The sequence below is a fragment of the Cuculus canorus genome, chromosome Z, assembly GCF_017976375.1.
Source record: "Cuculus canorus isolate bCucCan1 chromosome Z, bCucCan1.pri, whole genome shotgun sequence".
In the NCBI taxonomy this organism is placed as follows: domain Eukaryota; kingdom Metazoa; phylum Chordata; class Aves; order Cuculiformes; family Cuculidae; genus Cuculus; species Cuculus canorus.
In genome coordinates, this window is record NC_071441.1 from 17,206,734 (window position 1) to 17,350,912 (window position 144,179).

The window sequence follows — 144,179 nt, forward strand, 5'->3', positions numbered from 1 at the left end:
TGGGAAACCTGATCTTCAACTTTCATAGCAATACTGCAAGCAAGTAAATTGGAGGAGAAAGAAAAGGAACCAGGACTGATTTTCTCACCCTTCCCCAACCTAGACCAGCTGTTTCATTACATATGTACACATGCACATGCTTGAAACATTCTCCTGTAATGAATCATAGGAGGAAGAGTTACCAGACAGAATACCTAAGGAATGTCAAAAGCTGCATGGGCAACAAAAAATCTACTAATCCCATTAGGAAGCTTTGCTTTGGTATAATGAGCCCATTTGCAACAGCAGAGAGAATGACAAAAAAAAAAAAAAAAAAAAAAAGAGAACTTTAAATTTTTAAACTTTAAAAAAGGGAACCCAGCAAGGATCATAAACTTATACTTGGAAAACCCTTAAAGAAATACGATGACTGGATTTTTAGAGATTACATCTTGAACTCTGCCAGCTGCCCCCAGGTATAGTGATACAGCATATACACGGGCAGAGAACCGTGTTTTGACTGTCAAATGAAGACACAGAGGCATCGCCCCTGAAGCTGTTTCAAGTGTCAGGTACTTGGAGCATCAGTCATTCGTTTGTTTTAAGATTTGGAGGAGACACAAAACACAAGACACCCTATCCTACCCTATTCCTAAGAAACAAAATGCCGTTCAGTTCCCGTTTGATGGTGAATGTTACTGTTATCTGCCATGGTATGCAGGTCCATGTAAGATTACAGCAGCAAGGTTCCAGGTTTGATTATGAGTCGAGCCAAAACAGTATGGAGTATAGGGAAAGGGAGGAATATTGGCCGTCATACAAAGCTAATGGCCAAAAAGCAACAGTGCAAGTAATAGGAGATTGTATACAGAGGCCAGTGCAAACCATGGCTGTGACCACTACTATAATAATGTCACTTCTGTCTCTCCAAACTGCAGAGGAAGCTCCAAGAAATAAGAGAACCAAACTTCCCCAATTGCTATAATATTTGCATGCCCAGAGACCCTTTAATGCACCTTCAAATAAAGAACAGAGCAAAACCCTACCTGGAAAGCACCCAATGCTCAGTCAGAGCATGACCTGGGGAGACTTGTGTAAGATTTCAATGTGGATGCACTTCCCTTCTCAGATTTGAACATTTTTGTATTACTAAGCATACTTAAGCAGCACAGAACCATACAACTCTATTCCCATGTAGCATGCTTCAAGAAGACACAAGAGCTTTACAAGCCTCCTAAAAAGGTATTTTAAAATAAGTACACACATTTTTCTACATTCAAATGACCATAATCTTCAACAATGTCAGAATTATACGTGATTAATTTGTGCAACAGACTCCACTTCAGAACAATCAATTTGTGTATACAGAATATAGAACACCTGCAGATTAACTGCATCATAGCCAGTACCACCCTCCTATCACTAGCTGTGCTAACATACAAAACAACTGATTCATCACATCAAACAGCAAGCTTGTGATACACCTTTCCCTTCAGCCACAGCAATAAAGCCCCTCAAACTAACATCAGTTAAGGAACAAAGAGACACTGTACTGCAAAAGTATGATAGCTCATTTCCTTTAATCTGGAACATGACTTCCTTATGAAACTTAATTGGTATTAAAAAGAACAAGCAACTCAGCTCAGCATACAGTGCTCAATCCAAAATCCTCCAAAATGAGAGGAATTCTTCCCATCAGAGCCACAGGGCAAAGTATCTCTCTCACTCTACCATGCAAAACTCTGAAGTTATATTACCAGTATTCCTTAGACAACCCACTTAAATGCACCAACACTAAGCACAGACCAGCTTAAGGAAGCTGGTACGTCTTTATAACTCAAATCCTTTTACAAGGAAATTTAAATTACCTTAAATTCAATTCTATTGTCTGGCAAATAAAGACTCAGATGGCATTCAAGGATCCTGAGCTCTAATCTCAGACTAAAATTACCCACTTAATCTATAGCCAAAAAGATTATACTGACCATATACAGGTTGAAACCTGCCGGAACTGAAGGATTACAGGAAGGGTCATGGCTTGAAATACTAGCATGTAAACAGTTCAGAGACACAGATGGGAAGGCGAAACTTTTATTGGCTAAGGACCCCCTGGAAATTTTTGCAACTTTTCTGGGCACTTTACCATTTAAATGATGCAGCGCAAAGCATTCACTGGATCTCTACAGACTGACCTTCCTCACACCGAGAACTGACTTTTGCAAGGTTTCCTCGCCAGACAGCAGTACAAGAACTAAACACTCACTGATCAGAGACAATAGAGTAACCAGGATATGAAGGTGCTCATTTCCCCTCTGCTCTCCATGCCAATTAAGTGCATGCATAGACACCACAGTCTAGGCATGTCAGGATCTCTATGGAAACTCAGTTCCTTTCCCCCCACACACAGGGGGAATTCTGAGTATACTGGAAACTTTCTTTTAAGATGCACATAGAGTTCAGAAATAGGGCAGGCAGAGTTCACATCAGAGGGTGCAAATGCATGCGTTCAGATCTTTCAGTGGGCTCTGTAGTCCTGCAAGTGCCACTTGCTCAGCATCATTCAGAATGAGCGCATAACCACAACAAAATAGAGGCAAACATAAAAAAAACCACCCTGCAATTATGCATATGTTGGAGACTAGTGAGCTATACACCATGTGCAGAGGGAAGGAATAGATCACTGCGTGTCACCCAAGCCCACCCATCACCATAGTAATGAACAGCACTGTAAAAAAAAGAGAAAATTGTAACAGCCATTCTCAAAACAGCTACTGAATAAAGCACTCACTAAAACACCTCACTAAAACAGAAGACTTGGTCCTCCAGTGAGCAATGCCACTTCCTACAAAGCACTTGCAGATTTCACATGCTAGTCTTTAACTGTTCCAGTAACATTGCCTTTATCACCACAATGTCATCTATTGTGAAGAATTCAAAGTATGGCAATTCACATTTAAGATAAGCTAACATATTTCCCCAGTCAGACCAAGATACATATCTATACATATCTTTTTCCTTCACTGTGTCTGCTGAGATGAGTTCACACACGCAGCAGACGAAAAAGCACTCTTACAAGCAATTATCATAATTTACCAATAGGTAGTGTTTCTGTAAAGATGTCTTTCTGCAGTTGCTGATAATTAGCTTAGTCCAGAATCTTACAAGAATATTACAATGTATAAATGACATCTCCGATTTCTCCATTTGGTGTTGGAAATTACACTAGCCTCAAATACTTCAGCAGAGGCAATTTACAGTCAGTGAGCAAATGTTAATATTTAATAACATAAGCCAATTACCTTCAGGCATTTTATTTTCCTTAGATATAATAACATTTGTATGTAAAAGGCAAGAAGTGGTCAGTGAATTAAATATATAGATTTTATCTAGGAACAGAGGTTGAACTAGGAACTTTGATTTATAATTGCACTTCAACAGGCTACTTGTCACAGCAGTCCAGAAGTAAACAGTACTCTAAGACTAAACAACAGACTCCCTGCCCTACTTAACATCCCTGCAGCTTTCAGGTCTGAACCTAAATCAAATGAAAAATCAAGTATTTTCCAATTACTGACACATCCTCGATCTCAGCTCATTTTAATAAGACTCTGTAATTACGTGGTTGCGTTTTTGTCTAGAATCAGTGAAACAAGCTGAAGGAAAGCAAATCTGCTAAACATCTCATCATTTTAACTAACGCCGCTTGCAACTGCTACACCTGCAGCGATGCTGACAGCTTCGCAGAGCGAAATCCCCACTCTGCCTAAAGTCCTCTAGCACAACCCCAGGACCAGCAGCGAGATGGAAAGCAGAACACGCTGCTCCTGCTAGGAATGCACTACTGCTCACCACATGCAGACAAAGAAACCCAACTCACAATTCCCCCCCAGTTTGGTCCATCACGAAGTCTGGACAATTCCACCTCTCAAAAAGGAGCTTGCCTGGTTTCTTCCCAACCCGATAAAGAAGCGGTGCGAGAAGTTAAAATGCGTTCGGTTTCCTTTATAGGGCGATAATCACGTGCCAAAGTTTCCGTCCCAGCGCAGCCCGGCGCTCGCTCGCTCCCCTCGCCTGCCTCACGCCCGCCAAGGGATGCTCCAGCCCCGAGGAGGAAGGCGAAGCCCCAGCGAAGAGCCGGCGCTCTCCGAGGACGGCGCGCACCGCCTGGCAGAAGGGGCGACAGTCCCCGCGGCTGCGGGCAGAGCATCCAGGCGGCGGCACCGCGGCAGGCGGCTCCGCATCCCGGCTCCTCGCGTGTCCCGGCTCCCTGCGCGTCCCGGCTCCCCGCGCGTCCCGGCTTCCCAACCCTCGTCCAACAGGTCGGCGAGCACCCACTTACCGCAGCGACCGCCGTTCGAGCGCAGTCGGTGTGCGGCGCGGCGCATGGAGGGGAGCGCGGTGCCGGCTGTGCTCGGCGGGGCGGAGGCGGTGCGGGAGGCGGGAGGGAGGGAGGGAGCGAAGGACGGGGCGGCGGCTGCCGTGGCGGCTGGCAGCGCGGCTCTGCGGTGGCAGCGGCGCGGAGAAGGGGTATATGGGTTGGGGGCGGGGGGAAGCGTGTATGCAAAGCGGCTGAGTGACGGGCGGGGGAGGGACGGGGGGATGCGCCCGGCGCTCTCACGCCACTCGGTGTCCGGGCCGGCGATGGGGGAGGTGCGGAGGTACTCCCGGGGGCTGCGAGATGCTCCGCGATATCCCGGTGTGGGGGCGTTCGCGGGCCACGGTGGATGCTCCGGAATCACCGCACGGCGCCGGAGTCTGGCGGAGGGGCAGCGCCGCGCTCATCCCCGCACCGCGGAGCTGCGGTGCCCCGCGCTCCCTGCGCGCCCCCGTCGCGGCTGCCGCAGCAAAACAAGGGTAATCCTGGTCTTAATGATTCCCCAATTAACAGAGCGTGAGAAAAGCACGCTTGTGCAAAAAGGCTGATTTCGAAAATAAACATCTAGACGGAGCAGCAGTGTTTACATAATGGTATTGTGCAGCTCCGCACAAGAAAAATACGGGACACCGTGGTAAACTTTGTACTTGTTGCTAATTTACTCTTTGCTAATATAATTTAAAACATTATTCGCCTAAAGAGGCCTCAAGGAAGATAAGATTTTTTTTTACTCGCACCAGCAGGAAACTCCTACTTTCATATAATAGTTCGGAGAATGTGTTCATTCCTCACAATGGAATGTTTCCCAAATTTCTCCTGTTTAAAAAAAAAAAAAACAGCCCTGCAAGCAATTCACTAACGTGCAGAGGGTTATTTGTATTCCTGTTGGTGGACTCCAGAGACTGCACTTTGTGCACTGCAGGACACATCTGAAATTCCAGAGAGCCTCTGGGCATACACGAGCCTGGAGAGCGTGGCTGAACAAGGAGGGTATGAAAGGGTCATTTGTTTCATAGACTATTTCTTTTTAAAATTTTGTTTGATTACAACATGAAATATTGGAGATTGCAAGGTCTAGAAATGGTGCTCATCTACATATAATAAAGTACATTTCAAAGCTGTTCAGGTATGAGACGCTGTTGGAAATTGTAAACAACCTTACGCAGGGGGTACTCGTGGGCACCAGTGCTCACTTGAGTCATGTATCTCTAGAGGATTTTGAATTAAAATGTCAGTGGTCAGCCTTTATTGCGCATCGCGTTGTCTGTGTTATGACTCTGGGATTTTCCTTTCATTATGACATTTCCCTTGAAATGCCCTGATCCTGTTTTCTCCTATTTCCCTCTCATAAAACATGCAGTTTCCACCCAAACCCTGTCCCCTTGGAGCTAATTTCATTTTGGTGAATCTTCCATAGTCTAATGTCAGTGAATCACATTATGTCATCCTGTGCAGCTAAAGCCACAGGGACGCATTACTTCATACAGCGTCACGACAAACTTCAAACAAGCAGAATTATCACTGTGAATGAAAAAGAGAATTGGTAGAATAATGTTACCTAATCTATTGCTCAGCAACATCTGAACTGTAAAGCTGATTTTGAGCATGGCTATAAGGAACGGTCAGTGAAAAATTAGTTCTGTAGAGCGGTCAACATGCAGGGCTTAAACAGCTGCCAACCGCATCCAGATTTGGACAATACACTGCATGAACAGAGTGAGGCAGTAATCTTGTGACCAGACAAGTACTATCTTCCTTGTCCTCCATAAAACAAGGAACCTCTTGAAGTTAATCACAGCAACATGATTGGATGAAGCAATACATCATCTGTTTGGGGTAGCAGCTACAAAGCCAGACAGCCTCTTCTGTGTGCGTGTAACTGCATATGCACTGTGTAAAGCGGTGCTGCTGGTGCGAGCAGAGAGAGAAGCAGAAGAAAAAGTACCTCTGCAGTCTTCTGCCTGTAATTCCACACCAGGAATGCTTACAAACCACAACAGAAGTTCTCTTGAACATGCTCAAAGGAGTTAAAACTAGGTTGCTGCGGCTGAATACAGCTTATAACACATTTAGAATAAGAATGCTTGTGTGGCTAGCATGAAAAAAATACTCAAAGAATTAACCTGGTCCAAAGCAGATCTTTGGCCTGGTTTATGTTGGTCTAGGAGCTAAGTCGGGTCACATTTAAACACAGTTCCGGTTAAGCCAGTTTTGTAGATGGGCCAATCTGTATTTTGACAGTGCTGAAAACAAAGCTGGCCTAGCCTATCCCAGGACATAGTATAACATGCCCACTGAACTAGTTTAGACATGTTTCTCCTAGTATTCTTATGCCACGATAGATAGGATCTTTGAAGTGTTGCTAAATATCACGATTTTATCACAAATCACAAGGTAATTGGCCCTTTTCTCAAAGCTCTGGGTTCTAGAGTCATGTGAAACTGATAATCTCTTAGGGTTGTTTTGGTTGCTTGGTTTAGGGGTTTGTTTCTTTTTTAGTAAGTCTGCAAGAGTGATTGTGTGGAATGGAAGTGTGGCCTTCAAAAAACAGAAAGAGCACAAAACACCGAAATGTTTTCAGTTTTCATCTCTGGTATTGCAAGCACATTTGACTCCGAAAAAAACGGGGGTAGCAAAAACTTCTTTGTTCAACCAAAATCCAGCTTGTTATGCAGAGAAGCACTGCTATTTTAACTAAATGAGTTTCACCTTGAACTTTATTTAAATTGGTTTGGCTTCTGTGTTGAGACAAGTTCTTGGATCCTTGAATGTACAGAAAACTTTGTAATATGGCTTTACTGACACTTAAATGGTTTGCAGGCATACCCATGTAGCTGAAACATCTTCTAGGCTACCCTAGCAACACCAGCAAGACTTCTAATGCTGGCAGAGTTGTACCAGCAAAATAAACCATTTGCCAGTGCAGATTATTTCATTCAGGAGATGGAAATGCATTGTTTTGTTTTGTTAGTATCAGCTGCATCTACACTAGCAGGGTTTGCCAGTACAGCTATCTTGGCAACCCTTTTAAATGCAAACAAGCAGTATGTGCCCGCAGCACAGGCTGAGATCTCATTTTTAATGCTATTAAACAGCTGTGTCTTGGGCTTTTGCCTTGTTAGACTCTTTTTAACCACATTATTTTGCTCAACTGCTAAATAAACAGCGTGGGGTAAAATGTATTAGTGTAATTTATCTTCATTCCTTCCTAATTTACACTTTGAATGAATTAATTAGAATGATCTAATTAACACTGTACAGCAGCAGTACCAATGCCAGAGCTCTCCCAGGGGGATGGGGCCAGGAACACCCCTCAGTGGCCCACACCTGCTTTTCTTATCATTTGCCTTTGATCGGCTTCTGCAGCCTGGCCTGCAAACAGACGTTTAGTTGCTGCAGCCCAGTGTGGTACAATGCTTGTTTAGTGCCAGAGACATATTTAAAGTGTTTTGTGGGAGGTTAACATTTAACAACTCTCAGCAACAATTATACCAGCTTGTCGACTAGTTCTGTGGGCAGAAACCGCTCTTTGCCGTGTTCGCCTTTTGTCACCTGTATGGGTGTTTATTTTTCAGAAGGATTACATTCAGTCAGGATGGTCCTTAGATGTCATTCCTATCTGGGGTGACAGCTCAGACCGAAAATACCCGCCGCTGTTGAAAAACTAGCAGTGTTAAAGGGTGAACGTTGGTATCTGTGACATGTAATTGCTCCTCTCCAAAACGTTTATATTGCATCAGTGCGACAAATGGTAGTGAAGTGTGAGCCCCTTGTCATGTGAAAAGAGTGTGAACACTAGCCCATTTGAAGTCATTGAGTCACTCCATCATTTTCCATGCAATAGATAGGAAAAGTCAGGCCTTGGTTTCTACTTAAGGCTGTGTATGTTTTGTACAAAAGATTTTCAGAAGGGTCAACATATCTGTAAAATAACATTATAGGTAACAGTAACATCTGGAGTGAGAAAGATTTGCACCTGAAGTTTCTTAATTCTCAGGGGTAACCCTTGAAAAGTCTTGACTATTGCATCTAGTCTAGAATTCACAGTTCAACATGGTTTCAGCAGTATGTGCTTATACAGAAAAGTAGTATTTAGGAAAAAATACACCTCAGCCTATAAGGAGAAGCCATACACTTCTCTTTTGTACTTAATTCCTCTGTCCATCTTATAATTTCCCAGTTTGCTTTGCTCTCTAATTACTACCCCAAAAGTCTCTGCAACCTGACTTCATTTTTTGCCTATTACATATTGCCTGTTCTCCCTCTTAGCAAGAAAAGTCATTCCTGGTTGACAAAGACAACAGTGAGGATGACCTGCTTTTGACTAGGTTTGATTAGCAAAGGGTCCCAATAATTGCTGGTATGCAAGCCACTTCACACAGACATATGGACCAGCACAGGACTGGGAATATTACTGCAGAGAGTCATTGGTGCCACTTCTCTCTCATTTAAAGTGACATTCAGCAAAAGTCTTAGTATCTCATTCATGTTCGTTGTCAGGAGATTTCAATTCCCTGAATATGTCTTTGCTAGCTATTCCCACCTCTGAACAGTGACTCCAGTCAGGGGCAGTTTCTTGCTTCTCTCTAGGAGCTGTCTCCAGCCAGTACAGACTCCAGGCATTGCAGGAACTTCCCTTTGCTTCTCTCTTGCTAAGTAGCAGTGGCCCCCAGTGGTGACACCTAAATTGGCTTCTTGTTTAAAGATTTGCCATTCCAAACTGAGAAGTCTCCATACTGCAATAAAAACTTGGCCTAAGGACTTTTGAGGTCATCACATCTCCCAGTTCTGCAGGGAACATGGGCGAGTTCCTTCTGACCCTTTACAGACATAAGCTTGGCACCGACCAATGCCAATGAGTCTCTGAAAACTGGGCTGCAAGTTAAATTATTCATTAAAATGTTTAGTCTTCAAGTAGGGACTAGATAATTTAAACAAAGAACAGTGTGTCATCTAGGAGGACCCCTAAATGAAGGAGATTTTTTGCTTGTCTTCATCTTTTATGTTAGTATTGAAAGCTGGAAGACAAAAGTGTAAATAGCTTTGGCTTTCTAAGGAATACACATCTAAGTAACTGTTCTTACATTCGTGAGTTGCACTACATAACGAAATGCAAGGTATTTAAGGACTTTTAATATTTCAGGACTATTTAAGGACTTCAGTGTATTTAAGGACAAGGATTTTTGAGATGAGATAGGAATACACATACTTTTTTGGTGGTGCAACTTTGAGTCACTCAAGTCTGAAAATACAGGCCTGTATGTCTTCAAAAAAAATCAGATTTTAGCTTGGAGACTTGTTACACTGCTCCCCTCAATTAGATGCTCTTTTACCCTCAAGCTGTACAGGAAACTAGCTCTTCACCTAGTCAGGCTTGCTGAGGAGTTAAGCTCTACACTGACAGAAGCCAGAAAAAAGAAGGCAATGCATAGGAGCTGAAATGGGCTCTGATGCTTAGCAGAGAGCTTTGGATTTCTTCAGGTGGCTAAAACCAAACATGAGAGAAAATTCTTTTCCTCCTTCTGTCTTTCAGTGCCCAAACTAACAACCAGTGCCCAAACGTAACTAGTTTCCAAACTAACGACCATGAGGTCATGAGAAGTGGTCCACAGAACCAAAGTAAACTGTAAAGTTTATACTGTTTCCATTTCAAAAAGTTTGATGATAAGAACGTATGAGAAATTTGGAAGCTTAGCATGATTTGTTGGGGACCACTGCTTTAAAAAGACAGTACAGAATTTTCCAATTTTTATGGGCTTAGGACAGATCCAGACAAGTATTTCAAAGCAAGCTTGTTTATGTAAGTATGGCTTTATTAATTTTCCTGCTCAACAATTCACCACAAACATCTGGAACTGCACTATTAGTAGTTTTGAGGTCACATTAATTCTGGATGTTCTTAAATGGCATTTTTACAGACACTTAAGAACACTTAAGAAAGAAACACTTTTGAAGGCTCTTGGCAGAACATGAGAAGGTTAAAACAGACTCTCAGTTACCTAGTTTTATTCCGAGAAGCTTGATGATTGTGAGGACTAAGTAATCTGATTCCAGACATTTTAACAGAATGAAATGTGTCTTATGGAGTTGCTATTTCTGTGGTTTAGATCTAACTTTTTGAACATGTTGCCTACAGCGGGGGTTGTTTCCCAGGCATTGTTATATGCACATGTAGCCTCAGTATCTTCATCAGCCTATGCATGTTTAATGAGAAGGATTTAAAAGGACACATTTGCTTGTTTCAAAAGACTTGTTTATGTACTCTCTGGAAGCCTTTCTTTGAGATTTTATTGTTCTTGCCTACAAAGGAAACCAGTGAATTGGATCCTGCCACAGAGCCTGTGTGTTATACAAAGGTTTAAATCCTTCACAGTGCTGGTTTGAATTTTTTATCTTTTTCATGAGATTTTACAAAATTCTTCACTCTTGTTGCAATGCCGATGCATTTAGATCTGCAGAAGAAACAGTTTATCAATGAAGAAATGTTTCATCATAACAGTCAAAACCTTTGCAAGTGTCACGTTCAACAGTGAGGGGAAACTAGATGTTTTTAGGTGAACTTTATTCCGAAAAGGCCTATTACTTCACTGCTCTAAATGTTAATTTGGACCATTTAGTTAAGCCCAAATTAAGTCAAACGGTGTAAGCTTGGAAGAATGTGTAGTGTGGGCAAATCTTCAAAACTTTCTTAATACAGTTAGTGTGGCATTTATTCTGGTTATTGAGTTGAGTCTTCAAAGGACTGTTTTATTTTAGGCTAATGGAGTTTAATTAGAGATCTGATTGCTGTTGAAAGTAGTAAAAATGAAACTGTTGATGCATTATTTGAGCTAAACATTTTCTGGCGGTTTTCCCAACCTCCAGGACATGTCTGAACACATTTTTCCTTTCCTACCTGAAGACAGAGCCACTTGGCGTGTCAACTTATGTATATTTTGGCTTGAAGAAAAGACAGTAGTTTGAAAATACAAAAGACAGACAGCTTCTGTCTTTTGTAACAAGTTGCACTTTACAGTGTAAAAGAGGTACTACAGTAAATTAGAAAGAATATGAAGTACCTAGTTGAAGGATAGCTAACTGATCGCTTCTGCTTTCTTAAAGAAACCTATTTAAGGTTTTAGTTAACAGGAAATTTCCTTTTCAGAATCTGCTTTCATCTGCATGTAAACTTAGAATTTTGCTCAAATAGAATAACAAAGCCACCACATCCAAATAATTAATTGGAAGAATGGTGGGGTTTTTCTTAATGGAGAAATGCAAATTCAGCTGCGGAAGCAATCTTGTCGTGTGCTGGCTAAAAGATTAGAGTTTCACTAGTATACTCTGTAGACATCTTTGAAATTCATTGCTTATTGTGATAAACTGCATATATCATGAATATTCTGGATTGAAAAATACTTGTAGCTTTTGTCATACCACAATAAACAGATGGGAGCAGGGGCTGACAGTCTTAAGACCGTGGTCTTCATATAACAGATTTCAAGCACACATAAATGGATTTTGTAGATCAAAAGTACTGGTTCACCAAAATATCTAAGCATATACCTCTACCTGTTCACTAGTTTGTGTGAAATGCCAGTACACCTACAGTAGGCACAACCACACACACAAGCTCAGCCTATTATGCAGAAGCCCAGACAGAACTTGTATTTGTAAATGTGTAGTCTCATTTTTTCAGCTAGAGACATACAAATGAAAATTATGGATGATCAATTATATGAAAATTCATCAGATTTTGAAATCTAGCTTCAAAAATTTCTCAAGAAAATTTTACATATTCATTGTTTATATGAAGATTGGAAAAACATAAAAAACTCAATAACTGTTAATACAAGTGCCAGATTTTCATGCAAATGCAAATGAAAGCTGCATGCATATGCAAACAGAATCCTAAGATCTGCCTAGAGGATTACCTGAGCTTCTATGACTAAGGTACTGTGGAAAGACTTTCTGTTTATTTTCTGCTCAAGTACATTTCATGAAGCTCTCCTTCTGCTAAGGGTCTTAGACATTCCAGTATGTTAAATTGGGAGAAATCTTTGAGATACAAAATTTCTGACAAAAAACATAAGTGGTTTCATCAGATGCCAATGATTTTCCTAGATTACAGTCAAATCAAAAGATAAAAATTTTTTTAAAAGAAAAAAATCATAGATTTCTCCTTTATGACAGCAGATTCCCTACAGTTTTTATAAATCAATAAATAAAGTTATTTTATATTGCTTCTCTGAGCAGGTCTAGTGAAGATGTGTTTCTACGAGATAGCTGTGTTGTCTGGGAGCAAAACAGTTTTAAATTTTCTAGAGTTCCTATTTCTTCCCACCAAATAACATTAACACATGAACTTCTAAAACGTGCATTAAGTAATGTGATGTGGTTTAGCTTTTTCATGCTAATGTATCTCCATAAACACACTATAGAAATGAAAATACATTTAAAATACAAGGCTTCCAGCCCATCCAAATATAAAGTATAAAATTTTGTCCGTAGTCTTCAAAGTAAATTTAAAGCAAGGACCAATCTTTAGACTCCTTAACTTGTCAAATTTTATCCTTTTAGTATATACTAGATGTTCTATGTATTTCAGCTTACCCCAATATACTCCTGTATGAGAAATAAGCTCAAGAAACTCCCATCCATTGTTTTAAGGGACCAAAGGAAAAAGATACTTTAATAATTTCTGGCTAAAGGTTTGTAAGAAGAGGAAATCTCTTCAAATCTTCGTTCTTCTTCTAGTCTTGCAGATACAGCACCACTACTACTGTGGAATTACCATCACATTCAACTGTTTACTAGTTATAATGCTTTAAGCGCCTCTTTTTAAACCATAACATTCATAAAGTGTGGGCTGAGTCCTGCAGCCGCCTCTCCCAGCTCTCTCTCGCAGTGGGGTGGCAGAGGGCTGTCCCAAGTAAGCACCTCCATAGGCAGAATGGGACATGAACACCCTCCCTGTCTCTGACTGGTAGACGACCTCATGGCACTGGGCAAGGCAACAAACTGCCTAAAGCCTGTGAGAAATTATGTTAAAGTTACTGTTTGGGCAATCATTTATCATGAACAGACACCAGACATCTGAAAAGGGATCAGGTCAATCCTGGCTTTGTTGAAAGCAGGCAGATGATTGGAAACATGGGTTTGTCTCCCTAATTATTGCAGAGCCAGGCGATTATGTTTAGAGAAACAAACATGCAGTTCTATTACCTAGGCTCACAAATGTAAAACTAACTCCACCCTTCCCTCTTTAAATACATCCTTCCTCCCTCTTTTATTTATTCTTATTCTGATAAACATATTATTAAGGAACTCATGACAATGGTATTTTTTCTTTTCTTGTTTTCTATATATATATTTATTTTTCTTTGCACATTCCTGTCTTGCTCCATCTTGGCATAGGGCATTCAAGCTGTGTCCTAACTGCTAAACAACATAATTTCTCTTAGCTGCCCTCCTAGCTTAGCAGTATTTGTCTATAAAGGTGAAAGTAGCTGCAGAGAAGGGAGCCTGTCAATCGCACAGCCAAAACACACTCAGTCACACCCTGGTAATGGACTGATTTTTGAAGGATTGCACAGATTCTACCCCGATAGGTTTTTGGTACCACACCCCCTATCTGATCCACTTATTTCAGTAAATACCCCAACCATGAAAAGGTATGCCTGACCGGTTAATGTATGCAGGCATAGTTGTCCACTCTACCATGACCTGAACCAATAAATTAACTCAAAGTTTCTGAAGCACATTTTCTCAACATTATTCATTTAAGACTAAAACCCGGCTTCTGTGAAGTCAATGGGAGTTTTGCCAGTGAATGTCAACACCTCTGCTATTTTATTATTTGGCTTCCTAAGCAGGAACTGCCAATCATGCTTTATTACACAGTAATTTTATTAGGCATCCAATTGTGCTTTCTGTGAAGAAGAGACAACTTACCCTTTGCCTTTGCTGGCAACAGAGTCAAGGAAACCACCAAATTCTCTACATGTTTCTTTCGTTGGAAGACACAACTCTGTAAAACCATTCTGACTTCTGAACTGATAAACTAAAACATTTTGCCGTCACATATATGTAGTATTAAACTCCTGTCTGCAGGGAGTTTTTTCCCCCTTTTTTCTCTTTCAGGACCTGTGTATTTTCCCATTTTCTTCTGAATAACAAAGCCTGTAGCTAGACATTGGTAGATTTTATGTTATATCATTCTGCACAACTAATATGAAGTATTAAGAAAAACATTAGATAACAAAAAAAAAGGAATCTCATTTTTCATCAGAAAGTCAGCTTGGGCTGTATAAAAATGTGTAGTTATTACTTCAGACTCTCCCTAAAGCTAAGTATTTTGACTGAGGTGTCTTTTTGTCTGGTTATTTTTAAAAAATTAGAAATCTACATATGACAAAGCATATGGCTAATGAGATTAGGCAATCCTCTTAAAATATTGGCACCCTGGCACAACATCTCTTGGCAGAATTGAAAGCAGTAGACAGATACCGTTTTAAAGTGTTTTCCTCTCCTTTGTTTCCCTTTCTCCACTTGCAGATACGCCCAAGGCAAAAAGCCACCTCCATGTTTCTTCTCACAGTGTTAACCTTCTATACCCCTAGGGGAGGGGAAACAGGAAAATGGCAGGACACGTGCGCTACTTCAGGAACACAAAATGTCTCCTGCCTTCAGGGGTTTGCTTTAAGGCCATTTTGCACTATCAGCATCGATAGAGGCAGGTCGAAGCACCGCGTGCCATTTGACTGCATATTCCCCCTGTCCACACAATTGAATTGAATGAAGATGGCTTTCTAAGCACTCTTCAGCTGACCAAACATACTGTTGAAAATTTTAATAAGAAAGGACATTGTAGATGAGTAGAGTCTATTTCTGATATCATTTATTCATAGCGGTCCTATGAAGAACATTTACACAAAGCATCCCAGGTAATACAAGTAACTAATGACCACAAGAAGCAGTTGTTAAATGACATGATATGACTACTTCTTCTGACAAATTAAACTGCAAATACAACACACAAGCTTTAGAGCTCACTGAACAAAAAGAGATTACTTACAGACTGCCAAAAAAGAAAGCAACATCTGTTACTGGGGCCTATACAAAGAAAATATTACTGTTTAACTGCAATCAAATCCATTCTGCAGCTCTTAAAACCCACAGTTCACTTTCAGTGCCTTACATTTTTTTTTCTTGAAACTTGATATTTTGTAAGGTTTTCTTTATCACTTAAATAAAGCTTTTCTCCAAAATATTTCACAATAAATCTTTAAATTCTTTTCAACAGGTCTTACTCAGTATACTGAGCAATATTGCTTACAAACACCTTTTAGTTTTATTGTGGTAGCTCTTTGGATTGTGTATCAGTGTTTACTCAGCTCTCTCCTTCAGATTCTCCATTGTCATAGCTTGATCACAACTCTCAGGCTCCACACAGCACTTCTAAATGAAATTATGACAGTAAGTTAAATATTCACAACAAAAAATAGGCAGTTGGGGATGTGTATCAATGACATTGATTATGCATTAAAGGTTTGCTCACTCATTTATTTTATGAACACACAGAAAGATAGAAATATTTCAAATCTAGTGTTTCTTATATACACAGCACTTTTAAATATAAACTCCATAAATTCCATAGAATTTATTCTCCACTTCCCCATGAATTGATTAAATTAATTCTGAGAGCTGAGATTCCTCAACTGACTAAAGTATATTAGATTATCTTCTTTGTTGTGTGAAAACTATAGAATATTGGCTGTAAAAAGTCTTTGGATGTCTCTAGTTCGATCTCTTGCTCAAAGGAGTGTTTCTTTTGCAGTAAATCAGATTGCTTATGGCCCTTTTGAAAACTTCCAGGCAAATTTTGAACAATCTCCAGGAATGGAAGATATTCACTTCCCTCAAACTATTGATGATGAACTTGCTTATATCGCCCAGGATGCTGTTAGCCTTCATCAGTGCAAGGTCACACTGCTGACTCAGATTCAGCCTGTTGTCCACCAAAAGACCCCATCCTTTTCAGCAAAGCTGTCACCAGTCTGTGCCCAACTTGTAACAACCCATGGGAGTTTTCTGCCTCAAAGACAAGTCTTCACACTTGTTGTTAAACTTGTTCCTGCTTGTTGCGAGGCCCTATGGGTTTACATATGCCCAGTTTATTCAAGCATTTCCTGATTGGATCCTCCTCTACTATGGGTGGTATCTTTCTCCTCCAAACTTCACTAGTAGTCAGAAAAACTAGAGTGGAGTGGAGTATTTCGTTTCTGGTGGAAGAGACCTACAACAATTATCTAGCCCAACTATGTGACTACTTCAAGGCTGACCAGAAGATAAAGCATGTTTTTGAGGATCTTGTCCAAATGCCTCTTAGGCACTGACAAGCTTGCGCTATGGAAGCCTGTTCCAGGGTTTGACCACCCTCCCTGTAAAGAGATGTTTCTTAATATAAAGTCTGAACTTGCCCTGACAGAGGTTTGAAGTGTTCCTACCAATCCTGTCACAGTACACCAAGGAGAAGAGATCAGCACCTTCCTCTCCACTTTGCCTCCTCAGGAAGCTATAGAGAGCAAAAAGGTCATCCCTCAGCCTCCTTTTCTCCAAATTAGACAAACCCAAAGTCCTTTGCTGCTCCTCATAGGACATGCCTTCCAGCCCATGCACCAGCTTCATTGCCCTCCTCTGGACACGTTCAAGGACCTTCACATCCTCCTTAAACTGCTGGGCCCAGAACCACATACAACACTCAAGGCGAGGCTGCACCAATGCAGAATACAGCTGCTTCTTTTGACCAGCTGGTTATATGGTGTTTGAGGCACTCCAGGATGGGGTTTGCGCTCTTGGCTGCAAAGCTTACTGCTGACTTGTACTGAGCCTGCTGGCCACCAGCATCCCCAGATCTCTTTCTGCAAAGCTTGTGCCTGTCATTACCCTGTCACAGGTGCACAATGCAGCATTTGTTCTTGTTAAATCTAATGTAATTGAAAATTGCACAATGCTGCAGTCTATCCAGATCCCTCTGCAAAGCTTCTTGTCCTTCAAGAGGTTCAACAGCACCTCACAGATTACTATCATCAGCAAACCTACCAATGGTGCATTCAAAACCTGCACCCACATCAGTGATAAAAAGATTGAACAGAACTGAAAGAACCTGGAAGGCTTAGCAGGAGATTCTGCTAGTAAAGACTAAAATGAATAAAGCAATGGGTACCTCAGCGTATTCCTTGCCCTTCATTAGCAGATATCTGCCTGATTCAGCAGCAGGCCCATATTTTTTCTGGTCTTCCTTTTGCTGCCAGCGTACCTGCAGAAGCCCCTGTTGCACTTCGCATGCCTTATCTCTTTCAATAACGGCCAAATTTTGTCTTGCTAATTACACCCCTCCATGCCCAAGTGACACTTCTATACCCCTCCTTGGCAGTATGTCCTGTCTTCCACTCCCCGTATACTTTCTTCTTGTGTTTGAGCTCAGTCAGATGGTCTCTGACTACTGGTTTCCTGCTGTGCCTGCTATATGTCTTGCCTAGTGGGATAACGTGACTGGCCAATAAAAATGTCAGACTCAAGCAGGTTGTGTCCCCCCCTTGTGTCTACAAGGGGCGAGGGGGGGGACAAATTTCTTATACTTTTCCACAAAAAAAAAAAAAAACAAAACCCCAAATCCCAACAAAACAACACCACTCTAATTTGGGCTTTGAGACCACACTAATATTTAGGTTAAGAATATTTTTTTTTTTCCTAGTGGAATCACTTTGTGTTCTCCTTCGTATCTAAATTACTTATTAAGTCTGAGACATACTAGTGCATTAGCCTCTCTGTCAGAGCTATAGATTATAAGGCCATACATGACAGTTTATTTATTACTACAATCAAGGCTTTGATAGAAACACTATGTGAATTTTGGACTTGATTATTAGGCTTTTTTCTCTAAGCCAGTTTCCTTTTGCCTTCCTCAATCTTGTTAGTGAATGAAGCATGTATATCCACTTTACTCATTACAGACTCAAAGTCAGAAAAGAAGGAGATAAAAATCCAACAAGAGTTCTGAAAGGCAGAAGCCCAGTGTTGAAGCTGAACATAAAGATGCCCAGATGGAGGAATGGATAGAGAATAGAGATGAAAAAGTAATCTAAGCATGATATTCTGAATCTCCTGACACTGAAGAGCATAGGGACTTAGAAGACCTATAAAAGAAATAGCTGAGATAGTGAAGAGAATAAGTTGTTCAAGAATGAGTAAGAATTTCAGCAAAGCCAGAGCTGAAGCAGAGAAGAAGTCTGGCAGTGCTGTAGAGTTTCTGAGAGGTCAGTGTCGCACAAGCAAACTGTAGAGGGTAGCCGGCTTAAAAATCAATTCAGGCTCCAGGATCACTTCAAGATATCTGGTCTTCACCACTGTGGAATATAATTGAGCGATTTACTGCATTAGATGGAGTCCTCTTATAACGTTTAAAAATGAGATTTTGTAGCTGCCAATCCAGCTTCTTTGCAGGCTTTACCTCCCTTTCAATAACAGTTAAGGGAAGGAGAGATACAGTAGAAGAATTACAGTGATATTCTGGTGTTGACACCTACCAAGTCTGGCTTCAGTGCACTTCCTTTAAAACCTCCTATAGCATATATTTGGAAATACACATGTAGAGTATTTGTTTGAGTAATAAAAATTACTAAAGAAGCCATAAGAGAGATTTTACATTAACATCTCTTCTACAGGCAATAATCATGGAAAAGGACGTGGAAGAGAATGATTACAGCAAATGCAGAATATTGTAGGATCACCACATGTAGACAGAGCTCAATGGGCTCAACAGAAATGGGAATGGTAAATGAAAGTAACTTGTGGGTGCACTTCTTAAAGCAGTGATGATCAGGCTGAAAACAGTAAAAATCCTAGACAAAGAAAAGGTGTAGAGGGGAAAATTAAATGCTTTTCAGGGCTGTTTGGAAAGTAACAATGAAAAAAGCAAGGTGGGCAGGGTTCAGTGGAATCCCTTTCCCAACCAATAGATGCTCGGTTTGCCTCACTTGAACATGCCATGCAAGACTGTAAAAACGGAGATTGTGCAGCTGGCTTTTATGCAAAGCTGTTGTCTTAATGGCAAAATGTGAAAGGCTGAAGAATAAACATAAAAGAGTAATTATTTCACAGATCTGTAAATGTAACAGAACACAGTCCTAGAGAAGAAATAAACAACTCATAGATCAAAGGATTCATTGATCACTTTCACTGGAGGAATAAGTTGAAATTTATTAGTTGCCTTTTTTTTTCTTCATTTTTTTTTTAAGCCAGCTCACAATAAGTATACAGCTTAATGTCAACTTAAATTACATGTATAGTTTTCTGACAGATTCATTTGCTTTTTCAGGTTTATGTCTAACACACTGACAGTCTCTAATCAATAGGAGACAATTCCCTTTGAGAGTTATTAAAATATACCTTGCATTTAAATGCAATAAAAAGCATGACTGAACATGCCTCTGTTCCTCATAACACATAAATACCACATCTGGTCCATAAAAAACATGCATTATACAGAGATTGTATGAATGCCAGATACGTATTATTACATGGAACTGTTTTATTCATCTAGCCTAATTTCCAGATGGTTTATTACTTGTAGACAAGAGTATTGTCAAAAATGTTGCTGGAAGTCCGTTTATTTCAAGAGGGCAAAGGACAGGGATAGTTACTTAAGCTACAGGAAATGTTTGTGATATAGTTAATAGCAAACCATGTGACTGCATCATCAGTGCTATCATGTTTAAAGAGATGCACTTAAAAATTTGATTTCAGACTAACATTTCAGTAGACTGCATTTCAAATATGCACTTACTTATTTTTTTCCAGCAGTAAATGGCACATAATTGCAGGTAATATTTACAAAAAACAGAGCAAGCAATTAATGGAAGTGAAATGGAAACCGTTGGTACAAAAGGTGCTGGTAACTATAACCATACCCAAAAACATATCAAGCAGTTAGCTGCAAATTCTGAAGACACTGAAAACTAATATCCTTTAATTCCTCCAATTTGGAATTGGGCTGTGGGATTTCTCTTGGGTTTTTTTGGGATTTTTTGTTTTGTTTTGTTTTTTCTCTATAAGGAACCGAAATCTATTTTCAAACATTACTTGAAGGGAAAGAGGCATTTCACAATGAGCTATATGATATCTGAAAAACTTTTGGGGGGTTCCTCTCAAAAGCGAAGTTTCTAGTGCAATAGTAAAAGTATGAGGTAAAGGAAAAGATGAAAAGGCATGTAGATGAGTGTATAAAGGAAAGAAAAAGCAGCAGACACTGTGTTTTAAAAATGGTGTTTCACCAAGATGTCGGAAGAGACAGGGCTAGGTTTAGTTTGAAGACAGCAAACTAAAAATGAAGTGACTGTAAGAATGCCACTAGAAAGTAGGCACTAACATAAGGGTTGGACAGTAGCCACTAGTTTTCCTTGTAATGAAAGTACATTTCATTAAACACAGGATTTGCTTTAGTGAAGCACAAGCTACACAGAGATGTGCAAACTACAAAACAAAAACACACTGATTTCTAGAATATTTGATGTATCAGAGTGACATTTCTGATATTATCCCTCAAAAAACCCTCAGAATTATTATAGTAAATTTACTTTACAATCTCATTCAAAATAGCATCATAATATGATCTTATAACTTCTCTTTTTAAGAGGTAAAATTAACCTCAGTCTCTTTTCTGTGCTGCAACATTTCCTATACCGGCAGTGAAAACCTAAATGTTCCTCTCCTCAGTTCATTTTCAGTCCTGTTTCAAATTAGGTACTACTCCTCACACTACGCCTTCTTTTTTTCAGTAAATTCTGAGCAGAAGCACAGCCACTTACAAAAGAAAAACCCAAACATCTCAACAATTTCGTAAAGGGAAAGAGTCCGAATGACGTTTCTGAGCATTTAAACCAGCTTTACACTATATCCACGAAAAACCTAGAAAATATTCCCAAGAAGAGAGAGACAATGCACTTGGAAGAAAAATATCCTGCACATTCTTTGAAATGTTTGTGTGTTGGAAAAGCAAGTACGTTGGTTTTTTTTGGATCCCATAAAGAAACACTGGTTAAATTAATCTTGAGATTCTGCATAACTCTTGCTGATGAAAGTGAAAACAACTCAGCTTTTCTGTACTGCTCAATCTTCTGACACCACTAGGGATAAAATCTGCCACTCAGAGTGTGTCTACGTTGTATCTAACAGAATGAAATAAAACTTGAAGGACTAAAGCAATATCAACACATAAGAGTAAGAGAATACAAAACAAGCAGCTTGTTACAAACAACACAAGAATTACACCCTTATGCTCAAGATGGACTTTTTTTCCAAAGCTAAGAATAGAGGGACTATAAATACTCATAGTAGTTTTTATGTTAAGATGTCCCCAAATACCTTGCAATGGAGATACAGCTCTCAAAATATAACATGCTAACCAAAAACACGCTAACCAAGTCACAGGCACAGAACAAACCCAAGCTAAACCAGAACAGCTGCAAATTACACGGAAGGTAGAATTTGCCTCATCCTCAGCCATAGAGTAATGCATTCACCTGCGTACCAATATCAATTTTTATTGAAAACATCTGTGAGCTCTCACTACAATACTCTATTGTCCAAAAGAAAGATGAGTGTGCTAAAACCAAAACAGTATCATCAAAGTCTGCCACTCTGGGGAATTTTCAGTATACTGTTACCTACATTGTTGTCTAAAACTACGGTATTCCTTTTCCAGTTCTCATGAAATCCAAGAGAATAAAGGATATCCATCTATGTTTGATTTTCTGGACTAGAAAACGTCTGCCTTGTATATACTCTGGGTCGTGTTTGCATACGTGCTGTAATCCTAACACATGTTCTTATTTCATTTTATAAGGACCAGTGGAAGAGTTTGTATCCACTGGCTTCTTTACTGCTCCATAAAGGATGTCTCTTCTGTAATTGAAGTTTGTGGTAAAAATGAAATGGGCCTAAGAAGGCTGATTCATACCTCCTTTCTCCATATCCTTCATCCACTCCATTCTGCATTAAGGAGTCTGTATTGGACATGGCAAAAAAGGGTTTAGATTATTTTCTTCTTAACAGACTACCGTGCATGCAGCTTGCTGCTTTTCAGGGCCACAGGCCTGTTTTAAAATAATGGAAAATCAGTAACAATTTTCCAGCAGTGAACAATGCACCAGATCTAGCTTGGCAACACAGTTGAACACTTTACTGGTGAGTAACACTATCTGAGATTTTGGACACACAGATAACAAATAGAGTAACGCAAGCCTGGCAAAAGTTTTTGGAGCATCTCTGCCATTCACCTTTCTCTAGACCCTTTCTTACTAAGTGATCTGACTGCTCTTGAGCCAGAATTCAACTTATGGGTCTTTAGCTCATTGGAAAATCTGGAGCACCTAATGAAGCACACAGTCTTTTTCTTCCCTTCTGCTCTCCCTACAAGACTTTGTCCCTTTCTTTCCAGGACCATGTAAATGCAATGGTAGCTCTGCTCCATGTCCCGGTCAGCTTTTCCTGTACCTTGCCTACCCCAGTACACTAAAGCACAGTCACGATGAAGCTTCAGGTTCTCTCTCCCCAGCTGCAGCAGGAGAGGTACAGCATCACCAAGTGACGTAGAACAGCTGAACCTAGTTAAGTGTATCCAAGGAGGTCAGAAGACAAAGTCATTAGGGCACTGTACCTAATAACCTCGATGTCACACATATTTACCTCATTAATCAATGTATAATAAAGATCTAGTGCAGCTGGCACTAAGCCTTAGTACCATTGATCAAATAGCATTGACAGGAAAGGACTACTTCTTCTGCACAGAGTGAACTAATGCCAACAACAGATGAGGTCAGCTGCAGGTTACCTGATCAAGTCTTAAAAGCCTCTATGGAAGTTCTAGTGCTATATCAAGGAAGCTACCAGCCCGTACTGATGCACAAGTTTATTCTATCCCTGCACATTTCTTGTCATTGAAGTTCAAGAGCTTTCTGTTAGTCCAGTCCTTAAATTTCTCAGAGCCTCTCTGAACTGAAGTTCTACTGTTAGGCTTGTCATCCTCTCCTACTAAACTGTGGACTGTACTGTCCACAAATTGGGCACCTCATTACAACAGACCATATCTGCAGCACACACCTGCATACACTTTGATAGAAAATTGGGACTCTGCTTGAAATCACTGAGTGTGTCTGTTTAGTGAGGACTTTAGTATAGAGTAAAATCATTAAGAGAAAGGTATCAAAACTTTTCCAAGGCCCTGGCAAATGGATTCATGGTAAGTTCAACATTTTCAGTGGCAGCAAGGAGGGAAGCAAGACCAAAATAAGATCCACTCTGAGAAATAATCATTTTATTTATTACATCCCTAAACATAGTTGTTTCAGCTTTTTTTAATAATGGAAAATTCTCCAAGTGTTCTTAAAGAGCGTGGGCTTATCCCTGTGCACTGAATTTTGCCTTATCTCAGAGCCTGCAATGATTGCACAATTAACTATTATCCTTCAATCTGTAATCAGTAAATTTGAATGTTACCTACTCACAGTACAAGTAATCACGAAGTAGGCATCTGATTTGCATGGATTTTTTCAGTGACAAAATGCAATAATATTTATTTTGCCATATATGCACAGCATGGAGGAACTCGACAAAGAAACTATGTGCGTGGAATCCCGGGATGGTTTCTAATCAGCTAACAAAAGATGCAGACAAGACCTAATCGCTGTTTCCATCACGCCTGTAGTTCCAGTTTCAGGGTTTTGCCAGCATGAACGAGAGCCAAACGCTGATTCACTGGGACCATAGCACCACCTGCTGTCGAAAACAAGGCCTCAAGAGGGAGGAAAAGGTTTTGCCATCTTCCCCCATATTATTGTGAGGTTTAACTAAATATTTATATATATGAAAAAAAAAACCCACAATATAAATAGAAGAAAAAAAAGACTTTCCTCTTTGTATAGACCTCATCCTTTCTGATTATCAAAGAAGTCTCCAGCATAAAACTTGCAAGGTTCCTGTGCCTCAAATGTTGTGTGGAGGCTCCTATGACATTTCTGGGCAATTTCAGTTACTCTATCATGTTCATATTCAGTGCTGACAAGGTGATTCCCTTTTAGAGCTTCTACACACAGGCAGTTTTGTCTAGCATGAAGTAAGGGATGTAGAAGGATCTATGTCTTCATTGTGTAATTTATTACAATGATGCAACAGATAGGTGACTAAGATGCTCTGACAGTAATTTAACCTCAAGCAAATGCACAGTAGTTATGTTTGTGTGGGTCTGCCTTTGTTCCATAACACACTAGCAGATGCTTTCCTGTACCATGTCTTTTCCTTATTCACCAGCCTGTTCATGTGGATGTGCTCAGCTCTCTTGAGATCTTAGAAGACTGATGTCACCTCTGAAAAAAATGCTGCTGTGCAGCTTGGTTTGATCTATCTCCATGTAACTAGCAGACTCAGTTACCTGGCTTACATACTATGTTGGCTTGTTGTGTTGTCAGCTGGAGCTATGCTGAGATCCTGGGTTTTATTTCCCCCAGGAAGATGCAAGGAGGCAGGATGCGCCAAATGCTTATCATCAGAAAACTTTTGAGGAAATTACTGTCTTGTACTGCTGTCATAGCTGTCTTGCACAGGTTAACTCCTGTGCCTGTCTGAGTTCCCTCTCCATCTAAGTTGCACCCTCTCTATATCTGTACAAAGAAGCACCAACATCATTATAAATTTTGCATTAAAAGACCTTTTAATAGGACATAGTTCCATGACTGGGAGAACTGAGAGACTCAGCCAGACAGATAAGCATCTGGAGGCTATAGTGTATAACTGTTGGGAAGCCTGCCCAGAATAAAGCCAGGGAGAACAACTGGAGATATTTTTATGGACAAATTTATTTAGCAGAAGGCCAGAATTACATAAATGTTTGGGCTATGGTGATAAAAGCTCAGGAGATCATCAGGGAGGGAGTCTAAGAAGCATAAGAAATTCTACTTCTGCTTGAATAGTGTTATTCCTCCATGATCAAAACAGGGGCTCATTTGCTGACTGCCACTTTTGTAATCCAGGACAGCTCTACCACGTCTGATGGACAGTGGTCTGACAAAGCAGTAGTTAATGATCAGGCACAAATCATTACTCATAACAGACTATACAAGAGCCCTTATACACTTCAGCCTTCCCTGCCCACTCCTCTCCTCACACATTACACGCACACATCCCTTCCCCTGCAACATCTCATTGCAATTCCTGCAGACCAAAGAACATGGGTAATTAAACTAAAGACCCCAGAGCAATATGTTTGGAAGCAGCAGTTTTCTGCCAGAAAAGGAGACCTCATCAGTCTGAAGTCCCCAAAACAGCTCCAGATCTCAGAATTCCCAGATAGCTGTGAAGGAAAAAAAAAGAAAAATCAACAAATAACCATGGTGAGTTTTATACCCAGCCAGTAGACTAGAATGTTTCTGCATCTGGCATATAGTGGTGCTTTCTCCCAACATGTTTTTCACACCTTCTAAGGGCTTAAATACTGAAGCCACAAACTTGACTTAGTATCAGAATCATCCAGATTCTCATGTATTCAAACAACATAACAAAGATTGAAACACTGATCCCACAGTTACATACAGTGAGGCTGTAAGCCTAAACAATTCCCTTTACAAAACGATATGTGTATATTATATACGCTGTGTCCACAGTTTGCTTTGTAGCTGGTTCAGTAATCATGCATCTGGCATGTGCATCCATTCATTCACAAACTGTCCTTGTTATTGTTGGAAGAAGTTTTGACCTGTGAGTTTTCTTCAAGTTACATCAGTTACACATCCTGTTTTGGTTAGTTCTCACCCCTAATTACTTATGTATGTCAACATCTGTACCAGCATTCTCACTGTGTAGCTCACACACAGCTCCTGTGTAATCTCCTTTCATTCTGAAATTCTCCTCAGCCAACAAACATACTTGAAGTCAGCAGGTCCTGAGCCCATAATTCAAGGACTTCATTGTCACATACAGGATTTGTAGGCTGTCAGAGGTTTCCAACCTCTGTAGATACCTGGGCACCTTAAAAATCAGTCTGTACAAAGTGTCCAGGATAAAAGAGAAGAAACATCTAGCAAAACCTGGACATACAATCACCATACAGAAGACAGTGTATAAGCTAGGTTAGGATTTTACAGTGCAGCAAGTGATTCTCTGCTAGAAGTCTGTTCCATTTCCAGACTGCAGAATCTTCACAACCTTTCCCTATAGGTAATTAATAAGAGCAGCTACTTGTAGTATGACATTATCATCCTACCTTACTCAGTCACAAAACCTCCTTGTAGGCAAACCCTTCAGCTTGGTTACCCTATGCTATTTACCTAGAAAGTAAGCTACTGCATGTAAAGATTCATGCTTGTCTGCAAAGGATATGTACGGCTTATATTTAAAGGATATGTTCTACTATTCACGTAGTGGAACGGCTCAACTGCTTATAACCATGTTGAAAACATTTACTTGTAATTTCAGTAAGTTGCAGTTAACCTAAAAATTTAGCTAAGCTTGGAAATGCAGCAAGTAAAATATCACCTGGTTTCCAAACAATGGGAAAGTCACATTTCTTGCTTACTATGATAAAGTTATTTCAAAGATTAATGGATGAGATTTAACATAGTCTGTGAATGTCTTAGTGTTCCAGCCCAGTCTGGGACATGAGGAGTGGGCCCTGGGTCCCCTGTGTAAATTTAGGGACTTCCCCCAGCTGAGTAGGGTAAAAAATAACAATGATTGATCTAAAAGATATTTATTCTCACAGGAAAAAAATCTTTGGGATGCATCAGCCCAGACTGAGCTCCCCAGGAGAACATGCAGCTGTCCAGGTCTCAGGCTGCAGGGAGTGCCACCAGCTTGCAGTGGAAACAGAGGGCAGCAGAGGCAACAGCTGTGTGAGGTGCAAGCAGGTGGACTATCTCCTTAGTCTGGTGGCAGAGCTGTGAGAGGAAGTAGACAAGGTAAGGAGCATCAGGGAGTCTGAGCAAGAGAGAGACTGGTGGAACCACACCCTGAGTTTCCTGAAACAGGAACAGAGACAACCACTGGAAAATGCCCCTGATCAAAGGGATCTGGTATCTACCCCCACCAGGATATAGGCAGGGACTTAAAGGGAAGTAGTGAGTCGAAGCAAGACCACCAACGGAACAGAAAACGAACCCCCTCCTTGCCCATGCCTCCCCAGGTGCCTCTGCACAACAGATACCAGGCTCAAGATGTGGAAGACCGACCAGAAGGTAATGTGGGTGATAATTCATCTACATCAGAGGAGGGGCCAAGACCAGAATGACACCTTCCCCTTATTACTACAACTGCCACAAGGAGGAAAAGGTGAGTTGTAGTTGTAGGACACTCCCTGCTGAGGGGAACAGAGGGTTCGATATGTTGAGTAGACCCAACTCACAGGGAAGTCTCCTGCCTCCCAGGAGTCTGGGTAAAGGATATTGCTAGGAAAATCCCCAGTCTGGTAAGGACTACAACCCATTACTGCTGTTCCATGTGGGAGGTGACAAAGCTGCAGTACCTAGCCCAAGGGTGATTAAAAGTGACTTTAGGGCCTTGGAATGGCAAGTAAGGGAATCTGGGGCCCAGGTGATTTCTTCCTCCCTTCTTCCAGTTATGGGCAGTGATGTTGTAAGGTTCAGTCTATTAATACATGGCTCCATAGCTGATGTAACGGTAATAACTTCAGGGTTTTTGACAACAGGATGGCCTACACCGCACCAGGTTCACAGGCATCAAATGGGAGCCACCTTTCTTAAAGGGGAAGGAGGGTCTTTGTCAAGAGCTTGCAGGGCTTTAAACCAGATGTGAAGGGGTAGGGAGATAATGTCAGGCTTGCCTATGACAAGCAGCAGGAGGACACACAGTGGTTGGAGGGATGGGGTGCTGGCATGGGCCCTCCACAGGCTGTCCCAGGGCATGCTGGGGATGCCAAAGCACAGCTGAAGTCCTGCGGAGATGAGTGGGAGGCTCCTGAGGTAGCAGGTGCCTGGAAGGAAACTTCTGCAGAACACCTTAAAGGAAATAAAGGGTCTTCCAACTAAGAAGGCAGTGCAGCCAACAGCCCGGCTGAAGTGCCTCTATACAAACGCACAAACCTTGGGCAACAAGCAGGAGGAGCTGAAAGCTACTCTGCTACAAGAAAGCTATGATCTAGTTGCCATCACCAGAACTTGGTGGGATGAATCCCAAGACTGGAGTGTGTCTATTGATGACTACAGGCTGTTCAGAAGGGACAGACTGGGAAGGAGGGGTGAAGGTGTTGCCCTCCTTATTAGGAAACAGATAGAGTAAGAAGAGCTGTCTTTGAAGAGTACACAAACAGGTTGAAAGCTTGTGGTTTAGAATAAAAGACCAAGGCAGCGAAAGGAACTGTGTGGTTCAACTGATCAAGGAGAGCCTACCAATGAAACTTTCTTCCTTCAGCTACAGGAAGCTTCACACTCACAAGCTCTCATCATACTGGGGGACTTCAACCACCCTGACATAATTTGGAAAAGTAGCGCAGCAAGCTGTAGGCAATCCAGGAGACTCCTACAGTGCATTGAAGATGATCTCTAACCTACCTAATAGAAACCCCCACATGAGGATAGGGTGAGAGAGTTTGCCTCTGAAGGGGACCTACCAGAAAGCTGGGAAGGGACTTTTTACAAAGGCATGTACTGATAGGACTAGGGGGAATGACTATAAATTGGAGAGGGGCAGATTTAGACTAGACATAAGGAGGAAATTCTTCACAATGTGAGTGGTGAGGCGCTGGAACATGTTGCCCAAGGAAGCTGTGGATGCCTCCCCATTCCTTGAGGTGTTCAAGGACAGGTTGGATGGGGCCTTGAGTATCCTGATCTAGTGGGAGGTGTCCCTGCTCATGGCAGGGTGGTTGGAATTAGATCATCTTTAAGGTCCGTTCCAACTCAAACCATTCTATGATTCTTCCGGGGGGGCTCTTCAGGCAGCAAGCACAGCTGGGTTCCTGCAAGAGTATGATAAGGTGTCTGAAGGACAGCACCTCTGCTACAGTCTCAGCCATGATTTAAGGCAGCCAAAATCAATCAGACTCTTACATATTCCCCTGTGACTTAAATAGTTGTTTTCAGCCTTGATCACTTCTCAAACGCTTCCTTTTCTTTGATTCTTCTTTTCCCAGGGTGGTGATAAGAAAAGGTAGGAAAAGACTACAGATAGATAAAGATAGAAAAGATATTGGGTTCTTATCTAATAAGCAAGGGTTTGTAAGATGCAAAACTAATTAATAACATCAATTGTGCACACTAATACAGTTGCAGGGTTTTCTTGAGGACAGATTTCAAAATGGCAAACATTTTGTGCAGGGTCAAGACAAATGTCTTGGGCTTTAATGGCATTACTCTCACAAATATACCCTTATTGTTCCGATACAATGAATGCATTAACATCTACAGTTTGCCATTTGTCCTGTCTTTTGCAAGCCCATACTCTATGCTCTAAGAGATAAAGTACAGCTCCCTTGTGGTTGAAGCCTAACACAGTGACTGGATATATGCTCTATACTGAAGCATTGTGTATTGTTAAAACAAAAGCTGTGGCTTTTTGGTTGATGGGATCATAGGTAAAGCTGACCACTAGGACTGGAACTTCCTTTCAGATTCAGTTGCATTTTCCCAAATTACCTTTTGAATTTCAGTGGGTAAAATGTCCCCTTCACCTTCTCTTATAGATGTTGCTACTGTAGATTGTGCCTATAGTTAAGCTTGGATGCAGCTGAGAACTAGAAAGACATTATTTTGGGCTATACCAAGTACTTTCACAATTAATTGGTGGTCTCTTTCTTTAAATTTTTCCCAGTGGGACAAAATATCAGATACAAGCCATTGGTTAGTCTCTAATGCTAATAGAGAGGACTGCAATGCTGTTTCATTTTATTTCAATTGCTTGTTGTTGCACTCAATTTGTTTGCCAGTACTTCAGCAAATATACTATATAGAACTCCCAATCCTGTCCCTATGATACTAGCCACATCTCTCTTAGTTTGTTGTGGAAGAGAGAGAATTTGTTTATGCAGCCACACCAACCATCCTACATAAGATGTATTTAAGAATGGTGAGCAGTTGGTTTGATTGTAGAGATATTAATTTGCATCAACAGTTCTACTCATTTGAGAGGCCATGATGGGATAAACAGCACCTGTTGTTGACCCATGTTTCTGACTACATATGGTCCAATTTCAAAAATTTGTGGGCTGCTTGGGGATATCCATCTCACATTCTCCCACAAAATTTTCACTTTTAACTTTAAATGGGTCATTGAGATCAAATTTGTCAGCATTCTTTTTAAATCCAGATTATAATCCTAAGGTTCAACAGTGCTAAAGGCATACCACATAAACTGGTTTAACTAAGGTGAAATTACACCAAGAATTTTTCAGTGATACGTCTGGTAGCCCTTTCCTTTGGGAGGACTATATTACTAGGTACCATAATTGTAAAGTCTTCATTATATGTGGACCCATTAATTACTCTACATCCTACTTGGATTTCTTGGATGCACATTTTGTCCACACCATTCTGTTTTGAAACCATACGGAAAACAGGAAAACTAACAAAATTAAAGCAATAATGAAGAACAACAATCTATTTTTAGAGTAATAACATAATTTTGATAATAAAACTTTAGAAAATGAGAAACATTAAAAAAACCCTCAAATTTTATAATGGAAAGGGAAAAAAGGGGGAGGAGAAATATTATCAGTTATGTGTTCTACTACAAAACCTAATGTTATTATCAGTATGTGTCTTATTAAGGCCTTCCTTTCATCAGTAAGGACCACTCCTCTTGGAACGTCTGAAAAACAAGCGAGAGGACAAATGCTTGGTTCAGTTAGAACCAGCACTTAATGATTTAAGAAGAAGGTACAATCCACCAGCTATTAATTTTGTGATCCTTCCCGTGGGCATCAGTGGATATCCAGGTATAGGTATTTGATGGGGTTTTTAAAATCAGGGGAACTCCCCCCACTGCTGGCAATTTTGCCAGTATCAGTTTTCCTGGTTAGTGTGGTATTGTTACATTTCTCCCCCTCTCTCCTTTCCCAAGGGGTAGAGATCAAGTGTGTAGGCAGAAAGCATTAAGCTAAAGGCATCCATTTACTTCCCAACGATTTACCTGGGTTGCTGCATCAGACAATTGAATGGTCCAATTGGGTGACTGCGGTTTTAAAATTCACTCTAACAGACCATTGATTCTCTCTACTATCCAATTTGAAGATAATATGGGGTGTGGAATACCCATGTTATATCTTCTCCCTTAGACCACTCCTGCACCATTCTGGCAGTGAAGTGGCTGCCATCATCTGCTTGTATTGATTGGGGTTTTGCTAAGTAACTAAACCAAAATTTCAATGCCTTTATGGTGTTGTCTCCAATTGCCCTGGTAACTCCTTCAACCTGGGTTAGGCCTGATACAATTTCTACTCTAAATAAAATATACTGTTTCCCTTCTGATTTTCTAAAAAGTGCGATGTAGTCGACCTACCATGTGTCCCAGAGTCACTTTCCCAATCGCAATTGTAGAGGTGGGTCTTGCAAAGGATGCTTTTCTAATTGACTACGACATTGGCCACATGCAGAAACTGTGGTATTACACAGCTCCCTAGTTAAAGGCCGACCTCTACTTCCAGCTTCTTGGAAAAGTAGTTGAAGCCCAGAATGTCCACGCTTAACACGTAAGCATTCTAATAGGTCTTCCTATTTTTTCTCTTCAGCTCTGTTGCTAAGACAGCAATTCTGGGTAGAGAACTTACTTGATTGCCCCAAACAGGAGCAAGATTCTCTCCTTTCTTATGTGCAGCTACCCATCCAACTGACACAGGTTTCCCTTTAACTATATTTAAATTATCTACCCATTTCTCCTTTTGCCATACGGGTACACAATTTACTTCCCATTGATTTTGTTCCTAGAAGAGGAGCTGTTCTGTGGGTCCTTTGAATACAGCATACGAATCTGTATAAATAAACACTGGTTCTTTGTTTTCTTCTTCTCTCTTTGTCACACTCCAAACTGCTATTAATTACCCTACTTGAATACTTCCCACTCCTTCGGTAGCAATTTGTTTTCCTGAGTCAACATGCAGTAATACTGCCTTATAGTTCCATTCCTTGCCTTTCTTCTTTGAATAAGCACCTGTGAACCATGCATTCGTAGATCAGGCTCAAACAGAAGAGCTGATTTTATAGAGGAAGAAAAACTCTCTTATCTAGATTGTTCCTCAAAGTATTACTGAATTTTTAGTTGCTTTGCTCCCTTTTCTACTTTCAATAAATGGCAATAGTGATCTATCTGAGCATACCACTTCCTTACAGTTTCCAGTTGCACAACTCCTGCTGGAGTTTGTCCTTGCCAAAATGGGTTTGAGGACTTTAAAGGGCCCTCTCAGCACAATCGTTTCCAAATTTCCCACAAGGAAGATTCACCATAGATATACCGTTTTCCCAGCTGGGGTACCTCTTTTCACTGTCCTGACAGCTTCAGGAATGAAAAGCAATAGGCTGTGTTGCAACAGGCTGTGGACCTGAGGGTCCACATTGCCACATATGAGTAGACAGACCACGGACTGCAAATCCCCATTCGATTTGCTGGGGATTGGTCAGATGTATAGGCCCTAAGGCTTGGTACTCTCCAGCTTCAAAAATTAACAACTTCAGAGCTTCCTCATGGACATCTGTCCAGTCCTGAGAGACTCTGTTTCTTGTCTAATCATATAACGGGCAGGCTCTTATGGAGAAGACAGGGATGTGCTTTCTCCAAAATATCAACAACCCTAAAGTATGTTGGAGTTCCTTTTTGTTTTCCAGGATGCCAATTTGCTCTAGGGATGTAAGAGTTTCAGGGGAAATACACATTGTTCCTCCTTTCCACAAATACCCAGAAGGAGGAGTACCCTCACAGGAGGGAGGGTTGTACTTTTTCTGGTGGCATCTGAAGTCCCAAGCCCTCTAAATGAGTAATTATTTCTGATTGTGTTTGTCCTACAGCAGGGGCATCTGAGCCACCAGTTATAACACCATCAATATACTGGTACACTATGAATCCCTCTGGGACAGGAAAACTTTCCAGTTCAGTGCAAGATGAGTTATGGTTGAGGAATGACAATATTCCTGGATGAGGCAGGTAATGGTCCACTGTACTGCCTCCCATATGAGATCAAACCTATCTCTATCTGTGTCTTGCAGAGAAACCATAAAAAACATATCTTTTACATCAATGGTAGCTAAAACTGGATGAGCCTGCTCCTGAATACCTTTAATTAGCTCAGCTATGTTTGGCACAGCAGCAGTTAAAGGACCAGTGTTAGCGTTTAATCGTTGATAATCTACAGTTAATCTCCACTTCCTGTTTGGTTTTCAGACTGGCTATACTGGGGGATTGTAGGGGTAATGAGTTGGAATTATTTCCTGTTCTTTCCATTCGGCTGTCACTGAAGTAATCCCATCTTTAGCTCCTAGCAGAAGAGGGTAAGGCTTAATGTTTACCATCTTGGAGCGGGGAACAGAGAGCTGGAGAGGTCTGCAAAAGATTGATAGCAGTTACAGAAGACTCAAACTTCCATTCCTGTCCCTTTGAATCCCCCCATGCTCTCCCCTTTAACAAATCAAGTCCTAAGATACCAGAAGACAAGGGGCCCAACATTATAGTTATGTTGGGGTGCTCTTCTCCAGGCAACCAGCATTTAGCACAAGCACTTGGTTGCAGCCAGGTGTATCTGAAAGCATCCATAACTAATACACATTTCTTGTCTGCCACTGTATCATTGCACTTAGCAACATTTGTCTCTACAGCTGACATTTGGCTCCTCTATCCACCAGGAATGTAACTGCGATCCTTAAAGGTCCTACAGGAAAAGTGACTAGCACATTTCCACTATGGTTCCCAGTGAGCTTCCTTAAATGGCCCCACAAGCCACTGCCCTCCCGCTCATTCAAAGCAGACAGTGGCATCCTTTCGTGATTGCAAGTGGTGACATCAACTGAAACAGTAGAGCTGGGGGGCTGCTGAGGAAGGGAGCCATGGTGACAATGAATGATTGTGCTGCTCTGACACTGCCCTCTCCTAGTCGGAGACGGTGGAGGGAAAAGCTGGTATTATTTTGTCCCAGCCTTTCAGTAGCCTCTCCAAATTGTCAATGGGTAAGCTGTCCATTACTTCCCTAGGAAACCCTTTTGAGAGACCCTCAGACCACAATACATATCTTCTGTTATCAGGGGATTTCAGAGGTGGTCTGCAATGTGGGCAGCATTATCATCTCAAAGAGCAACTCCTATGGCCTCACCATTTTTTTCCACACGCCTAACAGTTGCTTTTACTCACATTTCCCAGCTAAGACCCAGACGCTTATAATAATTAATCAATTCCTGCCCTATCTCTCATAGAATCATAGAATCACTAGGTTGGAAAGACCCACTGGTTCATAGAGTCCAACCATTCCTAACATGCCCCTCAGCACCTCATCCACCCATCCCTTAAACACCTCCAGGGAAGGTGACTCAACCACCTCCCTGGGAAGTCTGTTCCAGTGCCAAATGTTAAATCAGGCTGCGCCCCTCTCGCATGTGGACAAGGTAATTTTAGTCTTATAACTGAACTGCCTATTGTTTCCAGAGATCCAGTAACCCTCTGACAATGCAGCTTTATCTTTCAAAGTCTGTTACGAATTGCATCGAGGAGGGGTCTTGCAGGACCAGTAAAGAGTGGTGAATAAGCTGAAGGCAAGCAGCCTTTTCCACACTCTCTGTTATGCATCTCAACATCAGGGTTTGGATGATTAATACTTCTCCTCTCTCCATATCTCACATTCCCCCACCCAAAAAGCAGCTCTTCAGGTCAAAAAGCCCGAAGGATCACAATTATCAGTTGCTGTCAGTATCACATCTGGGCCTCAGTACCCTCTACTCTCATCCTCACTCAAGAGAAGACATGCTCCACTAGTCAAAGAGAACCTAAATACATATTCAGTTTCACTTCCATGAGCCTCTCTCGTACATATCTCTTGGATTTTGCCAACTTGGTAGCAAATAAGGAACAGTGTACGTCTAATGACTTGCTGAGCACCCCATGCCCCTTCATGCTTTATCTCCATTTTTATCATTGGTCAGAGTCTTACTTCCTCCAGATAATACTTCTCCTTTAACTTCTCTAGCCTCTTCTGGGGAGAGAGACCCTTTGAACAAACAGGTGCTTCATATCTGGAAACTCTCTGCTAATTGCTCCTGCCACAACTTTTCTCCTTTGAAAGCATCTCTCAGAGCAACTCGTGTTATCAGCTTTTTCTGCATTTAGCTGGTCAGAAAAGTTCCTGGTCTCATTCTGCTATTGCTCCTGTAGTGCTCTTACTAAATCTTGAAAAGACTTTACAGCCTCATTCTCCAGGTGCCAACTTTTCACTTTATCCTAGTGCGCAGTCAACAAGCCTGCCCCCAAAATTGCATACACTGAAGCTTTTCCTTTTCACATTTTAAATTTACACTCTTCAGCTACAGCAGCAATGCCACCTGCTACAGCTTGTTAGCTGTGTCAACTATTGCAGGCCCACACTAATCCAAGAGCTGAAGGATGTGCAATATAGGTTTCTAATTGTTTCAAAATAACATCACAGTCACCACCACAGTCTCCCTGGGATGCCATGGTGTGGGAAGATTCCCTGGGAATTACCGCCCTCAACTCTTCTTCCCCTGGGGACACCTTCTGCATGCTCAAGCTCTCCTTAATGAGGAGGCGCCCTTAAGACCCTCTGAATAAATCATTTCAGCATAATAGGGATCCCACTTCTGACATTAATTTTAAAATTGTGGCCCAATCTGGGATGTGAGGAGTGGGCCCTGCGTCAGCCTTGTAAATTCAGCTGACTAGGGTAGAAAATAACACCAGTGTATCTAAAAGATACTTATTCTCACAGGCAAAAATCTTGTGGATAGGAAAAGTGTCAGCTTATCAAACCCCTTAGTTGGAACAACGACGAGGAGGAAAAAGATGGAAAGGAGGGAAATAAAGAGGAAATAAAAGACAAAGAATCACCACCCCAAGGCTCCAGCACTGAAAGGATTCTTCCAGGATGGTGGGTGCGCAAATGGCCTCTCTTCTAGAGTATTATTTATAGACTTTTGGTGAACCTGCGCAGTGCTTCTTCTAGGAAAGTTCTGGAAATGAATTTGGGGCGCTGCTTCTTGCAAGGGGGCTCTTCAGGCAGCCAGTACAGCTGGCTGCACGCAAGAGTGAGACATAGTGTTGAAGGACACTGCTTCTGCTACAGTCTCAAGAATGGTTTAAGGCAGCCAAAAAGAATCAGTTTCTTACAAAAAGAAGCCAATGTAGAATTCCCAGTCTGGTGTCCATTCACACTCTAGTTTACTAGGCAATAACATCCATATTTGTTACCAGACTACGGTAGCCAGAGAATATTGTTTGGTGATAAGTCACTATTTCCTCTCTGCTACTTTGTTATCATAGAATCACCAGGTTGGAAAGGAACCACTGGATCATCGAGTCCAACCATTCCTAACACCCCCTTAAACCATGTCCCTAAGCACTTCATCCACCCGTTCCTTAAACACCTCCAGGGAAGGCAACTTGACCACCTCCCTGGGCAGCCTCCAGGTTCCAGTCCCTGATGACTCTTTCCATGAAGAATTTTTTTCTGATATCCAGCCTGAACCTCCCCTGGCAGAGCTTGAGGCCATTCCCCCTTGTCCTGTCCTCTGTCACTTGGGAGAAGAGCCCAGCTCCCTCCTCTCCACAACCTGCTTTCAGGTAGTTGTAGAGAGTAATAAGGTCTCCCCTCAGCCTCCTCTTCTCCAGGCTAAACAACCCCAGATCTTTCAGCCGCTCCTCGTAAGACTTGTTCTCCAGCCCCCTCACCAGCCTCGTTGCTCTTCTCTGGACACACTCCAGAGCCTCAACATCCTTCTTGTGGTGAGGGACCCAGAACTGAACACAGTATTCGAGGTGCGGTCTCACCAGTGCCGAGTACAGAGGGAGAATAACTTCCCTGGACCTGCTGGTGACCCCATTTCTGATACAAGCCAAGATGCCATTGGCCTTCTTGGCCACCTGGGCCCACTGCTGGCTCGTGTTCAGTCGGCTGTCAAACATTACCCCCAGGTTCTTCTCCTCTGTGCAGCTCTCCAGCCACTCTTCCCCCAGTCTGTAGCACTGCAGAGGGTTGTTATGCCCCAAGTGCAGGACCCGGCATTTGGCCTTGTTGAACTTCATGCCATTGGTCTCAGCCCAGCGGTCCAGCCTGTTCAGATCCCTTTGCAGAGCCTCCCTACCCTCCATGAGATCAACGCTTCCACCCAGCTTAGTGTCATCTGCAAATTTGTTGAGGGTGCACTCAATGCCTTTATCCAGGTCATTGATACAGACATTGAACAGGGCTGGACCCAGTACTGAGCCCTGAGGAACCCCATTTGTGACTGGCCTCCAGCTGGAGTTAACTTCGTTTATCACCACTCTCTGGGCCCGGCCATCCAACCAGTTTTCAACCCAGGAGAGTGTGCGCCCGTCCAGGGCAGAGGCCTAGTAAGAGGCCTTTCTCTAGTAAGAAAAGGAGTCAAGTGCAGAGACAGGATTACTCCTGAGAGTCAACTGGTAAATTTTGTTGCACACTGCTGAGAGATCTCCAGTCACTTTGAAGTGACTGTTTTAGCCACAGCAGAATCAGAAGAACTGGGAGCCACATTTACTTCTTCCTTCTATAAAAGATACTGCTGCCCAGCCCTATTCCACCATTTGGTTTGCAAGATGAACCTGTGAAATTCCTTAGTGTCCAAAACTGCTTTTGTGTTTTCTCCTGTTTAATGCAGGGATCTGTGTGTGAGGGAATCTTTATAATTATGTTGTAGAAGTTAAGCTTAACTATTCCTATCATGTTTTATTGGTCACTGTAGCAATTTCTCTCCCCTTTTTCAGGCCTCCCAGAAGAAAGCATTAAACAATAACTAATCAACACTTAACTTTTACCTTGGAGAATGGAAAAGTCATCTCTGATAGACCCAAGGGATGCAGCTTCCTTATCTGCATAATGTTTCATGTTTGCATTTCTGCGTTTTTAAGCATTTCCACAAAAAGGCAAAATAGTACTTCTTGCACACATTTACTAGGTTCATATAAGATACAAAGTTGTGTAAGTCTTTACAGGCATAGATAAAAGCACATTCCTGTCCTACACAGTTCACAAACTAAGCAAAAAGTCTACAATAAAAGAGGAAAAAAATCCATCCTTCTTAGTAGCATAACATCAAGGTTACAGAACAGAGTCAGGATAAAGCATGATGGCTCTCCACATCCAAGACTGTGAGTTGATAGTGGAGCACAGTAACCTTTGAGAAATACTCTCAGCTGCTTTCCCAGGTTCTAATTCTAACTAGAGGTATAAAGTCATATGCAATTCACAGATACTTTAAAATAGCATTTGCTAGTCATAGTACAGTGTGGAAGCATAACCGTATTTGTTACCATTAAAGTCTTAGCTATCACTTGACAGCCTACCAACAAATTTTGAAAATACAAAAAGGCCAAAATAGAAGGATTCTCCCCCAAATTATGACACTCCTTCAACTCACTGTAATGAGTGTTTAAAATAAGGCGTACCTCTTACCTGAAAGTCTACTTCCATTATAAAAGTCTCTGTACATAGATGACTTTAAAATGTCTTGGGTGAGGTGTTTTTCCACCACTGTTCCCAACAGTTGTGACCCCATTTCATTACTTATACAGACAGCTGCAAAAGACTCCTTTCTTCCTAGACTCCTGCTTCATCCGCATTTATTCCTTTTGCTACATCTCATCTTGCCTCTCTACTCCACTGTTAACACCCTTACCCAATTCTCTAAAAAAGGCAAGTTAGAGACAACTACTAATACTGTGAAAGACAAAAAAGTTACCCAAGAATTAAATTCTACAGTACATATTCTTCAGGAGACATAAATGACCACACCGCATCTTGTCACTTACATGTTCTATTAATATCTTGCTCTATAAAAGCCTTTATGTCCCAGACTTCTCCCCACAGACACATAGGGGATAACACACCACATAAAATACCTTCTACTGAGAGCATAAGGACCATTTGTTCTGCCAGTGTATGCAGATATGTTTCCATCACTGACACCAGGGTCTGTCATTCATGTGGCAGACGGCGGCATACCATGTTTCTTCGGGGACGGGGAAATGGAAGGAAGTTCTTCAGGTAGTCACATTGTGAAGTTTCTAAGAGACAAGGTAACTAAAAACATGCCGTCTGGTCTGGCAACCTGTGATTTCCTTAGCTTTAATAGTGATTTAAGTGTGGCAACTTTCCCTATAATCTTTTGAATAAAGATTTTGTTTGGGGGATTAATTAATCTAAAGGAAGCTGCACCATATTGACAACTGGTTTATGCCATACACATAATATTTTCTTTCTGCCTTATTAGCTGTCTTTAAGGTACCGAAAGCATCAGCTGTGTGTGCTTGGGATCCATTCAGTCTTCCAGGTATTGTGTTCGTTCCCTACCAAGGAAGCACGGAGGTGAAGCACAGACGCTCATCAGCCTGTTTGTGTCTAACCTCAGACTCCATTTCACATCTCTGACATACTAACACATTCTCATTATTGTTTTTAAATTTCCTCTCTTCTCCTTGAATCAACTAGGTTGATTTTTTTTCCTGAGAGCATGACTCATATTGGTGCCTCCTCTCCTTGTGCACATGTTGGAAACAATTATAGTCCCGGCTCTGCAGTTTCGTCAGTCTGTTATGCTCAGTAGAAGCCCCACTGAAACCAGAGGCCTTTGAAGACACTGACATAATGGAGGACCGAAGCCTGCAAACATTCTTCAACTCTGTGGCTGCCTGCTGACCTAACTCTACTTCTTCCCTGTGAGCTTAGAAACAGGCCTCAGATGCAATACAAAACAGGGTTACATTGCAGCACTTCAAACATATCAGTGTCTAAAAGCACCGGTGAAAATTCAGATTGCTTGTGGTTATTACAGATACTAGTCAGGTTTCCTCAGAAAACAAGAATAGCATGTTCATATCTGTCTACTTCACCTTTCCACCCAATAACTCATAAATCCCAGTGGCCAGTTTCAAGGAAAACTGGCAGAGAGGTAGATGTCTGAAAGATACTAAGTTCCTACAATTTTGTCCAATTTACAGATGAGTACAAGAAAGAAACCATATTCATGAATATACACAAGGAAGAATACCTGCTGTCATCATTGACCACCAGAAAATCTACCCAGACAAAAAAACACCAAGGCAAAATTTATTTAATTAGTTTTGTGTGCACATAATAGCTTATTTAAAGAGTGACAATCATAAATAAAGAGGCAAATATTTATTAAGTAATAAATAGAGTTATAAGTAATTGGTAGAGAACAGCTTTGTTCTATCAAAGCTACGAGGACCGAAAATCAAACTGAAAGCAAAAGTATTCAGCATGTCTATAGCCACCAGCCCTTTGGGATGTCCAGGCTGGTTAACACTTTCCTGTAAACAGCAGATTTATTTTAGTACTCTACAGCCTGCCACCAACTTCAGAGACTCCTCTTTGCCCACTGCTTCCCCAAAAGAGTTTACTAATCTCTCACCTGTGCCAAAGAAACCTATGAAATAATACAGATTTTCTAAATATGCCTAAAAAGATGAACAGAGGTGGTCAACACGAACAGTTGAGTCAGCACAGCTAGGGAGGCAATCACATCAAGCAAAGAGAAGAGTGTACATAACAGTGAACCTGAAGCTTCCACCACCGCTTGAACACCTAAGTGCAACAATTTCCCCGGGGAGAGACAGAAAAGACTGTGCAGCCATTTCTAGACATCTCACTGGGGCACAGGAAGGGAGATGTGCAAGCATTTGTGTTGTGTGCCTGTTCAGTATCACTTAATAAGGAGTTCCTTTACAGGAGTACTTATAGCATGATAAGATTAAATAGCATTCTGCTATGAATAGCCTGCATCAAATAGTTTACATCAAGCCTTCACACTCCAATTGCATGGATTGGCACAGCAAATGAAAAACCCAAGATGTTTTGTGATCCATTCCCTTCAGGTGCAGTTCACAGGCTAAACAGGCCTGGCATAGTCCCAACTTTCCCCTCACCCTATCATTTATTCCCTGTTTCCGGTGTGCCATCACTTTTTTTTGGAGGGGGATGAGATTAGATCAGCTCCTCAGGCCAGCTGAGTGTGTGATCACCTAAATCTGACTGCGGGGACACCTGGCTGCTGAGACCCACTTCCTCTTAAACTGCTGTGCAGCCCAGCCCTGCAGTGATTCACCAAGTAAGTTAGACACAAGCACTTCTCAGGGAACTTTCCTGAAAATATAGAGAGATGCTTCTCCAAGCTTGTAAAGTGACACAGGCCAGAAGAGGATGAAGCCTATCAAAGAAGAGGAGTTTTTATTTTTAGTATTTCTAAAGCAAGGCATCTGGTTTGTTTGGTTTTTGTTTTTGCAAACAGATGTAACTTTCATTATGGAGGCCTTCTTTTTTATTTTTTTAAACTTAAAAGTCTATTTTGTAACCCAGAGCACATAGCTTCAGAGTTAACCTTCCACACAAGGAAGAACATAGAGGGTGTGATGGGAGTCCAGCTCCGCAGTTACACTGCAGTAAAAGCATACAGGCACTACCTCCCTGATCACTGTGGGTCATATTGGTACATCAGGAAAAGCTGCAGCGACAGCTCTTCACTGTTTGCATCAATTGTTCAGTTGGAGGTGGCTTAAAACCTGAATTCCACCCCACTGTGACTTCCAGCTTTCGAACGCTTGGCTTGACTTCTTAAGACTTCACAACAACTTTCCAGAATTCGTATTGGGATGTTGAAACCTTGTTTGGCAAACCTTGAAGTTCACCACAACTCAGAGTCCCACTTGTTCACAACATAGTTCATAACACAGTCTGCAGAAAGCCCGTTAATAAGTAATTTCTGCTGAGACTGAAATTGTTTTCCAGCAGTACAAGAGACACATTACTTTTTCCCTTTACAAAATGTAACCTCAACCAGGACCTTTCCATACAGAAATTAACCCACTCAGAGTTTTTGACCCAGCCATGGTCCCTCTTTATTTAGAGGGTTGGAGCACCTCCCATACGAGGACAGGCTGAGAGAGTTGGGGTTGTTCAGCCTGGAGAAGAAAAGGCTCTGAGGAGACCTTAGAGCAAACGAAACCAAGCTGAGTGGTGCAGTTGCCACAGTGGAAGGATGGGGTGTCATCTGGAGGGACCTGGACAAGCTGGAGAAGTGGGGCTGTGAGAACCTCACGAAGCTCAGCAAGGCCAAGTGCAAGATCCTACACCTGGGTCAGGGGGGCAATTCATGGTTTAAACACAGGATGGAGGATGACGTGATTGAGAGCAGCCCTGCAGAGAAGGACTTGGGGGTCCTGATTGACGAGAAGCTCGACATGAGCAAGAAATGCACGATCACAGCCCAGGCGGCCAACCGTATCCTGGGCTGCATAAAAGCAAGCGTGGCCAGCAGGTCGAGGAAGGTGGTTCTGCCCCTCTATTCCTCTCCTGTGAGACCTCACCTGGAGTATTGTGTCCAGTTCTGGAATCCTCAACCTAAGAAGGATGTGGAGCTATTGGAAGGGGTCCAGAGGAGGGCTACAAGGATGATCAGAGGGCTGGAGCACCTTCCGTATGAGGACAGGCTGAGAGAGTTGAGGTTGTTCAGCCTGGAGGAGACCTTATAGCGACCTTCCAGTCCCTGAATGGGCTACAGGAAAGCTGGGAGGGACTGTTCACAAAGGCTTGTAGTGATTGGACGAGGGGTAATGGGTATAAACTGGAGAGGGACAGATTAGACTGGACATAAGAAGGAATTTCTTCACGATGAGAGTGGTGAGGCACTCACGCAGGTTGCCCAGGAGAGTTGTGGCTGCCCCATCCCTGGAGGTGTTTAAGGAGACGTTTGATGGGGCCTTGGGCAGCCTGGTCTGGTGGGACCTGTCCCTACCGATGGCAGTGGCGTTCGAACTGGACAATTTCTAGAGCCGCTTCCAACCAAACCCATTCCACGCCGCTATTCCCTCGGGCAGTTTCCCCCCTCTCTCGCCGCACGAGGCGCGCCCCCTAGCGGCGCTCCCAGCCGCGCTCCCAGCCGCTCCCCGCGTTGGGGCGGGCACTGGCGCGCGCTGCCGCCGCCCGGTCCCCCTGGGCGGAGACGGAACCGCGGCGCGCTCCGAGCAGGTTCCGAGGAGCCATGGGCAGAGCCATGAAGCTGGCGGGGTTGCTGCTGGGGCTGTTCCTCGTGCCCGCCGTGCTGGTGAGCACCAGCTTGTACCAGGACGACCCGCGAAGCGAGGCCGCGGCGGACTGCTGGGACGCTGCCCCCGAGAGCAACCTGTGGCCGCTGCCGCAGCGGCTCCGCGCCTCCTGCCGCCAGTTCCAGTTGGCGCCCGGCCGCTTCCAGATGGTGCACGGCGCCGGCTCCTCCGCGGGAGCGGACTGCGCGCTGCTGCAGGACGCCTTCCGCAGGTGCGGGGGCTGCTGGGGCCTGGGAGGCTGCTGGGGGCTGCGGGGATAGTGGGACGGTCGTGGGGGCTGCGGTGGTGCGGGCGGCGGGAGCGGGCTGCGGGGCTGGGGGCGGTGGGGGGGGCTGCGGTGTTGGGGGGCTGCGGGGCTGGGGGAGGGGGAGCTGTTGTGGTGTTGGGGGACTGCGGGGCTGGGGGCGGTGCGGGGGGACTTAGGTGTTGGGGGACTGCGGGCGGGGGTGGGGGGGGACTGCGGGGCTGGGGGCGGGGGCTGTGGTGTTGGGGGACTGCGGGGCTGGGGGCGGTGGGGGAGACTGTGGGGGACTGCGGGGCTGGAGGCGGGGGGGAGGCTGCGAGGCTGGGGGACTGCGGGGCTGGGTGCGGTGGCCAGGAGTCTTGGGGAACAGGGGGCTGCGGGGCGGTGGGGAGGGGAGCTGCGGTGTTGGCTGCGCGGGGCTAGAGGATTGCTGGGGGGCTGCGGGACTGAGGGATACAGTGGGGGCTGCGGGCTGGGGGATGGGGTGCTGGAATATGCGAGGCTGGGGGACGGTGACTGGGGGCTGCGGGGCTGCTGGAGCATCTGCGGGGCTTCTGCCTCACCCGTGCTCCCCGCAGGTACTACGAGTACATGTTCGGTCAGCCCTGGCAGCAGCGAAGCTCCCGGCCGCTGGGCGTTCGTGCGGGGCCAGAGCTGCTGGAGCTGCAGGTGGTGATCAAGTCCCCGGAGCCGGGCTGCCAGAGCTTCCCGCACCTTGGTTCCAGCGAAGCCTGTGAGCACCATGTCCCACATGGCTCCTCCACCCGCCTTTCCCAATCCCATGCCCGGTGTACCAGTCAGCAGTCTTTTTCTTTTCTAAGGAACTGGTAGTTGTAGGTTTGCTGAGGTGCTGAGAGCATTTCGCAGCAGCCAGGAGAGGATTCCAGGCCTTAATGCCCTGGGAAATGTCAGCCCCATGTGAATCATGGAGTTATTGGGAAGCATGTGATCTCTGCAGCTCAGCAAGCATCAGCACCTGTACCTGCTGCTGGCCTTCCCAGTAATTGCTGCTAAGAACTGGAGGAAGTGTGCTGTGCTGTACTTGTTGCATGCGTTACCCAGGTCTGTGGTACATCCTTGCATTCGGTGCAGGGTGTTGAGTGAAGGCTGGCTTTGCACATTCGTCTGCATTCCTTAAAAATAACTACACTTGAGTCAAAGCTGCCTGCACTGGCTCATGTATGTGCTATTTCTGTTTTTCCTGGAAATCTGGAAGGTGCTCATTGAGCCCCTTGTTAGTTATCTTTGCAGCCTCATGAGGTTCAACAAGGCCAAGGGCAAGGTCCTACACCTCAGTCGGGGAAACCCCCAGTTTCAGTACAGGATGGGGGATGACGTGATTGAGAGCAGACCCACAGAGAAAGACATGGGATGCTGATGGACGAGAAGCTTGACATGAGCTGGCAATGTGTGCTTGTATCCCAGAAGGCCAGCTGTGTCCTGGACTGCATAAAAGCAAGCGTGGCCAGCAGGTCGAGGAAGGTGGTTCTGCCCCTCTATTCCTCTCCTGTGAGACCTCACCTGGAGTATTGTGTCCAGTTCTGGAATCCTCAACCTAAGAAGGATGTGGAGCTATTGAAAGGGGTCCAGATGAGGACTACAAGGATGATCAGAAGGCTGGAGCACCTTCCGTATGAGGACAGGCTGAAAGAGTTGAGGTTGTTCAGCCTGGAGAAGAGAAGGCTCTGAGGAGACCTTATAGCGACCTTCCAGTCCCTGAATGGGCTACAGGAAAGCTGGGAGGGACTGTTCACAAAGGACTTGTAGTGATTGGATGAGGGGTAATGGGTATAAACTGGAGAGGGGTGGATTTAGACTGGACATAAGGAGGAATTTCTTCACCATGAGAGTGGTGAGACACTGGCACAGGTTGCCCAGGGAAATCATGGCTGCCCCATCCCTGGAGGTGTTCAAGGACATATTGGATGTGGACTTGGCCAGCCTGAGATGGTGGGAGGTGTCCCTGCTCATTGGAGGGGGATTGGAACTGGATGATCTTTAAGGTCCCTTCCAACTCAAACTATTCTATGATCCTATGATCTTGCAGTATTGTAAATTCACTTCCTTTCTATTAGCAGATGAAAGAAAGGATTTAGCAGCATGATGGCTTACAGTGAGGATAGTTAGGTACTGGAACAGGTTGACCAGAGAAGTTGTGCATGCCCTATCCCTGGAGGTGTTCAAGGCCAGGTTGGATGAGGCTTTAAGCAACCTGATGTAGTGGAAGGTGTTCCTGACCATAGCAGGGAGGTTAAAACTGGATGGTCTTTAAGGTCTCTTTAAGATTCCTTCTAACCCAAAACATTCTATCATTTGTTCTGCTTCTTTAGGTCTATGACTGAAGTCCAGAGTGGTGAAATACTCTAAAATGAAGTCCTAATCACCAAAGAAGTTTCTTAACAGAAATAAGGATGATTTGATAGTATTACTTTTCTCTTCTGGGCAGATTAGAATTCAACATATTCAATTCACCTGGTTCTGTCTTGACTGCTGACGCAATTTTTATATGCGAGTTTATCTGAGATATAGCAGGAAAATTGCTGTTGCTTTAGAATTTATCTGTCACAGTCGGGTTGTTATACTGCTTTGTTACTAGCTGGACTTTGTGCTGGTTTGTGAACCTAAGATTATAACCAAAGCTAGTTCCTTACTCTGTCAGGAAATCTGTCAGATCATGTGATTTTTAGATTGCACTCTTCAGAGTAGTTCTTTTTTCCCTCTGTTGGAGGACAGGAGTTTCCTGTTCGAAATAACTTGTTGTCCTCATGTAGTAATGTGAGCTCTCCAGACTTCAGTAAGATTTTGATTTTCTGCTTTTAATGGGATAGTTTTTTGAGGGAAAAAGTGCTGAAATATCCAGTTATTAGCCACTTGCTGGGACTGAACATTTTGGCTTCTCTTCTTAACAGAGATAGTATAGTTCAGTCAGTGGCTATCCTACAGCAGAAGTATTGGATGTGTGATCAAAGTATTGCTTATCTGCCCTTCTCCCTTCTGGCTTTTGGCCTGCTTGTGTAAAAGGTTCCAAATAGCCGTGAAAAACTTGTTGTCCTGCATTCATTTAAGGTGTGATATATGTTCAGAAAAAATCCCTGACTGAAGTATGGCTTACCACAGAAAGACGCATGGAGATTGTAGTCATCATCTTAGTTTTAAACTGTTTCTTACCCAGAGCTTCCAGTATATGTAATCTGTGTTTAGATTAAAAATGGAAGCTTGAGGTGCTTGCTTCGTGTCACTGACTAGGTTTTGCTTGGTAGCTTGAACAAATGTTTTAACTGTGTAACATACCACCAATCATACCTTCATGCTGAGGCAGATCCAATACATCATTATACAGCAATTAGCCCCTCTGTTTTTTTCCTCTGCTTCTTCAAATGTGCTGCTCTGGTCAGTTTATTATTGCATTTATGTTTAAATAATAATATAAATCTATATATTTGTAGATATAGTGTATTTTTATTCATATGTATGCATGTGATTTTTGTTTTAAATAATATATTTAAAAGATATTTCTTTCCTCACTAGAATTTACTGAATCACCTTAAAGGGAAAACCAAAATTATTTTAGCTTTTTTTCAGTCCTTTGTGTTGTATTTCAATAATGAAACTTGAAAGGTTTCTTCAGATAGATTCCTTCAGATACCATTCTTCATTTTGCTTGACTTACGTCATCTCACTGCCCCCCCTCCTTTCACATGCTTATTAGGTGGTAGAGCATGATTTTTTTTATTTTCACCATTGTAATTGGACCTTTATAGTAAGCACCTAATAGTTATTTTGTACAAACTATATCACTAAAAAAATAGTGTAAGCATAATCTACACAAAAGGAGAAGTTAGTTTGCTGTTAGCTCTGGCTTAGTTACCCAGCCCTTATCACCCACGTCTTAAAAAAAAAAAAAAAAAAAATACTGTCTGGTGTTTTTTAAGTTGGTTGGGTTAAACTTAGCTGGAATTTTGGCCCATATACAATACTTACCATTGCCATTATTAAGCACTATATTTGTTTTATCGTCTTACTTATTAACTGTTAACTTTCTGCATTATTACAGGAGGACATAAATAAAAAATAGGTGCAGGATATCACTGTTAAAAGCAGTATTAGTTAGAATTTAAAAAAAAGGGAGACGTGGCACTTGAAAAATCTCTTTAAGGCCTGTTAGCATTGTCCTAACAATCCATGCTTCCTTGAGGAATAACTTCTTTTTTTTTTTTTCTTTTCTTTAGATCACTTAACCGTAGCTGGGCCTGTGGCTGTACTGAAAGCTGATGAGGTATGGGGCGCTTTAAGAGGTAAGCCTGTGCTTTTCCTGTGGAACTATTTGTTCTGGGCTGATACAGACTAAGAACTAGCTGACTACTGAGCCTTGTCCTAATTCAGTCCTTCATGGGAAATGAGCTTGAGCATGGAGGTAGGGAGGATACCAGATATGGATTGGTCAGACCCTCAATCCAGCTGCTTACTAGTATCTCAGATCCAATGGCACACTAAGTGTGCTCTTGTGCCTGAAATCGACCAAACCAACTAAATCCTCAGTGCTAAAAAGCTCTCTGATCTATGTATTAACCCATTATCCTCTGACTGCCCATAATAACTGAACACGCTGGACACATCACCTAGAAGACCATAATACTTAAGCTTCAGTCTGCTGTTCTTACTGGAATGTCCATGTAAATTAGCAGAATTTTCATGCTGAATGAGGAACTTCACCAGTTCCAGAAAGGATGGGAATATATGCATGACAACACCAGAAATTTCTGTCTTACTATTAGTAACTTCCATACTATTCCAGGATTAATTTGGTAAAGCTGAGCTCTAGTGCTAATATTCGGTGTTGGTATATAATGGAGAGCTTGAAGGGTTCTCTCTTCAGAACTTAACTGCGGTACTTGAGCAATTAAGGAAACTATGCTAAAGAGAAAGAAGCTCCTACAAAGCATTGTTTCTGGCTGTGTGAATGCCTGTAGATAGTTATGGTCCTGCTTTTAACTAAAACTTGAAGGACAAGTATTAGCTTGTACTCCAGATCCTTTTCTGCTTTTTTCCAGGTTTAGAAACCTTTAGCCAGTTGGTTCATGAAGATGATTACGGAAGCGTAAGTATAGCTGTTAACTAAAGCCAGTGTTCTGGTAACAGACAACCACCTCATTTATTAGATACTCTTCTAAAAACAGCAGAGATACTAGTTTCATTAAGTATTTTTTTCAGAAAGTGATCCTTGGAAAGCTGTTATCAGACTGAAAAGTATCTCCAGTTTGAAATTATGAATGTAAAATGGGGATTCTAATTTTTAAATCTTGTTCTTGTAGTTTCTTGTGAACGAATCTGAAATAGATGACTTCCCAAGATTTGCCCATAGAGGAATCCTACTAGACACTTCAAGGCATTATTTACCATTGAAATCTATTCTTACAAATCTGGTAAGTGGACAGTTTTGTGTCACTAAGAATGAAGGGGGTTTGTTGTTGTGTTTTATCCCCTGAAGTAGGTAACGACTGGAGCTGGTATAGGAGAATCCACCTACTCTTGCTGACATCTAAATGGACAGAGTGAACTTTTCTAAGTGAAGGTCAGAACATACACTGGAGAGGAATTGAGTGGGTAGACCTAGTGAACACTGAATCTGTAAAGGAGATTAGAGTTTGTGGTTCCTTGGGATTTCTGTATTTTCTGTTGCTTAAGCCACCTCCCATGTTTCTTGAAAGCACATTTTGAGACATCTGACTGTCAGCAGCCAGTATAGGGGAGACCTTGCAAGCCCTGGCTTCAATGTCAGTGGTTGGAGGAAAATTCCGGTCTTTTTTTTAATTATCAGGCTTTGGTAGTCCTTTCTTAGGCTGATAAGAGCAAGCCAGTAATTTAGTATTGCAGAGCAAGGGAGAGAATGGGAAACGTTCATTGGAAGCTTCTGATTTTTTTCACTATGTCCCTTCAAAAAGAAAAAAACCTCACACAAACAACAACCAATCAAACAAGTAAAAATTTCTCCTAAAAGCTTAAGTAAGCACTCTAACTACCACCTTGATGGCAAGGTGATGAGAAAGGCTGACCAAAGCTGTGGGCTTCCCTGTTTTGTCATCTCGATTCCAGCTGTAGCAAAAATCCCTTGCAGCAGGGCTTATTGGTAAGTTGAAATGGAGGAAATGAGTGGAAAACCTTGCAATTTCCTGTCTTATCTTGGCCTTGCTTTTGCAACATGAGATAGTGCTAGAAATTTACCTTCCATGTTATATAACTTTGCAGAGCAGGCTTAAGATAGGTGGCAAGAGAGTACAGGTAAAACCAGTCTTCGTTTCTGTAGTGATTTTTGAACAGTGCTCAGAACTTGCACATAGATGAATGTTTACCACTTATATTTTACCTTTGAGATCAATCCACATTCGGCAAGTAGAGTTTATGTAGTCTTTTATTTACAGCTGAGGGTGATTCAAAGACTCAAGTAGTTACTTTTGTCAATATTTGTTGTCCTTCCTGAGGAGCCAGCAGTGTCCAAAAAGGAACTTGACTTTTCCGACTTGCATTTTTGACCATTTTTCTGCTTCTGTAACTGTTGCTATTCTGTGTTCTTTCCTTAAATTATGTCTGTGGCTCTAGTACTTCCCTAGAGCTACGTTTTGACCTTTTGCCGGTTTAAGAACAGGTGCGCTTTTGCTCTCACCCTTGTGCCTTCTTGATTCCAGGCTGACATAATAAAAAGTAGCAATAATCTCTTCACTGGGATGTGGTAACTAGGTGTTTATGGCAGCAGTTCAAGTGAATGTCTTGTTTGCTCAGCTGCTTTACCTACCCTTTCCAGGAAGGGCATTGTCCCTGAGAGAGGATTGTCTGAGCTGACCATCAAGAAATACAATTTTCTATATGGAAAGATGGTATTTGGTAGGCATGCATGAAGACATGTGGGAATTAAAACTTCTGCTGTTTAATAAAACAGATAATTTGAGGGAATGGTACAAATATTCCTTTAGTTTTGATGGGAGTTCCTGAAGAGATTTTGTCATTTCTTTAAATGAGTTTGATGAAAAAAAAAAAAGAAAGGGGAGGGAGGGGTAGAAATAATTGTGTAGTGGCAAGGGATCAGAAGCAACTATTGAAATTACTTAATCCTGAACAATTTAGAGAATACTTACTCCCTCTGCTCGCAACAGACAATACTTCTAGTGACTGTAACAAACTTGCATTACTCAAGGTATGTGTGTAATGGTTCATCTAGAGTCGTAATTCTAAAATGTGTGTAATTTTTATCCTAATTATCTTCAAGTTCAAAAAAGGTAAGTATTGGCATGGTCATGACTGAAAGCATGAAGGGAACATTATCTTCCCTGGGGAAAATGTGGTGTACTTTGCATACATTCGAAACAGATTCTGCAGAAGTCACTAGCAAGTAGGAATGAGCTAAAGAGTAGGGTGCCCTCTCCGATTATTTTTCAAGATCAAAGAATATAGGTAGAAACCTGTAACTTTTTCTGTAAACTGAAACAGCTGATGGTACATAGAGAATTACCCGCATATGTTCTGAAGTGGAAGAAATTCATAAGTGTTTGTAGCAGTTCTCCATCTAGTAGCCAGTGTAGCATGACCAGATCAAGAGCTTGTTGAAAGGAGTGGTGCAAATAGATGGCAGACGAATGGACCAGTAGTTTAAACCAGCTGGTGTTTTTTGGTGTATTCTAGGATTCGGTGAAATGATACGTTTTTTCTTTGGGTGGGTTTTTTTTTTTTCCCCCCAGTTCTTTAGGAGATACTGGGACTAGACCACCTTCTTTGCATAGGTTTTCTTTGAGAGTGAAGTGTTCAACAAGACTGTTTTCCATTAATTTTTACAGGATGCCATGGCTTTTAACAAGTTCAATGTTTTCCACTGGCATATAGTAGATGATCAGTCATTCCCGTACCAGAGTACTTTTTTCCCTGAGTTAAGTGATAAGGTAAGTAAACATGAAGCCCTATTGAAGCAAGGTGGGAGGGCAGAAGTCTGACACACATTTTGTTAAAATAAAATGCAGAGCCTCCTGATTATTGAATACATCTGCCTTGGCTGACTGTGGAACAGTACCAAAGGAACAGTAACCAGCACATCCACGTTTAGGATTCTACCTGAGTGTTTATGTGGACCATATTCAAGTCCAAAAGGGAGAGGTTGTTTTCTAAAACAAGTATTGTGCAATGTATCTCTATTTTCTGGTTCACAACAGATTTTACTAATTAATGAAAGCCATCATGAGATTCTTGCTCAGTCATGCTACAGTAGTAGCCAAATCAAGTATGAATAATTAGGTAGACTGAGCTTAAGCACAAGATTTGTGATTCTTTTCTAAAATGCTTGCTAGAATGTGACCCTTGTGAAAATTTTGTAGGCAGTGCTTGAGAAAATGCTGTGGAGGATTTTTATAATTAGAAAATTCTAGATATTGAACATTGCAGCCAGATTATTTTTCTTAGTAATGGCTGTGGAGTTCTGTCATGTTCCCCACTGACACTTGGAGAGGGAGATGGCCTTTGTCTCAATAGCCATCTTTTTGAAGTCTCGTTTTTTATCATTATCTTTTTTGAGTAACTCAGGTGTGGAAACCATTTCAAGATAAATAGAAGCTTAAGTTGCTGTTAATCATGATGCTTTTCTTATGTGGTTTGGCTTTTTGGCAAGCATCTGTTTTAACGGACTGTAGCAATCTGGGTAATTTGTCGCATTTGTTTGCTCTATCGGGGTGGAATAAGGGTCAAATTCAGTGTCACAAAAAAACATGCCCTGTTATTAAACTGGGCTTTCTATCAAAACTGACAAGAAGAATTGTTGGAAGAAGACACCATTCTTTCTGACTTGGCAGAATTTTTCCATTAGTCTTACATGTCATGTAACAAGAGCCCTGTGTTTGAGAACTAGTGATGCAGAGGTGGAGGAGAAAGCTAACTGACTTCTGTAGAGAAGAATTGAAAAATGTGTCTTTCAGAAATCTAAGGAATAGAAACTAGTTTTCTCTTTTCTTATTAGAGACATCAGAAAAACTGTGAGCTAATGAGGAAAGAATGGTCTCCAAATGATATGTCTTAGTGTGGAAAAAAGAGGTTAATTTTGGTGGTGGTGGTGGATTTTTTTCTTTCTCCTCCTAGTCAGTCCAAAAATTCTGTTATTGCAGTTGCATGTGTAATAAACTAGCAAGGGCTAACTTGTAAACTGCTCTCCAGTATAGATTATGACACTTCCATCCCAATTTTGTTAGCAGCTGGTATAATGTTTTGTAAGCTCTCTTTAAATGTGAATACTTTACAGGGAGCATACTCCTATAACCACATCTATACTCCTGCTGACATCCGTCTGGTGATTGAGTATGCCCGGTTAAGAGGCATTAGAGTTATTCCAGAGTTTGACACCCCAGGACACACAGAGTCTTGGGGAAAAGGTACGTCCGAGAAAATCTTAATGGTTAAAAGATTGTGATAAGTAGCATGTAGCAAGTAAATGGCTTGTTAAAAAGCACTTAAAAGTGCTTCGAAAGGCCCTTGTTAAGAGTTAAGCAAGGGGCAGACTCAGTGATGGTCATAGTTTTTTATACGTTAGAGGAACTAAACTGAGTATAGAAAGCTGACCCCTCCTATGCTGGGTGTCTGTGCGCGAAAGCGCAGATGGATTCTTTCTGCCTTAGACTTCATGCTGTTGTTATCCCCCGAACAGTGTCTAGAAATGGCAAGTTGCACTCTCTAGAGTAGAGGTTTCTGCTTTGGGAGATACTTCCAAAGTGGTCGATGTTTCTGACTGTTATTAAAGTGTAAATCTGCCAGTGCATGAAACACAGCAAAGTTGGATTCTCCTTCACACTTTGTCTTCTTGTCTTCTCAGTTGCAGAATAATGGTTCTCTTGGTAGGGAATGCTTGAATCATGAGAGTGGTGGGTTTTATGTGTACTGAAGGACCAGGGAAACTTATGCCTTAATTCAAGTTGCACTGACTCTGATTTTACTGCAATTAATGTGAAAAGGTTTTGGCCAAACTGGAAATAGTAAAGATTTTTCTAGTGCTTCATAGCTTTCGTTGTAGCCATGGGGCAGGTCTTGCGCTCATCCTGTGTAGATGTGGCCACAGTGTTGGAAGATGCCTCAGGCTCTTTCTCACTAATCTAAAATGAGGAGGAAAGGAACAAGGCAAAATCTACATTTGCCTAACAGTTTTTCTGAATCCTTCATCTCATCTGGTCTTCGCTGTTACAGAGTGCTAATAAAAGTCAGTGGCTTGCCAGGTGATACGTGAGGTGGTCTACATTCATGTTAAAAGCAAGGTTCAGCTCCCTTGCCTAAAATCAATGGTTCCTGACGCCTTCCTGTATAATAGCTTTTTTTTTTTAATGTGGTGCACAGGAGCCAGTCCTGGCTTTGCCTACAAAGTGGAGTAGCTATGCTTTGTTTGCATTCAAATTTAAGACATTGGAAAGTCTTAAGGTATGGGAGGAGAGTAGTTGAAGCAATCTAGGACTAGCGCCTTTTTTTCCAGAGAAATGTGCTTGAAGCAGGAAACACAGCCAGAAGGATGCTGGTTCTGCTGCTGCAACCACAATTCACCAACTGCACATAATAACTTTTTCAAATTTTGTTATGCTGGCTCATGTTGCTTCAGATATCTTGCCTCAAGAACCAGTGCTTAATTTTGATGTCTGTCTAGGCTTCCTTTCTTGTGTAGAGGTAAATTCCTAGCAGACTGAAGTAGGACATCTGCCTTGAGCCATATACCTTCCTCCTACTTAGGTGTTACCAAAGCAGAGTAATAGAAAGAGAAAAGAGGCCTCTGGAGGGAGCACACTCATTATATCTACCTTCCTTCTGATTGGCTTCCTTCCTAAATCCATTAAAGCTTCTTTATTCAAGTAATCATCCAGAGTCTGTTTTCCAGGTATGTTGGCATGTTCTATCAATTAGCATTTGTTAAATCACAAATGTAAAAGTCAGTCCTGACTTTCAGGTAGAGAGTTCTCCTACCTTGGGCAAGTTGTTTTATTTCATCCTGCCTCTATTTACTTATATGTAGAATAGATAAGCATTTAAGTCATGAATATTAGGCTTCTTAATATGGGTAACTGTCTTCCTGCTAGCTAAGTTAGCATACCAACATGGAACTGAATATCTTCTATTACTTGTTTCTATCAGGTCAAAAAGATCTTCTCACCCCTTGTTACAGTGGAGAACAGCCAACTGGGTCCTTTGGACCTGTAAATCCCATTTTGAATACAACTTACGAATTCATGACTAAATTCTTCAAAGAGATCAGCAGTGTATTTCCAGATGCATACATTCATTTGGGAGGAGATGAAGTGAACTTCAATTGTTGGTATGGTGACAGCTGAAAGAATAAATATCTAGTGCCTTTTAAACTTGCGTACATCCATCAGTTATGGAACTTGCTTGCCTGAAACAGTTTTCACCCAAAGATCTTCACTCCGATTTCTCTAACTATTTGCAGGCCAAGCACTATGATCCTCCACAAGCAAGTGGTGTGCAGAATTTTGCTTTGACTAGTAGTTTCAAGTGCTCTAAGGGATTTCTTTATGAAAATAACCTGGCAGGAAGGAGCGCTAGTATGGTAGAAAAGTACTATGTCAGATTATTAACATTTAAGTGCGTTGTGTTAAAGGAAAAGTGGTTCTTTCCATTGAGTTCTGCCTTCCAGAGAATCTGCTAACATTAAGTACTACAGTACTGACTCACATGACCTTGCGTAAAAAATATATGGCATGTATTAATAGAGTTTTTCAGTTGATGTTGGATTCTGAATATTTTGGAATCTGTCTGCTGGAGTAATAATACAGACTTTGGAGCAGACCTAATTGGATGAGCATTCAATTTGATCTAGTTAGTTTTTGTGCATTCTCCTGCAACATCAAATCTGAGCAATCAGGACTTTCATTTTTAAAAAGAAATAAAATTTCTAGTAAGTGCTTTATAAACAAAAGCATTGGTCTCTCTTGGGGTAGTTTTCAAAATGCTTTTTGTCTCTCCTGCAGATGCTCTGGTAGTATGGCTGCTCAGTTTCCAGACCTGCTGGTGACCTTCCCACAATGTTGCAGAAAAGCCAGGAACCCCAGAGTTCTTAAGAGCTTGAGGCAGCCTGCCAGAGACAGCTTCAGAACAGATTCTCCAGTAGTTCTGCCAGAGAAGTAGGACTATTGGCTTTATTTCAAATCAGGATTAAACTGTTTCAGAATACCTAAATCATGTTAGCCTGCTGCTTCTGCTCTCTTGTGCGTTCCAGAGGCTATCATGTGCCTGAGGCATCAGCTCTATGCTGTGCATAGGTTGAAATAGTTGGGAAATCTGGTTTAAAACAAAACAAAACAAAACTATTATTTTATTTTTTTCAACTTTTTGTTATTATTATTATTACTTCAGGAGATCTAACCCTGAAGTGAGAGAATTCATGAAGAAGCAAGGATTTGGCACTGACTACTCGAAACTGGAATCCTACTATATTCAGAAGTATGTTGGTTTTTTCTTTAGTTCTTTCCTAGCTTTTGACAGCTGCTGTCTGAGGGCAGTGTTGAGGTGCAGATACTGAAGCTGATTTAGGTTACTTTATATTGTTTTCAAGAACTGCCTTGTACTGGAGAATACCCACTTTGTTTTAATACACTAAATGTAATGTTTACAGTTTTGAAATGTGGTACACAACAAGGAAAAGTAGGCTGGTTCTGCATGCACTCTGAATGTATTTGGTGTCTTAAACTAGGTATATGCTGTCATGTCAGTCACAGGCTGGGGAGGAAAAGTGTTAGGATTTTTGCAGCCATTTATTTCTCTCCTTAAATAGCATAGACTTATACACCCGTGTGAGTTGCTGATAATTCTGAACATCAGTTTGTGTTACTGCATTTGCATATCCTTACCATGGGAATGCATCCTCTGGGAGGCAGAGTGCTGAAGACCAAAACCAAATAAACCTGGTTCTTCTTGGTCACCTGTGCAGTGCTGGGAAGGGCCTAATGTGCCTTAGGGTAGAAAAGGTTGCTCCTTTGTGTGCCTGTGCTTATGTCATTGTAGTTTACAAACATGATCTTATTTCTAAATTGTAGGATTTTGGACATTGTTTCCTCCTATAACAAAGGATACGTGGTCTGGCAAGAAGTGTTTGATAACAAAGTACAGGTAAGATGGGAAAATGAATAGGATACTCTTGCATAACAGCAATGTGGGAGGCTTACAGAGTAGACTATTAAGCAGTTATGGTTCTGTCTCTTCAGCGTTAAAGGAAACCTGCTAACTTTGGCAAGTTTCTGCAGGTGTGGGGCCTGTCTTGAAATTATGATTTACATTGAACACCAACACATAACTGTTCATCTCTTTTAGTAACACCAGGTGCTCAGCTTTTCAGAGCTGGTCAGGTGACTGGTGCATGTAGGACACCTCTTGAGGTTAGCTGTCTGTAGTATAACCTAGGCTTCGCTTTAGTGTAAACTCCATATAAAACCAGAAAAAAGCTAATCAGCTTTAGGTTCGGGGGAGGGGATCGACAAAGTAGCTTCCAAAATATTACTCTTCAAAACAAAATACTGAGCTTTGAAATCCATCTTTTCTCCTGATAACACCAATTAGGATTGTCTTTAATGTGTGTTTTTTTTTTCTTTTTGTGGGGTGGGGTGTTGTTTGTTTTGTTTTTTCTCCTTTCAGCTGAAACCAGACACTGTAGTTCAGGTGTGGATGGGAAACAACTATGCTCATGAACTAAGCAGTGTCACTGCAGCTGGGTTCACTGCTATCCTGGCAGCACCCTGGTACTTAGACTACATTAGTTATGGGCAAGACTGGAAGAAATACTACAGAGTTGAACCGCTTAACTTCCCTGGTTTGTAACTTCTTTATACACATGCTCTGCACATGAAAGTCTGGCTCAAAATAAGGTGTAAATGGAAAGAATAAGGCTATTTAGAGTGGTCATGCAGTCACTATGATCAGATATGCTGCTGCAGCTCTAGAAAATTCTCAAATAAAAAAAAAAAAAGCAACTTTCCGCTTCCAGGGAAAAGTGTTACCTTCTTCAAGTGTCTGGCACCAGTGCTTGTGTGAGACAGGATGCTGGTAATAAGTGGACAGATGCATCGTGTATTGGGGCAGAGTTGTGCAAAATGGCTGTTGTTAGATATCAAATTCATGTTAGCAAGCTTCTAGAGCATTAACACTGCTCTAGAAAAAGACATGTTCTCTCCCTCGGGCTAAAGCTGATATAAACATCTTATGCTTTCCGTGAGATTTTTGGTTTGTTCAAGGTAGTTCTCAGAACTGACTAGTGAGAACATTTGACTTTGCAGCTTCTTGAAGGAATGTTTTGTGTGTGATATAATAAAAAGTTTCAATCAGGACTGAAATCTCTGAGAAAAGTCAGAAGGCTGAGGAATGTCTTCAGAGGATAAAGGGTAAATAATTTCTGACTGAGAAGGGAAATGGATTCTCTGGGCAAATGGCCTGCTGGTTCTCATGGTCAGTAACAAGACTACTAAAGGTTAAGTTAGTGCTCAGGACAGATATTTTGTGTGTTAAAACAAACAACTGAACATCAATCCTCAGTACTGGAAAATTAAATTGTTGATTGATGCCCATCTTCTGGGAAAATAGAAATTCTAACTTTCTGCTTTCAATTCAGGATCTGAAAAACAGAAAAAGCTTCTAATAGGTGGAGAAGCCTGCCTGTGGGGGGAATTTGTGGATGCAACTAACCTCACACCAAGATTGTGGTATGAACTGCTTTATCGTTAGATTTTAGGAACATTAATTAATCCAACAGGACTGTACGTTAGTGGTAATAGTGCTCTGTGCTGAACCTGAACAGCTGTAATATTTGATACTTCTGGGTATATAAGACCTGATATTAAAAATGTTAATCCTTTCTTGGTTCAAGACCACACTTACTCTAAAACTCAGTATATCTTTATAGGCCTCGAGCAAGTGCTGTAGGAGAAAGACTCTGGAGCAGCAAGAATGTGACTGACTTGAATGATGCCTATCGAAGACTGACTAATCATCGATGCCGCATGCTCCGGTAAGGTTACTAGCTATAATAAGACTTGGTTCTTCTGCCTTATAACTAATGGAGTTAAAGTACAGGCCTGAACTGCTGGCCTGGAAGCAAAGGGAGCAGAGCTAGGAGTCTAATGTGACTGTATACATGTCATCCCTTGTGGTTTTGTATCCACAGAAGAGGAAAACCAGATACATTAAGACAAGACTTGTAGACAGTTTTGCAACTAACATTTTCAGACTTCCTTAACTTTCTTCAGTGAAATACTTGAACCCATCTGTGTGTCCCTTTCCACTAAAGGAAAAAACAGCACCGTGACTGACTTATTTCAGACAAAAAGGATATTAAAGGGTGTGTGGGAGGAGTACACAGACAGGAGAAAACGTATGCCTGTAAAAAAGTTGTTGTATTGCCTTAGTGTAGGGACTGAAAGGGGAGGAAAAGGAGTCCCTGATAAATTTTAATTTATGACTACTGTAAACAAAATCGGTTCATACATATTCCCTGCAATTCTTTCTTAAAAAGTGCCTAGGCAAGTTACTGGTTAATTATTGCTAGTGCTGTCTTTGTTTATTTGCAGTTGTAGAAATGAGTGATTTTTGGGGCTTAAGTCCAAGTTTTACTCTACTTGTAAAAATACACAGTCAGAGTGCCTTTTAGGTTTTCCCAAATGCTGCAAACTTGGACTGAGCTATGCAATATGCATATGCAATATGTCACTTATTTCTCTGCGAAAGTTTTTGACAAGTCATCAAAAATCCCAACAGTGTGATCAAGTATTTCAAGGTAGGTACAAACCAGCTTTTTAGAGAACAAGATACCGTGGCAGTACCTAAAACTCAAGCACTCTGCTCATGTTCCTGTAATTTTCTGAGCATGACTGTCAGAAGTACTGACTTCTAGCTCTTTAATCAAGTTGAGAGTGATTGTGTGGGTTTATTTCAAATGGGCTTAAATTAGTGCTCTAGAAAACCAGCTTTATATCACTTATGTTATCTCCCTCAGTCATAAGGTTAACAAATTCATGTTAGAAATGAAATTGAAGAATTTTAGAAACTTAAATCCTATCTCATAACAGGATGGCGCGTCTCTTCATGGGTCTTGAAGACTTAACACTCACATAAAGTGCACAGTGAAGCGTGCAGTGACCGTTTCCTCTAGGATTAGGGTTTTACAGTGAACTAAGCCATGCTATTCCTGGATATGGTTAAATGCTGCTGCATCTCCATGTTTTTCCTTAACACTGGCACTTGTATTGCTGTACAGGGTGCCAGATCCAGTTGACTGCAGCTGCTCTGGTAGTGCTAGCACAAGAGATGCAGAATGCTGGGGCAGAGTAAAGACCGCTCCCTGTACTTCTTGCACACTTTCTCCTTAAACTACTTTCTGGTGCTAAAAACTGTTTTGCCAGTTCATAAACTTATGGCGAACAATTCCTGTCATAAACAGACTACCTTAATAAAAGGACATATCCTCCTGAAAACGCTTCCTTTTATATAGGCTTTGAACCAGAAAAATCCTAGAGAAACCATTCATACACCTTTCATGTGTACAGGGCTATTTTTAGCATCGTGCAAACGCAAAAGCTGATTTAACAGGCTCTTGCAAAGCCTTAAGAGTGTGGGCAAAGGTCTGTGCCCCCACCAGAATTGTCATTCGTGATATATGTACACTATGGCAGCTGTAGCAGGCCAAGAAACCTTTCCAAGAGGAACAAACAGCTGTAGCGTGCTCTGCAGCTGGATGCTAGGGAGTGAGTGAATGGGTAAGCAGCACTTTGTAACTGCTAGATCATGGTCACTGGGAGAGTAGTAGCTCTGCCTGGCCAAGGCCACTGCTGTTGAAACAGTACCATGAAAGCAGTAGTTGCTATTCAGACCTAAACTCGGCTTCCTGTAGGATACAGCAGTGCAAATTGCAAAGAAACAGTGATGGGAGAAGGGAAACAAATATGTGTCTGTATCTTCCAGAGACCTAGACAACAACCCTGTCTTTTACTAAGAGCAGGTCTTGCTTAGGGGCAAGCAGTAGCTCAGCTGAGCTATTTCATTATCAAGTTTCTTCCACTGCAGCTCTTAAGCACAATTTCAAGATGAGTATATATTATCCTACAAATCACTGCAGTGGTACTATCTAGCTCTTAACTATGCAAGAAGCAGAATTTTGACCACACCTACTTTGACCCTGAAACATTTACTTATACTGTCTTACTGCACAATCATAAGCTACATGGGGTTTTTGTTTGTTTGTTTGTTTTTAAAGCCACATGAGAACAGAATAATTTAGGATAGCATAGCTGGAAAAAATACTGTGTTGACGACAACAGGCTCCCCGCCAAAATGAATGAAAATTACTTAATTAGAGCTGTATATGAATGAAACATTGGAGTTGAGGGGATTGTGCAAATGTCAACTGATACCTATTTTCCTCCTTATGTCTTCTATACAAGCAGTAGCAATAGGTTTTGCAGAACATCAAGATAACTAGACCCTGAATTTAAGCTTTTTAACCTGTCTTCTAGTATCCCGGTACATTTGATTGAAGCAGAGAACTGTACCACTGAAGTACAATCTACTGCAGAATAGAGCCTTTGTCACTCCTTAAATAAGCCATGTGTTATTCTTGGAAGTAGTTCTGTTTACACAAAGATTAAAACACAGTGCCAGTATCTCTCTTCCTGCCTATTATCAAAAGTGGTTGATTGTGTAATCATATATGTTCCACTGTATTTCAACAGCCGTGGCATAGCAGCCGAACCGGTGTTCGTTGGATACTGCCCCCATGAAGCAGGAGGGTAGTAACTGCTGCAGAGACTTCTAGTCAACAACCTCAAGTGCCTCTGGGGTATGAATATATGTACATGCAATCTGATATTTGAACCAAAACTTAAAATTTTCACTTCTAAAATAAAAGTTATTTGACATTCTTGGTGAAGTAAAACTGTTTTTTAGCTTTCATTAGAAATGGAGACTCTTCACTGTGAAAACCAGAAACCTGATACCATACAATTACCAATTCCAGTTTCCTTACATTCTAAATTTGAGGGGAAATAGAACTAAGACACTATTTAAATAAAGAACAAAACAACCTTTTTTATTTCAGGGTATCTAATAATTTGCTACTTTTCTATGTAACCGGGGAGCTGCAAATCATATCCTACTCAATTTACAGAAGCATTCATTCCACTTATTTGCTAAAGCAAACCCAAGTAGAAGTTATACCCAGTCCTGAATTCTAGTTCAAATTGGTTTCCAACAATACTGGAAGTAATACTTAACTGTTGTACAGTTTAAACGCTTATTAAACATATTCTTTTATTCAGCTGAAAACAAATCAAGATACATACTGCCAAAACAGTAAAGTTATTTCATTTACAGACATAAACTTCACACACTTTACTTACTAAAGTAAGAAACAGACCCAATGGTGCACGAAGGTGCACTTAGCAGTCATTTCTATGAAGAGGATTTGCATCATTTCTCATTGCAGGTATCTGTAAGACCAGAATTAGTAAAGTGCCAGATTGTGGTTGCATCTTATTTGGCTGCTTTGTAACTACAAGAGTGTGCTAGAAGAACACAGTTTATTGACCCTTCCCTTGCATGGTTAAAAGCAGAGTCTCCTCGTACAGCTGTTATTTCATTATTTTCCACAGCCAGTTGGTCCCAGAAGACTACACTGGTGTACATAGATAGGCTCCTGAAAATGTCTGACAAGGAAGACAGAAAATATCTTTATTGTTCTGTGGCATAAAGTGATCAGACCAACCCCATCCTCCTCTGAAGAAGCGCACTTTGTTCTTGACTATTCAGGGCTTGATAACTGGCGAGTTCCAAGGTGAAGGTTGCTGAGCCTGATGTTACAGAACGCAAAACTGTTGAGTAACCCTGGGCAAAATAGAGAACGCATCACTCAGTTTAGGATAAAAGGAAGGTAAGCTGCTTAAGTCACAGAGAGAGAAAGTCAGAAGTATGCTGCAACACACTAGCAAATTAATTTCTTAATATTACTGTATTAAAAATGCAGTAAAAGACGTCCATTCCAAACTTACTCGTCCATAAAAAACAGGAAAAGTGAACTGAAGCCTAATCATTTTTAAGCATATATAAAGAGATCAGATTAATGTTTTACTAATTATAAGATAATCACATACCATCATTTCTGCTAGTGGAACAACAGCAATCACTACTCTATTATCTTGACGACTCTGGATTTCCTGAATGCTACCTCTCCGCTGGGCAAGGTCAGCAAGTGCTGCACTGAGATGATCTTCACTTACTGTGATTTCTAGGTTCATCAGAGGCTCCAGTATTTGTATACCAGCTTTTTTCAAAGCCTACATCGAAGAGAAGGAGAATTATGTTGACTTATTCTTTTTTTCCCCAGAAAACTGGCAATAAGTACTTCCATAACTCAAGCTAACACTGCCTCTCAAATTCTCTACTTCCAGAAGCTATTCAGTCCCTAGCAAGGGCATTACACCGTCAGAGAAGAACAATTAGCAGGTGTTGATCCCTATGCATTTCCCAGTAGCACATCATACTACTATGTTCTGCGGCAGCTTATAGTTTCAATGTACCTTTTGCATGCAACGGGAGACACAGGCTGATACCATCGTGTGGGAGGTGTCAGGATGCACTGTCAGTGATTGCACTGTTACATCTATGTCTTGAACTGGGAATCCAAGCAAAGGTCCTAGGAAGAAAAAGAAAAAAGCAGTTTGCTTTGTTTTTCTGAATACTAAGACACGTGAAAGAAATTTATTAATTTGGAACTTCTCACTTTCCCGGCTCCTTCCCCTTCCTCCCCCCAAGAGGAGGATTACCAGACTTGTTCCTTATTTTGTGCTTTTGCCATTACCTAACTTTGCTAAGAGACAAAGGGACGCAGACCCATACTCCCTTACTCTTTTTACCAAAAGCACAGACAGTTTTTAGAACCAGAAGTTCCTGAAAGTATACTATCCAAAACTGTTCCCAAAAATGAAGGGTTTTTTTAATACATGATAATATCTAAAACTCATCCATTGAAACAAGGGCTCACTTTAAAAAGTAGTAAAATCTTCTGTCTCACCAGAATATCTTCTGTATTTTCCTTTTCAATACAAAGCGATCACAGCAAAGGCTCATACTAACCCACTAGAAAACAGTAGAGGTAATTCAATTCTATGAGAGGCAAACTACATCAAGTGTCCTAGGCAGGTTATGGGTCTCCAACCCAGGACTCAACCAGACCAAAAAGTTTATTAGACTAGATGGGAAGCTTGAGCCACATCTGAAAAATAACACATAGCCTTTCTCCCATAGAAAGCATGGTCAGATCTACCCTTTTTCCCTAAAGCATTCAATTGCATGAACTTTACCCTGGAGACACTACAGTTCTGAAGTGTCTTCAGGGAGTGTGAAGAAAGCACACAGAGCCAAGACTCATTCCACACGCAGAGATGAGAGATGGCTTTCCAAATTAACAAAGCAATATGAAAAAAAAACCTCATGCTAATGCTTCTAAAGCAATTCTCATTTATCAATCCCACTGCCTATTAATTTTACTATGAAGAAGAGTTCTTTGGCCACAAATTATTAAATACCTCCTATTTTTGATCAAATGTAAAGGATGCTTTTAGTCCTTAGAAAGCCTATACTTTGCAATTAGGTAAGGCTTTTTATTCTATACTTTCATGCATTTGACACATTTGAAAAAAAAACCAAACACTAACAGAAGTGTGGTGTATACACATTGGGCCTCCAAGGCCACTTCTGTCATCACTGTGGTGATGACAGAAACAGCAAACAAAACACAACCCCAAAATCACTGCTGAGTGCCTGAGAGGAAATCAACCTTAAAACCAAAATCATGCTGACATCCATTCCTGGAATAGGGAAGGGAGTGCTTGGCAATGTTTGTAGCTAAGAAAACTTCAGAATTTCCCTTTGCATCCAATGTTAATTTGTATTATCTTTTAGTTTTCAAGCTACCAAGGTGTTTTTCTTCCTAGACATATCTACAAAAACGTTAGACCAGTATAGCTCTTATAGCACTTCCTTTACCTTGAATGCATGAATTCATGATGCCGTTTTCTATAGCCCCTTGGAGTTCTTTGGGTAGCATTTCAGTGACACCTGCAGCATAATCAATGATGGGTTTTGTTGTTGTTCTCCCCCCTGACCTGGGCCTCACCTCTAACTCTGTTGTGACAAAGTGTCGTTTATCTCCTACTGTTTTGTCCAGTATATCTGCAGGAGGAAAAAGAAAGGTGAAACGATTTGGAAAAAAACTAATACACGAAATTCATCTAAAAGTTACTCATAAGATCATTTAGAGTAAATCAAGTTATAAAACCAGAAACAAGATGTTCCTATGATTCACTCATTTTACCTGTAGCTTGGGCAGCATTTAGGATGGTTTCTCTGTATGCTATCTGAAGAGGCCCCAAATAAGTCTCAATTCCATATTCACGTTTGATTCGGTCATGAATGATCTCTATATGTAGTTCTCCCATGCCACAAAGAATAGTCTAGTAAGGAGAAAGTTAAGAGAGAAAAGGAAAAACATGCAAAACTCAGGTTTGCATGCAAACTGTTACGCAAGGACTTTCGTACTCTTATTGGTTTCTCAGAAATATTTCAAATTCTAAGGAGCTTGGAGAGAAAACAGAGCTACTTTAGGTCATCTTACATAAGCACCATGTAAGTAGGAAGGCAATTACCACTACTGTGACCACTGTAAAAACAGGCATCTTGCAGTACGCTATGGAGTATTTATGTGGTTTTTAAACAAACATGTCAAAAACATGCAAAGCACCAGATTCCTCTACAAAGCACAAGTTTCCATTTTAGTTTGATGCACAGAACTTTGTACATATACAATATGAACATTTATAAAGTCCTTTTTATTCAAGAAAATCTCAAGAACACAAATGCAGTAACTGAAGGGTGGTCTCAACAGTTCTAAAATAAAGCCTGGTTATAAGGTGAGAAACAGAAAATTCATCTTACTTGTCCTGTGTCAGGATCTAGCTTCACTTTTAAACTTGGATCTTCACGCTGAAGGCAGCTCAATGCATTATCCAAGTCTGTACATAAATATCAAACATTGTATCTAAAGAGACTTCAGTAATTTGAGAATCAGAATGAAAGTCTAAACATCCCTTTTCCTCCTACAGTTAAATCTTGTTTTTAGAAGGAGTCAAAAGAACCCTAGAGAAGCATAGGTTCTGGCAAATAAAGTTAACTCAAATGACAATCAACTTGCAGCTTCTCATTTTCTCCACCAAATTAACTGCACATTACAGAGTGCTTTAATTACTAAAAGTACTATTTTCAGAGTTATATTTTGTACTTGTAAGGAGACAGAACGGAACCTGCAAGTACTTCATTTCAGCGAAAAGTACTTTTCCTTTTTCACAGGTAAGAAAAATTGTCAACTAACTCTTACATGATTTGCCTAAATATTTCAAAATGAGTTCAATATGAAAAAGTTCGAATGCAATATTTTTTTCTGATTCACTGTTATCATAAGTACTGAGGATAGCAGCTACAGGAGAGCAGCTACAGGAGAGCAGCTACAGAATTATAAACTCACAGCTGAGAATGCAGTTATCTACAGTCTTTGGGGAAAAAAAAAAAAAACCCCAACCAATTAAAAAAACCCAAACCCACAATACAAAACATCCCATCACCCCCCAAATCAGGAATATCTTACAGTGCAGTGGCTCAGCCTGCAGATCTGTTGCTCCAAATCCATATCCTGCCTGCTCCCCTCTATCACACTCTACTGGTATTTGTCCCTCCTGCCCTTTACCCCCAACCAAGCTCCACTTCTTGAACATACAGAGTTCAAGTACGTATTTCCAAAGAGTCAAATGGAACCAAGTTCTCTGGTACAGATTCTTTGCAAAGGCCGTAAGATTACAAGTCACACTTCATAAATGAACCCAAACTAGACACACAGAAGTCTCGCTAAATGAAAATTTCACAACATGGAGCAAAACTGCAAGTCCTGACTGAAAAAACCTACATTTCAAGGTAATTTGTACTGAGGACGCTAATACAGCACACCAGCAAGACTGCAGCAAAACTAAGCATAAAAGTAGGAAATGGAAGTGCCTCCATCTCTTCTTTCAAAATCAAGAACTACTGCTTTTCTAGACACAAAAACTAGAAAAGTACTACTACTGGTACTGCTTGACGTGGTAATAGCAAAGGCTACTAAATCATCACAATCTAAAACGTATCATCTGTGCAAAACACCAAAAAGGGCCTTATTATATCACTGATTGATAAATTTGTGCAACTCATTTATATCAACCAGTCATGGACTGGGGATGAGCATTGTTCCTTACATAGAAGAATACGGTTATGGTTGAATATCTCGTTTGTAGAATATCTTATCTTATTCACAGGTAGCTATAGCTAGGTTGTACCTTGTTGTTTGGCCATCGAAGGAGGCTCAATTGTACAGAAGAAGACAGGGTCAGGGATCTCAACACCTGCCAGCAGAAGGCTCTCTATGTCACTGGCAGACCTCTTCTCTCCTCCAGCACCCCTGCCAGCTCGCCGTGCTGCCGCTGCTGCTGAAGACTTTGATGACACTATGGTATCTCCAGTGGCACTCTAGAGATCAACATCCAGTGACCCCCAAGACACAGAAGAGGGAGAGGAAGGTATATGAAAACAAGAACAAACCTTGACCGTTTCTCTTCCTTAAAAGCACTCACGCTTAACTCCACTCATTTACTTATTTATAAACAATTACTTTACTTTTGTCTTCAAATAACTAAAATTATCTGGAAGAGGAGAAATTGTTTCTGTCCAGTTCACTGCATTTTAAACCTCACTGACCAGTCAAGATATAAAGCCACAAGGAACAGTGTTGGTATATGAAAATTTGTTTATGCATGTCAAATTTGGTTACATTTTAGAAAATCTGTGCAAAAGAGATCTACGCAGCCTGTTCAGATAATAAATCAGTAGACTAAAAGAAGCAAGCATGAAACTAGCTTATTTGAGCTTAAGTTAAATGCTTGCTTGTGGCTTATTTATTTGGAACATTGTTCTCCTTCCCCACAGGAGGTCTCTCCAGGGGACTACATTGTATTTTAAAGGTTACAATATAAATGCAAGCTCAGAACCCTACTAAAACACACCTTCAGTTTTCAGTTCTCTTGGTGTAATCAGCACTGCACTTTCTAAGTCAATTACTGACATTTTGTACATTGTAATATTCTGTTTTAGGAGGAAGTACCTGCACATGTACTTCAAATAAAAGAAGTTTACATGTGTCACAATAACCAAGACCACATCTGAGATACAATACCATGGAGGTAGAAAGCATATTAGTGAAACAAGCTCCCTTACAGAATCAGTATTTTCCATTACCTGTTTTAATCCAACAGTAAGGGCAATGTTGCCAGCCATTAGTGATGGTATTTCAATTTGCTGATCAGCAAATGGCAGGAGCAGACGGCTCACTCTCTCCCTGAAAACGAAATTCTTTAATTACTCAGGAGTTTAATAGACATTCTAATGCTACACTATGTCACACCTCTATCTTACTCACGTGCAACTTTTGTTAATATTATATACAGCTGATTGAGGTTTCAGTGAACCTGAGTAAGCACGAACAAAAACAAGTGGTCCACGACATTTATCATGGAGGACTTTAAACGCTAGGGCACACAGATCATCCTTGTACCACTGCCTGCAAAACAAAAAGCAGAACAAAAAGCATACCTGCAGGATTAGTTCACCCTACATTTCTTCTCACTTAAGAAGCAATGCATTTCTTATGCCTCTATTAAAATCACAATATTTTTAAAAATCATAATACATACAAAAAGTGTTAACGTAAGCAGTTCCAACTCCAGCAGGATATGTAAGACGCTATGTAACTCAGCCAACACAAGAGATAATCCCTAGGCTCAAATTCTGTAAAAGGGCAATAAACTTAGATTAAAAATAAACTTTATAAGTCTAAAGTGCAAGTATGATAACTGGAGATAAACGCATACTATTCCATTTGCACTGGCTGAAGCCGAGTTTGGTACTCTAGTGTATTTTTATGTCCACATACCTTTAAATCATAGAATCACCAGGTTGGAAAGGACCCACTGAATCATCGAGTCCAACCATTCTTAACACTTCCTTAAACCATGTCCCTAAGCACTTATTCCACCCGTTCCTTAAACACCTCCAGAGAAGGTGACTCGACCACCTCCCTGGGCAGCCTCTGCCAGTGCCCGATGACTCTTTCTGTGAAAAAATTTTTCCTGATATCCAGCCTGAACCTCCCCTGGCGGAGCTTGAGGCCATTCCCCCTTGTCCTGTCCCCTGTCACTTGGGAGAAGAGGCCAACTCCCTCCTCTGCACAACCTCCTTTCTGGTAGTTGTAGAGAACAATAAGGTCTCCTCTCAGCCTCCTCTTCTCCAGGCTAAACAACCCCAGCTCTAAAAACAGTAAGCATTTTTAAAGATATGAATGCTTTGTTGATAATCTTCATTTTGTCCTTTTATGCTTTCCTTCTGATTTTTTTTTTTACCCTCCTTTTCTCCTTGTACTTACAGAAACTCATATGAGCGCTCATTAGGTGCAGGCAAGTACAACATAACAGCATCCAGCAGCGGTTGCACTCCTTTGTTCTTCAGTGCACTGCCACAGAGTACAGGTACTGCTTTCTGAGCTAGTGTGATTCTGCGGATAGCAGACTGTAACTGCAAAAAAGAATTATTTTCTATTAACACATGAACAACAATTTAGTCTTCAATTGCTTTCCAGCTATCTGATATTTATAATAAATTCCCAAAAGTCATGTATGACTGCAAACATATTATCACTCATCTAAACTGATTTTAGTGAGCTCCAAACCATAAAGTCAAATGTTTAGATGCTAAACCAGAAGATACTGCTTTTAAGATTTCTAAACACTTCATGCAGTTCTGTAGTTGTTCTAACAGTCCTTTTACTTCAGAATGTTGTACTTCACCCCTCCCAATATACAGTGTCTAAAACCCCAGCCAATTCACAGCAGCTGAGGTCCCCCTTATGTTAGTAAGAATCAGCAGCTCGGATACAAATTGCACTGATTCCACCTAGAAATTCCATTCAACCTTCTGTCATAACTTTTGCGGCAGCCTAACTTTCATAAAACCCACTCCTGAGAAAAAGGTACCCTACTTTTGAAGTTGTGCCTAGCATGTTTGAGAATGTCAGTGCGTTATTGTATAAAATTCACAGTAAACTTGAATATACTTTGTCCTAAATTCACAGTACTGTAAATTCACTAGAAAAGCTGATGTGATTTTTTTTGTTGATAAAAAATGCATATCTGCAAAATCATAACCTGCATGTGCCAAACAGAAAAATCCAGCCCTTCAGAATAACAGATAGTAAAAACTTGCTTATAAATAATGAAATGTAAAAATTACCTTGTTCACTGGTATTAAGTCAAAATTTTCACTATATTCTCCTAGAACCAGTTCAGCAAATTCATCATCCAGATCTGCAACCTTCAACAAAACAGCTCTTTATTATTTAGCATATAGCAGTTTCAAGTCACAAACCTTAGTTATTTAGGAAATATAGCTAAACAGAGCCTTTCAAGACATCAGAAATCATAAACTCAAGCCACAGAAAATTACAGAAATGAAGGTTTCAAGGGAGGACAGAGAAAAAAAAAAATCAGCTCATAGAGCTCCTGTCAGGTGAAACATCAGTGGGGCAGTGAATGCTTGTACTTCTCCCTGAAACTGAAAAATACATGCAGCCATACAGTGACAGCCATGAAAAGTGTAACTGAACGTATTTCAGATCTGCAAACAAGGTGAAGTCTGAAGTAAACAGCAAGTGACCTTTGTGAGTCAACAGAGACACAGCTGGAAAAAACAGACAAGACTTCAGGACATTATGAACTTATTCACAGCAAAGGCTTGCAGTCCAAGATCTCATCTGTGTTTTCAAAAGTACCTCTCGGCCTGACAAATAAATTAACGACTCTTCAAACCTCATCTCGCAGATACCCTCACCTCGCCACAGTGTGCACCCGAAGTGCAGGAAGGCGCTTTGCCCCCTCTAGTGGCTACGACACCAACCGACCAATACTGAAATATATCATTGATGAGCAACTAGAAGTTTAATCAAGCTAACCATTAAAACCTGAGAGATGAAGGAAAGAATTCGTTTAATTGACTGAAAGCAAAGTGTGCAAGATAGTTAGTGCTGAAACTACTAAATTTTACAGCGTTACTGATAAGAAGTGCTGATAGTATACTGATATATACTGATAGTATAGAAAACATTAAAAAATATTTTACCTACACAAGGTTATCTCAATTATCACATTAACGGTCCACCCCTTCCTGCTTCAGGAAGGGCGCAGAAACCAAAGGAATAAAATCCAACACTGTTCTTATAAAGCCCTCTGACAATACATTTCTTAAGATAAGAGGCTGAGTAATAATTTTGCCAATCAAAACCTGGACATTTTATAAACAAGATTATGTATGTGTTTTACTGAAGTCAGAGCAATATAAAATGTATCTCTCCAACTCTGATGTTTCAAGGGAAACTGAAAGCCTAGCATCATCTGTTTATGTACTTGCACAATGTTATTCAAAGCTCTTTGGAGGGCAGCCCTTCCCTCCAAAAGGATAGGTATCTGAGATAAACTTAAGTTGTTAACCTCCCATATTTTTGCTTACAGAAGTATGCAATCAAACATAATCACTACTACACTTTTAAGTTGTGTAAAAGCAAATAGAACGTTGAAAAAAAAAAAAAAGAAACCGTTTTACTTGGAGAGAAGACAAGTCTCAAGTACAATCAATGCTTTCAATATAATTATATAAATTACACAAAGTAATGTGGGACTTTAAAAAGCCAGTGGAGGGAAGAAAGAAAACATTTGGGGCAAGCTATTTCAAATGTTCGGCACTGCTCAACAGGCAGTTTACTTAATTTTTCCATTCTTCTTCCCTCCTAAACTGTCAAATGTGCAAAACCTGGTATGAATGGTATAAAGTAGATCAAGTTTCTATTACCTTTCTTAGCTTCATAGTATGACAATTTATGTTAAAGAAATATTTATATTGTTATTTCTCATCTCTCCCAGGGATTTTTTTTATGGATCTGGAAACAGATTTATGGTGGGCTTCAGCTGCTTCTAATACAATATTCAGTGCCATTTTGACCAGCTTGCAACACTCCACTCAACTTCTAGCTGCTACTCCAGAAGGATATAGACATCCTGTAGGCTCTGGGTCATTCCTGCCTGCCCTCATGTAAATATCCCAAGTATTTTTCGGCATCTCAGCAGTACAAGATGCCAGGTTAGCCAAGTGAATCTTAAACGTGGTGTATGCTTTCTTCAGTTCCCTATTTAATAAGGAAGGGAATGCTTTTCATTTTACATAAATACTGTACAGCCAGGGAGTCCAGGCCTCTATATTCAGCATATTTTGCCGTCACATATTAACATTTCCAATTTGTATTAGGCATCTAAGACAAATGGAAAGGAAGTGAAGAAAATATGAAATTAGTTCAATAAGGACAAATGCAGAACCTTGCACCCGGGACCGAACAAATCTATGCATGGACACACAGTGGGGAACAGCTAGCTAAGAAACAGCCCTGCACAAGTTAACCAGAGGGTCCTCCTGCCAAGTCACTGTGAGTCAGAAGTGTCCTCTTCCAGGGACAAAGGATACATACTGGGCTGCATCAGCAGCTGGGCTGCATCAGCATACTGGGCTGCATCAGCAAGAGCACAGCTAGGGATCCATACAAGTTGTTAGTACCGTCTACCTTGCACTTTTGAAGCGGCATCTAAAACACTGTCTGCTTTTAGGTTCCCCAGCGCAAAAGAGACCCACAAACTGAAGGAAGTCGAGTAGAAAACCACTAAGGTGGTTGCAGTGCAGGTGGAGGCCAGAGAAACAGGTTTGTCTAAGTTGGAGTGTCTAAGGGAGGATGCAGATGCTGTCTTTTACTGCTCGAGATGATGGGGATAGTGTGTCTACTTCAGGGAAAACAGCCAGATTCTTCTCATAGGTGCACAAGGAAAGGACAAGCTGCACTGCCACAGGTCACAACATTCCCGTTAGACAAAAATAAGTAATGTTTCACTACAAGGATGATCAAGCACTGGGAACGGCTGCCTACGCAGATGGCAATCTCCACCCTTAAAGACTTGAAAAATTCAACTGAACAAGGCCTGAGCATCCTGATCTAAGGCTGAAGTTAGTCCTGCTTTGAGCTGGTCACTGCAAGAGATACCTCCAGAAGTCCCTTTCAGCCTATTTTTTCTACTGTTCTAAATAACAGTTTTAAACATATGTATTTACTTTAGAACTTTACTTGTTCTATTAAGTTATTTCTGGCATCCTGGACTTCTTGGAACAAGTTGGGATCATCAGCCTCCAGCAGTGGCTTTTGCTCAAAATTTCTTCCATCATCTGAATCAGAAGAAGGTTCCCAAATCATTTGTTCCTTAGTCACAACATCAACCAGTCCTCTGAAGGTCTTGGCTTCCCCAATAGGCAACTGCAAGTAGAATGGAGATTTTTAGAGAACTGCAGGAAATTAAGGAAGTAGTTCCATTCAAAAGAAAGCAAATAAACATTTAATTTCTAAGCTTACCTGTAAAAGCAAAGGTTTTGTCTTCAACTTTTGTTTGATACTCTCAACAGCGTATGTAAAACTATATTAAAACAATAGACACTAAGTTACACAAAACTTAATGATACAGTAATACAGATTAAGCAACCCTTGTTTACTGCTAAAATTACTACTACAATTACACAAAAATGCACATCTTCATAATCAAAGATGTATATACTAAGTACTAACATAATTGGCTTGCTCTGTGCTTAACAGAAAAACTTAACTTGGTTAGGTACCTTCTCTTACAAGGTTTTTAGCACTGATTAAAATAACTACCTAAATACCTTGCCCTGTATTTGTCCATCTTGTTCAAAAAGCAAATTCGTGGTATCTGATGTTTGTCCGCTTGTTTCCACACTGTCAGGGTTTGGGCCTAAAGCAAAAGACAGAAAAGCAACATCAGTGCTGACAGCTGAACTACTTGCTCCCCAACACCACTGAGGGACTAAGGTCAGAGTACAGAAGAGAACTGCGCTGAATGTGTTGCGATCATTCTGTATCTCACAGCACAGATCTGAACACCACAGTCTTGTCTCTTCTCTTGGCTGTCACCACTCTGCTTCCTTCACTAAGGGCATGCAAGCGTATGGGAAAGGGATCATGGAAAGAAACAGAGCATTACAGGGGATATATATTAAAAAAACCCAGCAATTACAAGAATGTGGGTTTGCTGGTAATTAGTGTACCCCTGAGCCATTTATGACATGCATTTTTATTTGAAATTTAAAACAGGTATATATGCAAATCAGTTCCGATTCAGAAATAATCTCTTACTAGTATATGGAAATAACACCAGAATTTCCTACATATTTTCAGAAAAAACACAAGCAGATCTAATGGCTTTGTTGTTGGGAATAGGTTACTCAGTTCAGGTTCATATATGATGGCACATAAACGCTTTCCAAAAACAAGCTAAACAATGTGACACACCGATTAGGAGTCCTCTCATCTTTCATCTAGGAAAAAGCTATGACCCGTGGAACACAGTGATTTTACAACATGTTACTTTTCCACGGGATTGAAATAGTCAAACATCTCATGATATAAAGTCAAATTCCAGCCTGCCTTCACCTTTTCTGCACTAAAGGGAATGTTAAATAGGCCACCAGGGAGGGAAAAATTCTAGCTGAAAATTACTCATCTTCTACGTGAAATTTGAAAATGTAAAATTAACCGATATGAATTTCTTTCCACTGGTGGAGCTAGCCAGAAGCATTAATCTCAATCAAGGTTTGTAAGGACAGCAACAAAACAACACCCACCCACCCTGACTTTAATGGGAATCCGACTTATTTGCCCCTTATTACCATGGTAATTCCTATACGCTGCAGGACTTGAAATTAAATGCTCAGCTTCCTGAAGCTACATTTTGATCTAAACATCAAAAGAAATAATACAGAGCAACATCTGTGCTCTATTATCATTATTTCAGTCTCATTTAAGTCAACAGACAAAAAAAAAAATCACAAGTAATTTTCACCTCAACACCAGCTGAAGCATCAAACACCGCTACTGCTCCATCCAGGACTCTCAAACAACGCTCAACCTCCACTGTAAAGTCCACATGACCTAAAAAACAATCTTCCTTTTACACCTTTTTAAATCATCAACAGGTCATTACAATTTCTTATTTTTTTTCTTTTGAAATCATGTTAAAACAACCTGTCTTCACTTGCAGAGAAACACAGCTATCAGTTCTTGAAACACACAAGGTTGTTACATTTCAATCGCAGAACTATGTGGAAATAGCTCACTTTAAGAAAGCCTTTTTTACTGACACCATTAAACCAATTACATATTGCACCATATTTGAAACTTCATTCTGCAAAATCCCACCTCATTGACTCTCCCCTAATAATGTGAGTACCACTAAAGTGTATTACCAGGTGTGTCAATCAGATTGATTCTGTAGTCTTTCCAGTCAAATGTAACAGCAGCAGACTGAATAGTAATACCACGTTCTCGCTCCTGTACCATAAAATCTGTCACCGTGTCCCCATCATCAACATCTGTGAACAGAAAGCAGAATTACAGTCGGATATATAAATAAATCAAAAGCTGAAATTGTCTTGGAATACAGATGCCAAGAGCCATTTGGAAATACTGTCCCTTTTATATATGTATAAGCTATGAAAACTAGAATTTTTCAGAAAATTTAAAGTCAGCTAATTTACCCAGGCTCCCTTTCCAGGAAACAAATGCTCTGTAAGTTGAAGACGAGCAATTCCAACAAACTTTTTTTTGTTCTAAATCCTAGTAATATCATAAGAAACTTAAAAACTAAAGCAAAGTCCAAAATCGTGAACAAACTACAGTTTTAAAAACCTGCCTGTACTCACTGTATGGACTGCGACTGATTAAAATTTATTAATTAAAAGGAAATTACATTAAAACTAAACTTAAGTAAAAACAAAAATCACATCAAAAAACTCAGACGCTGAGTTTTCCCTGTGGGTTGTTTTATTTCTTAAATAAGTGAAGCACTTCCACATTTTTAAACAAGCAGGCCACTAAATTCAACTGCACCACATGCCTAGCATCTTATACCCTCCTCAAACACAGTAGAGAGCAGGGAACTAAATTTAAAAGGACAAAAAGCAGCACAAACGGAGGCTGCCATTACCCTTTCAATCTTGAAAAATTCTGTGAGAGTTGTGGAAGCAAGGAATTCTTCCTGTACTGTGGCTTTCATAAGAAACGGTTACTTTCTCGTTCATCTGATGTCTTTAAAGGTCAAAAGAGAACTGAAGAAACAGCTTTACCAGATTGGCCAATGAGCAACAAGAAGGATAACTTCTAATTAAATGTTAAACAAATCATAAAAGGCTTAAAGTAAAACAAAAAGATAAACCTACGCTGTCCTACAACTGCCTTAGAACATAATGGAATGTGCATTAAAATTTCATTATACTGTAGCACAGCTTTAGAACAGCTGGCTGCTATGCTAAGTTTTCTACAGCAACCTCTAACTGCACTGCATGTTGTTTTATATTCTTAAATCTCCCAAAGCTACCAAAACACAATAAGTATTTCTAACCTCCAAGTGTTCTTATGTATCCAGAATAATACAGCATTCTCTCTGTTGTCGTAGTTTTCCCTGCATCAATGTGGGCCATAATGCCAATGTTTCGGATTCTGCATGAAGTGAAAACATTGCTTTTACTATAGCAATTTTTTTATTCAGTAATATTCTTATTTACATAAACAATTAGTATTCACTGAGAATAGCACACCAGATGAATAACATTTTCCTCTGTTGCATAGCTGACACAGTGTATATTCTGATACTGAAGTGCGTTAGTATGGAAATGGTGGATTTTCTTCAGACCAGTAGTACTTAAGAGTTTTGGAAAAGGTTTCCATGCTTCACTTCGGAGAAAGGCCACTTCTTGGCCTCATCCTCACCCATCTGCCCTCCACTTCCAGACAGAAGGAGCCCCTCCACCCTCTCATCCATCCCATTCCCTAACCCCTGCTGCATGAAACAATCCATTGTATTTATACCCCGAATCTAGCATCCAAGTTCCCGTGAAACTGTCCTTGACTCTACTCAGCCAAGTCTTCCTTTCTGAAGTACCTTGCCAGTAGCTCCAAAACCACTTCCCTAGCTCTGTGCATCCCTGGCTTGTGATCAGCCCCCATATTCACTATTAATACTACAAGCTGAATTCACCCTTGGGACAGAAGCAGTCTTCCAAAGGAACTTCATCCCCAAGCCATTCCTTTGGCAGCTCAGCCCCTAATTACCTAATTGCCTCATTACTAAGGCCCTGATCTAACATAACTGAGTGCTCCTGTGAATGCAAAGTACACAGCCCTGCCCACAGTGGTGGTCTAGTTGCCAAGACATCCCTTCCCCATGATTCAGCACTCAGCAACTACCACGGATCTGGAGCTTCCCTAAGAACCTGGTTTTGGTTCTGATGATGCAAACAAGGCAATCCAAGACCTCTCTGACACCAACTGTTCTATACTGAAATGTCAGAGTGGTAAAGCAAAGAAGGGCTAACTTTACTTCAGAACATGCACGTGGAACTGTGTGTGTGACAGGCACAGCAAAACAGCCCAAGACTTTTCATCACATCAATTTCTCTGACAATTAAATCTAAAAAAATAAGCATCACATACCTGGATATATGAGGATTTATGACAGAACGCAGAGATTTAACATCTCCTGGAGATTAAAAAAAAAAAAAAATGAAACAACAATTTGTTAGATCAACCCCAATGTAGAAGCAATAGATTTTAACAAAACTAAATATACTTCAGAAAATTCCTAAAAAGCTTATCAAAAAAACCCACAGCCACATCTCACGACAATCTGCAACCTCTACCACCTCAAATTTCTAAAGATATATACTTGGTTTTCAATAACTATCTCTATCTCTTAAAAAAAGTGAAACTCTTCAAAATACTTGCAACTTTGAAAACATAGGGAAAAGCTAACACAGAAAAGTATCAGCACAGTAAAATCTTACTCTGCAGAAAGCAGTAATAAAACACACCACACTTCCAGGCAACTATAACACTGACATTCATCTGAACTGGCTAGTAGATAACAAATTTCAAAATTAATTTCTCCTTTAAATACTGAAGCTAGACAGCATAATGCTCAGAGACAAAATGTAAGCTGACCTAAGTTAAGAAAACATGGGATTGAGAAGTTTTAAATTCGTATTTTCTTGAAAAATACTTCCTCTCTCACAGCCTATTTAGTTGGAAAACAAACTGCCAAGCCAAATTTTTAGGAAACTAATTCATAATTCAGCTACTCAAGCCATTTAAGTTGTGTTTCATGAAGTCAGTTTCCTAGTGCTTTAGCCTACGTTTGATAGGCCGAACAGAATTCAGCAATATTTAAACACTCCTTCACCATCTACACATCATCCCTCTGTCCTGAGCTTTTTAACTGCTCTTTTTGCACTTTGTACACCAGATTCTATAAGTAACGACCAAAAGAACAAAACAAACACAATCTATAAGTATTCTTACTGACTTTTAAAGTAATCCCTACTATTAAGAAAATAATTTTACCCTTTTACCTGGTGGAGAACTGTAGTTTCTTAGACTGCAGTTTTGCTGGGTCATACTTAAAACTGTCAGCTTTGTCTTCCTGAAATACACATACTTAAAAGGAAAAAAAAACACATAGAATATTTATCATTATAAAGAATCACTTTTATAAATAATTAATGGGTACATTTTTGCCAGTTGTAGAAAACTGAAGTGAAAAAATACCTACAGGAACTGATATTGTTGCTAAATAAGCTTAAGATACCAGCTATTTGGAATTAGAAGCATGAAGACGGTATCTTCAAGGCTTAAAACAAATCCAACTTCAATATTATTTGGGAAATTCAGTAAAAATTACAAATTCAGCTTCTACATTCTGACTTACACGAAGTCCAATTCCAACACCAAATTATGTGTTCTGTTTGGATACCAACTTTGAAAGGAGTGACCAAAACAAAAGTGTTTACTCAGAGCAGCCCGAGTACTTCTTCTGCTCACAGAGGAAGTATCAATATTTGGGAAAAAGTTTACCTCATTGCACAAACTCGATGACTTCAATGCGTTCACTGCAAATTTCCTCGTAATCCTCAACATTTTGGCTCTTGTCTGTAATGCTCTTCCCTGCCCAGACAGATGAATATTGTATGAAATGTTTATGACAGGTAACTATACTACTGGTACACAAGTCAGTGGTGAGCTTAACTGTTTCTCAAGTTACATCAGGTTTTCGGGTTACTGCTTTGCAGGTTAAATCGGTGTCACATCTGTAAAAATAACGCCATAAAGCCTTTAGAGTGCGGCATAACCGCGTGCCCACAAACCCTACACGTATTCTCAGAGCAAAGTAAGGCAGAGGGATCAACCCCAGTGTTTACACTTGGGCTCAGACAATCCGGCATGCGGATGAGGGACCGGTGAGGTGTCAGCAGCTCTGATGACCTTGAAGGAGGAAGGCAGGCAGGGAGTATTGGGGACAGAAATAAAGTAAAACATGAAATACAACGAGCTTTTAAGGATCGCCAAGCCCACCGCGACGACAAAACCCGCAGGCGCTGCCAGCCAGGTGCTGCTGTTGGAGCAGGGAGGACCCCGCGCCAGGGACAGCGGGATCGGGGGCGAGTCAGCGCGGGGGCTGCCCCGATACGGCCAAGCGCCTGCCGAGCACAGCCCGGCCGAACCGAGTGGAGCCGAACCGAGCCGAGTGGAGCCAAAGAGGACCGAGTGCGGCCGAACACAGCCGAACCGAACCGAATGCAGCCGAATCGAACAGAACCAAGTGGAACCGAACCGAGCCGAGAGGAGCCAAGCCGAGCAGCGTGAAGCCAAACAGAACCGAGTGGAGCCGAATCGAACCGAGCCCAAAGGAGCCGAGCGGAGAGCGGCCGAAACGAGTCGAAAAGAAACGAGTGGACCCGAACTGAAACGAGTGGAGCCAAACAGGACCGAGTGCAGCCGAATCGAACAGAACCGAGCGTAGGCGAGGCGCGTCAGCAGCGCCCCGGCAGCGCGCACCCGCCGGGCGCCGCCATCGCAGCGGAAGGCGCGGCCGCCTCTCCCGTCCGGGCGGCGCTGCGCCGAGAGTGCGGCGGGGCTGGGGGACTCGTTCTGGAGCTGCGGGAGCGCGAGCGCTTTGCCAGGGCTGGGAGCGATCCCCGTGGGTCCAGACAGAGCTGGGACAGGGGCGTTTCCCACCCGCGGGCGGCTGTGTCGGTGCTCCCAGCGATCTTGAGCACTTTCTGCTACCCTGCAAGGACTGGGTTTGATGTCACTGTGAGCTTCACAAGTCAAACCTCTTGCTGATTTGGAGCTTTGAAGCCAGCCCTGCCTGAATTTCCCTTTGAGGCAGGGAGAGCCTGCAAACAGAAGGGATCACAGAAGAAAACGCATCTGCTTAGCACAGGTCACACTGCACACAAGGCGCTGTCATCTACAAAGAATGGACAGTGTCTGGAAATCACCACTGCTTGGCAGAAAACACGCTGTGAGAGGGACATTCTGTCTGACGTTCAAAAAGTACGATTACTCAGATGAAATCTAACCCTGCTTTAGCTTAAATCAAAATGTTCCGGTTGCTGCAACAGGAACCAATTCTCGCATCACTGACCTCTTCCCCGCCGCTTTTCGCCTCCCCCTCGCCCGTCTGGAGGAACCAAAGTGAGCGGGGCCGCGTTTCCAGCCGGGGCCGCTTTCTGGAGCGCCCGCCCTTTCCGCTGCGGGGCGCGAAGCCGCCAACATGGTAGAAGCTGGGGTGCTCGGAGGGGAGGGGCGTTGGTGAGCGGGACCCTCGTGCGGGGTGCCCGGCCGGAGCGGGGGGAGGGGGGGGCTTGGAAGGAGGGAGGGACGCAGAGGGTGGGGGGAGGCCCGCGGAGAAGAGCGGAGGCCTGAAACAGGGAATGTTAGGCCCACGGCGAGGCGGAGGTGAGGAACAGGGGAGGGTAGAGTGGGACGCGGAGGAGAGGAGCGTGGAGGGCCGTGGGGCACGCGGAGTAGGGGGAAGCCAAGCAGCGGAGGGGGGCAAGGGAGAGTGGGAGCCAAGCAGCAGGTGGGGGAGGAGGAGGGGGAGGGGGAGGGAGGGGGTGCTCGGGTACGCGGAGCGGAGGCCCGCGGAGGGAGGGGGTAAGCCCGCGGAGTTGGGGGGCAGAGGCAGACCCTGGGGGAGGGTGGGTGGATAAGATGAGGGGGTAAAGGGGGGATCGTGGAGCAGGGGACGCGGAGACGGGGCGCGAGGAACCAAGCGGGGGCGGGTTAGGGGGACCAAGGGGGAGAAGAGGGGGTCGCCGAGAAGGGGAGGAGGAAGACAAGGTGGGAGGAAAGGGGGACGGGAAGGGGGCGGAGGAGGGGGCAGGAGACCAAGAGGAGGTGCAGAGGGGGAGGCGGAGGCCGGTGAAGCGCGGAGGTGGTGGCGGTGTCCGCATGAAAGAGGGGGATGGGGGCTGCACGGTGGGCGCTGCCGCCGCCGTACCCCGCGCCTCGTCGAGGCGTCAGCGCCCTCCCCGCCGTGTCTGCTGATCGCCCCCCGCGCGCCCGCAGCCGCAGAACGAGCACATCGAACTGCACCGCAAGCGGTATGGGTACCGGCTGGACTACCACGAGAAGAAGAGGAAGAAGGAGGGCCGGGAGGCACACGAGCGGTCCCGCAAGGCCAAGAAGATGATTGGGCTGAAGGCCAAGCTGTACCACAAGCAGCGGCACGCTGAGAAAATACAGATGAAGAAGACGTGAGTACCGGGCTTCTCTGGCACCGCCTGGACATCCTGGCGTTGGAAGGATGAGACGGGATGTTCATGTCCTCATCTTGCATGCCATACATTTCATATCAGATGATACCTTTTGTATCAGAAACAGTGTGGTCTAGGGAATCGATGGACCCCTGGAATTAACTGCATCTTGAATGCTGTGTTCGGTTTTGTGCCCCTCACTACAAGAAAGACATTGAGGCACTGGAGCACGTCCAGAGCAGGGCAGTGAAGCTGGTGAAGGGGCTGGAGAGTGTGTCCTGTGAGGAGCAGCTGAGGGAACTGGGGTCATTTACTCTAGACTAAAGGAGGCTGAGGGGGGGAGTTAATAGCTGCCTGAAAGGAGGTTGTAGTGAGGCCAGTTTTAGTCTGTACTCCCAAGTAACAAGCGATAGAATGAGAGGAAATGGCCTCAAGTTGCACCAGAAAGGTTTAGATTGGATATTAGAAAATAACTACTCCACTGAAAGGATTGTCAAGCATTGTACCAGGCTGCCCAGGGAAGTGGTTGAGTCACCATCCCTAGAGGTATTTCAAAGATGTGTAGACGTGGTGCATAGGGACGTGGTTTAGTGGCAGACTTGGCACTCTTAGGTTAAACAGTTGGACTTTATCTTAAAGTTCTTTCCCAACCTAAACGAGTCTGTGTTTCTATTATACTTTTAAATTGCGCTCAGGCTATAGGAGAAAATGGGGTTTGTCACAGAGAAGTTTCTGACTTCCTCTCTTCTCAATGATAATCAAGAATATTATTCTTTAAGTCTGGGTTAGCAATAGCAGTGACTAGTATATTATGACAGAAATATGAATGCATTCACTTAAGCTTTTACATCAGCTGTTCTGTTAGTGTAGCAAGAGGCAGCAGGCATTCTTTTTAATACTGTTGATAGAAAAAGTACAGTAACGTACACAGTGTTTGAGCTGAACATGAGTGTTGATTTCCAGGAAAGTTACAATAATAAGAAGCATTTTTCTGAAAATTTTCTGTTAAGACATTGAAATCAACACTATTAAAAGTATTCTTTATTGCTAACAAACAATGTTTTTGTTGTTTTCCAAGTGTAGACAGTTATTTCCCTCTGCTACTCAAATTAACTACTCAAAAATGTTGCTACTCAAAATTAACCAAACGTGTCCCCTTTTACACACACACCCCCACAGATTTGTAAGCATTGCCATAAAATCTCGAAAGAGTGGTAGTATGCTAATTTTGTCAGAGAGAAAGGCTTCTGTTTCTCAAAGTGCTTGGCTGCTTGTTTTAAGCTATTCAGAAATTCACTGGAAAGGTGTATGTCTTGTGTTCCCAGCCTTGATGGGTATTAACAAGCTTTTATGCACAGTGCAGCCTGTCAGTTGTTACATTCAGTTAAATCACTACTTTATCTTGAAAATTATTTGGGATTATTCCTTAAATATAAATATGTGCTTGTTTACAAATAGCTCTTTAAAATGAAAATTTTGAGCAGGCACAAGCTAAATTAAAAGAACATCTCTATGATCTCAAAATAAGCCCTTTTCTCTCCTACTCTTAATACTGTTTTTCTTTCTTTGCAGCATTAAAATGCATGAAAACAGAAATACTAAGAAAAAGAATGATGAAAAAACACCTAAAGGAGCTGTACCAGCATACCTGCTGGACAGAGAGGGTCAGTCCCGGGCCAAGGTTCTCTCTAACATGATCAAGCAGAAAAGAAAAGAAAAAGCTGTAAGTAACTGCATTAAATTTGAGGTTTTTAAATAGTAATTTACTATTACTTGTGACAATGACCATGTTGCGTTGCTGATGCTCCAGCGACTTAAAACCTGCAAGCAAAGTCTGAATATTGATATTGCAGGAAACTGGAAACCTTGACTCACTGAGAAATAAACATTGCAGTATCTTCATTTTCATAACTTTAAACACTAATAAGTAGCTATGAGTCCCATTGAAAGTACAGTGTACCACTATCTTTAGGAAATTTTATTTTATTTGGTTGTTTCATTTCATTTAGCAGTGTGGCGAGTAAGACTGTTGACTTTTTTTTTCCCCCCCTTCTTCCAGGGAAAATGGGAGGTTCCTGTGCCAAAGGTCCGTGCACAAGGAGAAACAGAAGTTTTAAAAGTAATTCGTACAGGAAAGAGGAAGAAGAAGGCCTGGAAGAGAATGGTTACAAAAGTTTGTTTTGTTGGAGATGGCTTTACTAGGAAGCCTCCTAAATACGAACGATTCATTCGACCAATGGTAATGTCCTTAAGCCTTAAAGAATGTTTAAGTAATAATTCTTTTTATTTACTGCTTCAAGTTTCTGTGGCAAGGAAACTTTCTTCCATGATAATGCACTTAACTACTACTGAGGTAGGACATTTTCTGGTAGTTTCTTTGCAGAAATCTAAACCTGGAATAGCCTGAAAGCAGGGAGGTGCCTCTAAAGCCACAGTCTGTGCTGAAATACCTCTGCTCTTATTCCTGTGACTCAGGTGATGCCAGTAAGGTAAAGCTACCAGCTGTCAAATTAGCACAGGGAGGTCTTCAGCAAAGGCACCTGGAATAGGTTTCAGAGTCAGAGGCTTCTTTGTCAAGCTGCTGTGGTGCTGTCAGCTGCAGAAGGCAGTGGTGTTCCAGGACTCCAGAACTCCTTCCTGGCTTGTTAAGTAAGCTTGAAGCACAGTCGTGATCATATGGAAGGGAAATGCTGTCCCTCCAATTTGACCTTTCCTTACACAGCTGCAGGAACAGTGCCTGGGCTCTAGCAGCCTGGCAGCGCACAGGAGGAAAAACTAGATTCGCTAAGACAATGTAGTGTTTCTATAAATACCTGCTTCTTTTTTCTCACAGGAATCAACAGGATCGCTATGCAGGCTGCCTGTTGGATGGCACTTCACTGTTGTTTTGATGGGCATCTTACACAGAAGCCTTAGATAGATTTTAATTGACAGAAAATTTAATGGTATTTAATAGTAAAGTAGCCTTTACGAAGCACAAGTCTTGCGGTAGAATGTGCTGTAACAGATGGGTATTAAATATTTTATAATGTGTGGAAGGTTTTTCTGTTTTACAAGAAAAAAGGAAAAAAAATCTAGTCTTAAAAACCAATGCATTACCATAAATGCTTCATTTCTTCATGGAGCAGAAGACATCGGAGGCAGCAAATATTCTTGTACTATTCAAAATTGACATCCCAAATATATACATGGAAAGTTTTATCTTGTTATTAATCAGGTTTTTAAACAAACCTGACATTGTACAGTAGGCAGGTAGCGTTCAGTACTTTAGGTTGTTTCATTCTTTCCAGTTAAAAAACATATAAAGCGGAGGACATTATGCTTGAAAGTGTTAGATGAGTTGCAAGGACTTAAAGCAATTATTAACTCATTCTAACACTCCTTTTGCAACAGGGCTTACGCTTCAAGAAGGCACATGTGACACATCCTGAACTTAAAGCTACTTTTTGCCTACCTATCCTTGGTGTAAAAAAGAATCCTTCTTCTCCTTTGTATACCACGCTGGGTGTAATTACCAAGGGTACCGTCATTGAGGTGAACGTGAGCGAGCTTGGCCTTGTGACACAAGGGGGCAAAGTTATCTGGGGTAAGTAGTTAAACTTGCTATACCTTAGAACTAGTTTTACCAATTTTAAGTCTTCATTACCTGATGTACTTTTAAGACCATATTCTGTAGTCATAATTAATCCATTATTAAATGTTAGGTTTGGACTGTAAGAGAAGTAACTACTTGGCAACTCTAAAAATGCAAGCTTTTAAGTTTCAATCTTAGGCTTTCTGTTCACACTTTCAGAATCAAATTAAAGTTGAGTAAAGACTCAACTTGTTTACCTGTTTCACACTGAGCAATGCTGCAAATCTATAAAGGCCTATCTGCATGAACTATGACAATCATGTTTTCAGTGAAAATTCTGTGTAGAAGTATCTTCATAGGATCAGACTGACTTATTTTAAGAGAGGGTTTGACTTGTACAATAGCAGAACCTATGACTGTTTTTTTTTTTGTTTTGTTTTAATCTACCCAGGACTCTAAATAATCCATTTATAAAAACAAACTGAATTAAATGTTTCAGAAACCTAAGTTTGCAGCACAGCAGAAGGTTGATTTAGATTTCAAAGTGCATTTCAGTTGTGGAACAGGAATTCCATACGCTTCAAAGACTTGTGGACTGAACTTGCAAACGTAGAAGTCTAGTTTATTATATGAACTTTCTCAAGCTTTTGAAGACATTTAATTCCTTTTTCTCTTTAGGGAAATACGCACAAGTAACAAACAATCCAGAAAATGATGGCTGTATTAATGCAGTTCTACTTGTTTAAGTTGTGTTTGATACTAAGCGTTGGACATGGGCTCCTGCAAAATCAGTGCAGTTTCAACAGGTTTTCAAGATCTCTGGAACCTTCGACCATTCAAGAACATTGACCCCAGAAGCTGGTGAAGAACTTAAACATCCCAGAAATGACTGCTCAGATTTTTATATTTATAGTGTTTGCTCAGCTGAACACTACCCAAATAAAGTGATTCAGTTTTCAAGTTTTGCTGATGTGGTATGGATTTGATCTAAACTTTCTTGGTCTTTTTACAGTAGCAGGTTTTGGGCTTAGATAAATTGCATAAATACTTAATTCAGCTCACAATCCTAGTGATGGGAAGTAACAGCCGCTGTCTCCCATGATGGCCTGCTGTAATAGCTAAAGGTACAGAGGAACATACTAACTTGTATTCTGCTTCTGGGAACACAGAAGAGCTGGAAGAACACAGCTAGAATCTTACTGCTGACTGACGTCAGAAATTAAACACTGTTTAGTACTTGCCCCTACAGAAGCATGAGCTTGAGAACACATTAGCAGGACCGGCTTGTGGAGATATTACTATGAGGGCAGCTATGGCACCCTTGTTACCTTGTGTCTGTCTAGTTTTGGTGGCTTTAAGAAATACTGAAGAAAAACTGAAGGGTCACATGCATCAAACTATCAATGTATATTTAGCTTGCATCCTTGAAATACAAGAAACAAAAGCCGCTTTTGAACTGGAAGCTTTCAGCAATGGCGTATGTAACTGCATCAATAATCTTCAACTCAAGACTGTAGTGGTAAACAAACTTAGCATAATCTATCACTGCAGATAAACATACTCACCATTTTACACTCCTAAACGGTACTTCACTTCAAACCAAGGAGCTTTTAACACAAATTCCAAGTCAAATCCTTGTAAGTGTTCTCCAGTTAATGAGGGAACTCTTGCCCTTCAGCACTCTAAGAAGGAAACTTTCAAAAAAAATTAAGGTATTTCAGAAGCCAAAATGTGAGTACGTTTGTGTTGATGTTTTTTGCATTAAAAAAACAAAGCTAGAGGTGGTCACACATGCAATAGGCAAACTGAGTAGCAGATTATAGAAACTTGAGTAGTTAAAGTTGGAAGGCACCTCTTGAGACCATGTAGTACAAGACCCCTGCTTAAAGCAGTCAACTACAGCAGCTGTCCAAGGGCCGTGTCCAGTCAGGTTTTGCGAATCTCCGAGGATGGAGACCACCACCTTGCCGGGCAACCTGATCTAGTGTTAGACCACTTCTACAGTTTAAAAATGTGTTGTGTTCAATTAGAATTTCATGTATTCCAGTTTGTGCACAGTGCCTCTTGTCCAGTCACTGGGCACCACTGTGAAGTCTTGCTCCATCTTCTTTGTACCCCTCCTCCCCCCAGGTATTTGTAAGATCTCACCAAGCTTTCTCCTTGCCAGGCTGAACAATTGCAGCTCTTAGCCTTCTGTATGACAGATGCTCCAATGCCTTAATCATCTGCACGATCAGATCACATTTCAGATCTGGAACTCTGGCCAGGAGGTCGAGCTAGCTACTTTTATACCGGCTTTCCATCTTCTCTAACACTATCTGATAGAGGCAGCACTTTAACTATACCAAAGTCCTCCTCTTAGAGGCTATTTTGTTAGTTGAACATACTGTACTAGTCTGGACTTCAGAACTTGCTATAATTTTTACTTTGTGCAGTGACAGATGATTTGAAACTAAGAAGGTCACAAGCCATTAAGTCATTTACTTGGAGAGGGCATTTTGTCAAAACAATAAGTTTTCATTTCAGTTCTTGTTGTGTTACCTTTACTGCATGTTATTTGTTAAAAGGAACATAACACTTCCATTTTTCTACCTCAAGAACATTACTACATTTTGTGCGATAAATGTGTGACCTGTTGGCTGAATAACTCAATCGTTGCACTTAAAACATTGTAAGACACTATAGGGAGTGTGTTACAGCATTTGTAGTTGGCTCGTCTACAGCAAACTACAACAGAATGCACACTGTAACGTTAAGAACAGCCTAATCTACAGTTTGTTTTTTTAATAAAAGTCTGATGCTTACACTAATTAGGTACCAGGAAATTGTTTTAATCTATAAAGAATTTCCTGTTCATAATCTTTGAGCTTTTAAAGCTCCTTGGTAGCAGATAGATTGTAAAATGATGCTCATTCTTGTGAGCGGAACCACTTTAAAACATGCCTCCTCCTGTACAGCAGAAAGGATTCAAATATTAAAAACGAAGAAAAAAAATGACAAAATATAAGTTTAATTACTACTTCAAAACATTTCAAAAGCAGCCAAGACAGTACTAGAAAAAAGGAAAAACTAACACTGTAACAAGACTTAAGTACAATACTCTAGAATAGCAACACATCTTTCATAAGATTTATAAACAGAGTATCACTAGTTTAGAAAACATCAACATCACATTTGTGAAAATAAATTTAGAAGTGTATCCCCTTGGAAATAAGATTTTAGAATAGTCACTTAAAGCAGAGAAGCCTAAACTTAGGCCTGTCTGTTGCTATGTTTAACTTCATAGTGTTGACGACATAGTAAATGGTCAATTTGATTAACAACATCTACAAATGAAATGGTATAAAAAAGCAAACTGAGGCCAGACATCATTTCAAATAAGGTAAAAGCACTTTTGAAATAAGATGCATATACATTTTCAGGTAAAGGGCTCTGAAACATGAGAACAGCAAACATGAATTCTGCATAAAATTAAACAGATCAAAAGAGAATGTGGGAGAAGCAATGTAAATCCTGTTACAAAATTAACAAGCAGTACAAGAGACATTTGAACAAATGCTGGATTCAAATACAAAAACATTTGCCGTCTAAGTGCAAGGCTGAAGTCACAAATTTATGTTCTTTAAACTCTATTTCTAGACTAAATAAAGCTGAAAAATAATACTGCTTGCTTTCACTGTACACATGTAGCTCCCCAACATGTTGTAATAGCATTAGGTAGAAACTTGTATAAAGTTTAATCATTGGTTGCTGGTGCAATAAGATCTTAAAAATTCTCTAAGAGTTTGACAGTAGTAAGACAGGCAGTTAACAGACAAAGAAAACCCCAAAACTGTCCAAGCCTAAAAACTGCTGGTTTTCCCCAGTCAATACAGTTGGTTGACATGCTCCCCTGCATTAATGTAACGGAAGGTGTAGACTATTAAACTACTGTTCCAGTGCGCAAATTAGTACAGCAATACAAACTATTATGCAAAGTTGGTATTTTGGTTTTGCTACTCCATATTTACTGCAAGATGACTGATTCCAAAGAGGCTGTCACAGAAATACACTGTGCCCTTCAGTTCAAAGTACTGCTCTGACCACAGATAGAACACTATCCAGTTTTCAAGGCTGTACTGGTTATCAGGATCGCTAACTGCACCCCAAATGCCCAGACTCGGTATGTAACAGCCATCAGGTAGTATCTCAGGTACCCCAGATAGGCAGAGGCATCTACTGAGGATCATACCTAAAGATATGAATTTGAATTCATAGAACTGTCTCACTGAAAGGAGATCAGATATATGACTGATCTCAGCAGAAACCAAGACTGACCTAGTATAATAATTCTGCTGTAATATTTATGTATTCAATATGCAAGTGTCTCAAAAGAAATATACTGATAAAAATCAGTTCCAGCTTAGCCATGAAAAGTAAAAGCCAGATGAGTGACATTACCTTCTCACACTGTCTTCTGACTTCACAGGGCATACAAGCAATAACCATACATAGTAGCTGAAATAACTGTGACTCACTTCTCATAAGTGAAAGAATCCCTACCTTTTTTGCAAGTGGATACATTTATATTAACTGAAGTATTCAGCAGATTAATCTTCACTAAACCCTGCTGTTAAAATGGAAAATGAGTCACAACAATACTGTATATAACTACCGTTCAAGGCAACAGCCCTTACAAATCCCAAATTCTTAGCAATGCAATAGATGTGTTTTCTAGCCACATTTTTTAATTCAATAAATTTTAGCACTAAAAGAGAAGCCATACAGAAGAACACAAGCTTTGCCTCATGTGCTTTATAGAGAAAGCTTCATTAGTTTTACAAATGCTTAAGGTTCACTTGAATATGTCTACAAACAATTGTGACAGATGTTGAATATTTATCAGTCATGAGGGTTCATAAGGAGTGCCTGTATGTACATTGACAGGGAGTTACAATTACGTGCAATAGTCCAAGAAACCCAGATTTAACTCAATAATCCCATGCACCCTGTATCTAAAGTTTAGGTAATACATGTTTTTTCTAAAAACTGCCTTCTCCCTATAAACTGCTCTTAACAGGTTAGAAAGGAGCAAAGTACTTTATCAGCTGAAAGTAATATTAATGTATCTTATGCAGTTAAAATATCTTATAAATTACAGTTAAACTGTGTAAGCATAAAATCCCCAAACCAGATTCCTACATTAGCTTTATAGAGGCATAAAAGACAGCATTGCAACTACTCAAGTGAACCTTGTACTCAGAAGCCCTGAACAGCAATTTCTAGATGCCTCTATTTTTGAGACACTGTGGGAGAGCAGTTCACTCCTCTTAGAAAAGGCATAAAGCAGGAAAAACTGTAGGGTGATTTCCTGTTCTTAGAACCCATTTTTATTTCTTATTCCTGAGTTTTTAACCTATCATGAGATGAGCTTCATTGACTGAAAGAAACACATAGCAAACTAAAGAGAAATTTTTTTGTGTGTCACAAATGACATTAAATACATGGGTTGCCATGAGAATCTCTGAAGGGAAGCATGCATGAAAAGCTTGTTTTTATTTCTCTTTGCATACAGCAAAGGTCACTTGCTGCTTTTAAGAAAAAACAGTGAACTGGGAAGCTATCCTTCCAGGCATTACACCCAAGGTAGAAAAAGAAAGTGGGAATCTGAAGTGTTTGCAAGCAATCACCTGCGAACTTCTTAAGATGTAGAAGCTCAGCAAACAAGCATTTGCTGAAGCACCCACTAATATTTACACTAATGAATGTCACAACCACCTGAAATGCCAGCACTCACAAGAGACACACCTGGCAAACACATTTTAATAGTTACCTCACAGCACCAGCCGAGTATTTGGAAAACACAAGCACCATGTTCATTCAGACCAAAAGATCAAAAGTTGTCGTATTCTTGTCCTGCAATATTAACAAGTAATCAAGTATCCACTAAACACATGCAAGTAGTTAGGAAGGTAGTTCAAGCGATTCTGTGCATGTACTGGAGTCTGTACTCCACACACTCTGGAAAAAACTTGGGCTTACCAAGATGCTCACCCTGGAAGCTACAAATACTGTGTAGGCATCTCTTGATCTCCACATAAAGAACTTCATTAGCAGAATGCGCTACTGCAGATACTGTGCTGACTCTGTTTCCACTCACTCAGCTGTTTCAAGCGATTCTCATGACAAACAGATACTGCTTATGCTGTTTTGATCTACTGAGTTATACCTTCTTGTGTATTTTGAGACTTAGAATTATGGAATCTTAATTTCTTTTAATGTCATCTATGAAAATCTATGGGGAGTGAACAAGAAGGGAGGAAGGGTTTTTCTCGTTCTACTTCCATAGTAGAGAACACAAAGTTATTAAAAAAAAAAATGCTAGAGTGTCATCTGGCCTCATGGATGTCCATGGGACTTTAAGGGACCTTCACAGGGCCAGGATTTTACACTGCATTTTTCATCCATAACTGCCATCTCAAACATGCAAACTGTTCCCTTTGTTAGCACAACTGTATTTAGTCTGCATGTATCCTTTACAAAAGGACGAGACTGGCTGTTTACTTTCATAATCTGATAAAGCTCAATGTCTAGTGGTTAAAAAAAAAAAAAGAAAACTTGAGGAAAGGTGATTAATTCCAAAAGGAAGTCCTACTCAGAATTTTAAACATGTCCTGTGTCCCATATGGTTTAAGTTACACTCTAGCGTTTTTTACATAAAATAACTTTATTTTAAATAGATGAGTTAACAATCTGTATTGCATTTTTAAGCTGGTTTTCCTTTTTTCTTCGGTGGACCTTTGTAGCCTTTAGCCTTTCTTCGCAAGTTTCTCCGATCTACAACAGGTACCTCAATTTCTGCTTCCTCAGAGCTGCTGTCAGCAGCCCGCTCCGCTGATGTTTGCGTATACTGATCCATCGGCTCAGCAGACTCTTCCAAGTGCTCTTCCAACTGGTTCTTCTGTCCTTCCTGTCCAGAAGGCTGCTGAAAAGAAACACCCTCGAGATCAACTTCTATGGCAGAGCTCTGACTCAAGGCAACAGAGGCCTCCTGTGAGTTGTGCCCTGCTTCCTCATTTTGATCTTCCAATGAGGATGCTGTTTTGGGGGACACATTTTCAGGAACAGATTCTTCCGCTGCTTCAGTTACCACAGGATGGGGCAGGCCGTTGTCAGAGGGCTCCTCCTTTGCTGTGAAAGCAGCTGCATTTTCCGTGGTGGTCTTTTCAGATTCTTCCTGTTCTTCAGTGCCCTCCTCTTCTACTAATGTACTTTCTTCAGCCAGCAATTCTGAATCATTTGCATATAAAGCCTGCAGGGGATGGGGAAAAAGTGCCAAAACAACCAAAGGGACAATTAATTGAAGACACAAAAGGCTGAACAACTATTGCCTCTAGCTAGCAATCTTGGAGGATACTTTGGCATTCAGCAGTTTTTAATACTATATATAGAGCCAACACACCAGTCCTTTCCTTCTTTTTGCATGAGAGATTTTTGTGAACTGCATCTGATATCCAGAGTCACTCTTCTATTTTCTAATTCAAATTATTTAGATAATTATTATGGTACAGCAAAAACATTCTTAAATTAATCTCGGAAAAAAAGATTATTTTTATTTTAGATGTGATTATAATTTTGCTAGCATATAAAAATCTGCTTTTATACTATAAACAAAACACAGAAAACTCTATTCCATAAGGGCATTTTATCAGTAATGAATTGCTTGTAGACTTCATCAGGGCAGAATTACTAAACAAAATAAGGATGTGGCTTTTCATTCACTTTCAACTAATACTTCAGTGAAGAAAAGTCTTTTCATTACTCCCAAGGCAAACTGAAGCAACATTTCTCTCTTTTTGGCATCATGCACATGCATGTCCCACTTCTGCATATTAAAACAGAAATGTTCATATATTCTGCTTAAGATTTACATCATCTGGCCTAATAATTGCTTCTCCCAATAATTTTACATGATTCTAGGAGCTACTTTCTACTGTTAGTTAACAAAGGCAAAACCAGCAAGATATGTATACTCTGAAGTAAAGATGACTTCATGTTTCAATTCTCTAACCTTCTCTGATACAGTGTCTTCTGAAGGTTTTGCAGCAGACTCAAGGATTAATGGAACAAAGAGTGTTAAGGGTTCTTCTCCTTGACTCGCAGACTGCAATTTTAATTCACCACTTAGAACTTCATTCGCTGTTTCCTCTTCAGCCATAAGTACAGTCTTACTGGTTTCTTCAGTTACTTGACCATTAAGAGGTTCTGATGTAGTTTCCTAAAAAAATCACATTTCTAAGTCAAGATTATGCCCAGCCATTGTTCTCCAACACTAAGAGGTGTATCTGAAATCTAAATTTGCAGCTTAATGTGAGAAGCAAATGGACTGGGTACCTAGAAATGTGTTCTAAGAAGGCAAACCTTAGTGCAGAGTAGCACTAAATTTCCGATCATAGCTTACGCTTTTGCCAAACAGTGCCAAGCTGAACAGTGTTTATGCATCTCACATGCATACATGCTGCAATCACTCCTTGAACCCAACACAGTGCAGGATCTACTTTGTCACCAATTAGTAAGAACATAAAAACATGGAGACGTTGCTAGGCACAAACGCTACTCCGATTTAAATTCAAGCTGTTAAGCTGCAGATAAAATTTGGATTTAAAACTCAAACCAGGTAAACATTAAGTAGAGAAGTAAGAAGAACCAAGAGTAGTCACTAAAGCATACCAGCTATTCGCTTCTTCTCAGAAAGTCTTTTTTTATTTTTTAAATTAGAAATGCTGGATCACCTTTTGACATTACTCCAGTTCTCAGGAATATCTGAGTAGGAGAAATCAATTAAGAAAGATAGGTTGGTACAGAAGCTAAAAATTCAGCTTACTGAAGATCCTATGAACTCTTGTTCAAAGTAAGGACAACTGAATATTCCCTGAAACTAATTCTATACTAAGCTTAGCTTCTCAGATATACTTCTCAACAAAGCATCAGTAGAAAAATCAAAGAGTTGATAGTCACATGGGCCAAGGGAGCAAGCACCATATTTAACACAAACTATAGCTGTATTCCAAACTACTTTGCTATAGCTACCATATCCAGCTCACCTCCTTCTCATTCTGTTTCTCAGGGGACGATACATGTAGCTCCACTTCTGACACAGACTGACTGTCATTTTCAACAATCCTTTCTACATCCTTCACAATATTCTCCTCATGTACTTCTAAGTCTTTAGAGCTTTCAGCCGTCGGGTCAGGAAGTTCCATCCTGCAGCAGGTATTGAGATACACCTGTTAATCTCTTAGATTTATACACAGTTTTGGTGATTTCAACAGGGAAATTCTTTCACAACCAATTATAAAGTGCTGTATCGTGTGCTTGCCATAGGAAATAAGAATCCAGAATATTAAATACATCTAAAAATCACTATATCTCCTTGTTAGGGGAAAAAAAGCATGTCAATTAGGAAAAAATGCTTTGCAAAATATAAAGTGAAGACACTTATTCCCATAAACTCAAATTGAGAAGTCAGAAATCTTTTTTAAAGTTTTAAAGTTTGTTACTTTAAATGTAGAAAGCAGTAATCCACTATATATTTGAAAGCTGCAAGGGGGTGAGAAAGGAAGCAGTTTCTCTCAGCCCCACTGTAGAAACAGTTTAAAATTATGGAGTTACAAAAGCAGACATGTTTGTACAATTATTGAATATACCTACACTACAAAGACAATGACTGGAAAAGAATTCAAGGCAATAAACACGTCTGATGAAGATTCAACCAGCTAGAGGTTAGTAACTACCTAAAAATGAAGCTCTGATGCACATGATGGGTAGGTAACACTATCTCAAATATTCAGTTCTCATATTTGAAATTATAAAACTTAAGACGAACTGGAAATATTACATACAAGAAAAGGAAAAAGTATACGCAATAGATTTGCAGGAGACTGCTTCACTAAGGCAGTACTGGAAGGTTTTATCCCAGGTGCCAGGCCCTGACAAAAGGCCCTGCATTTGCTAGCATGCATGGAAGGAGAGAACCAAGGTGATACCCTGGCTTGTTGCTATCAGGATTCCCCTTAGCTCTAGTGAAACACCATGTTATGCATCATGTTCCAAGGAGCAGTGGAACCTCACTTTGCAAGGCCCAAAATACTGACATTCAATAACAGGCTATTCCTCTCACATATCAACTTGCCAATTACTAGTAGTAACAGGGCTGTGGCAGCAAACCATGCCCTCTGGCCTGTCTGAATCAGCCTAGGGCAAGACACCACAGCTTTATGTCTGCAGTTCTGCAGAGCAATTTAAACACAAAAATAAGGCTGTAGCTAACTGAAGACCTCAGCTTCATATGGAAGAAAATCCACCAAATAATTATGTTTAAAGAAATGTAATGGAACAATAATCAGGTTATCTTCAGTTCTTCAAAGGAGATTTCTGGGGTTGCAGTGGGTTTTTCTGGAATACAATGAGAGAGGGAGAGAAAGAGATGTGATGGGGCGGAAGGGCAGTGTGTGTCTATGAGTGCACAGATCCTTACACATAGGAAGGGGAACAATTTAAGTATTCATTTTTAAAAGGCACAGTTCTGCTTTCTGGATGGAAGCCAGAACAAACTAGTACTTCAGGCCCTATCTTGTACAAAATGTTAGGGCACACAAGTGGTACAACTCTTCCTGTGTAACAGTTATCAAATGGGGATGCAAAAAGATCCTTTAAACTGGAGACAATTTTTTCCCAGGATCTAAGTTTGGATATGATGATTTTAACACCAGAATTTCTCTAAACAAAGAGCTTTACTTTGAAGATGGCAGGCTCTCTGTAACTCTTGTTATTAAGTGTCAAACAGTAACCGCTCTCAAGCGAAACAGTCAGACTTTATTTTACTGCAATATGCCAAAATAACAAGAGGTCAGGAAGTGCCATCTCTCCAAAGATCACACATAGCGTTGTGGATACGTGTCCAGTTATACTATCACAAGAAAACATGCTGTATGAATTCAGATTGTTTTGCCTTCATGCAGACTCACTTATAAGAGAACATCGTCAACCCCCACTGTTTCCTTACTGCTATGTCCAGTATCTGCTGATATTTCAGAGTTACTACATTCTGGTGTGATTTCAGGCTATGTCTCACTTCCCATTATCAGGGACTTTTTTTTTTAGCAATTTCTAAAAATCAAGCAAATGAAGTAGGAAGAAAGAAGAAATACAAACTAGCACATTGTGAGACAACTGATGCAGCAACAAAATAAGAAATTGTTAAAATATGGGCTCCTCTACCTGCTTTCTGACACATGAAGAGCATTTTCCTCATCTCCTTGGGAAATTCCAGGTTCAGATTCCTGGCTATTTCTTCCTATCCTGGTTCTTTTTAAATGACTGCTTCGTGTCCGAATGGAAACGGGACCTGTGTTAGGGTCTTAGGTAAAAAAAACAACCAAAAAAATCAACAAAATAAGTGCAAGTGAATAAATGCCGTCCAAGATTTGCACATAACTCTCACTCCTAATATTTCATTAAAGAACCTGAGAGCAAGTAAAACAGCATTTCACTGTGGTCTTTTTTTTTCCCTGAATATGCATGTGTAATATCTTTACCAAGACTCATTACAATTTCACCTGAAGCCCTCTAAAGGGCTTATAAGATAAGCCTCACTAGAGGAAAGCATGCTTTTATACACTGTGCAAATGAATACACTAAGATTGAAAACAATGAAAGAGCCTGATAACCTATTAATCCACAGTAATCAATACGGATAACCAAGGTTTTTACCTTTAGATGTGCTTGCACAGATATCTACTGATTCTTTACCTTTTTGAGAGTCAGCCTGTAAAGCGAAAGCAAAGCTAATGTTACTCCAAAAACTTCTGAATTGATCAAAATACTTTCATTTTCCTCTCTGTGATTGCATCTTTCTAAAACATTTTTTCACAGCAACCACCCTACAGAAACTTTAAGATACTTAGATGTAGGTACCTTATTTCTCAACAGATCTTTTTTTTCCTTCAAATTATCTCTATTACAAGGATGATTTTATTTTTCCCCTGTATTTTACTTCTGGCCTCAACATAGAAGGTAAGACATGAATTCGTTACCTGTCATTACAAACACTAGAAAGTTTTTTCCTTGCCATTCTAACAGATGATCACATAATTAAATGCTAGAAACCTCTTTTTTTTTTGTTTCTGCTTTCTGTATAAACTCCTAAGACTACACTAGAGTAGCTGACAAATTTTAACAGAGAAATTTTCTTTTATATATGCATTCCATTTTGTAGTCTTATTTTTATCACAGCATGCAACAGAATACAGCAGCCCATGTGAAAAAAAAAAAAGTCAGCACAAGAGGCTTTTTATGTAAGAGTTCCCTCTCCCTCGAGCTCTTCTGCCTCTTGTTCTTCCCCACCATCCCAATACTTCATTTTTTTCTGCAAGTTAGCTGAGGGCTTGGTGGTCAAGGACTTGACACTCTGAAGTAGGTACAAACTGGACACATTAAAATGAAGTTATACTCATTGCTCTTTGCTGCTAGAAGTAATCTAGAACTGGCAATAACTGGCATCCAGGTGTTCTGTCACCTTTCCAGTTTCATTTCAAGTTCTACTCAAGAAGGCCAGCAAAACATGGCATTACCTACATTCTGCTACTTGAAGTAGTTTCAGTGACTTTTAAACATATGAGAAACTGCGTTCTAAAGACAAATCATCCTAGCATCAAAACACAAAACAGCCCTAAGTGAAAGGTGAACATGAAAGCTGGGGAATATTTTTTTCCCAATCTGGTTGATAATTCAAATACATAAAAAGAAAGCTGCAGTCATTCTATATGGACAGCATATAACAACAAATCCAATCTTTCCACTGAACTGTGATGTGAATGTGCACTTTCTAGAAATACGTTTCCTCATTCTCTCCACTCTTAAACTCTACTGTTAACAGCCTTTCTAGACAGTTTAATCTCAGAGACAGTTAAAATACTCTCCTTCCTCTAATTTGCTAACAAATAGCTCAAATTATAAACCCTGACAGCTGTGGCACACACTGTCTACATTCATGGGGACATCCGCCAGACTTCTTCACACAAAAAAAATGGTACTTTTAACGCCAGCTTAGTCATCGGTGTTACTGTTACATCAGTAGGAAGCACAACATTCACCCAAAAAGTAACAAAAGCACTACTTTTATATGTAGTGCAGAGTTGAGCCAATTCAATTCCAATGAGACAGACAAAAATACTCATACTTTGTTTAGTAACAAAGCAGACAAAAAAAAGAGGCAGCACTGTATACCTACACTTAGCTGTGTTTCTAGCTCAGTCTTCCGTCCACTTGTTTCTGATACTGCTGCAGACTGCTGGAAATTATCCTCTGCTTGCAAACTCTTATTTTCTTTCTGTGAGGCCTCTGCTGTTGAGATTTAAAAAAGGGAAACAGGGTGCCTTTGTATAAAAAGTTATAACATTCCAAATATTACAGATCTCAAGACAAATAAAAACCTTTCTGCTAGTTTTCATGGCCAGTGTTCACAGAAGTAAACATTGTGTTTGTAAAGCCTTTATTCATCTTTTACAAAGTGTCAGAAAACGAACAAAGCATCCATACCTGCAATTTTGAGCTTTTCCCCTTGTACTCTCGACATAACAGATTTTCTCTGGAACCAACATCCTGGTCCCTCCACTTCCCATAAAAGGTTATGATCCCCAGGATACTTCTCAAGATATTGCTTACAAGCTGAACAAACATAATAGAAACACTGTATTATACATATATACACACTTATCTGTGCCTCAGTTTAAGCTCATCTGAAATCAAATTAATTTGCCAACTTCCATCATACACAAACTACCAAAAGAAGAACTATTCAACAAAACAGTGGAGTCTGAAGTAAATATAATATTGCTTTACCCTACTCATCCTTCTCAATAAGCCTTTTCTTCAGGTTTAAAGATTTTCCATTATCATCATAAACTGCAACAAAGATGGCAGGATTTTCTTCTCCTCTAACACCCACTTGCAATTTCAACTTCACTGTCACTGGTCACTGTCCCTGCCAATCACAAGACCCAACCCATCACAGAAGGCGTCGCAGGCAGAAGAAATAGGCAAGTGATTTTTGTCATTCCCACGTTATTATAGGCACTCATAAAAAGCACTCTTTGGGAATGCGAACACATTACCATTGCATGGTTTATCATCCACTCACTGTTCGCTTCCAGGATATTTTATTCTTTGCTGTGCCGCCTCCTCCTCGTTTCTCCCAATACACATACTAAGTACTCCTGTGGAGAGGCATGCTTTGACACTATCCTGCAGTAGCTACCAGGAGAACTACCGTTTTTCACCTGAGTCCCTACTGATGCATATACTCCATGGACAAGATCCCTGTCATATCATGCCTTGACCAGGGAAATGGCTTAGTCATTAAATTCTGCTCATGACAGTTTGCTGGTTGAAGCATAATACAGCAGGTCTAGTCAGATCCCACAACAGTGGTACTTGGAAAAGCAGAAAATCTCCAGTGGCTAAGAAGTGAAGATTAAAATGTTACAGAAGGAAGCCCCACAAATGGCCTAAGAGTAGTGCAAGCTCTCAGAAACAGGACAAAGCAGCATCATCTCCAGAATGCACATTATTTCCTAGATGACATAATGACATAACCGCCTTGGGTTGCTAACAGAAGAGCCATAAGCATTTTCCTTGTACACACACACCGACACACACACCGACACACACACCGACACACACACCGACACACACACCGACACATAAGCTTCACAGCAGCAGAAAGCCAATGGAGATAAAATAATCTAGTCTCATGCAGAAGATTAGATTTTGAATCAGGAACCACCTTAAATCAGGATTTTTAACCTTTACTGAAGAGCAGAACATCTAATACAGAAACTCATGATGCAGCCACAGATGTGCTGAATGACAGCACTCAGACACAAAGAAAGCAAAAAGATCAGAAAAATAAATGAAAGAGCTTGCCTGTGTACATGAAGGACGATAGCGGATATCGTAGGCCAAGAGAGCCTTCACTAAAGGAATCCACAAAGTCCTCCAGCATGATCAGCCCACAGTCCTTCCCACGATATTTCTTTCTTACAAACATTGTGTCTAGAACTGGAAGCATATAATTCTGACCACGGAAAGAGCTACAAATACTTCCTGAAATAATAGGAGGGGAAAAAAATATACCATTGGCATGCTGCAGCAGGAATTATAGAATATACAAATAAAGACTCCTATAATTTATACAATCACATAGTTTTGTATAATTAAGTCATACAGGAGTTATACTAAAAATTATAAAGTAATTTATAACGTTAACTAAAAATAAATATTTGCTATCAGCCCTTTATTGGCTCTTTGAGCAAGCTTCATAATGATGCCAAGATATTTCAATAGATTGATATACTAGAAAATCTGTAGTAACAAGATAAAGGGGAAAGGCTCACTTTGAAATCTCACAACACAATTCCATAGGAAAATTATATTAAAAATTAAGCTGAAAGACAGAGAAGGGACTTTTATATAGATTACATTACTCCTCAGGGCAAATATGAAGACAATAATTTAGCTCATTTTTAAAGACTGGAAGAATAATCTAAATTTTTTAAACCACAAAAGAATCCTAGGACAGTTTACATAGAAATTCTCATATAAGCAATGCATTATCCATAATTAAACAAGGATGAAACAGGCTGTCACAACACATAGGTACTTCAGTATTAGAGTATTCAGAGGGTAGCTAAGGACTCAGTGGTGAAAAAGCAATGCCATATAATGGCATTAAGATAGCCCATCAATTACTGAATCCAATTTAAGGCCCTCATCTTCCGAGCCTGTGTGAACTATGCCAAGGAGTTTACCTTTCCTCAAACAAGGCCAAAGAAAAGCATTCATTTGCACAACACAGCTTGTAAAGTCTATTAAATATCATACTCTTTAAATAACGTCACTATCTAGCCCTCCCTTCCCCAGCCCCTCAGTACTCCAATGTTTTACCTGTAGGTTTAACAGAATAGAATCCAATAGCCTCTCCTTTTTTCCACATGATCTTAGCATAGTCATTCCGACCATGACAGAGAAAAGGGATCTCATTCCTTTCCATTTCTTGTGTCCGATAGATAATTCGATTCAGAACATAGAGAACAACCCTCTCTCCTACTGACTTCACCTAAGGAAACACAAAAATATTTTAGGAGTAGTCAGATCAGTTGCTCACATATCAGGTACCTTATTTTTCAAAGCTGTCAGTTAACACAGCTGCAGACAGCATCACAAGAAGCTGTAAGTGCTAAAGCAGGATGAAGCTCTGGTGTTTGAGGGCAAGGAGATGCTTGGAAATCACAGCAGTAGGTGAAGTACAAAGCAATAGCATAGACAGAGGATATTTCACAACTTCAACGTCACTGCTAATCCAAAGGGTACATGTTCAAAGAAGTGCTGCAAGTGGGACAGTGGGGGGACTGTTTTTATTTTATTTCAAATCTGTTTCTGAATTTAAGACATTTACCAACCACAACAGCAGTACACCAGACTTCCCAGGCTGTCAGGAATCTGGAGTCCTACAAAGGAGCAATTATATGCTTCGTGGTGTAGCAGGACTTCACACTCTCAGTCACTGCTGACAAGACTGGCAGACAACAGTATGTGTGATGCAGTGGAAGAACCACTTACAACGGTTTCTGTGGCATGAAAACAAGGAACTCAGCATCCTTCTGTCTCTCCTGCTGAGTTCCTTTTACATACAAAACTTAAGTTCACCACTATCCTACCCACCGTGGAGGAAGAATGCAGGAACTATGCTCTCTTCCCAGTGCCCAGAGTCTCATCCACCCTACCTGTAAAAGCTTCAGCTTTCCTGATTTAAACACCATCCTACCCTTAAGAAGCCCTTGGAAAACAAGGCTACATGCCAAATTCTCTAGAATAAATTAAAAAAATACAATAATAAAGATGAGTACTAAGATTCTACGAGCAACTATAAACTACACTCCGGGAACAAAACAGATTTCCAATTTTGGAAAATAAAAACCAGAATTCCATGCTACATACTTGTCAGTAAAGACAACAAAGGTCAATGATGAGCAATAACACAGATACCAGGCAACTTACTTTCCCAAAGCTCATATAACTGTTACTGCAAGCTACCAGCTCCAACTTGCCTCTATCAAACAGGTTCACAACAATATTTTTAGCTTTCTATTTTCCTGAGACCAACAGGTACTGCTATAGTACAACACACCACTCTACTGATATTTTGACACAACCAGACATAGAACATTCTAAAGAGTAAAGAAAAAAAATCCTAAAATCATTAACATCCCAACAGTTTACATATGAAGTAACTGTACAATAGTCACTCTTGCTCCAGACAGCCTTCACAATCAAGACACCTTTCTCCTTAGTACCTGTTATTCCTATATTCCCACTGACCTTGCTCTTGGCTTGAGACACTCAACTCATTTCTGAATGAAATGAAAACATGTAATACCTCACATACTACTTATTTGCCATTAATTGCCATTACCTCAAAGGGTAGGAATAATTGCTAGGTGTATGTTGGAGCGCTTTACCTGAAGAAGCCCCTGTCTAGCAGGAACAGATGTTCTCACAATGTCATCAATTGACCACCACTGGTCAGCAAGATACAGGGCTACAGCTTGAAAGAAACAAGGGGAAATAAAAAGTTAGTGATTCTTATCATCCCAAAAGAAACATTCATTAAAGCTACTAAACAATTAGGAATAACGCTTTAGTAATCCATCTAAGCATCTAGTTGGCAGCTCTTACCACTAGCACAACAAATGGTGTGAAATACACTCCCTCCAAATGCAATGATCCTTAGTCCAAAACCCGTTTGAAAACTGAGAACAACAAAACCAAACACAGATTTTGTGTGGCATGGTACACAGGAACTCGTTTTCGGACACTGTCTTCCATCACTGTGCTCTAGCATCTCCCTCCTCTGAAAACTGGGCCTTCCAAAAGAAGTTTCATTCAACCATGTATTTTAGTTCTGGGTTGCCAATGGATATCGATTTTGAAACTGTGCAAGTTTTAGGGAGTCAGATGAATGTAAAATGGCTGACAGCCATGTGATTAACAATTAGTAAGAATTTAATCTACAGGCATTTGTGACAAATTTGACAATCATATACATGACATTAAATGGAAAAAGAACGAAATATGGAGGACTGGAATGGAAGAGAGATAAGGAGAAAACAAAAAAAAAAGAAACAAACAGTGATATGTCAACTTAACCAGAGCTTCAGCTAAAGCTGAAGACAAATTTACACTTTATGCTGCACAATCTCTGCTAATAAAGAGTACCCAAATTCATGGGCAAATTAATGGGTTCAATGAATGCTAAGTAAATTCCTCTTGGACAGGTGAGGTGTACATGAAGAGCTCTAGAGATATACATTTGACTTGGACTCAGATGAGCACCATGTTATTCTTCTACATATCTTCTGAGTTCAACAGATCCTGTTCTACCCTGACTAGTGTGCAAATTTCTATAATTTGTGTATATGAATTAACAAAAATAATAATACAGGACCAAGAACACAGTGAACAACAAATGCAAAAGTGGCAAAGTTATGAGCTACACCAGCACGGAATGAGCAAGGGCCTGGTGACATGTTTGTCACAGAAAAAGAAACAGCAACAGTAATTAGAATATTAAAGTGAAACCTGTGAGTGAGTCCCTTGGTGCAAACAAAGCAAGAACTTTGTATGTCTGGTCTTCTCCATAAAGAGGAACGAAGCCCACAGTTGCCAAGCTAATAGGAATCTGGAATAAGAGCATACAATACCTCACCAGACTCTTGCTAAAACAACATTAGTAAATATACAAAGAATGTTTAGCAGAGTAAGCAAGACAGATGTTTATAATCAAATACTTTACAGTTAACTGTAAAGGACTAGCATCAGGCCCCAGCCCTTATTTTCAGCATTTTCTCCTACATTAGAAAGCACTCCGACTTTCAAGCTCTGGCAGATTTAGCTACAGAAATTTAAACCGTTATAGCTCTGCTCTCAGCAGTTTGCATTTATGTGCATAACTGAAGTAAATTGTGCAAAGAACCAGCAGTATCTTCACTACAACAGTACTGGGTAAGCAAGTTGTCAAAGCCAGCAGAACTAAGCAAGCAGTCAAGCACAGAAACAAAGTGGCACAGCAAAACTGTTGTTTGGTAACAGAAGCCCTAAGGTACTAAGATGGAAAATCTGCATTCAAAACAGTTTTCTTCCCCTATATTGCACACATTTGAGAAATCCTGAAGTTGTCTGCTTGATTCCCTCTCAAGAACAACATAACGGTCAAGTAAATCCATCTTTCAGGAGTAAGTATCTTTGCAGAAATCTTTTTGATATTTAAATTCACATGTTGCCAATATTAAATTAATGCATAAAAAGTAGACAAACATTAATGTTGTGGTAAATAGGCTGGCTTACCCAATTTCTTAATATTATGATATGCTATGCCACAATCGAGGATGAAAGTACTAACAATATTTAGGGACACAGCACCCACGGAAATAAAGGAAAGTACTCAGGACTCTGTTCTGCCAAGGATTCTGCAGCACTGATCATCTGTTCCCAGAAAGAATCCTCTCAGCTCACTTACGTTTCATTAAAGCTATACACCACTGCCTTTTACCAGTACTTGTTCCAACAGAAATGTTCATCCGGACAGAACAAACACTGAGCAACTTATCATGCACAGCCTAAGTGTTTGTAAAACAAAGTGTCACAGCCAGCCTGTACTACAGAACTCCCAACAACAGCAGATAATATTTCAAATAAAATGAATAGAATCACATTTGAAATTAATGAAACTTTCTGATCAAGAACTGAACCCAACCATGAAGAACACTGAAGGACTGAGATACAAAAAGAGCCAGTTAGCTTCAGTAAATCATTAATGCCTTAGTTGCTATGATTGATTTTCGTGATTGCATGAGTTCGTGCTTTTTAGGAAAGAGTTTTACCCAGCAGTTGCAATTTTAAGGTTTTTTTGTAAAACTTGTTTAATGCATAGACATCCGTTGCCTAGAAGCAGCAGATAGTCACTGATGCCCAGCTTTAAACCAAATTACAAAAGAAAGAAAGAAAAGAGATACTAACAGGCAAATAAAAATTTGGAAAATAGAAAAGCTTTGCTAAAATAATTACGTAATTCAATAGTTAGAGATTGGATATTTTAAATCTTCTAAATCTACAACTATATAGAAAACTGGGACTAAGGTATTTGCTGGTTCTTACTTTGCTGTGGTCTGGCAGTGACAAGAGTTCAGGACGGTTTGGATTCCCACACCGGAGGTCAGACAAGTACTCCTCTGCTGAGTGCTCCAAGTCCTCATGACTGTAGCTGTTCAACACATCCACAGGGAATGACATCCTCTTGAGAAATAAGCAACATTAATTATTGTAGATAGTTTGAGAAATGATGCACAGTTTATCACTTATTCCTACTAAACATGTAACTAAGCCTGTTGAACAGCACCTCCTGCTGCCTTCTGCAGCTCTCTATATTCAAGCCAGAAAGGAGAAATGCTCCAGGCACCCAATTAGGACTGTGCCTATTAACCACCAGTCTGTAAAACAATACATGAACAGATTTAGCTCATAATGCCCCTGGACCCAAAAGCAGCAGATGTACAATAGACCACAGGCCCCATTAAGAGTTTTAAAGTCACAGATTAAGCAATAAGTGGCCAGTAAAAAAAAAACAAACAGCCCAAAAGATAAAGATAAGTTCATTTTGGAGACTTTGCATTTAAATCCATTTCTGAAGAAACCAAAGTGTTGTTCAGAATGTCTCTCAACAGCCAGCCAGTTAAGTGTGCCTACCAGCTGGTTTTTCCAAAAGCATTTCAAGTTTCAACAGGAGATGCTACAAGCTTATCAAAAACAAGAGCCCACAACAGACTAATGAAACACCTTAGGGAAGTGACAAGACAAAAACTAGAGCAAGAGCTCCTTGAAAGCTCTTAAGGTTCCAATTTTCCCTGCCAAAGCAGTGTCAAATTAAGACAAACAAGAGCTCCTGGAATTCACCAAGTGCTCTTCAGCTAAGGCTCTTCTAGGTCCGTGAAACTATACACAGAAACAAATCCCTCGTTCAGGCTACTCACACAAGCATGAGCTACCACAAGTTCAAGAGAACCTGTTCTGCAGGAACACAGGAATCTCTTGCTCTGTCTCACTCAGCTCTCAGGAACTCATCAGCCAAGTCTCAAAAAAACACAAAGCTTTTCACAAGGGATTTACAATTCCTAGTCTCCTCTACAGAGCGTTTTGTTTAAATTTTATTTTAAGTCATAGTCTCTAATAATTTTCATTTACTTCCAGTCTCCTTCCTTTAATCCACCATTCAGTGTTCTACTGACATAGGTAAATCAATGCAAAAGTTTTTATTTTGACTTACCCAGCAATAATTTTAAAAGTCTGCATTTTAAAAGATTTTAAGCACAACAGCATACCACTACTAAGTTGCTCAAGTAGATGAAGCTGCTCTGTCTAAACTAAAAAACTAAAAAAGTTTTTTTCAGATACAATCGAAAACCCAAATTGGACATGACTTCATCAGCATTTACGACTGCTAACTTTAATACTTTGCTGATGAAAGCACTAATGCTTGCCATGAATGTTACTGTTATATATACACACAACATTCCTCAAAGCAATTTCCTTTCAAATTCAGCTCATTCCTTCCCCTTATCTGTTATTTGCATTTTTCTCTTGCCTTCTTTTCCAGTCTCACATTCCTCCTGCTATCACTCACTGCTCTTTTCAGGAGCTTAGCTGCATCTCTTGATGGTCCGCCTGTTTCTCCCCTCCTTCTAGGTGCTGCCCTTGCTAACAGGGAAGCAGGAGGCAAGAGACACCTTGGCACCAGCCAGCTCCCTTTGCTCCACATGTCTGTGGGCAAGGGGGTCTCCAAGAGCCATTGCCTGTCAATGCAGCAGCCATAGGAGCTGCTCCCAGGAAAGAAAGTCATCCGCTTCTGGTCTCCTCACCACTAGGAGATAAGATTTACCCACCTATATTACAGTTCTGAAACACACCAGCAATACCATAGTACACCTAACCAGACTAGCTTGATGTATAAGTATGGCGCAAGAAGAATGGGAAGAGAGGCGAAGTGTAAGATTACCTGTCACCGCTTTTACAACAGGATGAGACTTTAGGACCCAGTTAACTGCATCAGGTCATGTAAACTCTACTTTAAGGGAATACAGACACACAAAGACCAGAAAATTTAGTTCTCTGTGTGCTGGCAGAAAAGGGTAACCCACCTCCACTATTAAAGAAATACCTAAGTGCCTGGATAACTCTGACAATAACAGACAAATAGAGCTGAGCTTTCTTTATTACATGACAAAGACAAACAAGCCACAAGCTATAACTGAAAGCCTCTAGGTAATAATTCCTGACATTTTTTCAATAAAATAATGCAGGACCAAAGCAGAAAACACACAGTAAAAAAATCAGTAGATTTATCTGAGTTCCAACCACTACACTACCTTGAAAATAAAAGCAGCAACCATGTCTTTGTTTATAAGTAAAAAAGACAAAACCTCCTTTTCCACTAATTAATTACCCCCAAGGTCATTCAAACACCTCCTTTCTATTTAGCTGTTCAGGTTAGTTAATACTTTCTTATAGCATACTTTGATTTTATTCACTCCTAACTCATTTATATTAGTCACTTTTGACTTTTCATGTTTGCTTACAGCAAACAGGCTTTACAGAAAAAAAACCCAGAGCAATCTTCAAGACCGAATCAAAGAAAGTCTCACCAGCAACCCTTCTAAATAACCATCTATCATTTGTACCATGCAGTAGATTAGACCCATAAGATAACAAGCTTTCAAACACTTGATGTAATTTGTCTCAGGGTTGATGAGATCTGAAATATCTCACAACATTTAAGTTCACTAGATTCCTGAAGAAATCAGTAACTATATTATGAAAGTTATCAAATAACATTCAAAGCATTAAACAGGTGATAAAAGGAGAATTTTCTGTGCTGATCTACAGCAGAGCACAAGAAAGCAGTTCAGCAGCTCAAAATGCAAGCATTTTCATTTTGAAAGCCAAAATAAGCCACCAAAACAAACCAAATGTTTCCAATAGTAATAAGGCAAAGCACGTCCCTCCCAAAACCACAATTTGTCAGTGTCTTTAACAAAGCAGAAATACAGATGGCTCCACATCTAGCCAGTCTCAAGAAATGCAGCAAAAAGAAAAAGGGAAGAAAACGGCTTTTCAGTTTTCCTTGACAAGAGCATTACAGATTTTTCTCCGCTGAGGCAGTAGGAACAGCACAAGTCTCTGCCACAGAGTCCCTCGTGCTCCCTTTTTGTTGCTCTAAGCCTCCATGTGTGGCTCAATGGTAAAACTGTCAAGTCAAATCCTTGTCACACATTGCAGGACTGCGCTCTGCTCATGGAATACTACTCTGATTGGTTGGCAGTCAGGTTGACCAAGCACATGCATTGTAGCCTTAAGCAACCAAACTCATCACAATGATTTGTACAAAAGGCACATCAGAAGCATGTGTTCAAAGAGAGGGAATAAAATTTATTTTTTATTTTTGCTGGTTTGGTTTTTTTTTTTTTTAAAGGAGGCAAATTATGCTTTTCAAGCAAAAGAGAAATAAATCTTACACTCTTCATAACCATATCATTTCACATAATAGTATTAAGGACTGTGTGTAATCAATGCACATAAGAAAGCTTTGCTTTAACATGAAATTGTATAACTTTCCCCCTTGTCAAAATTATGCAAGCTGCTACGCAAAAAATGGCACGTCCCTTTTTAGCAACAGCTGCAGCACCAGAGGGTAACAAGGATCAATTCAAGGAACACCAACAAAAACCACATTTAACAGGATGACTGAACACATTCCTCTGCAACTGAGGCAGTTCCCTATGTACAAAATCTTTATTACTACAAGCATTAACATTAAAAAAAAAGGTAGCATAAGTGGGCAACACTGCAAATTGATTTAATCATAAATTACAGCTGCAACCCCTATTTCATTTTAGAACTGCTTGAAGGAGAGATGTACAGTACGTGCAACTACTAGCAGACACAGATTTAAGCAGGAAATGAGATCTGTTCATTCCCCCTGCAGGCTCTCAATACTGAACGCCACAAAACAGCAGAAAGGTAAGAAGCTGAAAGCTATACTGTTTCTCACAGCATGTCAGAGGGCTTAAATACAGCTTAAAATTTGTCTTGGGTGCCTTTATCTTAGAGGAACTGAAGTCTAAGTGGTTAGAATACTATCTTTAACCATCTATCTTCAACTACAAAAAAAGCACCACATCTGCCACGTAAAATTGTTAACTTCTACTAACAGTATTTCTATTACCAGACAAATGACATAAATGCTTCTTTTACTGAGACTACCAGCTGTCATATACAAAACATTTTCATTGCTTCTGTTTCTTCTTTATTCAACATCAAATACTTGAAATTGGGAGGGGCTCTTTTCAAACATTTGTTCTTGTTTCTATCCAAACAGTTTGAAACATTTAAGTAATTAAAAAGGTTGTTCATCCTTTTCTAATATAAAAATATGTAAATTTAAAACCTATGTTAAGATAATTAATCATTTAGATAGGTATAGAGAGTTCCTACCTGGTTTATTATGAGTGTTGTAGTTTGAAATGCATAGAGAAACCCTGTCCCATAATTAACAATTTAGACCACTACTTTAATAAAGCTTTTGTGTTTTATAAATATCCCCATGTCTTAAAACTCTATTAATTTTATTTTTTAATGTAATGTACGATGACCGTAGGAAGAGGGAAACATTTTAGGAAAGGGAAGTTGTTTAAACACTAGAGTACATATTAGGATTTCTTGAAAACCATACAGGCCTGATGAAGCAAGAGCAATACCCTATGCAATCTGCCACATGGAATAAACAACTCAAGCCCTCCTCACCCAAATAACCACAAATTTAAAGGCAGGTTTTCCTGGATTATAATTTAAAGAGCTTGGTTTTGCAGATTCATAAGTGGTCTTCAAACTATTACCTGCACCATAATTCTAAGTCATAGAAATACTATTTCCCACAGTGTCTTGGCTTTTGTTCACATTTTTAGATAAAAGACACACATCACCATTAAATACAAGGTCTTGCCAACATTGATAATTTTTTTCTTATTTTTTCCTGAAACAAAGAAGCCGTCTTTTTTGTTGGAGAGAGGAGGGAAACAAAACCCCAAATAACATCTACTTATACCCTACAAAACCCTAAATAGAGAATCCTTAACAAAACTCAGGACAGTGGTCTAGAAATGCTTGTCAACATCCACCAGGAGCACTAGATTAATATGCCAACCACATTATCCATAATCTGCTTCAAGCAGCTTATGCAGCTCTGGATTTCTATCAGAGACGCAAATCAAAGCTGTTGATTTGAATGCAAACAAACAACCAAAAAACAATAAATCCTTTCCATTCATTCATTAGCCACCAAAATTCAACTATAATTTTCTTGTCCAACACCAAATTTTGAAATCTACATACAGGATCCAACTCCCCACTCCTGGTATAAAACAACTGCAGGAGATCAGCAAGAATTATGATTGAATGGTCTCTGCAACTGGGCTTGAACAGTCTCTTGTCAAATGAAATATGAACAAGAAACAAAAAGGTCCTCCTTGCTAAAAAAGAAAAATTATTTGCATATGACTTCTTTTCAACTAAAAATATAATTAAGGTTTGAAAAATGTATATTAATTTCATTAACACAAAATACAGTCTTAAAATATCTAGAAGTTCACTATACAATTAAATATATCCAGGATGTTCTAATGTGTAAATGTTAAAAATAACATTTGGTAGTTCTAAAAGACTATACTGCAACCAAAACTAGATACTCTTGGAGTATAAGCAACAACATTAAAGAGTGCTTTTAAACAACCGGTGGTTAGTTTTGCAGAAAACATGAACTCTACTAACAACTACAAAACTGTAGGACTTTAATAAAAACAGGACAGAAAACTTACCAGCTATCAAAACTGAGGTGGAAAGAGTAGTATTAAGAGAATGTATTATGCAACTTAACTCTCAAACCCTAGGTAGATAACGTTCTTAAGCATATGCCTGATTAAGCACCTGTGTAACATTACAGGCATTTCGCTCAAATAATTAAAATTAGATATTTGTTAGGTAGCCCATTTAATCAAAGACTATGTTATTACTTATACAATCTACTAACCTGTTAATTACATTTTTCTACGCAGTCTCACATTTTAATTACGTTATCTGGTTTCTTGAAGACCACTTTCTTCAGTAGAGAGTTTTGGGAAATGAATATGCACAAGTGTTTCCTATGAGGAAAGCATGCTAAAGGTTTACCAAACTAAAATTCTGCATTTGAAACTATTTAGATTTATTAATTGTGGCTACTTTGAAAATGAGTTTTTCTCACAGAAACCTTTCATGACATCCCTTTCAGCTTCTCAGATCAGGGGTGCATATATCCATACACAAAACTAAATGCATTCCAGTTCTATCTGAAGATAATGAATATCTAGAAGACAGAAAGATAGGACTAAGTGGGATTATTACTTCCTGGCTCAGCCTCTGTGATGTATCTGATCTTTCCTGTGCTCAGCCCTCACTCTTCCCTCCAATCTCCCACCTTCCTCTACCTCCCCTTCACTACACAAGGCAAACCTGCTTACTGCCCTGAAAAATAACACTAAACCCAACAGAGATACCCTTAAACACCCAGCTTTACTCTGTGGTCACTGATCTTCCTCCTTTCCAGGCCTCGGTGGTTTAGAGCTCCCCTTTTTCACTTTTCCAGCTCCGCCTGCAGCTCCTTCAAACTCTGCTCCTGCACTTTACATGCTACAGCATCTGCTCTTAAAGACTGTAAAGGCTTTCCTACAGCGCAGCACTCATAGCCTATACTCAGCCTCCCTATTCTAGTGGCTGGTCGGTCACCTGGGACACATTCAGCGACACTGCTCTTGCCCCTGCTTATCTTCCACAACTCTCCAACTCTATGTATGCCTCCTTCTTCTCCAGGTACCTTTTCAACAAGGCCTCCTCTGATTTTCTGCAGCTTTATTTTCCACTTGCTATCAGAAGACTATCTCCTGCTCCCACTTGGCACCCACGTTTTTTGGCAACATGTTCAGTTTTCAAACTTTCATACCCTCCTCTAAAATTATTACTCTGGTTTGGAAGAACAACCTCATAGATACATCTAGTGAATTCAAGATAGATAAGAGCAATAAAGAAGGCTCTTCTGTTCTCTCCTCTTACAAAAGAAAGATACCCTATGTATGCATTTAGTTGTGTTTGTCTTACGCCCGTAACTAGCACAGACTTCAAAGTGGCACAGGTCAGGTCAGCCAGTTACAGACACATGGTCACTGCCCACCAGCCAAACATCAACTCTCTTTATGGCTGCTTTAAGAATATTTCAGATGCAGATTCAAATGTGATGGTGACCATGGTTACTAACTTTGATCAGCAAGTCATTCAGCTCTGCAATCATATCCTCCCTACCAAAGGAGTTACTAAAACAGTTACAGCTGCCTGAGATACAACTATGCCACATGAAGTCTGTGGGTGTCATGGCTTTCAGGAAACGAGCTGTACAAAGTTCAAGGGTTAATTAGTATTCAAGTTCTTTTTGCCTTTTTTAAATTATCTGTAGGTGTTCTTGTTGGTTTTGTTTTTAAAGTCATTTGCAGCAGGAGACGTTTAAGTAAGAGAGCAGCAATTGTCTTGGTTTTGTGGGCAATTCACACAAAAAATGCAGAAAGGCAGGTAGAAGTTAACATGGAACCTTCCCAGGAATAGCAGTAAGTCAAAGAACTGAAGAAGGGAAAACAAAAAAAGTAAGACTGCAACAACACATCCTTGCCAGCCAACCCTAAAATTGTCTTGCAGACCAGCAAGTACAAAGAATTGAGAGGTTTCAAAGTCTGACTACACAGCCCTATGGCCCCTTTACAACAGCCTGAGGATCAGAATCCTGAAATCAGTACTACAGTAAGTATAACATATTTGGAGCAGCAAGAAATTAAACCTCACTGGAAATTAAGAATTGCATTTTTTCCAGAACAGGAACAGGCAGATGGTTAAAAATACAGTGTTAAATAAAAGTGATTTCTGAATTTTACCTGCTCTTTGTGCTTGGTGTTCTACAGAAGCAAATTCTTTCAGCTGCACACAGCTGAAGGCTTGACAATATACAACAGAACTATAAACTTCACAGGCAATGCAGTTTGCAGACTTAACAAAACAGGGGGAGATCAAAGCACACCACAAGAGCTAGGGACACAGGTAATTAGAAAGAACTTCACCTTGCCTTTCTGAAGGGAAAGGTAGGGTGAAAGTCAGATGACAAGAACACCAGAGACATCAAAAACAGTGTTCAAAGGATGAAATAAGAGCTTTCAGACACGATGTTTGGGCCACAGACATGACAAGGAAGTCATTACTGAGTGTCAGTCTGAGCCCAGTCATTTTGAAGAGATGTTTCAAGCTGCCATCCCAGGTGACAGACACTATTCTCACACATACAGTTGTAGGTGGAAGCATTTCCATATGCCCATACAAAACAGCATCAATGCTTCCTCAACTTTACAAAGACCACGCAGACAGACTACCCCAATCTAGATGACAGCTTGACTCAGCAGTGACTACGTTTCTCTTCCTCATCCCATCATCAGAATGATGGAAAAGAGTCACATAAGAACTAAAACTACAAAACCAGCAGTAAACTCTATCCCCTGAAAAACAAGCATTCCAGAAACACAAATTCAGATCTCACATCAATATGATTAGGAAGCTAGGAAAGTCAGGCACCTTGTTGGCTATTCCAGCTAGAAGAAAATGATAAGTAGCAAGGTCTGGTATTTCTTGTTTATGCAGAAGTCCTGTTCCCAAAACAAAGTAAGACTAAAACATCAAAAGATTACTTTGTTGCTCAGAGCCCTCAAGAATCTGCTCAGACAGCAACTTGTATTCCTGTTCTCTAAGCTTTCCAAGGGGACCAAGCAAATGAGCAGCGGCTCAGGACACACTGCCTTCTCCAAATGAATCGTGTTTCCCCCCCATCCATATCTACTGCTGTGAGAACCAGTGTTTAGCAAAGTCCATATCAGACAAGAGTGCATTCCTGAGCAGCAATGTCTCCCCTTGCTTTCAGCAGTCTTATACTCACAGATGGCTCGTTTTTGCTTGCCACAATTGTTTGGGTATAGCCACTGCTGTTTTAGTTCAATCTACCACAGCTGCATTATAAAAATTACTGATTAACATGCATTCACTAATCATCAATAAACATGTTACCACAGGACTTAAGTTCTAAGTCTCAGAATTTAAACAAGAATGTCTCTAATAGCAGAAAGGAATCCACTCACAACCTCCTCCCTGATCTCATCCTGTCCTTATCTCCATCATCAACCATCCTGACATCCTTCCAAGAATCCAGATGCTTCTGCGAATATACTGCATCTCTCCTGCTTCTCACAGTAAATAAATGCTTACAAGATTCAAACCTCCAATCTTCACTTCCCAGTACCCAGGCTATCCTGCTATGGATACACTTGAGTTTTTGGAAGGAAAAAAAAAAGCCTTAAAAGCTTCAATAACACATCTTCTCTAAATAGAGACGTTACTTTCTTGTTAGGGATGCATGTAGAAGATAAGCAAGTTAATCAGACCTCTGAACATGTCACCATCCTGTACTGTATAAAAAACTGGAACAGCATTAGCACTGCTGACTCGTGGTATTAACACTAAATTAGTGATTAGCCTTAAGCCTCAGCTGCAGGAATCAGTCTGTTACCTTCTGCTTCTTCAGAAACCTCCTTTCTGCGCTTCAGCGTAAAAGTTAACAACAAACTTTCAACGCTGCAATATCAAAATAAATAAAATACTCTAACATTTTAGAATCTTTTTAAGTTGTCTGTGGTGCACTGTAGTAACATTTACACTGTTATTGTTAACATCCCCAACTATTTTATCATTAGTAACTCACAAATCATTCCCATTACCTCAAGTTACTAATATTGCCAGCTAATTCTACAATAGCTATGAGAAACACTATTGAAGTTAGAAAGTCTTTCTGTTTGCAGGATTTGCCACCTGCAAATGAGCTGGATGAAAGATTGGTCCTCTAGCTATGCATTTGTTATCCTAAAGATGTTATACTTTCATATCTGATGCATTAGAAGGATAAAGTCAGTTAGGGTTAATGCAGCACTCTGTACCCTTCAAAGTTCATGGATACTTGGTGCCTGGGAAAGGCTCCCTGCAGTAGCCAGTTCACCACGATTGCTACGCTCAAACTTCTGACCAGGGTGTTATCTTCCAGCACTGCCCCAGGGTCCACTGATTCAACACAGACCACACCTTTACCAATTACTCTTCCTCTTCAGTGATCCACATAATTAGAGTAACCTATTTAACCACCCTTACTTTTTTGATGAAGCCTAGAAGAAAGAGTAATGGTGAATTCAATTCATCCTGACCTATCAAAAATTTCTAATCATAAACAGAAGGGAGAGACACTGGCACTGTGAATATGCAGTTCCTCTGTTCTACTGTAATAATAAAATTGTAAGATGCTATTTTACTACAAAACAAAGTACAGGACCAGGGCAGGAAGAAGTCAGATGTCAAAACAAAAAAAATCTAAAATGCTATTTAGAGTAGCTGTACAAAACACAGCTCAGTACACAACTCCGTCAAATGTATCTTCCCAGATTTTCAATCCAAGGAATCATTCCCTACCTATAGATGTATCACTTAAAACACTAGTAGGTTTTCCTCTTAACTGTGAAAACAATGAAAGAGAGATGTTAGTTCTGAACACTCTCACTAATTTTAGTGAGATTTCAGAGAAGTCTGAAAGCTTGTCACTCTTTTGGCAAAGGATTCTTTTACATATTTCAGGGAGATATTTAAAAGCTTTTTTGAAATCTCAGGCTCACTGGAGAACGGCGACTACATTTATAATGATTAAATAAATACGTGCTGTCACATTGTACTATTCAAAAATGAAGGGAAAAGTCAGCGGATAACAGACGAAGCTTCAAGATGCCAGAAAAGGCCTCTCAAGACACAGCATGTGCCATTTTGGTGATTATTTAAAACACCACAGTGAAAGTAATACATTAAAGTAGGTTTTCCCACTAAAAAACTATTTAATCCATAGTGTAACAACTGGAAGGAAAAGTTTAGAGAGGAAGGTTGAATTTTGCTTGATGGATTTAAAAAAAAAAAAAGATCACTTTCAATTGCCTGAAAAGGTGTTTTCATTTTTAATTAGCCTACTAATTGATTACCCAAGAGACATTTGTTGATGAAAGCAGTTCCAAAGAAAAGCCTGCACCTCTACCACAGCTGTCCCAAACTTTACATTTCACATATCAAAAGATGATTATGCTTTTTTGCAACATATAGCTGACACAATTTGATGACTGGGTTACAACCTCTGAGTCTGGAAGAATATGAGAAAATGAGAAGCTATCAAATCAGCTCGAGATATATTTAAGAAACAGCAATGTGAAAATAAGCGTTAAGTACACACTCCAGTACCACTATTTGGACTTGGAACTTCAGTAACACCTCCAAATGAATTACTACTACTGGATATTCCTCGATTAGTAAGAGACAGAGAGGGATGCCAACCCTCATTATACCTTAGGACATAAGCAACGGATGAGGGAAAGGCTGTGGATGTAGTCTTCCTGGACTTCAGTAAAGCCTTTGACACGGTTTCTCATAGCATTATGCTTCAAAAACTGTCAGCCTCTGGCCTGGACAGCCGCACACTCTCCTGGGTCGAAAACTGGTTGGATGGCCGGGCCCAGAGAGTGGTGGTCAATGGAGTTAACTCCAGCTGGAGGCCAGTTACAAGTGGGGTTCCCCACGGCTCAGTACTAGGTCCAGCTCTGTTCAATGTCTGAATCAATGACCTGGATGAAGGCATTAAGTGCACCTGTAGCAACTTTGCGGATAACACTAAGCTGGGTGGAAGCGTGGATCTGACCGAGGGTAGGGAGGCTCTGCAAAGGGATCTGAACAGGCTGGACCACTGGGCTGAGACCAATGGCATGAGGTTCAACAGGGCCAAATGACAGGTCCTGCACTTGGGGCCCAACAACCCTATGCAGTGCTACAGACTCAGAAAAGTCTGGATAGAAAGCTGCACAGAGGAGAAGGACCTGGGGGTGCTGGTTGACAGCCGACTGAACATGAGCCAGCAGTGTGCCCAGGTGGCCAAGAAGGCCAATGGCATCTTGGCTTGTATCACCACAAGAAGGATGTTGAGGCTCTGGAGCGTGTCCAGAGAAGAGCAACGAAGCTGGTGAGGGGGCTGGAGAACAAGTCTTACAAGGAGCGGCTGAGAGAGCTGGGGTTGTTTAACCTGGGGAAGAGGAGGCTGAGGGGAGACCTTACTGCTCTCTACAACTACCTGAAAGGAGGTTGTGGAGAGCAGAGAGCTGGCCTCTTCTCCCAAGTGACAGAGGATAGGACAAGAGGGAATGGCCTCAAGCTCCATCAGGGGAGGTTCAGGCTGGACATCAGGAAAAAAATTTTTCATGGAAAGGGCCACTGGGCACTGGAACAGGCTGCCCAGGGAGGTGTTTAAGGAACGGGTGGATGAGATGCTGAGAGGCATGGTTTAGGGATTGTCAGGAACGGTTGGACTCAATGATCCAGTGGGTCCTTTCCAACCTAGTGATTCTATGATTAAGTAAAGGGCTCTTCACTCTGATGAGCTTGTCTAATACAGCCAAATTCCATGTTCTTCTTTCACTGATTTCATAACAAACCTTCCATTTTTCACATTTAGATATGAAAACAAAAGCATTAGTGTCAGCTTTAACACTGAACTTTCTCCATCTTTCACCTGCAAAGATTCTGCACTGTAATAGGTATGCAACTACAATTATTTAAACCAATTTGCACAGACAGGATATTTAGGTAATTAAGGAGAGTTTTAAGTTCATTCTGAATTGTGTTATCTTTGCAATACTAATAGGCGTAAAAAAAAAAACAAAACACAGTCCACACACAAAAATCTTTATGTACCTTTATGTACCTTACGTACCTTACTAGGCATACAAACAAAATTTGTACTCTTAAAAGTACTCTTAATTAAGAGTACTTTGCAAGTCATTTCTGCCTCTTTGTAAAGGAGCTCCAAAGAAACTTAGAACTGTGTCTTGATCATGCATTGCTAGAGAATATATTGGAAAAGTAGACTGGAATCTCACTTTAAATCCTCATCTTCCACAACAGTAAAGGAAGGCACTGTAAAAGAATTGCTTCTGTACAGAGCAGATAATATAAATAAGATCAGATTGGGGGAAGCTGGGATGGGAAAGCAACTTAAATAGCAGTCTGCTACACAACAGTCCTCAGCAGCTTTCATTCATAACACAGTGTTGAAATTCAGATGGTGACTGAGGTTACCAACATCCGAATTTGAACAATTCTCATATAAAACACTCTCTGTCCTAACATTTTGCCTCTATGAAACAGCTGCTAAGATGTTTTCTTATTAGCCACCATTAAGAGAATAAGTGAGTTATTCTTCGGTATCTAAATCAAGGAGAGGCCACTTAAACAAGAAAAGTAATAGTGTGGTTAAAGAAACAGAAAACGCACTCAGCTCATATAGCAAGAGATGGAAGGAGAAATAGATCACTCCAATATGCAGCACTCTTTTACAGGTCCTTCAGTCAGGCAGCACTGACTTTATTACACTGTCTACTCCTCCACAATACTCTTCCCAAAAACTGGTCAGTTCTATACCAGACCATGACCAACGGTGTAGCCCAACACACAAAACTAGTATCTGCACTTAAACAGAAAAGTTCCCTCCTCTCTGCTGCACATACATACACAAAAAAACATATATCGGGTGGACAGCGTCTCCACACCACAGGCTAGTTTTCCAAATTTCTCAGTATTAATATCAAAAACTACACAGCTCAGAAGAGCTTACACGTCACTGTTTCATGGCTTTCTCTAGATAGGAATTAATATGTATACAAAATGTTTTGTTTTCCCTTAATCTAGTAAAACCTTTGGCTCTATCTCCCAGAGTAACCCACTTTCTCAGGCTGGATTTACCACTCGATAAGCAGGATATCGACGCTACGTCAATGGCTCTCTTGGGCAGGATGCTCTCCTCGTTTTAAGAGGGAAGATTCAGCCCTACCCCAAAACACAATTTCACAAACCTCACGCATCACATTCCTGGGGAAAAGGCAAGACAGCGTGCCTGCCTGTGCGACTGTGCATGCCCACATGGATTCACACACACAGACGCACGCAGAGCCATCTTTTGTGGGAGGCATCCATTGTAGCATCCTAATTATTATCTTGATCGATGCGTGTCGAGGCACGTAGAGCAGGTCCTTTACATGGGGGAGTAGTGGGGGGGGGCTGTGCGCGCACAGTATACCTACATGTCCAGGCGCCCCGTGCACCGAACTGGGGATGCCCTCCCTTTCCCCGGCAGAGCCGCCCTCCCCCACCAGCCGTGCGGGGGGGAGGGGGAGTGGGGCGCGCGCCGTAGGTGGGGGGCAGCACCGCCCACCTGGCCTCCCACCCCCCCTACACCCCTGTGCCCCGCGGCCGCTCCCTCACCTCGGCCGGCCGGGCAGCCACCGCGGCGCCGATGAATAGAAGCGGAAAGGAGGGGGTGGCCGGTCTCCCTATCGGCGTTAGCAACGTTCACCTCCGGTTTTCGCCGGGTCCTCGCCGCCCGGCGCCTGATATCAGCTCGCCTCCCCTCCCCGCCCCTCGCCGCTGACGCAGCGCCGCGCCTCACCGCGCGCCATGGCGCCCGCACGCGCCCTCCTCCCCCGCCCTGCGCGCCCCCTCCCACCGCGCGGCACGTGATCGGCGCGCTTCCCCGGCTTGGGGTGTGGGGGGCGGCCGGGGTGCGAGGAAAGAGGTTACTGCAGTGCCCTTGGGGGGTGGGTGAGTGTGAAACATCCTTGGAGGTGTTTAAAAGGCGGGTAGATGAGGCGCTTGGGAACACAATTTAGTAGTGGACAGGTACGGTCGAGGTTGATGATCATAGAATCATAGAATGGTTTGAATTGGAAGGGACCTTAAAGAACATCCAGTTCCAAACCCCCCTGCCATCGGCAGGGACACCTCCCACTAGACCAGGCTGCCCAAGGGCCCATCCAACCTGGCCTTGAACACCTCCAGGGATGGGGCAGTCGCAACTTCCCTGGGCAACCTGTGACAGTGCCTCACCACCATCATGGTGAAAAAATTCCTCCATGCGTTTAGTCTTAATCTACTTCTCTCCAGTTTATACCCATTCCCCCTCATCCTATGACTACAAGCCTTGGTAAAAAGTCCCTCAGCTTTCTTGTAGCCCCTTCAGGTACTGGAAGGTCGCTATAAGATCTCTTCAGAGCCTGCTCTTCTCCAGGCTGAACTGGCCAAACTCTCTTTGACTGTCCTCATAGGGAAGGTGCTCCAGTGCTCTGATCATCCTTGTAGCCCTCCTCTGGACCTATTCCAACAGCTCTATATCCTTCTTACATTGAGGATTCCAGAACTGGATGCAGTATTCCAGATGAGATCTCACAAGAGAGGAATAGAGGGGCAGAATCACCTCCCTCGACCTGCTGGCTACGCTTCTTTTGATGCAGCCCAGGATACGGTTGGCCTTCTGGGCTGCAAATACACATTGCCAGCTCATGTCGAGCTTCTCATCAACCAGCACCCCCAAGTCCTTCTCTGTAGGGCTGCTCTCAATCACATTATCCCCCATCCTGTATTGAAATCGGGGATTGCCCTGACCCATGTGTAGGACCTTGCACTTGGCCTTGTCAAACTTCACGAGGTTCACACAGCCCCACTTCTCCAGCCTGTCCAGGTCCTCCTGGTGTGGCAATTGCACCACTCAGCTTTGTGTCTTTTCCAATGTAATGATGCTATGATTCTATGCCACTGCTCACCAAACTGGGGGCCGATGGAACTCAAGTTAACAGCAGGAGCATGTCTTCTGAAGGAAAACATTCAGCTCTGTTCCCCAGCACTGACCACCACCGGTCACAGCACCCATGCATCCATCTGCAAGAAGACCTACATGCCAGTGAGCTGGAAAACAACCAACTCAAATGAGTTCTTGCAAGAAGACAGAACTCACCCTTGACTAGGCTGTGCTTCTCACCCATGCTTTATAACATGTGGTCCTTCCCTCTGTGCTGGGGAAGTACTAGGTAGGCAACTGTTGTGACATCAATGGGACCGAGGAGGCTGGGCACAGAACGGAGTCACTGCCAGGGGACAGTGATCATCCTAGGAATCATGGAATCACTTTGATTGGAAAAGACCTTTAAGATCATCAAGTCCAACTGTAAACCTGATGCTGCCAAGTCCTGATACAGCTGATTTCTCATGAGCAGATTTCAACGTTTCCACTAATCGTGAAGAGCTAGCCTTATTTGGAAACACAAAACCAGGCAACACAAACCCAGAGATCACAGAATCACGGAATTGTTTAGGTTGGAAAAGACCTTTAAGACCATAGAGTCTAACCATAAACCAAACACTGCCAACTCCACCACTAAACCATGTCCCTGAACACCACGTCCACAAGGCTTTTGAATCCATTGCACGGACTTCTCAGTGCTGTCTGGCCAAGATAAGTTTGTTGCTCCAGAGGTCAGAGGAGCAGGGATTCAGTGCATTAATAATATGACGCATGTGTCCAAAATAATGTAACTCTGCTGAAACTGTCAGATTACAAGAGGGGTTTGGGAAGATAGCATGAACAGAACTCTTTAATTCCATTGTTAGGTTAAAAAGTCATTTATGTCCAAACTTTGACAAAGGTCTGTTGGCTACAGAAAAAGAGATCAATGTGCTGATATCCTTCAGGTCATACTAAAACACACTTGATTCCTTGTGAGCTCAAAGATCAACTCTAATAGCTCTGTGTTGTAGGACTAAGGTTCATGCTAACTTAATTTTTTTCTCATAAATAGTGTAATACTAAGTATTCTTTGCACTTACATTTCAAAGAAAGACAGATTTTTTTTTCCTGCAGTCTTACATGGTGAAAATTGTTCTGCAATGTATAGTAGTAGAGAACAAGATATGTTAATGGAATAAGATTAGAATTTGTCAGCAAATTCTTAAAATTAATAACTCAGCTTCCTGCATTCTTTGCTTCCACAAAAAATGAAGAAATGGACCTAGAAATTGGTTGTGGGTTTCTGCTTTCACTTTTACTGACAGTTTTATGGAATGACCAACAGCCTTTGGGCCTTTTTTTGGTGAGAAATTTTTCATCCATGTTTTGTTGTGTTTATTTACTAGGTATTTTGAAAGAGGGAAGGCAACTTTAAAATACACAATGTAATTCAATAAAAATATTTCCCTCCTTAGTTGCTTAGGATAGGGATATGCTATTAAAATCCTCGTCAGAAAGTCTTTTAGGAGAAGAAATATAAAGACAGATAACATCTTATAGGCAGAAATATAAATTCAAACAGAAATCCTGCAATAAATTATTGCCTTTGCAGGTCACCTCCAATATTGTTTAGAAATAGATTTGCTTTTCGTTTTCCTTTTTTTTTACTGTTTTTTTTTTCATGCCATCTTTTATATCTGGATGGATCTATGCACAAAACCAGCAAACAAATAGACACTTTCTCTTTAACTGAGGTTGTGAGGCTTACAGAAATCTCAACAAAAGATGCTTGCTTGTCACTAGTGCTTTTTCTGCATATTAATCTCAGTGTGAGTTTGTGTATCCATTCCTTCTTTCCTGTATCATGCTTACAATGCAAATTTTTAGAAGGATGTTGAACTTTAGTAATATAACTGTTCACATCAATAACTTTAAACATATACAGTGGGGGATCTTGTAGATTACATTACATATAACTGAATATATGTGCAATAGATACATACATACACATTCCCACCTGCCACAACGGACCTGTAGCTCCCCTTCGGTATTTTGGATTGCCATGATAATTCTTACAGTAAAGACCATACCCCATTTGCAGTCATGGTAGCATACAGGAAAAAGAAATGCTTTCTTTGCACAATATTGTATAAAGAGGGAATGGAAAAGTGAAAGGTCTGGCATCTTAGCCTGTATTTTCACATCTTCTGTCTCTGGTATCTTAAAGCATTCAATGCTTTCCAAGAAATACCAAATGGGAAAGAACCTCAACAAATTATCTTGCCCATCTTGCAGTGAGGCAAGACCAAGACTGAGAGATGTTTGTCTAAGCTGATTTTTCTTAAATTTCCAGTGAGGGAGATGTCCACGGGCTGCCCAAGTGAGCTTTTAGATTATTTTTTTTTCCAATGAAAAAGGAGTAAAAGGAAAGGTATCAACTTCTCATGGTGCCATGGTCATGAATACTGAATGCTAAATGACAAGCACACTAGTGAGCATGCTAAATAGAAGCATGCTGTGTAGCTACAAGATAGACATTTGACCATGCATTTGGCAGTCCCTGTGCATTGTATTCCAGACATCATATGTTCAAGTGACATATGATGTACTTAGTAATGTAGAATTGTAGAATGGTTTGGGTTGGATGGGACCTTTAACAATAAACTAGTTCAACCCTCCTGCTAGGAGCAGGGACATCTTACAGTAGATTGGGTTGCTCAAAGCCTCATCCAACCTGACCTGGAACACTTCCAAAGATGGGGCATCCACAGCTTCTCTGGGCAACTTGTTCCTTTTCCCCACCATCCTCATCAGAAAAAATATCATTGAAATATATTTGTTACAGCTAGGGAACCTAGGACTTGTCACTAGAGAAAATCAAGAATTTAACAGGCAAATACTGGGGTTTGCAAGTAAAGAACTAGTGGTAGACATTTCAGGGGTACAGGTAAGGCCAGCAAAGAAGGAATCAGTTGTTTATCACTAATGGCTTGGGAGTACCTAACCCATCTAGATAAGAGAAACAACCTGCTCTTTGGAAGATTTATGTAACAGGCCAAAACGTAACAAACCAAGCATATGAAATCACAGCTACTGACCGTCTCACTGTACTTTTTTTCTTTCACTTCTGGAAAAGGGCAACCTTAGCGTTATTATTGAATTAGGTGTAATGAAAGAAAGGTGTAAAGAAAGAAACGTGCATCTTGCAGTTCCTTTTACTGACAGATTCTTTTAGAGCACATCGAGCAGCTATGTCAGGTACATCTGTTCTCCAGCTTTCTCTTCTTTAACCTCTCTCACCGCCTTTCACAGCATGAACAAATACAGCGTTGGCATCCTTTGCAGAGCCATGTTTGTCCTAGTAAAAGTAATGTCATCGTCTCCTCTCTATTGATGAGCTATTTGGTCCATCCATGTGACTTATTAGCAAAAGTCTTTGTGTTCCATTGTGGCAGGTTGACCCTGGCTGCTGCCACATGCCCGCCAAAGCCACTTTTCAGCTGGGCGGGGAGAAAAAATATGCTGAAAGACTTGTGGATCAAGATGAGGACAGGGAGGTCAGACCAATTACCATCACAGACAAAAGACTCCACTCAGGTAAGTTAATTTAATTTATTGCCCCCTAAAAAATTAGAGCAAGAGAATGAGAAAGAAGAAAAAAATTAAAACACCTTCCTCCAACCCTTCACTTCTTCCTGAGCTCAACTTCATTCCTGACTTCTTTAGCTCCTCCTCCCAAGCAGTGCAGGGAGATGGAGAATGGGGTCAGTCAGTCACACATTGCCTCTGCTGCTCCTTCCTCCTCACATTCTTCCTCTGCTCCAGAGTGAGTTCCCACCCACTGAAGACAGTGCTCCATGAATTTCTCCAGCATGGGTTGTTCCCACAACCTGCAGTCCTTCACAACCGCTCCAACATGCTCAGGTGTAGGGTACTCCACAGGCTGCAGGGTGGATATGTGCTTTACCAAGAACCTCCATGGGCTGCAGGGTGAATATCTGCCGCACTGTGGACCTCCGTGGGCTGCAGCAGTTCAGCCTTCAGGTCATCAGCACAGGCTGCAGAGGAATCTCTGCTCTGGCATCTGAAACACCTCCTCCCCCTCCTTCTTCACTGATGTTTGTGTCTGTAGAGTTGTTTATCTCACATATTCTCACTCCTATCTCCCAGCTGCTGTTCTGCAGCAGGTTTTACCCTTTCTTAGATATGTTATTACAGAGGCACTACCACCATCACTGTTTAGCTTAGCTTTGGCCGGTGGTGGGTCTGTCTTGGAGCTGGTAGGCATTGGCTGTCAGGCATGGGGGAAGCTTCTGGCATCTTCTCACAGAAACCACTCCTGCCGCTTCCCTGCTACCAAAACCTTGCCATGCAAACCCAATACATCCACAACTGGATAACAAAGTTCGCTTCACTCTTTTATATTCCTGTAGAAAAGCTAGAAAGATCTCCCTTTCTGATCAGCTTACTCCATGTGCAAAAAGATTATTCTGTTATCAGGGTTTTCATTACCTAACAGCATGTAACAGAAATAACAGTTCCTAGGCTGATGAAGGGGCTGGAGAACAAGTCTTATGAGGAGCAGCTGAGGGAACTGGAGTTGTTTAGCCCTGAGAAGAGGAGGCTGAGGGGAGACCTTATTGCTTTCTACAACTACATGAAAGGAGGTTGTAGAGATGTGGGTGCTGGCCTCTTCTCCCAAGTGACAGGGGACAGGACAAGGGGGAATGGCCTCAAGCTGCGCCAGGGGAGGTTCAGAGTGGATATGAGGAAAAAATTTTTCACAGAAGGGGTCATCAGGCACTGGCAGAGGCTGCCCAAGGAGGTAGTTGGGTCACCATCCCTGGAGGTATTTAAAAGGCGGGTAGATGAGGTGCTTAGGGACATGTTTTAGTGGCAGATAGGAATGGTTGGACTCAATGATCTAAGAGGTCTTTTCCATCCTAGTGATTCTATGATTCTAAGTCAACACCTCATTTTCAGTTTCCAGTTTCATAGCTGAAATCTCCCTTTTCCTTCCAAGTGTGAGTTTTGCTTTTCCACTCTGAACTTACTTTGCCTAGCCCCTACTCTCAAAGACTCCATGTTCTGTTTTCTGGTATGAAAACATTTTTGTGTGGTCATAGTAAATTTTACCAGTAGGTGAAGATTTTTGGAGCATTTCAAGATCATTTCATAAGCTTCTTTCATCTGACTCTTCCATTTCTTTACAAAATCTTACTCTCCAAGTACAGCATGGGGATTTATAAATACACCAAATGTTCCATAAATGATCCAAATAGAATGCTTTCTCTTGTAAAAAAAAAAAAAAAAAAAAAGAGAAGATGACAATAAACTCTGGATAATCCCTCCTTACATTGTTTTGAGGAGTCATATCATGTATATGGAGATCTTCAGACTTCACACAAGCAGAACTGCATTGTAAAGCACTAACATATATCTCCTCTTCCGACGTGTTGCTGTTGCAGTCAGATGTGTGATTGCCACACTGTCAGACATATCGATGTGCATAGGACTGCGTGCAGTCAGTAGTCTGGCCTCTGCAGGATGCATATCCCCTACTCCTTGTCTCCCTGTACAATGCTTTTTTTATCCAGTTAATTTGAAACCTGGCCTTGTGGCCCCTGTCCTCTTCCTGGCCCCATGACTTACTGCTCCTTCTGGCACCAAAGCTCATGGCCCCTCGCGGCTTTCCTAGTGTGAAATGAAATACTGCAGCAGTTGCATATGCTCTTTGCAGCAAAAAGTCAACCAGGCATTCCCTAGTCACAGTCTTCAGGAGTCAAGGAGGCCCTATGCACGGCAAACATGGTAAGAAAGAGGGAAAAGGCTCAGATGGAAAAATTTACCATTCAATTGCACTGAAAAACTTAAACCAAATTTACAAGTTAATACTTAAATGGTGAAGAGCAGAAACAGCTAAAGTAAGCAAGCTCAATTTATCTTAGCTCAACCTGTAGTGACAAGAACAAGTCAGCGTGAAGCAACTCTTGGTGTGGATTTAACTAGTCTATAACTACCCATGAGAATACCTTTATCCAATGACGAGTGTGAGGTAATTACAAGGGAATTACCCCTTTCATTTTTTTATAACAAAAAAAATTTCTGCTGCGCTTTTACCCTAACTTCTTGCAGAAATAAACACATTCCCCTTGCACATTACAGATTTTTTTCAGTAAATACCAGAACAGCTCTCCATGGCTCCCCTTAAATGCTTTCTTGATAAGTTTTTTGTCTGTGATATCTGCAAACACTTGATGGAGAATGGGTAGATACAGACCATTAATGAGCTTGAATCACTACCTGTCAGTCTGGTTCCTATTATGTCCCTGTTACCTCATGCCTCCTTTGTCAGCCCATAAACCTCATGCTTCTTATCACGAGACCGTCAATTCTCTGAACAGGAACCACCTTCCAGTCACAGGTAAGACCCGAATGGAAGGACAAACTTTGTCCTGAAATACCACACACAAATTACCACAGGTAAACAGTAATCCTGAAGCCAAGATTTCATTCCATGGCTTTAACACATCCAAAAGCACTGTAGATTATAGTGCATGTGACAGAAATGTTGCCTATACTGTGTTTTTGCAGGTAAAACTGGCTCACAGAATTATCTTTTCACTTGTCTACTACAGTAATTTTTAACATGGATATGTATCATGATATCTCAGATATCTGTGTATATTTATGACTACAAAACACAAATCTGATAATTGTTCTAATTAGTTCATAGCACTTCATTTGTTCAGTTGCTTTTTCACTTGAAAAGCAATGACCTCGTCTACTGGGCAGTTGTATTTTCAGAAACAGATTACTTTCTGCATTTTTACTCCAAAAATTCACAGCAAAAATTTCTTTTAAATTTCACTTGTAGCTCCCCCTATGTACCACTTGTATGATTCCCTTTGGCTGGAAAAGATCTGTCTGTACATCCTGACGGCACTGGCATTTGCTGCTGTGTGACCATGCCTATGCTTTTCCACTCCGGAGAAAGTGTCCATATAAGGAGAGCAGCTGATGCAGTGTGTTTCTGAAGTGAATGAAAACAAATTTCAAGTCTTCATTTCTTGCAGTCACTATCAAATAGCATTCTGTGTGAGGAAGAAGAAGGAGGGTTTGTTGCGGAGATAGTAAGAAGAACTTCTGAAGTTGCATCTGGAAACCTGGGGAATCTCCCTCAGCAGAATTCTGAAGTGAGAACACTTAGATGACAACAGGTAGGGAAATCTGTTTTGCAGAAGGGAAAGTCCCAACAAAGGCCATAAAATCACCAGTGGGCATGAAGAAGCCCAACAGAGCTCTAATATCAGGCAGAGAGTGGTAATGTCGCAGAGGCAAGCATTTAAGGCTTTTGTGCGTGTGTAAGAGGGATAGAGAGGCTGTCTGACAACCTAGTATTATTTTTTACATAATTTGTTTTCTTCCATCTGATAGGAGCAATCCCTCTCTCAGAAACATGGGACTAGAAGGACTGCCCCCAGTCCATCGCTTTGTACTGAGGGAGGACTGAGCCTGGGCATAGCTCTGGCAGGTAGTTGTCTTAACTTGCTCTTTTAACCTCTAGAGAAGAAGAATCCACAAAATTTGCCATGTAGTTTAAAAAAAACCCAAACAACTTTACTTGATGTCTAATCAAGATTCATATAAATATAAGGCAATTACTTTTTGTCTCTTGTCATTGCATCCATGAGCCTGATAGATCACAGTCCCCTCACAGCCTGAGACCATTTTTACTTGCATACTATAAAACTGAGACTCCACCAGTGCAACCAGACCAAAATAATTACCATAGTCATCATTACTTCTGTTCAGTTTTCTGTTTCCTAGAAAACTGAAACAAGACCGATTATGGCAGCGTATAAGGAAAGACTTCTTTAATAATGAAGACAGTCAAGCTTTCAAACAGGTTGACCAGGGAGCTTGTGCCATCTCCATGCATGGGGTTTTTCATGATGAGACTGGGTAAGACCCAGAGCCACCTGGCCTGGCCTTCAAGGTGACCTTGATCCAAGCAGAAAGTTGGACTGAAGAACTCCTGAGATCCAACTGGAATTTCCTTATGATCTTGTGAAAATAATTGCTTCCTTGTCAGTAATGTACCATTGCTCACGTGTATTCTGTTTGCAATATTCTATAATACTCAGGTCCTTTTCTAAGAACTTCTACCTATCCTACCAGTCCCTGTGTCTTAGTGTGAATTTGATTTCTCCTTTCCCACTGCAGTGACTATTCTTCTTACCTTTGCTCCCAAAGAGCTCCTCTCTGTCGTTTCCTAAGTTTGCTGATGTTAGCCTTTTCTGAGGTTCACTGATCATTCCATTGCTACTATATCTTCTCCTTGCAAGAACTGCTCACCAGTTTTTAAGAGCTTTCTCCATGCTGCAGAGCAACTACTTTTGGCACCATGTTACTTTTGACACCTTTGCAAGCCTTTTGCTAAGTTAGCTTAGCAGGTCTGGAAGTGTCTGGAGCACAACAATGGAGGGGTACTTCGGCTTGGGATACCCTGTGGAGTTCCCCAAAAATCAGTAATATTTTCACAGACAGGTAGGGACTGTGGGCTTAGTGATACAGTCTCGAAGGCCACAACATAATTCCTAATCACTTGTACCTCTGAGAAGCTCTGGCAATTCCAGAAAGAGTAAACAAATTACTAGACATTTTGCATTTGTATATGCTTGTTAGGCTCTACTTAAAATACAGAAGAATTGCCATGTATTGAACTGGCCAAACAACACCATAATACAGTTATGAAGTACTGGCATCCACATATCTGATCATTTTGGAAGGCCCAGGATGACCTGAGGAGAATATCCTCATTTTACCTCAATCAGCTATGCTACATTTGAAATGTTGTTGTCCTAGTTCCACTGCAATTAAGACTCTGCTCATTAGTCCCTGTGAAAATTTCTCCTCTTACAAGAGCCCTTGTGTACCATAATAAATGAGGAGTAGACCACTCTAATATTATATTTCTGTTTAATGGGGAGTGATACACAGTAGGATGCCTAATATCTTCCTACCTCTCCTGGAGCTGGAGAACACAGGTGAACACAAGCAGCTGTTTGGGACAAGGAGTGTTTAATGTCCTATCTACCTGGAAATCTAGAGAAGAATTTAGATAAGCAGAATTAAACCATCCAAAGTGCTATCAGAGTGGGCCAGTAAAAAAAACCAAAACAACTTTTTTCCCCCGGGTAGATCTGGAGACATCAAAAAGCTTTTGAAACGTTTACCAAAAAAGGTCAAACTTTGCTTGTACTTTTAGATTTTAGATTTTTGCAAGTATGTTTTAGGTTTCTGAGATATTGCACAGATTTTTAAATGAATGCAGGTGTTAGTAGTTTAAAATTTTCGTTTACCATTTAATACTGCATTTAGAGCTCATCTGAAGGTCATCATGAGCTGTCTAAAGAGATTGATTCTTTTCTTAACTAAAGTGTGATACAAAACATATATCTACCACCTGTTAATTGATTAGCTTTGCAATATGCTTTAATTTAACTTGACCAGATATTATTCTGCAGTAGGACAAAATGCCCACTTCTCTCCACTAATAGTAACAGAAGCCAGAAGTGAGTAGCGTAGAAGTGAATGCCTACAGATCGCTCATGGTATTTAAAATATCCCAATTCACTTGCTTGTACATTATTTTCAGAAGCCAATTACTCTAAATGGTATAGAGCAAAAAGAGGTAACAAAAATTCTTCAAGAAAATCACTTTCCTTTTTGAAAAACAGTAATAATCACCGCAGTATGTTGCCGAATGACTGTTTCCTTTCAAAAGTGGATCTTTCACACTGTGTGTCTCTTTTGGCAGGCTCTTAGGGCACCAGCAGTGAAGGAGGGATTGTCGGTGAACAAAACAACGCAGAGGGGAAGAGAAGCAGACACCAGTTTTTGTGTTACTGTAAAATATTCCGAAGAAGAGTTACTAAATGTAATTTTCCTCACTAATCCCATTAAAGTCAGCCAGGTGCCACCTGGATGCAGAAGGGCTATGGAACAGGTTAACATATGCATCAAACAGCTGTCTCTTAGAAGCAGGTATCTCGGTACCTTGTAAAAAGTACCTATAATATCTCAAAATACCGTAACATAAGGTGGAGCAAAAAGTATCTAAATATTTGATACGGACAGTTTCCACAGGCTAAAAGGGCGTTATGAGCTCCTGTGTTTTGAATAAAAGGAAATATTTGACCTGTTCACTCAAAGAGGTTGATACCTACAAAAGGCTTAGTAAACACTGGTGTATGTGACCATTGTGCTGGGCTGATCTGATTCGAGATGGGGCTTTTTTTGATTCTTTCCTGATGATGTAAAGCCTGAGCCTGAAGCCCTGCTACTGTGCATATCTCCATACCCCTACAGCCCTCCTCTTCCCCTCTCAGCAGAACTCCCTGAGACACAGCTTGCTGGTTTCTCTCTTCCTAACAAGAAACATCAAATCAATCCAAGTTTCTTACCCTTTACACAGGAGCTCATGCTGTGCCCTCCAGCCAGACCTCACTCTCAGTGCCTCCCATCTCACTCCTGCACTGACCATCGCTCTCCTCCTGCTGGACCCGAAGCAGTTTGCTGGCAAAGAGGAAATATCCTACAATGTAAATCTCATCAGTTTCATAACAGAAATTATTAATCAACATCTTGAAAAGGCAACAGTGGTCCATTATGACCCTCTATACCAAAACCAAAATAAGTACATGGTCAATTGTGAACACCTACCAGGATTGTATAGGTCACTTTATACTGTACAGAAGTACATAGAATTCAGGGATGGAGGGAGAAATTAAGAGTGCCACAGAAAGGAGGAAATTACTTTCTCCTGCTGATTTCTCCTTTCCATTCCCAACAGGTGCTGTGGGTATAGGCCTGTTCACCTCACATTTCTAACTTGGCAGCCTTGTGGATTCGCTGCCTGTGGGTCAGTCATCAAGCACAAAGCACTATTCTCCATTTATACCATCAGATTTATCAGTGTTCTTAGACATGTGCTACACAGTACCTTCCTCCGGGACTGCCTGTCAGTACTCAAGAGACAACAAGCCAGGTTGCTTGCCATTTGTCATCAAGATGACTGTTTTTTGCACTAGCCTGAAGAGCAATCACTGTCCACTACACTTTATTGCCCGGCAACAGGAGGGAGCTCCAAGGAGAGGTCCTGCTTGTGAAAGTGCTCAGTTCCCTTCAATAAACTACCTTTCCTCAATGCATGCAAGAAGGACATAGCTTCAGCCTCCATTCTGCTTTTCTCCCTACCTTCCCCATCTCATAGCAAGCCAACCCGACATATCCTGCAAGAAAATTCCTGAAACCAAGATCATTGGGAGACCTTAATGGCCAACATCACTCATCACACGCCTCTGCTTGCTCAAACACTAGGAACCAGTACTGTACTTCTCTCCATGCATCACCACTCCCATTGAAAGGCCCCTAGCTGGGACCGTAATTGAGAAGAGACCGTCTCAATGGTTGCTAATGAAAAATGATGGAAGAGGTTACCAACAACAGAAAATTTGTAATAGCACTCATTAGCTCCCTGTATATCTAGGTGTATGGTGAAATGACTAGTGTCCCTGCTTCAGATTTCTCTGAGCTTGACCTGGACACACTGCTATCAGGATGCCTGGGCAGGAAATGACAAATGCCACATGGCAAGACATGCAGAACAAACAAATTCAGAGGGACCATTGTGTCATCTGGGTGCCAGGGTACCGAGGCCACACATGTCACTTTCTGCTATTTAAAAACTGCTCTTCAGCCAGCTATCCACAGTAATTTCTCTCTTCTCTTTAATAAATGTATTTATGTCATTAGTAACTACACATTTGCCTCCTCATGAAAAAGCATTCATTTAGAGAAGGACTTTGGGCATAGCAACTGGATTTTACATACAGTGAAACTGAACTCCGTTGTCTTATCCTGTACCAACATCTATCTGAACTCCATATACAACCAACTCAGTTTGCATCTGTGTATTGTAAAGTGTATCAAATTATTTTCCATCACCAGTGGAACAGGAGGGGTGTTCTTTTACTATGTAATCTATTCTTCATTCTGTAAGCAGAAGCAAGCGTAGCACATAAGACTGACAGCGGTGAAAAAATTTTTTTGAAATCTAATTGACTCTGTGTTTAGTTTTAACCAGATTTAACAAAGACAGATAGTTTGAGCTTGACTTGGAGAAAAAAAAATAAAAGAATGATACTGATTGGATTGTTAAACAAAACTGCTTTCCTTTTTCTTGAAAGAAAAAAAAAGCAAGTCTGTCCTCAATGATGTAACCTTTTGTGGGGGAAATGCGAAGGAACAGAATGCAAGTAAGTCTTCTGGGAAGGGTCAGGCTTGAGATTCACAGAATCAGAAAAATGAGAAACAGAATGAAGATAAGGTATCAGAGTATGGACTTGAAAGTTATAGGTAGAAGCTGAGATCCCAAATAAGCCAATACCCACTTATGAATAATGACACATGGAAAAATATTTAAGATGGGACTTAAGCATTCTTCTTAACCCCCCATAGCAGGGGGATTGGAACTAGATGATCTTTAAGGTCCCTTCTAACCCAAACTATTCTATGATTCAAAACAATTTTCTGTTTTTTCAATATACTATTTAAGGCCATGCAAAATCAATGTGAAGATCTGTGTAACTTAACACCTTAAACACAGATTGGTTGAAGCATTAAAGCTAACAAAGCAGAGCATCTCACACTCTTGCTGCATCCAGTTACTTCTTTTTCAGGTTGTGTTTCGTGTTTCGTCTGGAGAGGAAAAGATTCAGTCGTATCTCAAGCATTAAAAAGTCCAGTGGGTGATTTAAGGAATTCAGACATGTTAAATGAAAAGATGTTAAATGAAAAGATTAAGATAACTGCAAAAGACAATAATGTAGCAAATCATCTTACTACTGGGAAAATTACTCTTTAGTAGTGAGCTTATCCTGGATTTTGTCTCCAAAATTCTGAAGGAAAAGAAGCTTATTGGAACTGGTCAGCATGGATTCACCAAAGGGAAATCATGCTTGACCAATCTGATAGCCTTCTATGATGGCATAACTGGCTGGGTAGACGAGCAGTGGATGTCGTCTACCTCCACTTTAGAAAGGCTTTTGACAATGTCTTCCATTACATCCTCATAGGTAAGCTTAGGAAGTGTGGGTTAAATGAGTGGACAGTGAGGTGGACTGAGAACTGATTGGATGGCAGAGCTGTGTTTTGCTCAGCATCGTGGAGTCTAGCTGGAAGCCTGTAGCTAGCAATGTTCCCCAGGGGTCAGTAGTGGGCCCAGTTTTGTTCAACATATTCGTCAGTGACCTGGGTGAGAGAACAGAGTATATCCTGAGCAAGTTTGCTGATGACACCAAACTGGGAGGAGTGGCTGATAAACCAGCGAGCTGTCCATTCAGCAAGACCTGGACAGGCTGGAAAGCTGGGCAGAAAGAAGCCTAATGAAGTTCAACAAAGGCAAGTGTAGAATCCTTCACTTATGGAGGAATAATCTGATGCACCACTACAGGTTAGGATACCCTTCTCTTCAACTCTGCTCTAGGGAGGCCTCATCTGGAGTACTGTATCCAGTTCTGGGCTCCCTGGCTCAATAAAGACAAGGAACTGCTGGAAAGAGTCCAGCAGAGCATGACGAAGGTGTGTAGACTGGAGCACCTCTCTTATGAGGAGAGGCTGAGACCTGAGTCTGTTTAGCCTGGAAAAGACTGAGAGGGAATCTTACAAATGCTTGTAAATTCCTAAAGGGCGGGAGTCAAGAGTGTGGGGCCAGACTCTTTTCAGTGGTGCCCAGAGACAGGACAAGGTGCAACAGGCACAAACTGGAGCACAGAAAGTCTCACCTCAACATAATGAAAATCTTTACTGTGAGGGTGATGGAGCACTGGAACAGGCTGCAAAGGGAGGTTGTGAAGTCTCCTTCTCTGGAGATATTCAAAACCAGTCTGCATGTGTTCCTGTGCAACCTATTCTAGATGAACCTGCTTTAGCAGAGAGGTTTGACTAGATGATCTCCAGAGATTCCTTCCACCCTGACCATTATGTGATTCTGTGAGCAAAGCGTGCATTTAACTGACCCTTAATTAAAGTCATATAAAGACAAAAGGCAGAATGCAACACTTGACAAGAACACTATAAGCAACTCTAGATTTCAAGACTAAAACTCTCCATATTGCCAAATATAACATTTCCAATTGCATCATTCAAATTATTCCCACATGTTTAATAATTAAATGGCTAAGAGACAATTTTCAAGGGGATTGTATGTATTTGTATGCTAATTTATATGTGACCAAGCACTGATGTGGCAAAGCTTGCCTGAGACTTTAAAATATGTCACTGTCTACGTTATCTAATTTTGTGTCTGTTCAAGTGAGATAATGCTGATGTTCCTTAAGAAAAACTCTTATGATGATACAAGATGGGCGTGTTCGTGTAGCAGTTTGAGCAGAAAGAGAAAATAACATAGTGGCTGTACTTACAGCAAGAAATACTGTAACATCCTGAATCTGTTCTTAACAGGAAACATCGTTTTCAGCTTGCCTTCAGCTAAGACTCCAAACTACACAAATTATCATCCCTTGTTACTTGTTAGGTAATTCTGTCATTGTTTATGATTAATACCTTGAAGTTTTAGCTTAGATTGAGCCTGTTGTAGCTGTAATAGAAAGCTGCTAAGAGAAGAAATGCCGCTGTGGATGTTGAGTGGTTCAGCGGTGCAATGCATTGACTATGGGACTGCGCTAGGCTGTGACATGAGCAACACTTACAAGAAAGCAATAAGGGTAAACAATCTGCTGTACTGGGGCAATCCTGAAACATCTCTGCGTGGTGACATCAACTGTTAATATGGTGGTTTGAGTGTGGCTAGCCACCAGGCACCTACCAAAGCCACTTTATCACTCCACCTCCTCAACTAGACTGGAAGAGAAAATACAACAAAATGTTTGTGAGTGAAGATAAGGACAGGGAGATCACTCACCAACTACCATCTGAGGCAAAACAGTGTCACCTTGTGGAAATTAATTTTAAGTTATTACCAGTCAAATAACAGTAAAGTAAGAGGAATAAGAACAAAAATTAAAACACTTTCCCTAGCCCTTCCTTTCTTCCTGGGCTCAAGTTTCACTCCCAAACTCTCTATCTCCTCCCTGCAAGCAGCACATGGGGAGGGGATATGAGGGTTGTGATCAGTCAATCACACATTGTCTCTACTGCTCCTTCCTCTTCAGATTCTTCCCGTGCTTCAGCATGGGGTCCCACTCAAAGGAGACAGTCTTCTATGAACTTTTCCAATGTGAGTTCCCACCCACTTACTGCAGTTCATTAACTGCTCCAGTATTGATCCTTTCCATGGGATATAGTCCTTCAGGAATGGAGTGCTCCAGCATGATTCCCCTGTGGGGCCATAGGTCATAACAGAAGAACTGCTCTGTTATGAAGGGAGAAGAACTCTCTGTAGGGTCACGGGTACTGCCAGCAGTCTGCTCCAGCAAGGGCTCTTCTCAGAGTCACAGCCGCCTTCAGGCATATCCACCTGCTCTGGCATGGAGTCCTCCATGGGCTGCAGGGGTACAATTTTTGCCACCAAGGTTTTTACCACAGGCTGCAGGTGAATCTCTGCACTGACACCTAGAGCACATGCTCCCCCTCCTCTTGGTGTTTGCAGAGTTTTTTTCTCTCACATATTCTCATTCCTTTTTCCCAGCAACTGTTGTGCAGTAGATTTTTCCCCGTCTTAAACATGTTATCACAGAAGTGCTACTGCCATCACTGATTGGTACAGCCTTGGCCTTTAGTGGGACTGTCTTGGAGCCAGCTGGCACTGGTTCTGTCAGACATGGGGAAAGCTTCTGACATCTTCCCTGCAGTCTCTCTTCCTAATAAAAGCTTGCCATGCAAACCAAATACATTTTGATTTTTCTTTTCTTTATTACTTTCAGAAAAATTGACTTTCAGATGAAGGTTTTAGAGAAAAAGTAATTCAGCTTGGATTGCAAGTTACTAGCCCAAAGAGTTTCAGTTAGCCTTCTAAGGGACCCTGGCATGATCCTGTCGCAAATATGGTGCGTAGTCAACTTCTACAATGACAAAACTGCCCTATGCACATGTCACATTTGCTTCCTTGTTAACACAGGCTACACTGGAAAAAACATGCATGGGTGGTGTTCAGATATTGTGGAAACTTGGGACTACCTTAGCCCAAATACTGCTGTGGGGTAGCGGTAGGGCATAAGTTAACCAAACTATCGATTTAACTGACAGTATTTTTAAGTAAAAAAAAAAAAAAAAGGTTCTTTCAGCAAACTTAGAAAAGCACAGCTATGCGAGGCATTTCCAGGAGATGGTGCTATTCTCAAGCCTTTTGCAGCTTCTCAGGGAACAGGCTGGGAGGACTGTCTGCCTTTCCCTAGTCAGGGTTGCATCACGTATGATTAAAATAACCAGCAATTTGATTGGGTTCCTGAATTGCAAGACTGCATATTGCCAAACTGCCCTGAAGAGATGCCCTGTGCCATCAGCCTCCAGAGGTATCTGACTGGGGTGGAGGAGACCTCCTGCACCCACACAGAGGGAATAACTTCTGAGCCTCCACTAGAAAGGAAGACTTGAGGAAATGAACCTCAGAGTGTTTGTTCTTTGCTTTTCTTCTCCAGAATCAAACAATCATGCCTTATTCTAAACAAGAAATTCAAGCCTGGATCAGTAACAGGAGTGGGCCACTCAGTGTCATTACATCAAAACTATAAAAACTAACCTCACCAGAGAAATCCTCAGTTCCCGGTTCAGTTCCCAAATAAAGGCCTATGGAAACTGACAGCTTTCATCTAGAAAGTGCAACAGACAGCATGCTGGGCAGGGAGCTGCTGGAAATAGCCAGAAAAGGTGTGCCATCTCTAAGATTGTGTCTCAAAACCTTGCCCACACTGAGCCTTCCCTGCCTGCACTGTGGTGTGGGTCACATCTGTACCTCCAACACAGCTCCTGAGACTGGAGTGCCCCTCCTTTCAATGCCAAATGGCTGCTGCTCAGAGGAACTACGGGCTGCAGGAGACTCAGCTCCTATTCTCACTTTTCTCTGAGGATACTAAACCACACATCTCACCAAAAGGTATCCTAGACACCAGATACAGGCTGTTTTTCAGGAGAGAAGCTGGTTTTGTATTTCATTTTAAATCAAGCAACGGTTGTGACAAAAACTAAAACTAAAAGTTAGGGAAATCAGCTGCAGATTAAAGGCTTAGTTATTAAAACTGCACAAGTAGGCTTCAGAACATGAATGCCCATTCCAAGAGAAGATTCCAAACCACTTGGCTGTAGTCCTGATCCTGTTGTCAGCCTATATTACTCCATCTTATGTATGTTTTTGCCAGCAGTAATATGTGGAGAGCCACGGCAATTTCTCCAACTTGCGCTCTAAGCAAAAGAACCTGTGTCTTGCTGGTTGGAGCAAAGCTGCCAGGCCCATGTAGGAAGGAAGATCAAACCTCCAACCTCAAGCTTTGAAGAAGCCAAAGGTTTGCCTCACTCATTGCCCCAGCAGGAAGAACCTGCGTTTTACGTGGAAAGCAATACAGCAGGTGTCTCCAGGCACACCTTAAAAAGGCTGGTGAGGAAACAGCAGGTTTGCGAGTCCCAACGGGCTTGGACTTGAGGTGCAAGCTGATCTGTGCAGCAGCAGGAACTGAGAGCCTCTAGATGTGCCTGGGAGAAGTCTGTCAGGCATCAAAGGAACTTGAATTTCAAAATCTGAGGTGCTGACAGGCACAGACAGCAGACTATGGAGCACCTAGACTTTGGATGGCACTGTCTAAACCTTCTGATCACTCTGAGGCTTAGTCTTTCAGCTCTAAAAAGGTAAGTAATATTTATCTTAGGGTGTTGCAAGACACACTTGAATAATGTACTAATCGTACAAAAGTCACTGGGCTGCTCAAGTAAATGAGGTAACAGGATAAGATCCAAATTCTGGATTTGGTAGGGAACAGAGTCCCAGGACCTTCTTTTGCCAGCAGTCATCAGGCTCCAAAAGGTGGACTGTATGTAGTTTTACCCATAGATGATAAGTCAAAACATTAGTTTTGTTTAAAGAAAACTATAATTTTTAACTTCACAATTATAAAACACTAACAGCTTTTACTTCACAGAAAGCCTGAGAAGTTTAATTCATGATTACCTTCAAAACAGGCTAGACCATTGTTTTTGGCAAAGGAGATTTTACCAGACCCAAGCACTAGAACAGACTTTAAACATGTTTTAATTTAAGTTTGTTGTCATTTGTCTTCTTCAGTTTCTTGATGCACAAGCCCTTCGCAATTGTTCTTGGCACTTGTTTAGAAAAGGCTGACTAAGAAAACTTAAGCATACACTTCAGCTTTAAAATATACTTGCAGCCTGTTACGGTTGTGATTAAACACTTCTCTGATGATTTTGGCTATGGAATTGGAGTCTTTATCTGGTTTATGTTTTACTTACTAAGAAAAATCTTGTCTGCAAAAACCTGCCTTGTCTGCAACAAGAAGCCATAAGCAGTGAATTAGTGAATCAATGTGATTTTAGACCAGGAAATTGGTCTGAATTACATTTTTCAGCTTTTGGAAAATTGCATTAAGCTCTGCAAATGAGCCACTGGGAATAAAGGAATGGATATCATAACAATCCATTATGAATATATTAGTTGCAATGGGTTTTAGTGCTGTAAAAAAAAATATAGTTTCACTGCTTGTTTGAAGACAAAAAAGAAAAATAGGAAAGCATCTGTTATTCTGTTCTATTGCTCCTTACACCATGTAGGGATGTGCAAACAATAAGAGATTGTTTTGTGTGATTTGATAAACATGCTTAAATTCATCCATGTAGCCACTCCGTTGACTTAAAAATAAGGACTGCATTTGGCTCTGTATCAACAACAGAGCAGTATATAAATGAGCAAGGCTTTTGCCATTCTTTTCTTTGCCATTTTCGGGAAATTAAAGAACACCTAAGTTTGTTGTTTATTATTTATATGGCTAGTAGATGGAAATCATTATAGCCACCCTGCATGAAGTTCATTTTTGGTACTGAAAAGTAATAAAAAACCCATTAACCTGTGTCTCTATCAAAGAACTTGCTGCAAAAATGGGAATTGTGAGAAATAAACAAAAAAACAAACATTAGCAGTGACATCTGTTATATATTATGTGTAATATTCATTTGCAGGCACTACAGTTCCAATATTGTGGTGCACAACACTGAAAAGAACAACTGCACCTCACACATTTCTCAGGACCCTCTGCACCCCGACAGTGTGGAGGCACTGGAAAGACACAGTGCCTGCCCAAATTATGACCCCCACCTCTCCACTCCTGACTGGGCATTTTATGCCAATTTACAATAATTTATATATTGGTCTGCTAAGTAAATAGGACTTTTTGATTAAAACAAACAGGACTTCCACTGATGTGGGAGGTCTTGAGACAGCCCCTCTTTTATGCCAGGTACTATCCTTTAGGCTAGAACCTCTTTGCAAAACTGTTTTCAGTCAGACTTTCATAAAGATTCAGGTGCAAGTTCCATTGAACTCAAATGTAATTAAGAGCCTTTAAAAATTCGAGCTAAGACTTTTTCCACTAATAGTGAAAATACTTGGAGGGGCTGCAGATTTATGTACAAAAAAAATGCAACATGTGTATGAGACACCTATTTGCAAGCTATACAAAAAAAGCTCAGTTTGAGAAATCCAAATATACTCTCATCACTACCCCCCTAACTCTGCTATAATATCAGTATTTGTGTATCTGAATTAAATCAGGGCCAGCCCAGGTCTCTCATAAAACCCCTGTATTTTTAGTGGTTAATCATTATTATGTCCTGACAGTATTCTGTTTATTAGCCCTTTATGCTGGCTTTTGCACATAAAGACTCAAAGCCAAACCCTGAAATACTGACTAGCTAAATAATAGTAAAATATAATAAAACCAGAAAAAATTCATTTGGAAGAGATAGCCGAGAGTCATCTAGTCTAACCCCTGGTCAAAGCATGTCCAAGTAGATCATGCTGTGCAAGGCCTTGCTAACTTCTGAATATCTCTAAGGGTGGAGACTGAAACCTCCTGTTACTGTAGTTGACCATCCCTTTTCCTCTTCTTTTTCATCCTGAACAGATCTAAATGTCTCAGCTCCTCATTGTGTGCCACACTCTCAAGCCCCAAACAAATAGGTGAAAACTGAAAAATTGTTTCCATTTGCCATCTTTGCTCCGTTTGCACCCTCTGTTGTGCTGCTGGTCAGATTCTTCACACTTCCTTGCATATAAAGTACCTTTCTGCCTTTCCATGTACACATTTCCCAAAGTACAGCTTACACTAATCAAAGCAGTTAAGGAGAAAAACAAACACACTTTCCTTCCCTTGTTCCACATTTTGGACACAGGCTAACACATCTGATGTAGAACCACCAAGCCAATGTGTGGGACCAGTGGAGTCCAGTGCTGAATCTGAGTTAACAGGTCTTTTCATGGCCTGGCAGGAGGTGCACTCCTGAGGGACTTGAACTGTTCCTCAGCACAGGTTAGTCCTCACCAAGGTGGAACAATCCCTTCCCCTGTTCCATGGACATGATGCCAACACTCACCTGTGGTGGCCAGCAGGTGAAGGTTTTCGGAAAAAACACCAAATACTGTCAGGCTTGTATTGAAATGCTGAGCTTAGGCAACACTGACTGTACTTCCCGCTTCTCAGAGCAGAGCTCGTGAGAGACCTGTACTGCTGGCTCCAAGCTCTGCTCCATAAACTTAATACAAAAAGCTACCCTAGCAGACTATTCCTCCCACCAGCTGAAGCTCCAACACAGCATATTTCAAGTCATGTAAACTACTCCTCTTACTGTAGTAGAAGTGTGACAGAGCATTATGGATGCTTTCTGGAGGCCAGAACTCCTGCTACATGTTTGAGGACCCTCAAAGCATGCATATACAAAGTAAAAGTAAGAAAAAAGTCTTTAAGTGGTGGATTATTATTTAGCCTTATAATTAACCGATGGAGATAAAGCATGCTGAGACAGCTGCCCCACGCTCCTCTTAGAGTCACTATATAGAATCTTACAGAAAGACTTGGTCAGTCTACACAAGCACTTTGAAATTACTTTTAATGCATGAACTACATTTCTGTTCTGCAGTCACTTTACAAACTTCACACATTATCCCAATCATTAGTTTGCTGAAGCTGGGCAGAGCCTTGTTCTCACTGCAGCAGCAGGAGGATTAGTCATATGGGTTGTGACCAGTAGCGTGAGCGAGGCTCACTGATGGAGCTCCTTCTAATCTCATCTCATGAAGTTGTTGCAGTCTTTATGCCACATGTCAGGCAATGCTGCCATCTGTTCAGTTCTGTTGGTGGAAAATTGGTTTTAAACCAGCAGGTGATGAGGTCTGGGTGTAGAACTGGTTTTATAATCAGGATGCGGAGGGGAGGGAATTGTTTTGTTCCTCTCCTGCTTCTCCAAGCGCTGTCTGGTGTATCTCACTTGATCAACAAGTTAAGTAAATTCAAAACATCACTAATTGTTTCTTCAATAAAAACTGAAGCTGCTTTCTGTAGCTGTTTCCAGGGTTTATTGCTTTTATCTTTCACTGTAAACTTGCATGAAAGGGCACCACATAGTCTCTAGCATACTCTTGGAAAGCTAAAGCTACACAGATACAATTGCTGGTTATTTCATAAGGCTTTTTTCTGGCAGTCAACTTTTATGCTGGAAATTTTTTTAACTGAGTTTTTTAAATTTGCATGTGTTCTCTGTTGTCAATCAAACTGCAAGCCAGTTTATAATTTGTGATAGGGTGACAGAAATGGTAATGGACATACTGAACTCAGAAAATTAACTAGCCACTAGGGGACAGCAGAAATCCTACTATTTTGACAAGTAATAAATAATATTCAGCTATACCAAATAGATGTCAAACCCAAATATGTCATGATCTCTGCCCAGACTAAAATGTCTCTCAGTTTTCACTGGGGAGCAGCCCATCACATTTAATCAGCTGGGTGGTATAACTAAGAATTGTTAAAGATACTGCAATAAAAATGCAATAATGAAAGTTACAGATCTTTACAAAAATGACTTGCAGTTTTGTGCTTAATTTTATCAGAGACAAAATCTTTCCTTCCATGCCACCCCAACAGACATAGAGAAATTATTCTGGTGTGTAAATCTCTGGACATGGGATCTAGGGTTAAATTAACAAAAAATTAATTAGAAGTATCCAGAGAGACTGAAAATTTCAAATAGCTTAAAACAGAATAATGTGAAGATGTTTCTGGACAAAAGGGGTTGTAGAAGAGTCAATCATCTAAACTATTCAGTGAAGTCTCATGCAGTTGTTAATAGAATATACGGGAGGTAATAGTTTCCCGATAAAAATTTCTGACAAGTTCAGTTGATTCTGTGCTCAGAATTAAGATATAATTTTCTCCCTCAGGGCAGAAAACCTAAAACAGTCATGCATGTTGAAAAATGCAGCTCAAAGAGATGCAATACAATGCAATTCGAGCAGTGTCAGAGAGTGTTGTTATACTCCAAGCTCTGATTCTTCAGTTAGCATGAACCTGCCCACTCTCTGCTGCACAGGTTCCTTTCTCTAGGAAGGAATTGGTCTGGGGCTGTTCAAGGCTCTTTCCAAAGACATGCTTTGACCAAGATTTGTGTTAATTGGTAAAATGTTTTAATGCTCTCTAATGGACGTTTAAACAATGGGACCTTTGCTAATGCATTTTGCAAGTGCATACAAAGATCAATGCCAAGACACCACCACAAACATAGTCTGAAACCAGCAGATGATAAAAAATCTATTGCTGCTCCCGTTATCAGATAT

The 144,179-nt window shown here is 41.0% G+C and overlaps 5 protein-coding genes across 10 annotated transcripts in view; 2 read left to right on the top strand and 3 right to left on the bottom strand.

Moving 5' to 3' along the window:
- The window catches only part of ENC1 (ectodermal-neural cortex 1), a 13,350-nt gene extending 8,884 nt beyond the window's left edge, over positions 1-4,466 (bottom strand). The window contains exon 1 of one of the 2 annotated variants that reach the window (XM_054055160.1): positions 4,319-4,466. The gene's annotated coding sequence lies outside the window, so the exon portion shown is untranslated. Of the gene's footprint in view, positions 1-3,856; positions 3,988-4,318 lie in introns of those variants that run through there. The other variant, XM_054055161.1, reaches the window with a different exon arrangement.
- Positions 4,467-43,544: 39,078 nt separating this feature from the next.
- On the top strand, positions 43,545-61,846 carry HEXB (hexosaminidase subunit beta). The gene is made up of 14 exons (XM_054055315.1): positions 43,545-43,892; positions 44,504-44,658; positions 48,155-48,220; positions 48,977-49,023; positions 49,238-49,348; positions 51,752-51,853; positions 53,197-53,326; positions 55,062-55,242; positions 56,301-56,387; positions 56,981-57,053; positions 57,576-57,750; positions 58,546-58,636; positions 58,837-58,941; positions 61,658-61,846. Exons 1-14 carry the CDS (start codon positions 43,618-43,620, stop codon positions 61,716-61,718), a joined length of 1,659 nt encoding a protein of 552 aa, XP_053911290.1. The 5' UTR covers positions 43,545-43,617; the 3' UTR covers positions 61,719-61,846.
- A 164-nt stretch (positions 61,847-62,010) lies between these two features.
- GFM2 (GTP dependent ribosome recycling factor mitochondrial 2) lies at positions 62,011-80,124 on the bottom strand. 4 transcript variants are annotated; one of them, XM_054055309.1, is made up of 22 exons: positions 80,007-80,124; positions 79,292-79,352; positions 79,120-79,209; positions 78,618-78,702; positions 77,704-77,749; positions 76,613-76,710; positions 75,459-75,584; positions 75,056-75,144; positions 73,860-73,948; positions 73,552-73,612; positions 73,270-73,455; positions 70,344-70,424; positions 69,481-69,629; positions 68,479-68,619; positions 68,298-68,397; positions 67,343-67,532; positions 65,916-65,992; positions 65,296-65,434; positions 64,968-65,153; positions 63,500-63,615; positions 63,074-63,256; positions 62,011-62,807 (listed from the first exon to the last, which is right to left on the bottom strand). In XM_054055309.1, exons 3-22 carry the CDS (start codon positions 79,180-79,182, stop codon positions 62,679-62,681), a joined length of 2,334 nt encoding a protein of 777 aa, XP_053911284.1. In that variant the 5' UTR covers positions 79,183-79,209; positions 79,292-79,352; positions 80,007-80,124; the 3' UTR covers positions 62,011-62,678. The 4 variants fall into 4 exon arrangements, with proteins under 4 accessions (XP_053911284.1, XP_053911283.1, XP_053911285.1 ...); XM_054055308.1 differs by having other exon boundaries at positions 79,877-80,015; XM_054055310.1 differs by lacking the exon at positions 79,292-79,352 and having other exon boundaries at positions 80,007-80,026.
- A 563-nt stretch (positions 80,125-80,687) lies between these two features.
- On the top strand, positions 80,688-86,340 carry NSA2 (NSA2 ribosome biogenesis factor). Its single transcript, XM_054055316.1, has 6 exons — positions 80,688-80,824; positions 81,619-81,806; positions 83,379-83,529; positions 83,866-84,045; positions 85,200-85,392; positions 86,059-86,340. The coding sequence occupies exons 1-6, from the start codon at positions 80,822-80,824 to the stop codon at positions 86,124-86,126; spliced, it is 783 nt and encodes a 260-aa protein (XP_053911291.1). The 5' UTR covers positions 80,688-80,821; the 3' UTR covers positions 86,127-86,340.
- A 1,906-nt stretch (positions 86,341-88,246) lies between these two features.
- On the bottom strand, positions 88,247-120,214 carry FAM169A (family with sequence similarity 169 member A). 2 transcript variants are annotated; one of them, XM_054055314.1, is made up of 13 exons: positions 120,031-120,214; positions 105,634-105,771; positions 104,059-104,158; positions 102,939-103,024; positions 101,365-101,536; positions 100,345-100,524; positions 98,959-99,087; positions 98,651-98,760; positions 97,132-97,186; positions 96,640-96,778; positions 94,464-94,623; positions 93,431-93,637; positions 88,247-92,671 (listed from the first exon to the last, which is right to left on the bottom strand). In XM_054055314.1, the coding sequence occupies exons 2-13, from the start codon at positions 105,766-105,768 to the stop codon at positions 92,126-92,128; spliced, it is 2,019 nt and encodes a 672-aa protein (XP_053911289.1). In that variant the 5' UTR covers positions 105,769-105,771; positions 120,031-120,214; the 3' UTR covers positions 88,247-92,125. The 2 variants fall into 2 exon arrangements, with proteins under 2 accessions (XP_053911289.1, XP_053911288.1); XM_054055313.1 differs by having other exon boundaries at positions 88,248-92,671; positions 98,651-98,763; positions 120,031-120,213.
- Between the last annotated feature and the right edge of the window lie 23,965 nt (positions 120,215-144,179).

What these genes read in the sequence shown, in the direction of transcription:
- GFM2 (XM_054055309.1), bottom strand. Translation starts at nt 79,182, where the DNA reads ATGTTGAGGATTACGAGGAAATTTGCAGTGAACGCATTGAAGTCATCG. An exon ending in ACTTAATACCAGTGAACAAG is followed by an intron (nt 69,630 to 70,343) that starts GTAATTTTTACA and finishes TCTTTTTTGCAG; the next exon opens with TTACAGTCTGCTATCCGCAG. An exon ending in TTCGATGGCCAAACAACAAG is followed by an intron (nt 65,993 to 67,342) that starts GTACAACCTAGC and finishes ATTTATGTACAG; the next exon opens with ACTTGGATAATGCATTGAGC.
- NSA2 (XM_054055316.1), top strand. An exon ending in AAAATACAGATGAAGAAGAC is followed by an intron (nt 81,807 to 83,378) that starts GTGAGTACCGGG and finishes CTTTCTTTGCAG; the next exon opens with CATTAAAATGCATGAAAACA. An exon ending in AGAAAAGAAAAGAAAAAGCT is followed by an intron (nt 83,530 to 83,865) that starts GTAAGTAACTGC and finishes CCCTTCTTCCAG; the next exon opens with GGAAAATGGGAGGTTCCTGT.
- FAM169A (XM_054055313.1), bottom strand. Translation starts at nt 105,768, where the DNA reads ATGTCATTCCCTGTGGATGTGTTGAACAGCTACAGTCATGAGGACTTG. An exon ending in CTGTGCAAGCACATCTAAAG is followed by an intron (nt 96,779 to 97,131) that starts GTAAAAACCTTG and finishes TTTTTACCTAAG; the next exon opens with ACCCTAACACAGGTCCCGTT. An exon ending in AGAAACAGAATGAGAAGGAG is followed by an intron (nt 93,638 to 94,463) that starts GTGAGCTGGATA and finishes TGATTTTTTTAG; the next exon opens with GAAACTACATCAGAACCTCT.
- HEXB (XM_054055315.1), top strand. Translation starts at nt 43,618, where the DNA reads ATGGGCAGAGCCATGAAGCTGGCGGGGTTGCTGCTGGGGCTGTTCCTC. An exon ending in AATCTATTCTTACAAATCTG is followed by an intron (nt 49,349 to 51,751) that starts GTAAGTGGACAG and finishes TAATTTTTACAG; the next exon opens with GATGCCATGGCTTTTAACAA. An exon ending in GAAGTGAACTTCAATTGTTG is followed by an intron (nt 55,243 to 56,300) that starts GTATGGTGACAG and finishes TTATTACTTCAG; the next exon opens with GAGATCTAACCCTGAAGTGA.